Below are 144,179 nucleotides of genomic sequence, written 5' to 3'. Positions count from 1 at the left end.
AGTGTTAGGAAGTCTTGCCCAAGGACTTCTTACTGAATGTGTACTGACCCTAGCCCTGGTCTCCCATGCCAAGGCACAGCCCTTAACCAGTACACTATCCAGCCACTATTTTGTACTATGTCTTTCCTCTGCCCTTATCCACCATCTTACATTTCCCAAAGTAAATGTATGTACACGAAAATTAAGCACCTGGAAGAAAGGATATTAGAATATTCCACTACTGAATTCTAATAGTAAAATATCAATAATCTTTTCTGATATATTACTAAGGCTAAACCTAACCCTACTCTCACACAGAAGCCTCCCTCTGGTGGCACCTAATCTTACCGCACCCCCCCCCCCCCCTGATGGCGCCTAACCCTAACTCTCCTGGTGGTACCTAACCCTAACTGCTCCTGGTGGCACCTAACCTTAAACCCTCCTGGTGGCACCTAACCCTAACCCCCCAGGCAGCAGCTAATACTAATCTTCCCCCCTCCTGGTGGCACCTAGTCCTGCCCCCTCCTTCCCGGTGGTAACTTAACCGACCCCCCTCCCCACTGCAGATTTCCAGTTTGTGGCAATGGGAGTACATTACAGCATGGGGAGGCCCCCAAAGTAATAGCAGGCAGCAAGTCTTCCTGCTATGCAAATTGTGTCTTTTGCATAGCGGGCGCAATGCACGCTCTGCACCTGTATTTACTCTCATTGCCACAAATCGCAGCTATTAAAATGGGAGCCTATGGAGACGCCCTGTTTCCTGCTCCAAAGTAAAGTAGCCTGCAAAGATGTGCACTGCAAACTCCTCCGGCACAGCTCATATTCTTTCAGTTTACTTCTTGAATAACAACACCTGTACTGTGCCAGAAGGTCACATAGTTGCTACTTGCTAATAATACATTCATGTGCGTCAAATAATCCCGACTAACCAGTTGATTTCTTTGTGCTGTTTTCTGTAAATGAAGAACTTGGATGGATGGCTGGAGAAGAAGAATGAACTATACAATCTGGAAAAGGCCATGGTGCTCCACCCAACCTGGACTGCTGCCATGTTAACCCATCCCTTCCCACCTCTGCCTCTGCAGATTTGCAAGCAGAGTAGAGAACTCTCGCCTCTCCAGCTTCTTCCCCTCAGTGCCACTTACGCCTGGTTCACATTAGCGGTGAGAGAAACTGGAGCAGAACGTATACTGTACAAATGGACTGGTATGCGAACGGAACCAATGGAAACCAATGGATCCATTCACATCCATCCGCTCAACGCACTGGCGAACGGAGGGGGCTCTTCCGGGTGTCTGGAACACCCCCCCTGCACTGAGCTGTGTATTCAGACAGGGAAGCCCGCATAATATAAACAGCCTCATTCTCCCTCCCTTCTTACTTCTGGTGCCTCCCTCCAGCTAATAGAATGAGAGAGGCAGTGGAGCTTCCCTCACAAGAAGATGCAGCCTGCAGTGAGAGAATGTTGATTCTGGAGTCCTGGACTCTCCACAGCACAGAAGTGTCAGACATGATGCAATTAGAGGGCAGGCAAGCTGGTAAATATGCACAGCATGATGCAGAGCTTGCCTGGACTCAGGGTCCGTGGGTAAACATCTGTCTGGTCTCTCCCCATTGTTATAATGACTGCATGTGTGGAGAAGGTGTTAAACAAGTTGAAAAGTTTTTGACAGTCCCTAGACTCCAGGAGAGCTTCTTTCTGACTTGTGTGAGAGACTGACAGGGACAGGAGTCCGATTACAGGCAAGTAGCCTGTCTGATGTGGGACTGCAATACAGATAAGTTCTCTGCTCCATCTCAGGCTATTCTCAATTTCTCCACTCCTATCTCTGGACTAGTGCAACGCCAAAATGACAGCAATCGCTAGCAATTTGTGAGTGTGATTTTGTGAAGCGATTTTCAGAGCGATTTTTGAATGAATCGCTCAAAAACATGCTACATGCAGTATACATGCGATTCTGAAAAAGTCACAACGCTGCTGTGAGAACACTGTCATAGGGTAACATTAGCCAAGCGCTTTTCAAATCACTGTTGATTTGAAAAACGCTCAGAAGCACTCTTAGTGTGCACCAGCCTCCTTTATTCACCTTTGTTTCCCTCTTCCCCTAGAGCTGGCAGTGTCTTCTTGTGATACAGTAAAGCTAAATAAAAGTGCAATTCTGGTGAGGCACATTCCTGGATCTCCTCTTATCTCTCTGGACGCTCTTACACTGTCTCCTTCTCTAACACCAATTCCTCTCCACACCCACTGTCTGTTGGTGTACCTCAAGGCTCTGTTCTTGGGCCACTTCTTTTCTCAATCTACACCCGTGGCCTGGGACAACTAATTAACTCTTTTGGCTTCCAGTATCACCTCTATGCGGATGACACCCAAATCTATCTCTCGGCTCCTGACCTGTCCTCACTACTATCCAGAGTCCCCGACTGTCTACGTGCCGTTTCTGCATTCATGTCCTCCCGCTTCCTCAAACTCAACATGACTAAAACGGAAATTGTGATTTTTCCACCATCGCTATCTACACCCCCACCAATTGCAACCATAACGGTAGACAACACCCCAATAACCTCAACCACTAAGGCCCGCTGCTTGTGGGTTATACTTGACTCAGAGCTCTCCTTTAAACCTCACATTGCCTCATTAACCACCACCTGCTATTTCCAGCTCAAAAATATATTCCGTATCCGTCCCTTCCTCACACAAGAAGCCACCAAAATGCTTGTTCATGCCTTAATCGTCTAGCGACTTGACTACTGCAACACCCTGCTCTGTGGCCTACCAAAAAACAGACTAGCACCTCTCCAATCCCTTCTAAATTCAGCGGCCCGCCTCATTCACCTTTCCACACGCTCTTCCGATGCAGCCCCACTGTGCCGTTCTCTCCACTGGTTACCCATTACCCAGAGGATACAGTTCAAACTCCTGACTCTAACATACAAAGCCCTCCACGAGTTGTCTCCTCCATACATCTCCTCACTAATCTCAAGATATTGTCCCTCCCGCAACCTTCGCTCCTCCCAAGAAATTCTCCTGGCCTCTAAGCTGATCACCTCCTCTCATGCTCGCATCCAAGACTTTACAAGAGCATCATCCCTTATCTGGAACTCTCTTCTCTCTTTGAAGGCCATCTTCAAACGCACTCTTCAAACACACCTTTTCAGACAAGCTTATAACATTCTATAGCCCTTATTTACTTCTCTGTCACAATCTAATCAGAGACAAAGAATCACTGCCTCATCCATCCTCCACCCCCTTACCTAGTATGTGTCCCCCACAACCCATTAGATTCTAAGCCCGCAAGGGCAGGGTCATCCTCCTAATGTTTACTGTTCTTGTAACAATATTTGTGCTGCTTGGAACTCTGCTGTACATTTGTTAGTTGTATCTATGTTCCCCTTGTCGTCTTATTGTGCTTTGTAAAGCGCTGCGGAATATGTTGGCGCTATATAAATAAAAAATAATAAAATAAATAATAAATGATTTAGTATTTATATAGCGCCGCCATCTTCCGCAGATGCATATATCCCTGCATCATATGGGTATCGCTTGCGCTATGTGACGCTATGTGGCATATTCCACTGAATTGTCCAAACTAAGTCTATCTCCCGTTCCTCTCTCGGGGAGTTGTTCCAGCGCTGTACCCCGTTCAAATTTGCTGCTACCAGAAGCCCTCAGAAACACTCGTGTCCTTGAGTACTTCCAAAGATAGGCAGCTCCGTAATACGCCAGGGCACTTTTGTGCATGGGCAGTATGGAGCCACCTGTATTTGGAAGCATTCGAGGACATACAGTAAGTGCTTCTGGACCTTTCAGGAATCCCCCCCCCCCTTAAAAATTCTGCGTTTGCCCCTGCAACGGACAAAAAAACGCCGTAGGTCTTATTTTCCTGGACCATTGTGCCCAGCGGACCGGAAACAGAAAGTTATGCAGAGCAATAAAAACTAATGGAAAACAGGAGTTTATAACGCATTGGCTATAAAAACGGGCTGTTTTGACCGGTTCCAGATGGCCGGATCCTTATGGTCGGTTCCGTTTTTAAACGCTTATGTGAACCGGGCCTTAGAGACTGGTCTACATAGCTGCAGCCAGCATCTCTCATTATGTGACTCATTGGTACATGTCTCAGGGCCCATTTCCACTATCGCGAATTCGCATGCGTTTTTTGCATGCAAATTTGCATAGCAATACAAGTGAATGGGACTGTTTCCACTTGTCAGGATTCCTTTGCGTTTTTCTGTGCAGAAAAAATTTGCATGGCAGAGCCATCAGAATTCGCATACCGCATACCGCTATGCGAATCGCATACAATGTATTTAATAGGAAATTTGCATGAGGTTTGGGTATGCAAATTTTCATGCGAATTCGCATGGAACAATGGAAAAGCACACCAGCACTGCCATGGTTAAATTCGCATACATCGTCATCCATGCGAATTCGCATGAAAATTTGCATAGACCCGCAAGCGAAATTCGCATCCGCATGCAAATTTTTTCCGCGGCGATTCGCACTGCACAAGTGGAAATGCAGCCATAGAGTTTCATCTATCTATACTGACAAGACACCTAACTACCTATCCTGAAGTTGATCTGGCAATTGTCAACCTATACTGGGGGGAAGAGGGGGGGGGGATTGGGAAGGGAATCTGGCTACTTATACTGTGGGATAGTTGGCTACCAATACTGTGGGGAATATAAGTATCGGTGAGTGGCATGACCGGCTAAAACCATAAACACCAGATACTAGGGGTACTGAAGAGAAGAAGACAAAAATGCAGTGTCAGAGCCTTAAAAGTGAGATGCTTCACACGGGTGCATGCCTATTTTAACCCCTCAATGGATGGAGTCAATTGGTTAAAAAACATTTTTCCTATCTTAACATTAACATCAATTTTCTCAAAAACTACAGGGTCTTTTTGAATTTATTTTTTCCCCTTAACATACCCCTACAAATTTGGTGCTTTTAGCATGTGTAGGCAGGGCCAGATTTCTGGGAAGGCCACAAAGGTCATGGCCTAGGGCGGTAAAATTTAGCAGGGCGCAGGACTTGGAGAGATAAGAGGTCACATGTCAAAGTAAATCATTTCTGCTTTGCTCTATTCTGCCTGAATTCCAGAGATCCCTGCATCTCTCTCACCGCAGAGTGTGTGTGATGACAGTCAGCATCTGTTGTCATCTGAGGATCTTGTCCAGTATAATGAGTGGGGACATACAAGCTGCTGTGAGAAGAAAAATATATGGGCTCAAGTAGTAGAACTTTTGAGTTCAGATTAGTTTCTTTATGCACACATTCACTGCAGGAATTATTAGCTCTCCTCTCCCCCTGACTGATGTTTATTACTTGGTCAGAGCTGTTAAAGACCTGAGACCTGTTAAATTTATAATTTGTTTTTTTTTTTCTAGGGAATGACAGGAACATTTTCTGTGCTACAGTTTAACTCTTTCCTGACATGTTTTAGAAGCAGCAAAGCATTGTACTGTGTTAGCCATCAGTGAAAGCAATATGTTTTGAAACAGAATGACAACTGTATTACATTTATTTATATTTACAAAACAATGTATACATCTCCTGCTGACTGTATACAGTATATAGCTGTGTTCCCTAACATCTTGTATACAGGAACAAAGTTTGAAGATGGCTCATTAGCCAAAGGCTCACTGTTTTCTTTTGGTTAGCAAATAAATATTATCATTCTATTACAAAACTTAAAAACTTCCTGCTGACTGATTAAGATCTGTCTTAACTTGCCCTAAGTGCTAAATTGTCACTGTGTAAAGCAGGGGTGCTCAATAGGTCGATCGCGATCTACCGGTAGAACGCGACCGCCTATTTGGTAGATCGCGGCCTCTTGGCCGCGTCTTGTTAAATATAGCCGTGCGTGTTCTCTGTGTCGTGCTGCGGCTGTCAGAATCTGCTTCCGAGCGAAGCAGCGCTGATGGGAGAGGCGCGGCTAAACAGAGGCGTGGCTGGAGGGTGAGAGGAGCCAATTGAGCAGCGCTGATGGGAGAGGCGTGGCTGGAGGGGGAGAGGAGCCAATTGAGCAGCGCTGATGGGAGAGGCGTGGCTGGAGGGGAAGAGGAGCCAATTGAGCAGCGCTGATGGGAGAGGCGTGGCTGGAGGGGGAGAGGAGCCAATTGTGAGCGTCTTCTCTCCCTCCTCTGTGATGGTCAAGCGTTGTGGCCACGCCTCCCCCTTGTCCCGCGGGCTTCTACCACCGCATCCATCTTTGGAAGGACTGGACTGGAGAGCGGAGGAATTGCATTGCTGCCAAGGTGGGGAATAGAATTATGGTGCTGGTGGGTCGGGTCGGGTCGCGCTGCAGGTCGGGGCCAATTCGTTTACTGTGGGGCTGCAGGGGGAAGGGGATTTAGTTATTATTCATAGAAGCCATGCGGGGGGAGGGGAGGGAGGGCTGGGGGTGGCAGGGGGTTTAACTGAGCTTAATGTGGGCACCCCTAGTTGAGGGAAGGATTGCTGCCAAATATGCTGGGGTGGGGAGGGGGGTTAATGTCACTGTGTGGGGTACATTTGTGGGGAAATCTGCCAATGAGATTGTATTTGTGGGGAAATCTGCCAATGAGATTGCACTTGTGGGGAAATCTGCCCATGAGATTGCACTTGTGGGGAAATCTGCCAATGAGATTGCTTTTGTGGGGAAATCTGCCAATGAGATTGCCTGTGTGGGGAAATCCTCCGCCAATGAGATTGCCTGTGTGGGGAAATTCTCTGCCAATGAGATTGCCTGTGTGGGGAAATCCTCTGCCAATGAGATTGCAATTTGTGGTTGTCCCATGCTAAACTTAGCATTTATAATGTTGTTATATGACTATACAAGACTTGTATAGTAATATACCAGCATTATTAATGCTAAGCTCAGTATTTGAAATGTTGGTAGATCTCCTGGCCTCTGCGAATTTTAAAGTAGCTCGCGAGCCAAAAAAGTGTGGGCACCCCTGGTGTAAAGTATACCTGAGCTTATGCTAGGTACACACAATGCAATTCTGACAGATTTACTGTCAGATCGACTATTTCCAACATGTCCGATCTGCTATCCAATAGATTTTCTGAATGATTTTTTCATAGAAATAAACGAAAAATCGATTGAAAAATTGATCGGAAATCAGATCAGACATGTTGGAAATAATCGATCTGACAGTAAATCTGTCAGAATTGCATTGTGTGTACCTAGCATTACACTACATCTATGCCAGGGTGTATAGTTTGGGATCCTTATACTCACCTGGTCTCTGGTTTGGATGGGCTTCTCTCCTTTGCGCTGCCCTGTCACCTATTTGTGACTCTGACTGCAGATAATCTCACAGAGGATAAAGAAGCCGTGCATACTCTGTCCACTCGGGCTTCTTGTTATTACGCACTCCAGTATGCATGTGCACAGCAGCCGAGGCTGGGAGTGTTATGGGTATGCGTACTTGAGAAGTGCTGCTCATATATGAGTGTCATTTCTGAATAATGCATGCCCAGAACACAATCGGCTGCTGTGCATGCAGGCAGGAGTGCAAAATTACATGGAGTGGCCAGAGCATGCGCTACTTCTTTGTTGAATAGGGGGGGGGGAGGGGGGCAAGCAGCAAAACAGAGGGGAGCCCATTTAACCCAGTGATCACTAGTCAGAGTTGGACAGAATGGGGGGGGGGGGGGGCGGTTGGTGACAGCCGGCCTAGGGTGCTGGAAAGTACAAATCCGGCCCTGTGTATAGGGGCTTTGCTATTAAATGACAATTGTAAGGAGAGGCATATGGAGGCTGCCATATTCATTTCCTTTTAGGCTGCTTTCACAGTGAGAGCTTACAGGCGCACGTTAGAGCAGCCTGTAACGCACCCCCACCGCACAGTAATGAAAAATCAATGGGCTGTTCACAGTGCCCACGTTGCGTTACATTGTAACGCTGCACGTTTAAAGAAATTGCTGCATGCTGTACGTTATAGCGGCTTTAGCCGCGTTAGGCTGTTTGCACATGCTCAGTGATGTTTTCTGTTTTTTTCTTATTTTGAGGAGGAGAGGAGGAGGGGAGAGTCCGCTATTGTTAGCCACATGGCTAATTAATATTCACTGCACTGCCGTGTAGTGATGGGAAGTTCGGCTCGATTCATTGAATCGATTGATTGAAAAGCCGTGTAGTGATGGGAAGTTCGGCTCGATTCATTGAATCGATTCATTGAAAAGAACCGGACTTCCCATCACTAGGTTCAGTCCTGCTGCTCTGAATCAATTCTGAACAGTAGAGATAGGAAGTCCGGCTCTTTTCAATGAACTTCCCATCACTTCTGCTGTGTTTTCTTCCTGGAGCGGCTGCTGATTAGCTGGCGGGACCACGTGATATGGAGTGTTCCGATCACGTGGTCCCCGCAAGGTATGAGACAAAAATGGCGCACCAACAGCCGCACAACACGGCTCACTCTGGCGTCCACCTTCAACACCACCATGCGTTGCGTTACGGGCACGTTATGCGTCCTTAACGTCCCCTAAAATGCAACGTCTTGGTGGGAAAGAGACTTTAAACAATACCAGTTGCCTGGCTATCCTGCTATTCATCTGCCTCTATAATCCTTTTAGCCCTAGACCCTGAACAATCGAGCATGCAGCAGGTCAGGTGTTTCTGACATTATTGTCAGATATGACAAAAATATCCACATGCTTGTTTCTGGTGTTATTCAAACACTACTGCAGTCAAATAGACCAGCAAGGCTACCAGGTAACTGATATTGTTTAAAAGGAAATAAATATGGCAGCCTCCATACTATTTTCACTATAGTTGTCCTTGAACTGCTAAATTTGGCGCCATTGACTTCAATGTAATTAGCCCCCAAATCTATACTCAAATTTGCAAAAACTTAAAAGGCACATTTAAAGGGGAAACACGCGGTGATTCTACAAACAAGTTTGATAAGTGAAAATAGCCCAACTCACTGTGAGATCGAACTTTAATAATGTGCTGCTCTTTCCTATTACACACATACAGCAAACTGTGCTTACACTGCGAAAGCATTGCAAATGTGTAGGTGCTATTATAATGCCTGTTTTGCTAAACTGGTTTGCCAAAATTTTTGCAGAACCATCTGAACTTTGAAGAAAATCATGTGAGCTTGTCAGTGATGATTTTGCTCATTCTTATTAAAGAGAACCCGAGGTGGGTTGGTGAAATCATATTAGGACACAGATGCACATTCTGTATACAGTGACCAGCCTCTGTGTCCTTTCAGTGTGCCGCCAGTCTCCCTCTGGGCTCTGCTGTCCCCCATTATAAAAAACGCCAGGCTAATGACACACAGATTGTCACCAGCCTGTTATTTACCTCAGGGCTGCCACTCACCGCCGCTCCCCCGCCTCCTGTATAGCACAGCTCCCTGCCCCTGTCCCTTCCCTCCCCACCTCTGCAAGCCGATTAGAGGAAGTTTATGGAGGCGGAGAGGGAAGGGACAAAGGCGGAGAGCTGCGCTGTACAGGAGGCGGGGGAGCGGCGGCGAGTGGCAGCCCTGAGGTAAATAACAGGCTAGTGACCATCTACGTGTCGCTAGCCTGGCATTTTTTATAATGGAGGACAGCAGAGCCTGGGGGGGATTGGCGGCACACTGAAAGGACACAGAGGCTGGTCACTGTATACAGAATGTGCCTATGTGTCCTAATATGATTTCACAAACCCACCTCGGGTTCTCTTTAAGATATATTTCACTATTCTGCAAGGTACCTACTTCCATCAGCATAGCACTTCGCATGTATTTTCTAAACTGATAATCCCCTCTTTCCCTGAAAATAAGACCTACCCTGAAAATAAGCCCTAGCTGGAATTTTGAGCATGCTTGAAATATAAGCCCTACCCTGAAAATAAGCGGAAGTTAAAGAGGAGGAAGAAGCAGCAGCCAGCGGGGACAGCGGCATTTCAGTGTTGATTGGGCATCAGTCCTGTCATCCCAGCACTCAGCAAGGTTATCAGCTGTACAGGGATGACAGGGCAGGTGCCTGATCAGTACATTGCACAGGAGGAAGAGGCAGCCAGAGAGGACAAAGCAGTGCAGTGCTGATCGGACACCACTTAGTACAAAGGAAGAAGAAATGTTCTGCTGAGAGACACTTCTTGATAGAAATATAAGACATCACCTGAAAATAAGCCCTAGCACATCTTTTAGAGCAAAAATTAATATAAGACACTGTATTATTATCAGGGAAACACAGCATTTTACCAATTTATTGAACTTGTTTCTGAAGTTAAACATTTCATTTTTCAGCGCTCAGTTATTAAGAAAACCTTCTCAGGGGTTATTTATGTGTATACTGTTTGGTAAGTGTAGCCAGGGTAATTTCTGCATGAATTTTATACATTCTTCCCTATTTGGTGTGGGTTTCCACCTCCCCACTATGAATTGTTAAATATTTTCCCAACAAATTGGCCTTATCATACGTGGTTGAGATCTGTGAGTATGGGAAAGAACTTAGATTTAAAGCCCCTCTGAGGGACACTGGGTGACATAAATTGTTCTATGCACTCTGTAAAATGCTTCAGAGAGTCCTACCTAATAACGTACAAGTGTCCCTGCATACTGTGCCTGTGTCAGTGCTTTTGTGTTACTGTGCATGTCCTGCAACGACACATCGGTTGGGACAGGATGCAGGATGGGCTCCCAAAGGCTTCTGAAGACTCCCGTGGAAGGAATGGGGGTGACATCGCTGGAATGAGGGGGACTGTGAGAGGAACGGGAAGGCTCTATAGGACCCAGAACCTTCCCTCTCCATAGGTGAGTTTCGTTTTTTTAATTTTATTTCCATTTCCAATTTGCTTTAAGTAAGACACTATCCAGTCACTTTGAAATCCATCATTGTGAATATGCAGTCATATTTCAAACACCAGTGGTGCAGCAAGGATGGGCAGGAGCCTCTATTGCAGGGGTGTCCATAGAATAGATTGTGATCTACTGGTAGACTGCATAGGACTCCTGGGTAGATCACATACACACACCACATGCCTGAGTGACACATACATTGCATGCTGTATCAGAGCCGAATAAAGGCTAAATGGGGCCCAAAGCAAAGTAACTGATTTGCCCCCCCCCCCCCCCCCCCCCCCATATTAGAATAGGAAGATGCAGCTGCTGTGTGCACAGTAACATGCTGGACAAACCGGGGCAGCCGCTCTACTGGTTGCTATGGGCAACGGCCCGCTTTCCTCTGCAGGTGCACAATGCACGGAATAGCAGCGCCAACATGCAGAGGGAGAGATGAATGGCCGGGACGTTGTTACTTGGGGCACCCCTGTAAAGAGGGTGCCAGATATCACAGCAGCAGCACTTTCCCCCTGCATCTCCAACCTAGCAATAACAGAAAGCTCTGGACACCGCCAACCCAGAAGCCGCCCCCCAGACAAAATTACATAACCCCCCCCAAAAACACCACCGAACCACCAATTTCCTCCCAAACTAGACAGTCACATCCACCATGCAGCCTTCACCCCCGGGAATAGTCCTGCAGAGAAGGGCAGCCGCAGTGGGGGAAAATGACAGCACCAGATGACTCGCATTCACCTATTGCGATCCAAGCAATAGAGGTCCCGTCATCCAGAGCCCATCTGTCTCCAATAGAGTGCCGCTGCTATGTTACTACTACTATTACTACTTCCTACTTCCTGTCTGATCTGAGAATCAGGAAGTTCAGAGCAAGCGGCGGCACTGTAGAGGAGACAGATGGGTTTCAGATGATGGGACTTCTATCGCTTTTATCACGGATAGGTGAGTGGGAGTTTGTCATCTGCTGCTATCATTCCTGCCCGCTGCAGCTGTGGTTCTCTGTGGGAAGGGAGGGGGCGCGGGCAGCGGCAGAGCGCACAGTAGCAGGAGAGGGACCCAGGAGGAGAGCCCAGCTCTGAAGACAGTCAGCAGCGGGCAGTGTCCTTTGACAGGATGGCGAGGGCTGTATTATGTGCTGATGGGGCCCCTTTGACTCTGAATGGGGCCCCAAGCGACTGCTTCTGTTGCCTGGTTGGTAATCCAGCCCTGTGCTGTATCACCTAACTCTGAGAAGCTTAGTGAAATGTGGCATCTAGAGATTTTCCGAACAGTTCACCGGCGAGGAGTATTCTGTGAACATTGGCTGTTCACATTTGCGGCGAATAGCAAACATTTGGCGTGTTCAATTCGCCCCCTATACATCATCATTGAGCAAAACTTTGACCTCTTACCTTGCAGTCAGCAGACACATGACAACCAATCAGCTAGCACCCCTTCCTGGACCCCCCACCCCCCTATCAAAAAGCAGTTGCGGTGGCCATATTGGATCAATTCTCTGCTCGCTGCTGACTGTTAGTGAGAGCAGGGACAGACTTGCTGCAGATAGGTAGGGAACATGCCTGTGTTCTTATTCCTCACTTGCTGTGAAAGCACTTCAAACAGCCCTTTTGAGGGCTAGCACATCGGTCTCCCATACACACGACTGCTGTTGCCTTATTAAGTTGCAGGCACAGAACCATTCCAGTGCATTATTATTTCACTGTATTCTGATAGTACCACCATTGCATTTCTCTCTCTGTGTGACACTCCACAGCCCACTGACACCCAGAGCTGCATAATGTGATTCCTGCCCTTCAGGGATTAAAACCCGACACTGCGTCAACTCCGTACTTTTTTGGTGGAACTTTTGGCATGGATCGCCCTCTGGCATGCCACAGTCCAGGTGTTACACCCCTTGTGTCACAGACCGCAAGGCTGGTCTGCGGATGGGGTCAATCGATCAGCGTCAAAAATCCTCTCACACGGTCATTTTGTTCATCACGAAGGGTAACCCGAGTTCGCAATTTGATGAACTGACTCGCGAAGGGAGCGTTCGGATGCCAACGGATTCACCTCACACATACAATTCAAAGATCTGCCACCAAGCGAGTTACACAGCCCGCTACTGTAATTATACTAAGACTTCGAGAACGCTCTGTTAACCCTTTGCGGTATTCAGGAATCTGGGTCAGATCGGACTATCTGAGCCGGATTCACGCATACGGGTTATAAATGTATACTTCTATTAAACACAGGGTAGCGAGTTCAGGAGACTAGGTACGATTGTGTATGTTCAGCAACAGGTCGTAACCGGTAAACGATTTTTAAAACATTTAATAACAAAAATGCATTACATACACCAATTAACATATACACACAGAGCTTAAAAATAAAAAGGAATAAAATCAGAAAATTCTTACTTAGTTATAGCTGATAGTCCATTTGGAGAATGAAGAAACAGAGTCCAGTTTAAAAGTAGGCATTCATGTTAAGAGTCCTTGAACACAGCATGCGTCGGTTCTCCTTGGAACGCATGCCTGGACCTTTCCTGGTCGATGGAATTTGGAGAACTGGGCAGGTTTGGTCCCGCCCCACTTTTATAGGACCTGAGTTTTGGGGCTGTCACTACCTGGAAAGTAGGTGTGTTTAAGGCAGGGTTACCTCCTAATCAGCAGGTTGCCGCTCCCAGACTCAGAGCAAGAAATGTACCAATTATTAATAATCTGTGTGACTCCGCCCCAGATTGGCGCATGGCGCATGACTATATTCATAAGCGGCCTGCGACCCTGTATTAAACGAGGCTATACATGCCTATTCTATTGCATTCGCTCTACGCAGGCCAGATAAAGTGGTTTCTCTACTGATTCCTGATAGCCAGAAAATTGCAATTCAGGTGAATGATAGAACTGATTTCTAGGTATCAGGAAATGTCATTTTTGTCTTGCTGTGCCAAACCTATTTTGAATTATTAATACATTATAGTTCTCTTTGTTTGAGTCTATGAGCTTGGAGGGAACTTTTGTCTCAGCCAGTTTGAGCTGGCTTGGAGACATGAGCTGTGTAGCCAAATGGCTCTGCCCAGGGGGGTTGGCCACGTGTAAAATTCTTTCCTGACCTGACACAGGATGTGGGGGAGGGGCTGTTGCTCTCAGTAAGAAGTGCAAAAGATAGGTATTTGTGTTATTCTACACAGGACTGACAGTAATTGTGCAGGACCGTACGAAAATCGTTGGCGATTGCGCACGACTTTCCGTAATGTTCGCCACACCTTGAATCAACTTTTCCATCACTTTTGTGGCCAGAAACAGTCTTTGCAGGTTTCAAAATTTGCCTGCCCGTTGATGTCTATGGCAATTCGCCAGATTCGCCTGTTCGCGAACATTTGCAGCAGTTGCGAACAGAAAATTCTATGTTTGCGACATCTCTAGTGGCATCCTGAAGTGTTACTCAGCAGTGTAGAGGATTATGATGCTGTAAAGAGGCGACCCATACATTTAGAAGCATGACGTGCTACTGCTGATTACAGTTTTGCTGAACCCATCCATGAGCATGATATTGTCAGCATGATGTAGGATAACAACAGAGGCGCCAACAGGATAAAAAGGAACCGTATTTAAAAACAATAAAATAAGGGGGTAAGGGTGGACTTACCTCCCCAAATTTCAAACACAACCAATGTGATCAATATGCAAAAACATTTAATCTGTACTCCAAGATAAACAATTGCAACGCGTTTCACGGGTCTCAAGCCCGCTTCTTCAGGCAAAATACAAAAAAGGAGCAGCTCAGAAGTTGTGCCAAAATAGCGCAGCACCTCTGTGTTGTCATCATATTGGTCTAGCACTATTCTATTTGTCTTGCTGAGGAGGATGTTACAATGTGCGTGTAATGGACTAATTGAAGCTTGTGGTGATCAACTTACTGCTGGACTGCTTCTGTGCATGTGCTTTAATTGTGGCATCTGTAGTTAGAAACTACCTGGCAGACCTTCCTGACTTTTTAATTTTAAAAGTAGCTCAGAAGTCGAAAACTTGTGGACACTGTTGCAGTTAACAATGGGAAATGGCTGCTGCAACTGCCCGCCCCTGGGTGCCCACGTTTGAGGTAGCTCTTATTTTGTATATATGTGCTGCTTGTATTTATTAAATATGCCTGCATATTCACAACAAAGGATTTTAACGGAGCAGAGCCCAGCCAATGTTTGCATCCTTCTTATGCCTGTTATACACATCCAGTTTTGACTGGCGAATGATTGGGCAATTTTACCACCTCTATGTAGTATGAGAGCTTACCTACACAATCTGTTTATATGTGGAGGTGATAAAATTAACCAGTGATTGGCCAATCAAAATTGGCTATGTGTACCAGGCTTTACTCTAGCGTACGTATTAGTATGCTGCTGCCGGGCAGTTGGGCGCAGGGTGAACTGAATGACGGCACACCCTGCTGCCATTGAAATTCCTGGCAGCGTTAAATCCCATAGCTCCCAACGGTCCCTCTTTTGAAGTGACAGTCCCTCTTTGGGAACCCTGTACTACTGTCCCTCTTTCCTCCTCATTTGCCCCTCTTTTAGGACTGATGCACAGAGCTGTGTTAATATAGGTATTTTTCTACTGAAAAATGTGATAAATTGACTCTAAAGTTATTCCCATCTTTTAAAATGATATATCAAAATGATATATTTCTTATTTTTAAATATTAATATGAAGGAAAATTAACCAGGTGTGAGGATCCACGTGGCTGCCTGCGCAGGCAGGCAGCCTTTTGATCACTGTTCAGGTCTGCATTCTGCAGGTCTCTGGAAGAGAGACCTTTTGTCAGTTGTGCAGCTTGCTGCTGAGGAGTTTGCATATGTTTGTCATGCAGATTGCCTAGCCACATCCTTTGTGGGCTTGCTCTATAAAGAGCTATGTTTCCCACAGTAAGTTGCTGGTCATAAGGATTCTTCCTGTGAAACACTCTGGAGAGTGTCAGCCTTGCTTATTGTTTGAGATTGGCTTAAGAGTAATTCCTGGGACTGCACTTAGGCAGGTTTCCCTAGGGCAGTTAGGATTGTATATCTGTTTTGTTTGTCTGTTGCGATTGTCCTGTCCCTGCGGTGGTCGACAGGAAGTCATTCTGATCTTTGTTCTTGGAGTATAGCTGGAGCAGCGGTTGCCACCAGCTATCTCCTCTATCTGTCTTGCCTGGATCGCACTCGCCTAGCGCTAGTGCTGTGGATCCATCTGATCTCCATCTCTCTGTCTCCCTGGATCACACTGGCCTCTTTTCGCTAGTGCTGTGGATCCTGTCTCTCACTTGTTCCTGCTTTCGTGTGTCTCTCTTGTCCGCTATGAACGCTTGCTGGAGGCTCGGTGAGGTAACCGTTAAGCAAGCGCTCGCGTCCTCTGTTTCATGTTTGTTTGTCGGTGGTTAGTTAGGCATGCTTGTCTCTATTGTGCTTATCACGTGGAGACCGCGCAGGAACGCGTGCACTGTTGCAAATGAGTGCGGTGTTCGCGTTCAGTTAGCGTTTGTTATTTTCCTTATCTCCTCATTGTATGATTTGCTGTGCCTTTGCTACTCTAGTGCTCAGCCTTGCTGTAGCCTTGTGTCACGCCTGGCGATCGCACCTCTCGCAATCGCATTCCTACTTCATATCTGCTGTGGTGTGTGCACCGTCGCGGGTTGGCGACTAGTTTGGTGCACACACACACACAATCTGTCTCTGTGCTCACTCTCAATCACTTCTCTTGCGATTGCGTTTCTTCCCTTCGTACAATTCCTGTCTGGCGTGTGTGGTAGGGCAGAGGAGCTGTTCCTCTGCACTCCACAGCTCCACCTGCCGACAGGAATTTCCCTCTGCAGGTGCATTGCACCTTCTGCTGGGTTCCCGCAAATTACACGCTTGTGGAGGATTTCCGCAGTGTCAGCGCACGTCTTGTGCGCTGATCATGGAGAGAATTCCACAACCGTTACACCAGGATAATAAGGACCAGTGTGGTTTGAATTATAAAACATATTTTTCATATGAAATCTTTGTGGCATGTGTGACTAGGGGAGTGTTGGGGGTGTGGCTGGGGGTGTGGCATGGGTGTAACTTAATTGTCCCTCTTTCTCACCACAAAAAGTTGTGAGGTATGCAATCCCCTCAGAGTTGTAGCAACTCGGAGGGAGAAGTAATCCAGGGTCCGGTGGTCGCTGCAACACTGTATTACCCGTATACAGGCCGCGGAGTTTAGCATTGCTGCTATAGGGGTGCCCAACTCAGATGCTACACGACTGCATGCCTCCCAACTTTTTGAGATCAGAAAGAGGGACACTTAAGCTATGCCCCTGCCACACCCCTGATCACATCCCCGTCACACCCCTAGTCACAGATACCATAAAGATTTCATAAGAAAAATATGTTTTACAATTCAAACCACACTGGTCCTTTCTATCCTGGTTCATTTTCATTATAAAGTAACATTTTAAAATTAGTAATATATCAATTTAAAGGATGGGAATAAAGTTTAGAGTCAAAACACATTTTTTTAGTAGATATATATATATATTTACATAGAAAGAGGGACAAAGTCCTTAAAGAGGGACAAATGAGGAGGAAAGAGTGACAGAGGGACAGGGCTCCAAAAGAGGGACTATCCCTCCGAAAGAGGGACAGTTGGGAGCTATGCGACTGGCACACAGTGCTGAAATGACCTGCTAAGTTAGGCTGGTTTCACAGTGGGACGTTAAAGTCCCACGTTACAGCAGACAGTAACGCAGCCTAACTCACAGCACTGTAAAATCAATTGTACTGTTCACAGTGCCCACGTTGCGTTACATAGTAACGCAGCACGTTTAAACAAAGTGCTGCATGCTGTACGTCATACTGGGCTAAGCAGCGTTAGACTGCTTGCACATGCTCAGTAATGTTGGAGAAGGAGGTCTCCCCTCCTCCTCCGCGGCCAGCCACATGGCTAATTAATATTTACTGCACTGCAGAGACTCCTGGTAGGACTGTAATGTTGTCCGGATCATGAACGAATCGTTCATTTGATCCGGATCATTTTTATGATTCGAATCATCCGGATCATCACAATGAAAGATTTGGTTCACAGTGTCTGTCTGGAAGAAACAGGAACATACAGAATGTACAGTGCAGGGAAAGTCCTGTCCTGCTAGTCATTTCACCCCAGAGCCGTGCCGAGGCAGAGGCTGGAGAGGCTACAGCCTCAGGGCGATTGGCTGTCAGGGCACAGGGAGGGGTTCCTGACTTCTCCTCCCTCCCTCTCTTCGTGCCCCCTCCTGTCACTGTGCCTCCCACCACCGTTCTCCCCAACAGAGCATGGAGCGCAGTGGGAGCAGCAATGATTACAGCAGAAACCTGACTCACCTCATCCTGGATCCAAGCGAAGTCTGGTGTACGATAATTTCTGCCTGTGCGTGATTCAGCCTATACGCATAGACAAGGAGCACCGGAGCCCATCTATGTCTCATGCTCTATACTTCTTGACTCTCAGAACAGGAAGTATATAGAGGCAGAGGAGACAGACGAGCTCTGGACTTCTATTGCTGGGAAGTGAGTGAAGCTCCTGCTTTGATCCTCTCTGCACAGTCCTCCGTACTCTGCAGGGGGAAGGGGGGATGCAAGGGGGCTTGTATACTGCAGTGAATAACACTATACAAGCGATCAGAGGCAACACCAACAAGTGCTTGTGCCCAGAGCCGGGACAAGGTCTTGCAGCACCAAAGGCTGAGACACCAAAGTGCGCCCCTCCATCCCTGCCACCCCCACTGTCACACACTGATTACTATTAGACTAAGAGGGCCACAGGGCCCACAACCTCCCCAACACCTTAATATATAGTTATCTGGCTTGCAGTCACTGCTATGTATCCCTTTTTCTTATTTCTTTCTGCTTCATACACAATTAGGAGTGACAGCTGAATGAATTGTGCACCCCCTCCTGCACTGCACCCTGAGGCTGGAGCCTCTCCAGCCTATGCCTTGGCCCGGCCCTGCTTGTGCCATGCATTGAAGTGTTTACTTATGGATTGGGGTTGCACAGGGATTTCAGTGTTCTAATCATCTGCTCAGAGTTTAGCTTAGAGGGGGGGGGGAGGGGGAACTAATATATAATTCTTTCTATATTATATATAATAATTATTACTATTTCTGTACATAATGACAGATCTGCAGGTCCTGTGAGGGTCTATTGTGGGGTGCTACCTTATTCTGGGGCAGGTATGGCTATTACTGGGGGGTGCTAGCTTATTCTGGGGGCATGTGTAGCTATAACTGGGAGGGGGGTACCTTATTCTGGAGGGGGTCTATCATTTACTGGGGTGGAAGCAGAAGGTCACCTTACTCTGGAAGCACATTAAGCTTTTAATGGGGGAAGGGAGGCTATCTCATTTTGGGGGTATGTCAGGCAATTGGGAGGTGGTAGGGAGATTGCTACAATATTCTGGGGGCATATCTGGCTATTACTTAGGTGGGGGTGGAAGCACAACTGGCTTTTACTGGTGGTGTGGTGTGGGGGCTAACCTTATTGTAGGGGCACATCTGGCTATTACTGGGGGGGGGGGGGGGGGGTTTCTAGGGTTAGGGGATTCCTAACACTGTGGGCAAATGTGTTACCTGTACTGAGGTGGGAATTTATTTTTTTTTGGGGGGGGGGGGGGGCGCAACTTGGAATCTCTGCCTCTAGTACTGGAAATACATATATCCAGGCACATCGCCTCTAGTTAGGACATTAAATAAATTATTAGGGAAAGGGAGGTGCTGAAGGGGGTGTGGCTAGAAAACAGCAAAAATCTATTAACCCTTCGCACACTCACATGCAAATGTTCAAACAAATGCATTCACAGATTCACTCATCCAGGCACAACTGTTATCCCTACAGCTAAATTAAAAGCCAGGGTTTTAGTTCACAGAAGAATGCATTCTTATGCTTAGTCACCTATACTGCGCAGAAGTACCCAGGTAAACATAGGTGTCCTAACTCTGGCCCTGTAACATGCATAGTGCAGACATGCAAACACATTCATTGCATCAAACCTATCAATGGATTAGGAGCACACATCCTAACTTCCTCTCCTGGGAAAGACGGTGCATCTTACCAATCGCACAAGGGAGCTAACGTTATGTGTCCACGTGCACCATGCGCATACACCAGCATAAGCTGTGTGCATGCTGACAAATACATACAGGGGAAGGAGGGAGTGCACTGAATTGGACCCTAGCCACAGGGGTCAGTAGTAAAATGGAAATACATATATCCAGGCACATCGCCTCTAGTTAGGACATTAAATAAATTATTAGGGAAAGGGAGGTGCTGAAGGGGGTGTGGCTAGAAAACAGCAAAAATCTATTAACCCTTCGCACACTCACATGCAAATGTTCAAACAAATGCATTCACAGATTCACTCATCCAGGCACAACTGTTATCCCTACAGCTAAATTAAAAGCCAGGGTTTTAGTTCACAGAAGAATGCATTCTTATGCTTAGTCACCTATACTGCGCAGAAGTACCCAGGTAAACATAGGTGTCCTAACTCTGGCCCTGTAACATGCATAGTGCAGACATGCAAACACATTCATTGCATCAAACCTATCAATGGATTAGGAGCACACATCCTAACTTCCTCTCCTGGGAAAGACGGTGCATCTTACCAATCGCACAAGGGAGCTAACGTTATGTGTCCACGTGCACCATGCGCATACACCAGCATAAGCTGTGTGCATGCTGACAAATACATACAGGGGAAGGAGGGAGTGCACTGAATTGGACCCTAGCCACAGGGGTCAGTAGTAAAATGGAAATACATATATCCAGGCACATCGCCTCTAGTTAGGACATTAAATAAATTATTAGGGAAAGGGAGGTGCTGAAGGGGGTGTGGCTAGAAAACAGCAAAAATCTATTAACCCTTCGCACACTCACATGCAAATGTTCAAACAAATGCATTCACAGATTCACTCATCCAGGCACAACTGTTATCCCTACAGCTAAATTAAAAGCCAGGGTTTTAGTTCACAGAAGAATGCATTCTTATGCTTAGTCACCTATACTGCGCAGAAGTACCCAGGTAAACATAGGTGTCCTAACTCTGGCCCTGTAACATGCATAGTGCAGACATGCAAACACATTCATTGCATCAAACCTATCAATGGATTAGGAGCACACATCCTAACTTCCTCTCCTGGGAAAGACGGTGCATCTTACCAATCGCACAAGGGAGCTAACGTTATGTGTCCACGTGCACCATGCGCATACACCAGCATAAGCTGTGTGCATGCTGACAAATACATACAGGGGAAGGAGGGAGTGCACTGAATTGGACCCTAGCCACAGGGGTCAGTAGTAAAATGGAAATACATATATCCAGGCACATCGCCTCTAGTTAGGACATTAAATAAATTATTAGGGAAAGGGAGGTGCTGAAGGGGGTGTGGCTAGAAAACAGCAAAAATCTATTAACCCTTCGCACACTCACATGCAAATGTTCAAACAAATGCATTCACAGATTCACTCATCCAGGCACAACTGTTATCCCTACAGCTAAATTAAAAGCCAGGGTTTTAGTTCACAGAAGAATGCATTCTTATGCTTAGTCACCTATACTGCGCAGAAGTACCCAGGTAAACATAGGTGTCCTAACTCTGGCCCTGTAACATGCATAGTGCAGACATGCAAACACATTCATTGCATCAAACCTATCAATGGATTAGGAGCACACATCCTAACTTCCTCTCCTGGGAAAGACGGTGCATCTTACCAATCGCACAAGGGAGCTAACGTTATGTGTCCACGTGCACCATGCGCATACACCAGCATAAGCTGTGTGCATGCTGACAAATACATACAGGGGAAGGAGGGAGTGCACTGAATTGGACCCTAGCCACAGGGGTCAGTAGTAAAATGGAAATACATATATCCAGGCACATCGCCTCTAGTTAGGACATTAAATAAATTATTAGGGAAAGGGAGGTGCTGAAGGGGGTGTGGCTAGAAAACAGCAAAAATCTATTAACCCTTCGCACACTCACATGCAAATGTTCAAACAAATGCATTCACAGATTCACTCATCCAGGCACAACTGTTATCCCTACAGCTAAATTAAAAGCCAGGGTTTTAGTTCACAGAAGAATGCATTCTTATGCTTAGTCACCTATACTGCGCAGAGGAGCACGTGGACACATAACGTTAGCTCCCTTGTGCGATTGGTAAGATGCACCGTCTTTCCCAGGAGAGGAAGTTAGGATGTGTGCTCCTAATCCATTGATAGGTTTGATGCAATGAATGTGTTTGCATGTCTGCACTATGCATGTTACAGGGCCAGAGTTAGGACACCTATGTTTACCTGGGTACTTCTGCGCAGTATAGGTGACTAAGCATAAGAATGCATTCTTCTGTGAACTAAAACCCTGGCTTTTAATTTAGCTGTAGGGATAACAGTTGTGCCTGGATGAGTGAATCTGTGAATGCATTTGTTTGAACATTTGCATGTGAGTGTGCGAAGGGTTAATAGATTTTTGCTGTTTTCTAGCCACACCCCCTTCAGCACCTCCCTTTCCCTAATAATTTATTTAATGTCCTAACTAGAGGCGATGTGCCTGGATATATGTATTTCCATTTTACTACTGACCCCTGTGGCTAGGGTCCAATTCAGTGCACTCCCTCCTTCCCCTGTATGTATTTGTCAGCATGCACACAGCTTATGCTGGTGTATGCGCATGGTGCACGTGGACACATAACGTTAGCTCCCTTGTGCGATTGGTAAGATGCACCGTCTTTCCCAGGAGAGGAAGTTAGGATGTGTGCTCCTAATCCATTGATAGGTTTGATGCAATGAATGTGTTTGCATGTCTGCACTATGCATGTTACAGGGCCAGAGTTAGGACACCTATGTTTACCTGGGTACTTCTGCGCAGTATAGGTGACTAAGCATAAGAATGCATTCTTCTGTGAACTAAAACCCTGGCTTTTAATTTAGCTGTAGGGATAACAGTTGTGCCTGGATGAGTGAATCTGTGAATGCATTTGTTTGAACATTTGCATGTGAGTGTGCGAAGGGTTAATAGATTTTTGCTGTTTTCTAGCCACACCCCCTTCAGCACCTCCCTTTCCCTAATAATTTATTTAATGTCCTAACTAGAGGCGATGTGCCTGGATATATGTATTTCCATTTTACTACTGACCCCTGTGGCTAGGGTCCAATTCAGTGCACTCCCTCCTTCCCCTGTATGTATTTGTCAGCATGCACACAGCTTATGCTGGTGTATGCGCATGGTGCACGTGGACACATAACGTTAGCTCCCTTGTGCGATTGGTAAGATGCACCGTCTTTCCCAGGAGAGGAAGTTAGGATGTGTGCTCCTAATCCATTGATAGGTTTGATGCAATGAATGTGTTTGCATGTCTGCACTATGCATGTTACAGGGCCAGAGTTAGGACACCTATGTTTACCTGGGTACTTCTGCGCAGTATAGGTGACTAAGCATAAGAATGCATTCTTCTGTGAACTAAAACCCTGGCTTTTAATTTAGCTGTAGGGATAACAGTTGTGCCTGGATGAGTGAATCTGTGAATGCATTTGTTTGAACATTTGCATGTGAGTGTGCGAAGGGTTAATAGATTTTTGCTGTTTTCTAGCCACACCCCCTTCAGCACCTCCCTTTCCCTAATAATTTATTTAATGTCCTAACTAGAGGCGATGTGCCTGGATATATGTATTTCCATTTTACTACTGACCCCTGTGGCTAGGGTCCAATTCAGTGCACTCCCTCCTTCCCCTGTATGTATTTGTCAGCATGCACACAGCTTATGCTGGTGTATGCGCATGGTGCACGTGGACACATAACGTTAGCTCCCTTGTGCGATTGGTAAGATGCACCGTCTTTCCCAGGAGAGGAAGTTAGGATGTGTGCTCCTAATCCATTGATAGGTTTGATGCAATGAATGTGTTTGCATGTCTGCACTATGCATGTTACAGGGCCAGAGTTAGGACACCTATGTTTACCTGGGTACTTCTGCGCAGTATAGGTGACTAAGCATAAGAATGCATTCTTCTGTGAACTAAAACCCTGGCTTTTAATTTAGCTGTAGGGATAACAGTTGTGCCTGGATGAGTGAATCTGTGAATGCATTTGTTTGAACATTTGCATGTGAGTGTGCGAAGGGTTAATAGATTTTTGCTGTTTTCTAGCCACACCCCCTTCAGCACCTCCCTTTCCCTAATAATTTATTTAATGTCCTAACTAGAGGCGATGTGCCTGGATATATGTATTTCCATTTTACTACTGACCCCTGTGGCTAGGGTCCAATTCAGTGCACTCCCTCCTTCCCCTGTATGTATTTGTCAGCATGCACACAGCTTATGCTGGTGTATGCGCATGGTGCACGTGGACACATAACGTTAGCTCCCTTGTGCGATTGGTAAGATGCACCGTCTTTCCCAGGAGAGGAAGTTAGGATGTGTGCTCCTAATCCATTGATAGGTTTGATGCAATGAATGTGTTTGCATGTCTGCACTATGCATGTTACAGGGCCAGAGTTAGGACACCTATGTTTACCTGGGTACTTCTGCGCAGTATAGGTGACTAAGCATAAGAATGCATTCTTCTGTGAACTAAAACCCTGGCTTTTAATTTAGCTGTAGGGATAACAGTTGTGCCTGGATGAGTGAATCTGTGAATGCATTTGTTTGAACATTTGCATGTGAGTGTGCGAAGGGTTAATAGATTTTTGCCTCTAGTACTGGAGAACCTTGTCCTGGCCCTGTTTCACCCAGTCTGCTTCCCTAGTAAAATGATTCAAATGATTTGGTTCAAAGATCCGGATATTTCAATGATCCGATTCAAATGATCCGAATCCTTAAAAAGATCCAGACTTCCTATCACTAACCTGGAGCTGCTGCTTTGAGAGCTGCATAACGCAGCTCAATCTGACGTCCAACTTCAACACCACCATACGTTGCGTTAGGGGCACGTTATGCGACCATAACATCCCCTAAAATGCAACGTCTTGGTGTGTAAGTAGCCTTACTCTAAACTTGTAAGCATGTCTGTACTGCAAGTTCACGGAGCCAGCAGTAGAGAGGTTAATCCCCTGCAGGCTTGTAGAGTGTTTACTGGTCACAGTCTTTGCCAGTAATCCTTGCGTTACTTTCACTTTCAGTTAGCAAGGGAAATTCCAAAAAAGAAACAAAGAATGTGGTTTTCCATAAAACATAATGGAAGGAAGGGAGGTGGATCCCATATAAGTAGATCAACACTGTGAGCAAACCAAACAGAGGTCATACCTTTGTGGAAGTGTACAGTGTTTACGGTAAGTCAGCCTTGTGTACTTTATGCACATGAAACAGTTAATTGCTATTTTACACTGCCATGTAGAAATTTTGATCACCGACATTTGAGTAAGGCCGCGAGGGGGGTGCAGCAGACAGGAGAAGGGACCCTCATGATAAGGCTTGCTGAGGGTCTGAGGAACAGTAGGGATTCATGTACAGGTGAAACTTGAGAAATTAGAATATTATGGTTAAAGCATAACTCACAACTGTCCCTTTTTTGAGGAGTCCCTCTTTGGGAATCCAGTCCCTCTTTCTTCCACATTTGTCCCTCTTTCAGGACTGAGGTACAGATTTATATAAATATATATGTTTTTCTCTTGAAAAAATGTATTTTATTGACTCCGTTAAATTGATATATTTCTTATTTTCAAATGTTAATATGAAGAAAAATGAACCAGGATAGAAAGGGCCAGTGTGGTTTGAATTATAAAACAACATAATTTTCTTATGAAATCTTTATGGTATGCGTGACTGCGGTGTGTCGGGGGTGGCATGTAGCATGGACGTGGCTTAAGTGTCCGTTTCTTATCTCAAAATGTTGGGAGGTATGTAAAAGTCAATTTATTTCAGTAATTCTTAACTTAAAGGAGTCATCAGGCAAACAAAAGGGCATCCGATTGGTGCTGCTGCTCTCTAAGGCTGCTCCAGACATTACATCTCATTTCTGCTACTTTAAACCTCTTAATGGAAAGACTGGACCAAAATTTCAGTGGATTCTAATGTAGCACTTCTCCAGCAACACCTATAACCTTTCAGAACACCTGGATTACTTGGGATGGCAAAGATTTAAGCTGGATTGGATCTTCCTTGGTATCACACACGGCTGAACACTGCACACCTTCCTTGGAATTGACCTGAGACCTTAAAGACTTTCTGCCTCTTTGTGCCCGCTGTCTCCCATCCTGTGAGTAACTTTCATCGATTATCTACAGCATCTATGCTCAATAGACTATATTTTTCTACATACATTATACATTATATCTTCAAATTCCTAAACAAAGAACTGTGTTTTCAAATCCATGCTGTCCATCCATACATCTCTGTGTAAGGACAATTCAGTCTATACAGGCCCTTTGATCTCTGCAGGATACCAGCCACAGCTGAGAAAGTTCACACCTTGACTCTAAATAGGGCCTTTCTCAGCAGGAGCCCTGAGCTGTCTCTTGTCCATCCTAATGTGTAAACATCAATATTCAGCAGAGAGACTTCTAGCTGTATACCAACCAAGAAATATCTATCCAATTGACAAATCCACAATAATTCTACTGAAGTCTGTTGGAATCTTCAGAAAGACAAAGAGAGGCTCGAGAGGACGTGGGAAAAGATGTTCTTCACCGCAGAACCAAAATAACTCTGTGACAAAATCTACAGAGTACACCCAGCCAACAACCCTAATAGCTCCAGCACAATCCAGCAGAGATGACAGCCACACATCTGGAGACTGTTCTGTCCTGGAGTGATCAATCTCAGACCCTAGCCCCCAGGGTAGCCCCATCAAGGCTGTCCTCTGTAACGTCAGATCGATAAACAACAAAACCGCAATCATACATGATCTAATAGAGTCTTCTGATCTGGCCTGCCTGACTGAAACCTGGCTTTCTGAACCAGTTGGCCCCACCCTGGAGGCCGCCGTGCCAACAAACTATACCGTGATGTACTGCAACAGGAAAGAACGCAGGGGAGGAGGGGTGGCACTTTGCTTTAGATCAGCTTTGAAAATCAGACCACTTACTGTAGGTCCTACCAACTCGTTTGAATGCTTGGGGGTGCAACTTTCAGCTGAGAAAAACATTAACATATTGCTGATCTACCGCCCACCAGAAAAACACTCAGACTTCCTTAAGGAACTTGTAGACCTCCTATGCAACCTAACACTGAAACACCCCAGATGGATTGTTCTTGGAGATTTCAATACATGGGTGGATGACTCCTCTTCAAAACTTGGAATAGAGCTACCTCGTGCCTTACATGAACTGGGCTTCCTCCAATCAATCAGCTCTGCTACTCACAGGAAATGTCACACTCTGGACCTTATATTCCATACTGGGCTGTCAATAGCCAATGTGGAAATTATCCTGTTGCCTGGTCAGACCATCACACTATCCACTTCTCCCTCTCAATACCAGCTGTCAAACACCAGGTCAAGAATCAAATAAAATATCGCCGCTTAAAAGGGCTAACACCTCAACATATCCGAGATAACCTTAGCTTTGATGAATTGACTGACTCCAGCTTGGACCCTGATACTCTGGTGTTTAAATACAACAAATGTGTGTCCTCCACCTTTGAGACCATTGCTCCTCTGCGCACCAAATATCTTACTCCACACCATCATGCACAGTGGTTTGATAACGCTATAAAAGAGCTGAAAAGACAAGGCCGAAAACTTGAGAGACTGTGGCGCAAATCTCAGTCCCCAGAAGACAAACATGCCTTAATCCTCCACTTGAAGAGCTACCAAAAGGTAATCACGGGAAAAAAATCATCCTTTCTATCACAAGAGATTGCAAACGCAGTTAACAAACCAGCCCAACTGTTCCGCACAGTGGAAAAACTCTGCAACCCGGCATGTCAAAAACTAAACATCGAGTCTTCAAAGGACCTCTGTGACCAATTTGCCCATTTCTTCACAGACAAAGTCTCCGCTATAAGGTCCGCCATCCAACTTACAGCATCTGAGCCTAATATAGCGCCGAAGACCATTAGCAGAGACAATGTAACACTTGGTCAAACTTCAAAGAAATTGATGAAGAAGTCATATCAAGCATCCTCCTTCACGTCCGCCTAACTACCTGTGACCTGGATCCTGGCCCAACACAGTTCATGTTGAACTGCCCCGACCTGTTTGTACCGGTATTCCTAAAAATTGTTAACTGTTCCTTAAAATCAGGGATATTTCCTGCTTTACTGAAGGAAGCAATCATCAGGCCTCTCCTCAAAAAACCCTCCCTGGACCCAGATGCAATGACCAGCTACAGACCTGTCTCTAACCTCCCCTTTCTGGGCAAGCTAATTGAAAAAGCTGTTTACCTCCAGCTAGAAGCCAAAATCCTACAAAACAACAGTTATGACCCATTCCAGTCTGGCTTCAGAAAACACCACAGCACTGAAACTGCCCTCATCCAAATATGCAACCACCTGCTCATGGCAAGAGACAGAGGAGAGTGCTCGATCCTCATACTGCTAGACCTTTCTGCAGCCTTTGATACAGTTGACCATGACATCTTGATAAACAGGCTACAGGAATACTGCGGCATTGATGGCATAGTTCTTCAGTGGTTCCAATCCTTCTTGAGAGGCAGAACCCACAAAGTGTCTATGGGGCCCTTCCTGTCCACCCCTGTATCACTTAAGTATGGGGTGCCCCAGGGCTCAATCCTCTCTCCCCTGCTTTCCACGATTTACATGTTACCGCTGGGAAAACTAATCCAAAAACATGGCCTGACATACCACTGCTATGCAGACGACACCCAACTATATCTTTCCTTCAAGCCTGGTGTGACAGACCCAACTCTAACTATAAACGCCTGCTTACGTGAACTACAGCAATGGATGAATGACAACTGGCTGAAACTAAATGCAGACAAAACTGAAGTCCTTCTGATTGGAGGGCAGAGCATGATAACAAAACAACTTAACTTGCAGTCTTCACCACTGGGAATAGGAGGCACGGATCTGCGCAGCTCTGATCATGTGCGTAGCCTGGGAGTCCTAATTGATGGGGATTTAAACTTCAGAACTCAAATCTCTGCTGTGGTGAAATCATCCTATTTTCACCTGAAGAACATTGCAAAAATCAAGCACCTCATACCCCCAGAAGATCTGCCAACCTTAGTCCACGCCTTCATCACATCCCGACTGGACTACTGCAATGCTCTCTACACTGGCCTTCCAAAAAAGGTCTTGTACCGACTACAGCTGATACAGAATACTGCTGCCAGACTGCTAACCAACCGACCCCGTCACTGCCACATAACGCCAGTCTTGCACTCCCTTCACTGGCTACCTATAGAATGGAGGGTCCTATTCAAGATCGGCCTACTGACATTTAAATCCCTGAATAATTTAGGCCCTGGATACATGAAAGGTATGTTGCAGCTGCGTAGCAATCTCTGCATTCTCAGATCAACAGGTTCTAATAATCTAGTCATACCCAGAGTCCACTTGGAAACTTTTGGTCCCAGAGCCTTCTGTCATGCTGCCCCTACGTTTTGGAACTCCTTACCTCAACAGATCAGGACAGCTCCATCCCTGGACGTGTTTAAATCCAGACTGAAAACCCACCTGTTCAGTTTGGCATTTGCAGAAATATAACTTTTGTTGTGTGAATACTTCATCCTACTAATTACTGAATCTGAGAGAGCCTAAGCGCTTTGAGTCCTATGGGAGAAAAGCGCTATAGAAATGTTATTGTATTATTGTATTGTATTGTATCCGATTAACTTACCTAGGGCTTTCTCCAGCCCCTTGCAGCGGTCTCTCCAACGCCAACAGCTCCGTTCGCAGCCGCCGGCCCGGGGTCCCCGCACGGTGCAGAGGATGACCTCGGGGTCGTCCTCTACTGCGCCTGCATGAATCGCCACTTTCAATCAAGCCCACATTTACCTCGGCATACTGTGCAGGCGCAGTATTCTGCACCTGCGCAGTAAGCCGCGGACAATGTGGGCTTGATTGACAGTGGTGCTCGTGCAGGCGCAGTAGAGGACGCCTGGTGGACCAACGTGCAGGGACCCCGGGCCGACGGCTGCAAATGGAGCTATCGCTGTGGGACAGACAGCTGCAAGGGGCAGGAGAAAGCCCCAGGCAAGTAAATCGGTTTTTCTTTTGTTATTTTTTAATATAATTTTTATTTAAACACAAAGAAAGATCTGGTGCATCTTATAGCTTTTAATTTCCTTATGAGACACAGCATACAAAGCATAGGTTGACAAAAAACATAATTCAATATAGAACTTCAAATCGATTTTTGTGCATCATATACAGTACATCTCTATCTGGATCCATAGGGATTTCCTTTTGTTTGCCTGATGACTCCTTTAAAAGGTGAAACTAATGTATGAAATAGGAACTAGAGATGAGCCAAACAGTTCGCCGGCGAACGGTTCCAGGCGAACATCGGGTGGTTCGCCGGCGAAGGCGAACTTTCCCGGAAGTTCGATTCGCCCCATAATGCTCTATGAGGGTCAACTTTGACCCTCTGCATCACAGTCAGCAGGCGCATTGTAGCCAATCCGGCTATACTAAGCCCTGGAGCCCCACCCCCCTTATATAAGGCAGGCTCCGGCGGCCATTAGCCTCACTCGTGTGCCTGCTAGAGACAGAATAGGGACAGCTGCTGCAGACTTGTTCTCCTAGGGACAGATTAGTCAGGCTCTTGCCTTCTTAGCTTGCTTAGCTGAATCTTTTTGCTATAATAGCGCCCCAGAAAAGCTCTTTTCAGAGCTCATCCTGCTCGTGTGATCAATTTTTTTTCCTGTGTTTGAAACTGACACTTGTGTTTTTTAGACAGCATTGCTAATTCATACTGTGTGTCCCACTGCCAGCAGCAGCAGCAGCACATTCAGTGACTACCTGTGTGTGTGAGACACTTGTGTTTTTTAGACAGCATTGCTAATTCATACTGTGTGTCCCACTGCCAGCAGCAGCAGCAGCAGCACATTCAGTGACTACTACCTGTGTGTGTGAGACACTTGTGTTGCTTAGACAGCATTGCTAATTCATAATGTGTGTGTCCCACTGCCAGCAGCCCACCAGCATTCAGCAGCACATTCAGTGACACCTGTGTGTGTGACAGGGAGCTGCACATTGTACTACCTACCCAGTACTGCATTTACCTACTACTAGTACCTTTTGTGTTTAGTTAACCCACCTCATCACTGCATACACCTACGTTTGTGTTGAGTGAACCCACCTCGCTGCACATAACTACCTTTTGTGTTGAGTGAACTTGCGTCACTGCATATAACTACCTTTTAAGTTGAGTGAACTCACCTCACTGCATATCTACCTTTTCTGTAGAGTAAACTCACCTCACTGCATATAACTAAGTTTGTGTTGAGTGAACTCAGCTGACTGCATCTAACTACCTGTTGTGTTCAGTGAACTCACCTCACTGCATATATAACTACCTTTGGGTTGAGTGAACTCACCTCACTACACATAGCTACCTTTTGTGTTCAGTGAACTTACCTCACTGCATATATAACTACCTTTGGGTTGAGTGAACTCACCTCACTGCACATAGCTACCTGTTGTGTTCAGTGAACTCACCTCACTGCATATATAACTACCTTTGGGTTGAGTGAACTCACCTCACTGCATATCTACCTTTTCTGTTGAGTGAACTCACCTCACTGCATATAACTAAGTTTGTGTTGAGTGAACTCAGCTGACTGCATCTAATTACCTGTTGTGTTCAGTGAACTCACCTCACTGCATATATAACTACCTTTGGGTTGAGTGAACTCACCTCACTGCATATATAACTACCTTTGGGTTGAGTGAACTCACCTCACTGCACATAGCTACCTTTTGTGTTCAGTGAACTCACCTCACTGCATATATAACTACCTTTGGGTTGAGTGAACTCACCTCACTGCATATCTACCTTTTCTGGTGAGTGAACTCACCTCACTGCATATAACTACATTTGTGTTGAGTGAACTCAGCTGACTGCATCTAACTACCTGTTGTGTTCAGTGAACTCACCTCACTGCATATATAACTACCTTTGGGTTGAGTGAACTCACCTCACTGCACATAGCTACCTTTTGTGTTCAGTGAACTCACCTCACTGCATATATAACTACCTTTGGGTTGAGTGAACTCACCTCACTGCATATCTACCTTTTCTGTTGAGTGAACTCACCTTACTGCATATAACTACATTTGTGTTGAGTGAACTCAGCTGACTGCATCTAACTACCTGTTGTGTTCAGTGAACTCACCTCACTGCATATATAACTACCTTTGGGTTGAGTGAACTCACCTCACTGCACATAGCTACCTTTTGTGTTCAGTGAACTCACCTCACTGCATATATAACTACCTTTGGGTTGAGTGAACTCACCTCACTGCATATCTACCTTTTCTGTTGAGTGAACTCACCTCACTGCATATACCTAGCTTCCCCCCGAGATGGACAAAATGGACAAACCAGGTAGAGGAAGAGGTAGAGGAAGACCCAGAGGAAGGCCACCTGGCACTGGCAGGTCTGTGCGAGGTGGTGTTGCTGTGATTTCGTGCGGATCTGGACCAAAGTACAGTGCTCAGAAGAAGGCACGTGCCATCACTTCCCAAAATTGTGAGGACGTGCTTGGGTATTTAACGCAGAAGACCTCATCTCCCGCAGCCAGTGCTACCAGCGCTAGTACAAGCACCACATCCGCTGCATTTGACACTTCGCAGGAGTTATTTGGTGGTGGTGGTGGTGGTGGTGGGACAGTTCAGAGGGGGAGCCAGAGAGGAGTAGGAGGAGACGACTCCATGATAGAAGCAGAGGGAGCTCGTCCTCAGAAACAGCTGGGGGCAGTGTCCGGCGCCATGTATCGCCAGCTATGGCCAGCCAGCCAACATGCCCTTCAACGTCAGCTGCTGATGCCACCGTAGCGCCATCACCCCAGGGGGGCTCAGCGGTTTGGAAATGTTTTAACATGTGTGTCTCAGATCGGAGCAAAGCCATCTGTTGTCTCTGCCAGCAAAAATTGAGCCGTGGAAAGGCCAACTCTCATGTAGGGACAAGTGCCTTACGAAGGCACCTGGAGAGAAGGCACAAACAGCTATGGGAAGAACACCTGAGGAAAAGCAGCACCCCTCAAAAGACAAGCCGCCCTCTTTCTCCTCTTCCTCCTTCAGGTGCATCGTCTTCATCCACTTTCTCCCTTGAACCTTCACAGTCACCCTCCTTCACACCGCCTCTGCCCTTGAGCGGTTCCTGCTCCTCTGCCCACAGCAGTAGCCAGGTGTCCGTGAAGGAAGTCTTTGAGTGGAAGAAGCCAATTTCGGCCAGTCACCCTCTTGCCCGGCGTCTGACAGCTGGTGTGGCGGAACTATTAGCTCGCCAGCAATTACCATACAAGCTGGTGGAGTCAGAGGCTTTCCGTAAATTTGTGGCCATTGGGACACCGCAGTGGAAGATACCAGGCCGCACTTATTTTTCACGAAAGGCCATACCCAAACTGTACTGTGCAGTTCAGAGGCAAGTGGTGTCATCTATTGCGAAGAGCGTTGGGTCAAGGGTCCACCTGACCACGGATGCCTGGTCTGCCAAGCACGGGCAGGGCCGCTACATTACATACACAGCCCATTGGGTCAACCTGGTGACCGATGGCAGCAAGCAGGGAGTACGTGGCTGTTCAGCGGACCGACTTGTCACACCTCCACGGCTTGCAGGCAGGCCTCCTTCCACCTCCTCTCCTTCTCCTCCAGCTACATCCTCTTCGCTGTCAACCTCCTCCTCCTCAGCTGAGTGTCAGTTGAACTCTAGCGGTGCTGCCATCTCCTCTTCCTCTCCAGCTACACAGCCCCATCTCCCCAGAGCCTAAGCTGCATGCCAGGTACGACGGTGTCATGCAATTTTTTTTTCACTATTGAAAAAGTTTATTAAAGTTTTACAACATACATGTTATTGGCATAAACAGCTAACATGTGAACCATATTTAAATCAGGAAGCGTATAACAAAGAAAAAAGCAGATTACATGTCCTATAACAAGAGGGTAACCGGTCTCCCAGCGTCAGAGAGAGAAAGGAAGAGTTTAGAAGAGAATAGGTATTGAAGGGAAGAGAAGCAGAAAAGAGATAGTCAGGTGGGTTGTTCATGTTAAACCTGTAAAAGACGTTTATAATCTTCTGAGTATTGGAATTCAACCCATACAGACCATATGAGAAAATATTTTTCAGAGCGATCCTGAGAGAGAGGAATCAGTTCCTCCATTTTTGCCACAGAATCCATTCTCCGAATCCAGTTAGCAACTGTTGGTGGTGAATTAGACTTCCAGTGTGTCGCTATAAGTGCTCTTGCTGCATTGATCATGTGCATAACGAGCGAACCCTTATATGATTTCAATGGATCCTCGGTATCATGGAGGAGCAGAGAACTCGGGCAGAAATTCACTTTGGAGCATGAAATCTTTTCAATCCATGTGTGGAGAGCTTTCCAGTATGGAGTGATTAAAGGGCATGACCATTAGATATGGAGAAGTGAGCCTATGTCCGAGTTGCATCTCCAACAGGCTTCAGAGACAGCTGGAAATATTTTGTGTAAGACTACTGGGGTTCTGTACCAGCGAGCTATTATTTTAAAGCCTGATTCTTGTGTGTTTACATTTAATGATCCCTTATGATTGATTGTGAGGATTTTTTGCCATTGCTCCTCTTCTATGGTTATCCCCAAATCTCTCTCCCATTCTTCCTGATATTTGATTTTGTCTGGGACTGTCGTTAGAATGAGCATTTGGTATAACTGAGATACTAGATGTTTATGGGGACCACTACTCAAAATAAGGTTTTCAAAGGAGGAGAGGGGCTTATTTGCATTAAATTTATCCTTAACCGTAGAAAGGTAATGGCGAATTTGAAAGTATTGCCATCGTGTGAGTGGAGTTTCTGGGCATAATTGTGCCATATCTGTGAATGATTTTACTACCCCATGAGAAATGAAATCCACCACTCTTGGGCATCTATCTGGAATCCATTCTTTCAAAAAAGGTATATCTACGTATGGGGTAAAGGATGGGTTGTCTCTCAGGGGTGTTAGTTTGCCCGGAAAGGAGGCCAGGCCAAGATTAGGAAGCGAGCGTCGCATGGAACGTATTGTGGCCGTCATGATAGGGTTTTGCCAGGATTTTCTTTGGCTCTGAGTAGTGTCTGTCCAGCCCAGTGTGCTGGCAGCACAATTGGCTGTTTCTTGTTCAATTATCACCCATTGTTTGGGAGAGGTCACGTTTGCCCACTCAACCACCCTACATAATTGGGAGGCTAAGTGATATTTAGCCAAATCAGGGAGTCCGACTCCTCCCAAATCTTTGGGTATGGAGAGGGTAGTTCGCCTGATTCGGGGGGGTTTATGGCCCCATATGAAGCGGTTAATGTGAGTTTGACAGTTCTTCAAAAATCGTGCAGGAAGGTCTATGGGCAAACACTGACTGATGTACAAAATTCTAGGCAACAGGTTCATTTTAATCGAGGCCATTCTGCCGAACCATGTTAAGCTCTTCTGTTGTCCCCATTTCAGTAAGTCTGTCTTAAGAGTATTAACAATCTGTTCAAAGTTTGCCTTGAAAAGGTCATTTAGATTAGAAGTAATGTTTATCCCCAGATATTTTAAAGATGAGTTAGGCCAGGAAAAAGGGAAAGAAGTTTTGCAAAGTTGGATTGTCGCTTGGTCTAAGGATATGTTAAGTGCTTGAGACTTGTGGAAATTTATTTTTAGATTGGACAGGTCACCGAATTCCTCAAATTTACGCATGAGGTTGGGAATTGATGTAATGGGATCTTGCAGGTAAAAAAGCAGGTCATCTGCGAATGCCGCTACTACCTGATAGGCAGAACCTGTCCAGATTCCTCTAATATTTTTGTCTGATCGTACTGCGTTCAAGAATGGTTCCAGGGTCAAAATATATATCAAAGGGGAAAGTAGACACCCCTGCCTAGTTCCATTTGTGATTTGAAAAGGATTGGATAGCACTCCGTTGGCCTTCACCCTAGCAGAGGGATTGGTATACAAGAGACCAATCCATTGTCTCATGGAGGCCCCAAGGCCAAGATGTGACAGGGTGGCATGTATATAATCCCATGCCACCCTGTCAAATGCCTTTTTGGCATCAGTGGATAAAATGAAAGACCGAAGAGCGTGCTTTTTAGCATACGACATCACGCCTATTGTTCTCATGACATTGTCCTTAGCCTCCCTCCCAGGCACAAACCCCGTTTGGTCGATATGCACATATCGTTCTATGTGGGGGAGAAGCCGGTTTGCTATTATTTTGGCTAGTATTTTAGCATCCAAGTTTAATAGGGAGATTGGCCTATGATTGGCGCAAAATTGTGAGTCTTTTCCTGGTTTTGGAATCACCGATATATATGCTTCTAGGAACTGAGAGGATGGGACCATGCCATGAGAAATTTTATTAAAAGCCGCTATGAAGGGGGGTGCTAGCAATGAGCTGAAGGTTTTATAGTATTGGGCCGTTAGGCCATCAGGCCCGGGAGCCTTACCTGTTTTGAGGGCTTTAACTGCCATGATAAATTCGTCTGTTGTAATTGGTGCCTCCAGATCCTCTCTATCAGTTTGGGTTAGATCTAGGGGTTTGGAGTGTTCTGCAAGAAATTGTGATATTTTGCTGTTTCTCCTGTTTTGGGATTGAGGATCAGATGCCTGGGGATTCAAATTGTATAGAGAATTGTAGTATTGTTTGAACTCTTCTACAATATCTTCAGATTTGGCTACCTTTCCCTGTTGTTTGTTTATGACTGAGGCAATGTGGGAGTGGTATGATTGTTTACGTAATGCCTTTGCTAAGTATTTCCCACTTTTATTGCCCATCTCGTAAAATATGCGCTTTCCTGCCATGATCTTTCTTTTGGCCTCGGTGTTTAATAGGTTGTGTAGTTTAATTCTAGTAGAGGTTAATTCTGCTAGAGATTGTTTAGCTAAAGATTGTTTGTGCTGTTGCTCTAGCCGCAGGATAGTAGCTGACAGTGTTTTAATACCTTCCTCCCTTTCTCTTTTCAGTTTTGCTCCCCACCTTATGAAATGCCCCCTGAGTACCGGTTTATGTGCTTCCCAAACAGTCAATTTAGCAGTATCAGCTTGGTTGTTTCTAACAAAGTAATCATTGATCACTTCAGAAGTTTCAGAAATTCTTGATTTGTCAGATAAAATATGTGGATTAAGCCTCCAGCACCAAGTCTTTGTGATTTTGTCAGGCAGTTGCAAGGTTATAGAGATTGGTGCATGGTCTGAAATGGATTGGATGCCAATTGCAGAATCTATGACAGCAGACAAGTCTCTTTGGGATACTAATAGATAGTCTATCCTTGTGTATTTGTTGTGAATGGGAGAGAAATGGGTAAAATCTTTTTCTTTGGGGTGTGAAACCCGCCAGGGGTCCATAAGTGTCAGTTTTTGCAGTTGGGATTTAATAATTCTTAACGCCCTATATGATAAAGCGGAAGAACCATTGGAGCAATCTAATAATGGGTTAAGCGGCACATTGAAGTCACCTCCACATATTAATATACCTTCAGTAAAACCCGAAAGTTTTGATAAGGGGGATATGAAAAAGGAAGGCTGTGACTTATTTGGAGCGTATAGGGACGCCAAGGTAATTTTGTGTTCCCCAATTTTGCCTTTCACAAAGAGACTCCTCCCCTCCGGATCTTGATCAATTTCCTCTACTTCAAAGGGAATTTCCCTGTGTATGAAAATTGAAACGCCTTTGGTTTTAGTCGTGGCTGAGGTAGCATGGAAGGCTAAGGGAAATCTAGAGTCAAATTTTGATGGGATATGCTGTTTCCTGAGGTGAGTCTCCTGGAGAAAGGCAAACTGAGTTTTCTCTTGTCTCAGATAGTCGAATATCATAGTTCTCTTTTCTGGTGTGTTCATACCATTGACATTCAGAGACACAACCTTCCATGTTTTGGTGGAGGTGTGCGTATTCATCCTGGTGTCAATATTTGATGCACTTGACATTTCTGCACTTAATGGGGTCGTTATCAGATTGGAGCAAGGCCCCAGCAGTATATTAACCGAAAGGAGACAGGAAAGGAGGATGAATGGAGTCAAAAGAGAAGAATAGAGAGAAAAGAGAGTCTGACGCCGGTCAGACCGGTTTGAAGAGTAGTCTAGTGTAATCCTATATATGAAACCACGTGGATACGACAGGGTGGGTCGCATCCACTAACTCTGTGTGGTCAAAAAGTTCAGTGATGGATACCTCACTGAGTGGGGGTAGTAGAAGATGCACACAGAAGATGTAAGCACAAAGCTGATGTGTGTTTAAACCACTAAATTTAGAGAGGATATCCCATCCTTGTCACCACCTTCTTAGTGCATATTTCACTACCACCGTCCCAAAATAACCTTTACATTACGAGCAAATATGAGAAGACAATTAGGCACATGTAATAACGTTTCCCACCCAGAACATCACCCAACCCCCAACCGGAGGGGGAAGATATGGCCGATCTGTATCTGAGCCCCCATCTTCCCGATCCCCAACAATCACTTGGAACATTACTAGCATTCTAATTTCTTCCAGGGGTTCCCATATAGCTTTTAAAGTCATCAAGACTGGGGGCGTGGCCAAGATGGCGTGCTGAGCGGACGTCTTTCTTCTGAGCTCCGCTACCCAGCTCTCCTAATCTATAGCCATCGGCCTGCTTGCTACGCAGTAACACACCTAAACTACTCCGGAGGTATTGTAGACTCACCCCGATTCACCCTGGAGAACTGGTGGGATCCCCCCGCGACATCAGCTGAGGAAAAGGACGAGGCCTCATCAGACCGCTTATACCCCCCGGGCCCGATTCGGCCTCCAAAAACCTCCCAGCGTTACAACCCTTACGGGGAGATGGGAGGCAAAGGAAAGAAAGATAAACCGGAGAATGTCTCCCCGACTGACAACCAGCAGTCAACTACCTCTGGTTCCAGAGCTGCATCCACCAACAAGCCGGAGAACGCAGAAGATATGGCGGTAGACCACGTGGAGGCCATCTTCCCCTCACCAAGCTCGGCTGAGCTAATGGAGGCGATCAAATCTTGCCAAACGATCCTTACTACAAAGATGGACCACATAGAAGCCAAGTTTGGCCTCCTGCGTCAAGATCTAGCAGACATAAGAGACCGCACAAGGGACCTAGAACGACGCACATCGGATGCAGAGGACTCCATTAGGAGACACGATGCTGAAATGCCCAACGTCAATAAAAGAGTCTCCCAGCTTGAAGCCCGTGCAAACGACGCTGAAAATAGAAATAGGCGCAATAATCTGCGTCTGCTGGGGCTACCAGAGGGAGAGGAAACGCAAGACGTTCCAGCCTATATAGAGGACCTCCTTAAGGAGCTACTACCAGAAGCCAAGTTTTCCTCGCAGTTCGTTGTGGAGAGAGCGCATAGGATTCCAGCCAAGAAAAACCTCCCTGGGGCATACCCAAGGCCGCTAATATTCCGTATGTTAAATTACAGAGATCGTGATGAAATCCTTGCTGCAGCTCGGAAAGTGACAGATCTCAAGCTGGGAAATGCGCGCCTGATGCTGTTCCCAGATTATACGACGGAGACGCAGAAACTCAGGAAAAACTTTCAAGATGTAAAGACAAAGCTGAGGGAACGTCAGATAAAGTATGCTATGCTGTTCCCTGCAAAGTTGCGAATCCAAGACGGGGAATTCACCATCTTTTTTGAAACCCCAGCGGAGGTCACCACGTGGTTAAAGACTTTGCCTGCACTACAACCAGATAAGTAACATTATCCACTCGTTGGCTAACCTGACCCACTAATGTAGTCACCTCTGTTGTGGCAATACACGGTTATAATTGTTTCCCCCAAGCTAGGCAATACTACGCTATTTGGGAGTCTACATCTATAATGGCGCCCTTCTTATGCGCCCCCCCCCCCCATTAGCTCTGGCGGGAACACAGTACCTCTGAAGGCCCCACAGCTTACCCTGTATAACGCCGTATCCTGAACACTGACTGTTGCGCCTGAGATACATGGGGAAGAATTTTTGTTTCTCATGAACTATAACATTATAACAGCAACTTCTGAATAACTATTGCTTATGCAGACCACGTATGCTCCTTTACTGCTTTCTGTACTGTTTAGCGCCTAAAGGCAGACTAACGAACACTGAAAGGAAAGTGCTGCGTGGTATCTCTGCACTATCCGCCTACATCATTGAGAATGGGCGCCAATGTACCTTGTACACACACGGAGCCACCATAGCAGCGAACACGGAGATGACAGCCTGCGCGCTCAGCTAAGCAACCGGTTCTCTTGCTCTCCTTTATAGATCTTTGCTTTATTACGGTTAACTGTTATTCTCACTGTTTGGTTATGTGATCCCAGATGCGCAGCATTATGCGACACATGTATATGTGCATATCACTGGTCACGAGTTAGCTATGTTGAATGGTATAACTACTTGCTATCCCACTCCTACCCCCCCCCCTAACCCCCCCCCTTCCCCCCCCCCTCTTGCCCCTTGTATTTACTTAACCAGGTCAAAGCGTTTAACCATGCAATAGTTGGTCATAAACCTCGCACCCTTTGGATGGCCAAATGTACGTCAGGGGTGCCTTTTACTCTCCCCCCCCCCCTTTTTCTGTGCTTGGTATACACAGGTTACTGTGCATCGGGTTGGGGCGCTATATGTAGCGGAATGTGACTCCTACACATATGCACGCATGGAAGGGAAGCTGCTGAAAAAACAGTAATTGTAAAAGGTATTAGCACTGAAGGATAATACCCCAGCTTGAATTGTGCCTATGACGTGTAGGTGCTACATGCCTTGACTTAGATATGGTAACGCAGCTCTCCTTCCCCGGTGTGTTGTTGCATCTCGCTGAATATATGTCTCTGCCTCATTGTCAAGACCCTGCTGTGTTAAAGCCATACGCTTAGACAAGAGACCTGAATGGAGACATTTATGTATGTATATACTGTGTATATGAATTAATATTATGTGTACTGTGTACAATCTCAATGATGATCTCAACTGTCCTGTGCAGTAAAATACCAGCCTCATGCCCTGTGTGGGATGACCTGTGCACCCAATTCGTGCTAGACCGATGTCTCCCCTTACTGCAGTTTTGGAGACCCCCCCCCCCCATTCCCTGCGCTCCTGACTACATTATGCTAAGGCATCCACAAGGGACTGATATCGAGGGACCTTAATTGGGGTACGGGACTAGCTGAGCCTAAAACAGACCTTTATGGTGCAACACTATGTGCTCAAAATAACTTTCCAGCTCTATACTGAAATGCCCCCCCCCCTCGCCTATGGTACAATAGACTAAAAGTTTAAACGCTGCTTAATGCACTCTGTTATATACATGGGGTTGGTTACACACGGCTGCATAGTTGGGACCACCCATATACCTTTTCCTCCCCGGTTTTTGGTAACATTGCATACCCACCCCCTCAACTTATATGCTGTATGGTTACCTGTGCCACGGATACCAAATATTTATACCCGTTTCCGTGCGGGAGCAGCCCACTTCTGATGGACGACTGCACGGAGATCGGCCTGGTAAATACAACTATATATAATGTGTGCACAGTTGACCGCACCAGATACCAAATACTGGCATACAACTGATATATGGTATGTCTGAAACCTATACACATGACATATGTCAACACCGCACACCTTTGGTAAAGACCTCACTCCCCCCCCCCTCTCCCCTCCTACTCCTCCCTTTCCCCCCCCCCCCCCCCCACGCACCAAATATACAAGTAAGGAGCACAAGCCGTACCCCCAGAAAGACAACTGGGTGAAGTTGGGTAGCGGGCCTCTACCTTGGCCACTACCGCCCCCACCTCTTAAGAGGTTTTTCCGTTTAGGTTTAATTTGGACAGTTCCAGTCCTATTTTGGGACTGAAGGTTATCTGAAATACAGTTTAGTTAAGGGATCTTAGGCATCTGGATGTTTGTGGTTTCTCTCCAGGATGTAGGGTGGGGGTTTGTTGGGATGTACTGTTGTAAGGTAACTGTTTTATGCTATGTCTCTCTTTTCCTTTTTTTCCTCTCTGGGCCTGCCTGCCCCCTGCCTGGGCTCCCTCCCCTCCCCCCGCTCCCCTCGGATGGAAAGGTCGCGAGCAACTACCTATTCTATACTCAATTATTACTATATGCTACTTAAATGTCTGCAGTCAAACTACTATCTTGGAGTGTTAGAGGTCTAGGCTCCAAAATAAAAAGAACATTGGTTACTAACTTCCTAAAGCAACACTCACCCCATATATGCTTCCTGCAGGAAACGCATCTCACAGGAGGGAAAATTTTAGCACTTAAAAAGCCGTGGGTAGCACACGCATATCATGCCACATACTCATCCTATTCCAGAGGAGTCTCAATTCTTATTAGCAAGACCCTACCTTTCCAACTACACGAAATTAAAATAGACCCTGGGGGCAGGTATGTAATTCTAAATGCTACAATAGAACAAGAGCAATTTACACTGGTGAACGTCTACCTACCTCCTCCGGCAGATATCTCTATCCTTGACAAAATAATTACTATCACTGCACAAATGCCATCTAAAAAACTAATCCTTTGTGGGGACTTTAATCTTATTCATGATCCACTTATAGATAGACTCAAACCCTCTAGCAAGGACACGTTAATATTTAGACACTGGCTAGATGCATACAAGCTGACAGATGTTTGGAGGTGGAAACACCCTAATACTATGGCTTATTCTTGCCACTCGGCTTCCTACGGCACTCTATCGCGAATCGATTTGGCCCTTGCCTCAGATGACATGCTCTCTAGAATTAAAGCATCCTCTTTTTTGCCTAGAGGCATCTCAGACCACGCGCCTTTGGAAGTAATATTTCAGAGGAGTATGAAACAGGGAGATAAAGTATGGAGATTATCTCCTCATTGGATAGTTGACCCTACAATAGACGACATCATTAAAAGACAAATCAGACACTACTGGGAAGAAAATAAGGGATCCACTACGCCTCAATTTATATGGGACGCTAATAAGGCCGTTTTAAGAGCGCAGTATGCAGGGGCCATAAAAACCGCTAGAGATCAGGTGTATGCCTCACTGCAATGGAGGGAAAAAATTGCTACCGACTTGGAAGCAGAGTTTATTACCACTAAGACTACTACAACGTATAACAAATGGCAAACAGCATTACAAACTCTAGAACTCTATAGAATAGATACCACTAAAAAGAGTATGCTGGACCTAAGACAAAAGATATTTGAGCACGGTGACCGAGCTGGGAAAATGCTAGCCTGGCTCTCCAAGGACTTTAGGAGTATGACCATCATACCACACATATCATCTGACTCTTGTAACCATATTACTGACCCAGTAGAAATTAATAAAACTTTCTTCCAATTCTACTCTGACCTATACTCTAGCCGTCTTCAAAAACCGGTAGAGGCCTTAGACAACTATCTAGAAGCAATAGAATTACCCACACTGTCCATGGAAGACACAGAGGCACTTGAGGCTCCAATCGCCCTTGATGAGGTGATTAATGCCATAGCCAGTATGCAGACTGGCAAAACCCCAGGCCTGGACGGTTTCCCCGTAGAATATTACAAACAGTACTCCAAACTAATAGCTCCTAAACTAAAAAATACACTCCAACGCTCATTTGAAACAAACTCCCTACCACCCTCTATGACAGAAGCTCTAATAATAGTGATTCCCAAACCAGGGAAAGATCCCAGTAAATGCTCCTCATACAGGCCAATCTCCCTCCTGAACACGGACGCAAAGATACTAGCCAAAATTTTAGCCACTAGACTAAATTCTTATATTCTCAAACTGATACACCACGACCAGTCAGGCTTTATGCCTGGTAAAGGCACTGATATAAACATTCGTAGGCTGCTGACCAATATTGTCGCCTCTCACTCCAATCCGGGCCAGAGAGTAATAGCGTCACTAGACGCTGAAAAAGCTTTCGATTCAGTTGAATGGGAATATCTGTGGGCGGTACTACGTAGATTCGGGTTTGGTACTAACTTCATTAAATGGATCCAATTACTTTACGATTCCCCCAAAGCTAAAATCAAAACAGGGAACACAATTTCACAGTTTTTCTGTTTACGAAGGGGTACTAGACAGGGCTGCCCTTTGTCACCAGGTCTATTTGCACTGGCCATGGAGCCCATTGCAGCTAAAACCAGACAAAGCACCCTGGTGAGGGGACTATCGATTGGCAACCTGCATGAAAAAATATCTCTTTATGCAGATGACGTACTTCTTTACCTAAATGACCCCCATTCTTCTTTAGATGCAGCACTCCACCTGTTTGAAAAATTTGGAGATATGTCCGGCATTAAAATTAACTGGGATAAATCAATCCTGTTCCCTATAGACGCCGCACCTAACCCACCACGTAAACTAAACTCTCCGCTATCAGTAGTAAACCAATTTAAATACCTGGGAATTCAAGTAACCAGTGACCTCACCACATATCAGAACCTTAACATAGACCCGGTCATTCACCAACTTGAGTCCAGATGCGCAGTTTGGAATAAAGTCCCACTTACACTGATAGGAAGGATTAACCTCCTTAAAATGATTTTCCTACCTAAATTTACGTACCTCTTCCGCCAATGTCCTGTCTGGCTCCCTTCTGCCCTCTTCAAGAAAATTGACAAAATTATTCTAACTTTTATTTGGGCAGGAAAGCAGCCTAGAATAGCATTGGATGTACTGCAGCTCCCTAAATCTAGAGGTGGATTGGCTCTTCCACACCTCCAGAAATACTACTGGGCCTCTCTGCTTGTCACTATTAGATGGTGGTTCTCGCAAGAAGTCACAAACCCAGCGGTGAGTGCAGAGGCGGCAATATTGGGCTCCTACGAACATCTTACTAATCTACCCTATAGAGGCCCCAAAGCCAATTCCCAAACTACGCTACTGATGACAACTACATGGAAGGCTTGGAAAGTAGCTAGAACCCCCTTTATAGCTCCAGACACAATCTCTCCTTACACGCCTCTTTGGGGTAACCCCTCTCTTCAGCACTTTACTACCATTCCTGACCCCATTATATGGGCAAGATATGGTATAAAAAACATATCTCACATACAACATGAGAAATCTATCCATACCTTTAATACACTTAAGACCCAATGTGATCTTCCAAATAAATACTTATTCCGATATCTGCAACTTCACCATGCGTATAGATCACAATTTGGCTCCCAACCACCTGATCTGCAAATAGATAAGATTGAAAAACTCCTATTGACTAAAAATCTTCCAAAGACCCTTTCTGCTATCTACGCAGAATTATCAGATGCTAATAACTCTAGATTGGTAAAATGCTACCGGAAATGGAAGGCAGACATCCCCTCTCTTAGTGATAAGGAATGGGATATAATCTTAGAGGAACTCCCCTCAACAGTGATATCCGCAAGCGACCAACTTATACAAATAAAATTTCTACATAGAATATACCTTACCCCTGCACAACTACACAGGATGAACCCTACCCATTCTGATAGCTGCTGGAGATGTGTGGTACACAGAGGAGATTTTGTCCACATTTTCTGGTCGTGCCCGACAATTATCCCTTTCTGGGAAAATATACTCTCAATCATTAATGCTCTATTAGAAACAGCGATCCCTAGAGACATGGGTTTATTACTCCTGGGCAGAATAGAGGCGGTCAATATTTCAAGACATAAGCAAACGCTGCTTAAAATATTATGCTTTCAAGCAAGGAAAGAAATATTAAAGTTCTGGAAAAAAGCCTCCATTCCAACGGTTGGCACCTGGGCCAAATCAATTAACAGTGCTCTACCACTATATAGAACTACCTATCTAAATAGAAAATGTCCCAAAAAATTTAACAAAATATGGGGTATCTGGGAGGATAGGGTCTTAGATCCTACTAACGACAAATTTATCCCTATCATTGACTAAATAATTCCTGGGTGGGTTGGGGGTGGGGTGGGTGGCGGGCGGGGGATGGGCGGGCAACTTTTTCCTTCTTTCCTTTTCTTCTTTCTTCCTCTCTCACCTCTTACGGGCCAAGCATCAGTAGATGCTCCTCAATTGAGGCCCGCCTTTGACTTCTCTCTCAGTGCGAGCTGCTTCTCCCGCTCGCTGTTATTTATGCTTGTTATGCGTACCTGGGACTATATGGTCATACTTACCACGGACTGAACACCATGCTATATTATAGCCCAGCAAAATCTACTGCTATACATAATATGTTGCTGTAATTACTACTGTGGAGGAGGTATGCTTGTACTGACTATTACTCCTTTCTAAGTGTGTAAACTTTGACAAAATCAATAAAAATTACCTGTTAAAAAAAAAAAGTCATCAAGACTGATTAAAAGCACGTAAAGAACCACAACCTTCATGCATGGATTGTGTTCGTATGAGTCTCAGTTCCAAACATTGGGAGTAAGATTTTGCATTCAGCTATCATAAATATTGCTAACTTAAACCATGAAGCGGGAGGTAGTGGAAGATAACAAGGGGAGGGTAGGGGGACTTTGTAATTTCTCTCATGTTGTATATATGGCCATCGTACACTCACGATCATTCACCATCAGAGGCCTCAGAGTTGTATTCCGATGCCGTGGGGTCCCTCTGGGAATCTGGGCTCTTGTGTGGGGATCTAACGCGAGTATTTCCTGTGTCAGTCAGCTCTCGTGGGTTCTTTTCCCGGGGTCCGTTAGATTTAAAAGGTTGCCCAAAAGGTGGATCGTCCCAGTCCGGAATGTCCATTGGTGGCAAATCCAGGTCTTGGCAAAAATCCTTTACTCCTGCCGCGTCTCGTAGAAAAAACATTTTCCCTCCATGCAGTACAGAGAGTGCGAATGGAAATCGCCACCGGTAGCTGCCTTTGTTCCTTAAAGCTTGTAACAGGGGTTTTAAGGCCCTGCGTTTGGCAAGCGTAATTATAGATAGATCCTGGTATAGGTGAACTGGGTGATCATTGAATAAAATGGCATCTTGTGATCTCGCAGCACGCATGATGTCTTCTTTCAATTGGAAGGAAGCAAGGCAGCAAATTATATCAAATTATATCACGTGGTTGACTGGATTCAGCTGCTCGGGGCCTTAGTGCTCTGTGCGCCCGTACAAAGTCTATTGGAGATTCTTTAGGTTTGTGTAGGAGATTATTAAAAACTGCAGAAAGGGCCTCTGGGATCTGCTCATGAGTAACAGATTCAGGCATACCTTTTAGGCGAATATTGCATCTCCTTCCCCGATTGTCCAAATCTTCCAAGTGGCTGGCGTGGTCTAGCAGCTTTAATGCCTGTTTCTCTGACACCTGTTGGAGTTTGGAGATCTGTGTGGTCTTTTCCGCGTCCGCCTCCTCCAATGATTTCAGCCTCGTGTTAAAAGCTGCCATGTCATTACGGACCTCCGCAATTGCTGAGTGGAACGTTTCTTTTATATCTTCCGCCATGGCGCGGATGTCAGCCAGTGTTGAGGGCTTATCTGCCTGCGGAGAGGAAGCCTGGGAGCCCCGGTCTGAAGGGGAACGAGGTGGCGGAATCTCCTTCGTCGGCGCCATCTTAGGTGTCTGGGTGTTGCTGCGCAGAGCTCGGAACAGCTCCGGGACAGTCTTTCCTGTCGGCGCTTGCTGTGACTTGGGGTGCACCGGTGTATCCTGGGCTTTGCGGGCGCTTCTCATAGCCGGTATGGGACGGCGATAGGGCTTTTGTGAGCAGCTTCTGGTGGATCAGGCACGGGAGCTCTGATCTAAGCGGCCATCTTCATCGGCGTCAAGCCGTGTTATGCAATTTTAGACATGTCTTGCCTCAAAGCGGAGAGTCACACTGGAGCAGCTCTCCTGGCTGCTCTTAACAAACAGGTGGAGCAATGGCTGACCCCGCACCAGCTGGAGATCGGCAACGTGGTGTGTGACAACGGCAGAAATCTCCTTTCCGCTTTGAATTTGGGAAAGCGGACACATGTACCCTGCATGGCACATGTGCTGAATCTGGTCGTGCAAAGATTTGTCTCAAAGTACCCAGGCTTAGAGGACATCCTGAAGCAGACCAGGAAGTGGTGTGGGCATTTCAGGCGGTCTTATACGGCCATGGCACGCTTTGCGGATATTCAGCGGAAAAACAACTTGCCGGTGAGACGCTTAATATGCGATAGCCCGACTCGCTGGAATTCCACCCTGCTCATGTTCTCTCGCCTGCTAGACCAGGAGAAAGCCGTCACCCAGTACCTGTACAACTACAGTAGAAGGACACAATCTGGGAAGATGGGGATGTTGTGGCCCAACAGCTGGACACTGATGCAAAATGCATGCAGGACCATGCGGCCATTTGAGGAGGTGACCAACCTGGTGAGTCGCGCTGAAGGCACCATCAGCGACTTGATCCCCTACGCTTACTTCCTGGAGCGTGCCGTGCGTAGAGTGGTGGATGAAGCTGTGGAGGAGCGGGAACAGGAACAGCTATGGCAGGAGCAGTCATGGGACCAATTTTCAGCCGAACCACAGGTTTCCTCAACACCTGCGGCACCACAGAGGGGGGAGGAGGTGGAAGAAGAGGAGTCGTGTGGGGAAGGAGAGGAGTCAGACTCGGATGATTATGAGGAAGGTGTTTCTGTGGAGGAGGAAGAGGCGGCAGCGGCAGAAGAACAACCGCAGCAGCCGTCACAGGGGGCTTCTGCTGCTCCACGTTCCCGTGGTATTGTTCGTGGCTGGGGGGAGGAAGAGGAGTTGTGTGACATCACTGTGGAAGAGCAAGAGGAGATGGAGAGTACATCTGGATCCGACTTTGTGCAGATGGCCTCTTTCATGTTGTCCAGCCTGTTGAGGGACCCCCGTATCAAAAAACTCAAGGCGAATGACCTGTACTGGGTGGCCACGCTACTAGACCCTCGGTACAGGCACAAAGTGGCAGACCTGTTAGCAACTCAACACAAGGCGGAAAGGATGCAGCACTTGCAGAACAAGCTGTCAATGATGCTTTACAATGCATTTAAAGGTGATGTGACAGTACAACGCAATAAAGGTACCACTGGCAGTATTCCTCATCCTCCTCACCAGTCCTCGCAGGCAAGGACAGGACGCTCCAGCGATCTCAGGGTGATGTCGGACATGCGGACATTCTTTAGTCCAACGCCTCGCAGTAGCCCTTCGGGATCCACCCTCCACCAACGCCTGGACCGGCAGGTAGCCGACTACCTGGCCTTAAGTGTGGATGTACACACTGCGACTGCGAGCAGCGACGATGAACCCTTGCTCTACTGGTTGCGCATGCTTGACCTGTGGCCAGAGCTGTCCCAATTTGCCATACAACTTCTCTCTTGCCCTGCCGCAAGCGTCCTTCGTCCCTCCCACTGTCGAAGAAGTCTTTCCTCCATGGAAGGGGACCTAACACTAACTCCCACTTAACAGCTTTGCTTTTGGTGTATATGCAGAGCCTCTGTTTGGGTTCAAGGTGCGTTTGTAGTTTCTGGGGGGGCTCAGCGCATCTCTGAGCAGAGGCCATTCGGAGGCGGCCTGGTGATGCGCTGATCCCACTTTTTTGCGCAATTTTCAATTTTACTTGGTAGCGCGCCCAGGCTATGCATATGCATAGGTAGGATTTAGTTAGTGTTAGGTCCCCTTCCATGGAGGTAAGACTTCTTCGACAGTGGGAGGGACGAGTACTTAACAAGTTTCATGCAAGCTGTTACAGGAAACCAACATCCTCCAAGTGGTAGACAGGTCATGTGTATGCTCAGTGTGTATTTTATCCCATAAGTGGGGCTTGCACTCTTTTGCAGGTAGGCACTCATCTGTTTTTAAGTAGCGCTGTTCATTTCTTTGCCCAGTACTCTAATTACACTACCTGATTGATGTATACACATGCAAGATGTTTGAAAGCACGTTAGGCCTGCAATTTAGCATTCAATGTGATTTCTGCCCTTAAAACGCTGTTTTGCTTCACATCCAGATTTTTCCCTGGGACTTTTGGCGTGTATCCCACTCCGCCATGCCCCCCTCCAGGTGTTAGACCCCTTGAAACATCTTTTCCATCACTTTTGGGGCCAGCATAATTTTTTCTATTTTTCAAAGTTCGCCTCCCCATTGAAGTCTATTGCGGTTCGCGAACTTTTCCGCGAACCGAACCTTCCGCGGAAGTTCGCGAACCTAAAATCGGAGGTTTGGCCCATCACTAATAGGAACTATTTGCAGGTGTTTTGGATGAATTAGCTGATTAGAGTCTGACACAATGGGTATCATTCACAGGGCCGGGCCGAGGCAGAGGCGAGAGAGGCTCCAGCCTCAGGGCGCAGTGTAGGAGGGGGCACACAAATCACTTAGCTATCATTCCCCTATTGTGTTTGAAGCAGAGAGAAATAAGAAAAGGGAATACATGGCAGTGCCTTCAAGCCAGTAACAAGAGATTAAGGTGTTGGGGGCCCTGGGGCACCCCTTTCTCTAATAGCAATCAGTGTGTGACAACTGGGGTGGGAGCAGTGATCGAGTCCTGCGTGAATGCGGGTGGACGACGTCCACCTGCTTTTTTCAGAGGGTGGACGTTGTCCACCCTAGCTGGACACATGCTTGCCATCAGGGCCGCCCAGACGCATATCTTGCAGGGTGCCTATAGGCGCCCCTTGTCACTTCTCCCCAGGGGGTGCATCAGTGAGGAGTGAATGGAAGAGTTTGTGCAGCCAGTGGTTCTTCCCTCCCTCCCAGCCAAGTCTGTCTGCCTGCTGCGCGAGTCCCGACTGTTCACCTCTCCATACACATACTTTGTCCGGCAGGGCACAGCTAGCCATAGAGCATCAGCCAGCACAGCGCTGCTCGCTAATTGGCTGCCAGCCGGTCTTCCCCTCCTGTGATTGGCCAGTCGCAGTATGGATCGGTGCTGGTGTGACGCTGGGGCTGATGGGATGGGAGAGAGGGAGGCAGAGCAGAGTGCGCCCATACACTTGCTGTGCTGGACAGTGTGCACAGAGATGCATTTAGAGCTAAGTCTGAGACTAGAGGCAGCTCTCTACCAAGGTAAAGAGAGGTACTTTATTAGCCCAACCAGTAAACCACAGACCACTTTCCAGAACTCTGTGTGTGTGGTGTGTGTGCCCACTATGACATCAGCATCACCATCATATATATTGTTTTCTCTACTGTTTCATCTGATCTTCTTATAGAGTTAAGTCCTATGGGGGGGGGGGGGCACATTTCATGGCTTGCCATAGGTGCTGTTTTCCCTAACTACGTATCTGCGTCCCCCTCTATGAATGCCTCCCTGGCCTGGCGACTTGGATTGCAGCTGCACTTTTACGGGGTTGGGGGGAGGGGGGGTTCGGGGTTGGGGTGAGTCCACTCACCTGTTTTTCCAGGACTAGACCCCTGGGTGGGAGGGATGGAGGGGCGCACTTTGGTGTCTCAGCCTTGGGTGCTGGAGGACCTTGTCCCAACTCTGATCATTCATAAAGCATTCCCGCATGCGGTAATGCTGAAAACAGCAGACTTTCCCGAGCACTTAACAAAGTGTCCATAAAATAGCTGTTTCCGTATGAAAAGCTGACATTCCCGAGCAGTGAGATAAATCACCGCCTTGTGCAGTGAACACCTCCAGCACATGTGCAAAATGTAATAAGTGTCAATTCATAAAGATAAGAGCAGCCGGTATTGACACAAAGAAATGCCGCCTGCTTTGAAGTGGCGATAAGCCAGCGGATAACAGCTAAGTTAATGGGGGACAGATCTCCCCCAGGCAGCAGCAGTGTGAGCAGAACAAACAAGGCATCCTGGAATACCCAGGCTGGGTTTTTTACCTCTTGGGTACCTGTTTTCAAATATATTTCACTTCAGAAAGCCTGCATGTGTAAAGTTTCTTGACGTTTTTCTAAGTTGTGGCAATTACATAGATTGTTTAGAAAGACTAATAGACAGATTAAGAAAAGATTCAGGGCTGTCTGAGGCAGTAAAAAAAATGCACATCTAAAGGGATGCTGGGGCTGCCTTTTATTGTAACGCTGTCTGCACGGAGAACAGGAATGTAACAAATCAACCAGCTGTTCATTAATGTAACAACTCCGACAGCTCAGTTCGGAAAATCTCCACATCTCTACCGCAGCTGTGAAAATGTTTATGAATCAGCACACAGAAGTCTAAAATACCGAATGCGGTATTTTCCCTCCCAGATTATTTTTATCGCACTGCCTTTATGAATGATAGCCTTTGAGCCTAGAATATTGACCATCTTCACAATATTCTAATGGTCTGAGATTTTGATTTTGGGGTTCTCATAAGCTGTAAGCCATAATCATCAGAGTTATAACCAATAAAGGCTTGCAATATCTCACTTTGCATGTAATGAGTCTATTTCATATACAGCTAAGTCCCCGGTATCCGGCAACGGCAGGGATCACCTGATGCCAGATATATGTGCTTGCCGGTTGCTCGAGCAACTGTCCGAAATAGCACAAACCTCCCCCCTAAAATACTTACCACAGCTCCAGTGTCCCTCTATCTCCCCACAGGCTTCGGAGCAGCTTTCCAGCTTCCCCAGTGCACAGAAGCTGGAGTGTCAGCTGACCCGCATCAGGTCATGTGACACTCCGCTTCCGTACACAGATGCCGGAAGCCACCAGGGGCCTATGGGGAGATAGAGGGAGACTGCTAGCCATCCCTGGAGCCTCGGTAAGTAATTTACCACTTGCTAGCAACCACAAAATGCCCCCTAACAGAGGTCCTCGTTATCCCTCAGGCATGCCCGTTAGTTGAGACTTTTGGTTGCCTGAATTCCGGTACGGTACACTCCAGTACACTCCAAATGACATCAGCGTGACTGCGAGCGGCTCTCGCACAGGCGCAGTAAAAGTCGACCTGGCGGAGTTCTGCAACTGCACCGGACAAGACCCCTGGTCACCAGGTAGATGCAGAACTGCAGCGAGGGCACAGGACGGCTGCCAGGGGCTGGAGGAAGCCCCGGGTAAGTTGATTTTTTTTAAGTAGCTTGAATCTTTCCTTTAAATTGGAATGGAGTTTCCAGGTAGTATTTATGCTCCCCCTTCTTTACTTTTTTAGTTTGGTGCAGAGAAGCAGCCATTGCGAACATCAAGACTTTAGGTTCGTGAAAGTGTCTGCGGACGTCGCTAAAAATGTGCGCGTAGCGAAAGCGAACCAATGAGCACATTGACTTTAATGGCAGGGCGAAGTTCTGAAACTTTTAGGGGAAATCTGCAACCACAATCCCTTTAAAAAAGGTGTACAAAGTGTACCCAAACCCGGGCCGTGGCATGGCGGAGGGAGATCAAGGTTGAAAAGTTAAATATTTTACGCAGAAGCTATTTTTCATGTAAAAAAATAGTAGGAATTAATGACATTCTGTGGTACTGACTGGCTGCTGTGTGCTAGGTAACTTTGCTTGTCTGTCATCATGTCTCTCCAGCTGCACTGAATGTCCGATAAAGACCGAGACTCCTCCAGGCTAACTAGTTACGCGATCAATCAGCCACGCAAGCTTGCAGACACGTAAGAGATCTGTTAGGGCCTGTTTCTACTGCAGCAGAAATTGGGCCGATTCCACAGAGTTTTCCCGCTAGCAAATCGCACGGGGAAAATCTGCCATAGGGGATAATGCTGCCCCCGTACGAATTGCAGCATTTTTTTTGTGCTGGAGGCAGCTAATCCCATAGCTATGCATGGCACGGCTTCTTGGATTCATCTGCGTAGTCACAGAAAAGGACGTGCCACCACGTGTCTACAAGCCACTCGTGGCGGCTAGTGGAAACAAGCCCTAATGCCGTTAGGTGTCTGGGGCTCCACATGCACTACAGTGAACAGATGCACGTATGTGTGTACCCTTTGGAGACTGGTGCAGGTCATCCGATGAACCCTGATAGTGATAGGGATAAGGGATTGCAATTGTTTTCCTGTGTAGCTGACTGTTCCAAGGCATGCATAAGAACTGCTGGAAGTGGTCAAATTGTTATGGTATAAAAAACATTTTTAAAGGTTGCAAATAGTTTTATATTTAAATTTGTTCATAAAGTTTTCAAATGTTATTACATTTTATTAATTAAGATATTTAATTCCTATAAACATTATTATTATTTTATTTTTTAGTATTTATATAGCAGCGACATCTTCCGCAGCGCTGTAAAGAGTATATTGTCTTTGGTCCTTAAAGAGACTCTGAAGCGAGATAAATCTCGCTTCAGAGCTTATATTCAGCAGGGGCATGTGTGCCCCTGCTAAAACGCCGCTATCCTGTGGCTAAACGGGGGTCCCTTCACCCCCAAATCCCCCCTGGCAAAATGCACGACCAACTTGGTTGTGGATTTTGCTCCTCCTGGAGGCAGAGCTAACGGCCGCAGCCCTGCCTCCAGTCGCGTCTACCAGCGGCGCCTCGCCGCCTCTCCCCCGCCCCTCTCAGTGAAGGAAGACTGAGAGGGGCGGGGGAGAGGCGGAGGTACGCGTCTGATAGATGCGCGTGAGGCAGGGCTGCGGCGGTTAGCCCTGCCTCAAACAGGAAGTAATCCCCCGCTGCACGGAGGGGATTTGGGGGGTCAGGGACCCCCGTTTAGCTGCGGGATACCAGCGTTTTAGCAGGGGCACACATGCCCCTGCTATCTATGAGGTCTGAAGCGAGATTTATTCTCGCTTCAGACTCTCTTTAAAGCGGTATCAAACCCTGACATAATATTCAATACAAACATGTTTTCCTACTTTTTATATGCCATAGGGTTAGCGTATTTGCTTTTGTGCATAAGTATTATTATTCATTTAGAAATTATACATTCCTAAAGTACACTAATTTTACTCTGAGAGCTGATTTTGCATTTTATTTATAACTGCTTTATTCATCCTCTAAATTAATCAGAAAGCATCAGATAGCATTTATGCTTGTCTGACTTTGTTCAGCAGAGGCGGCAGTGTGAGAGAAGGCTTTGTTTACATTCTTGACTTGATACAATTAAACACTAGATAACATTATGTAAAGTTTTGGAAGCAGCCAGCTCTGCAGACAGGGAAGCTTTTAAAGCCTGTGTTAACCCTTTGAATGCAGTTCTAGTAAAAAAAAAAATGCTGGTTGTATAAAATATGCTGTAAATAATCTATTAGAGCACAGTAGAAATGCTGGGTTTTATTCCGCTTTAACTGTCCCTCTGAGGGGCTCACAATCTAATCCCTACCATAGTCCTATGTATATGTGTGTATCATAGTCTAGGGCCAATTTAGGGGGAAGCCAATTAACTTATCTGTATGTTTTTGGGATGCAGGAGGAAACCGGAGTACCCAGAGGAAACCCACACAGACACGGGGAGAACATACAAACTCCTTGCAGATGTTGACCTGGCTGGGATTCAAACCAGGGACCCAGTGCTGCAAGGCGAGTTTGCTAACCACTTGTTTGTACATGATCACCCTCCTGGGTAAAAATGGCGATACCCTTACCCCTTTTACAGTTACTGTAAATTCAGTGCCTAAGTGCCCCTCCTGTGAATGCAGTCATTGCTCAAACACCACTTGCTTCTGAAGGTAGCTATACATCTAGCGACTCCAGTGGAGAGGTGAGAGCACAGCTTCTGCAGTGATATACTCTGCTTTTACACACTAAGCTAGGGGGGAGCAGGAAGTGCTCCAGCACCCGAGGCTGAGACACCAAATTGCACCCCTCCATCCCTCCAACCCAGCCGTCACACGCCGATTGCTATTAGACTAAGAGGCGCCCCAGGGCCCCCAACCCCTACACACACACACACACACCTAAATCTCTAGTTATCTGGTTTGCAGTCACTGCCCTGTATCCCCTTTTTCTTATTTCTCTCTGCTTCAAACACAATAGGAGAATAATAGCTGAATGAGTTGTGTGCCCCCTCCTACACTGCGCCTTGAGGCTGGAGCCTCTCTCGCCTATGCCTCGGTCTGGTCCTGGCGCAATGAAATGTGACATGATCACACCTTGACACTTCCTGAATCAACAATCATTGTTGGATAGGTGAGAATATCCATATATCACAGGCTCTGTTACACTTGTGTTTGTCATTAATCTCATAGGCAAGTTTTGGGGGGATTACTGGTGCCCAGAATTCCCCCTCAGTCTTGGAATAGTCACAAGTTGAGACACCAAAACGTCAGCAAGCATCCTGCAGCTCACAGTACCGAGCTGCTGCCTGCAGTAATATGTGCAGCCCCATCCACTTTCTTTTCCAGTTACAGGTGACTTTGGATTTAGCAGTAGTGCGTTTGCAGAGCATGGAGAAGCTCTGAGGAACTTGACAGAGCACAGAGCCAGGTATAAGCACAGCCCTGTGCCCCTGCTGTGTGATTGTAAAGAAGGAAAATGGGACCTTGCAGATGGATTCACTTCCCCTATTATTACAGATGCTGGCTGTCCTCATTATTATCTGTATTCACTGAATATGCTGCAGAGGCCAGTGGATATAGATAACAATGCTTGTGTAACGATTGCGGAATAATCGCCGTGATCAGCGCACAAGACGTGCGCTGACACGGTGGAAATCCTCCACAAGCGTATGAAGGGGGGAACCCAGTTTTGGTGCAAGCACCAGTAGAGGGCAATTCCCACCGGCAGATGGCGCTGTGGAGTGCAGACGAGTACAACCGCTGCACGGCCACAGATGCCAGATGGGGATTGTACAGATCAAGACAATGCGAGGCTGAACAGCCCTTAAGAGAAAGAGCACAGGTACAGGACAAATGTGTGTTCACCAATCTAGTCGCGACCCTGCGACAGTGAACACACATCGGCAGAAACAAAAGTAGGAATGCGATCACGAGAAAGGCGATCGGTAGAAGTGACACAAGACAGATTAGAACAGAACACAAAAGGAGCAAAGGCACAGCAAAACAACAATGAGAATGATAAAGAAAATAACAAACGCTAACTAAACGCGAACACCGCACTCATTCGCAACAGCGAACGCGTTTACAGCGCGGGCTCCGCGTGATAAGCACAACAGAGACAAGCACGCTACCCTAACTAACCACCGACAGACAAACACGAAACAGAGAACGCGAGCGCTTGCTTAACGGTTACCTCACCGAGCCTACAGCAAGCGTTCGTATCAGACAAAACAGACAAACGGAAAACAGGAATAAGGGAGGAAGGATCCACTGCTCTTTCCGCCAGAGCGAGTGCTATCCGAGTTCAGGAACACGATTACAGATCAGAAGGATCCACTGCCGCTACCGCTAGGGGCTAGTGCGATCCAGGCAAGACAGATCAGAATGATCCACAGCACTACCGCTAGAGGCTAGTGCGATCCAGGAAAACAGAACAGAAGGATCCACAGCACTAGCGCAAGGCTAGTGCGATCCAGGCAAGACAGATCAGAAGGATCAACAGCACTACCGCTAGAGGCTAGTGCGATCCAGGAAAACAGAACAGAAGGATCCACAGCGCTAGCGAGTGCGATCCAAGCAAGACAGATCAGAAGGGGCTACCGGTAGCAACCGCTGCCCCGGTTAGCACCCAGACAAACAGAACGATTTCCTGTCGACCACCGCTGGGACAGGACAATCGCAACAGACAGACAAAACAGATATGCAATCGAACTGCACTAGGAACTGCCTAGTACAGTTCAGAGAATTACTCTAAGATAGCTTTAACAAGAAATGGCATGGCTGACACTCTAGGAGTGTTTACAACAAACCCTGAAGAAATGACCAGCAAAGGACTGTGGGTAATCTCAACCTTTATACTGCCAGCAGCTAGATGATTTGCATAACCAATGTATGCAAATCCCTCAGCAACAGAGCAGGTCTGGAACTTGCAAGACAAAGTCAGGTCTCTTATTCAGAGACCTGCATCCCTCAGACACAAGGAATGGTCAAACAGCTGTCTGCCTGTGCAGCCAGCCGAGCGGATCATCACAGCTTGCAATTAGTTCACTTCCCCTGTCTCCTTTCCCTCCATCTCTCTCCCACACTACTCTACTCTCAAAAATAAAACAGTAATATTGTCTCCTTCTAACTACTATTATGAATTTATATAACAGTAACATCTTCTGCAGCACATTACATAGTATATAGTTATGTCAATGACTGTCCTCAGAGGAGCTCAAATTCTAATCCCTACCATATTATTATATTGTGTGTATTGTGTTGAGAGAGACCTTTCAGGAATCCCCCAGGGCAGTTTTTAGGCAAAAATGCACCCAGGGCGAGGGTGTAAAAATCTCCCCCGTGGAGTCAGGTAAAGGTGCCCACAGCATAGGTTAGCAAGGTCTAGTTGCACTCAGTATAGGTAGCCAGGTATAGGTTCCCCCAGTATAGGTAGCCAGGCATAGGTGCTAAACAGGAAGTAGAATGTGTATGCTGCGCTATGCAGAGGAGGAGACCAGCAGCAAGTGATCGGTGATTGGAACGCAGGAAGGTGAGTTGCTGTATATAGCGCTTCCTGCTGCGCTCAGTCTGCAGCAGAGGGGAGGGCATGGAGGGCAGCCCAGGAGAGGAAGGAAGGGAGAGGTTGGGCCACCCTCCCCACAGCTGTGGCTCCCCCTCCATCACAGTGCCCCCCCTCCCTCAGCACTCAGGGCGGCCGCACGGGCCCCATAGTCCTAGAAACAGGCCTGTATCCCCCCCTTGAAAATCCTGGTTTTGCCCCTGAATCTGTGGGCACCAAGACGTCTGCTACCAGTGATTTATTAGACAGATACAGGTACAAGGATATGCAAAGGGAGGGGTGAGTCTAACAGCCTTTTTACGGATAACCCGCTTCTTCAGAAACCCTGTTACCATGCTCAATTCCCCTTAAGTAGACAAATCTTTAAGTCATAGTCACTCACCCACCACTGGAAAAGTTCAAACATGCCCACAGGCCTAAGATTTCTGGAAAGTGGCTACCCAATTTCATTAGTGGTTCAAACTTTCAAAAAGCTTTCAAGCAAGCCAATTGAAGATCAAGTGCACATCTGAGAAAGGGGGAAAAAGGGAGAGAAGAAACACCAAAATAAAAAAGATGAAAGCTACAGGTGTGGCTCAGATAGCAAATGTCCCATTTGTGTTTGATTTTTCTACCATGGCAAAGAATATTTGTACCTCGGTTCAAAGAAATTGGGGCGACCTGAGAGAGTCCCCTGAATTGAGACAAATATTGCAAGACAAGCCCCTGGTAACCTTCCGCAGGGCAAATACAATTGGGAGCATGCTAGTTAGAAGTGAGTTGAGGGAGAAAAAACAAAAGGATTGGCCTACTGGAGCTCGACCAGTGGGTAATCACAAGTGTGGTAACTGCAACCATTGCGCCCAATTTGTACCGGGGAAGAAGGTAACCCTGGGAGGCGAACAGCTACGCATTAGAGATTTTATCCACTGTCGATCGACTTCTGTCGTTTACGCAATCCTATGCCCCTGTAATCGCTTCTATATAGGCATGGCAACCCAACAGCTGTGTACTAGGTTTCAACAACATGTGGATTCTCTAAAAATGAAAAAAGGTGCGGGACGGTTAATAGCCCATATGAATGATGAACAGGGAGGGACATCAGGCTCTCTACGATTCTTGGGCTTAAAAAAAGTCAAGAGGAAGCAAAACGTATTTCACGCGTAAAAGCTTGTGGCAGGCTAGGTCTGAATTAGAGAAATGAGTTGTATTGCTTTTTGGAGCGTTACTGAAAAGTTACATGTAAAACGATCCAATCCCGATCTACCATATATGGGAACCTTAATAGAGACTAACTCAGTTTTTGGGTAATAACTTCATTATTTTCAACTCTATATGCTTTTTTATACTAAGATGTTCCAACTACTGGTTGATATAGACTGCTTACACTATTATTATGACAGTCATGATGAATTATTGTTTGTTTTTAATTTCCTGTTTTATGTGTGTATATTTTAATTGTCACTGACACTTTCGTATATATTCTTCTGTAGGCTCAATCCACAGAATGAGAGATGCCAAGGCAGGAATAACGGAGAACTATCCGCAGACTGTCTAAACCGCAAAGTGCCTGTATTGTAGAGGCAGCGGTAGCCAAGCAACCTTTCCTGGCGTCTCCTGTAACCATCCAAAAGACCCACCATGTGACGACCCGGTCTGCGCAATGATTGGGCGAAAGCCTAGGTAACCGATTGGCTGAACAGAGCTAGGTGATGCACCCAGAAGGGGCGTGGCTTAACAGGACGAAGCACGCGGCGAGTCCATCGGCGTGTTTGAACTTTTCCAGTGGTGGGTGAGTGACTATGACTTATAGATTTCTCTATTTAAGGGGAATTGAGCATGGTAACGGGGTTTCTGAAGAAGCGGGTTATCAGTGAAACGGCTGTTGACCCACCCCTCCCTTTGCCTAACCGTGTACCTGTATCTGTCTAATAAGTCACTGGTAGTAGATGTCTTGGTGCCCAGAGCTTTTTGAATCTACTTCTGTTTATCAAGTCTGATAAGCAGGAGCACACTACAATCCCAGGGGACAGATTGTTGGATGGTAGCCAGCACCGAGTGCCAGCCACCTCTCTGCCTCTTCTATTACAGCCCCTGAATCTGTATTGGCTGACTGCTGCCCTGCTGCTATCTATATGTGGAACTCTGCTCATATCTATTGTGATCATACCTCCCAACTGTGCCACTTTTGGAGGGACAGTCCCTCTTTGGGAGCCCTGTCCTTCTGTCCCTCTTTCTTCCTCATTTGTCCCTCTTTCAGGACTTTGTCCCTCATGATAATCATGTGACGCTTGGTGTAGTGGAGCGCACACGCAGCCCAGATTAGACGCAGGGGACAGCGTGCTTCTGAGCCGATCGCTATGCGCCGGCCAGAAGTGAAGAGAGGAAGATTTATATCCAGGTCAAGGGTCAAGCAAGTCGCCGGGACACCGGCATGAATGGTCCACGAATGGCAGCAGTCGGAGGGGAAAGGAGGAGGTCACAGTATGTACTTTTAACCCCCTACACACTGGATCTTTCTGTTTGTTCAGCTGTGGTATCCTTTAAGAGACCTAACAGAGACATTTCTAGAAGCACAATTCTGAGTGTTGAAGAAAAAGTCTGTGTGTCTTCATCAAGGCCGTAGAACAACTTATCAGCTCAAAATGTGCAGGCAATATTAAGGTAAACAATGGCCAGCATACAGTAAACAATATTTTCCTTAGAATAAGGGAACAGGTCACTGGAAAATGGGATTTTCCGGTGCATGCACAGTAAAGATTGTGTTGGTTATGACATCACAGGCTCAGGCCTGCCAATTACAGGCCTAGCATGTGATGGACAGAGGATTCCAACCCCTAAAGGCAGGGTGACCAGGCGTCCTCTTTTGCCCGGACAGGTCCGCTTTTTCTGACCTGTCCGGGGCGTCCTCGTGGGTTTTTGAAATGTCTGGGTAGGTAGTGAAGAGAGACGTTTGGGAGCCGAACACGAGACGGCTCTTTGGGAGCCAAGCGGCCGAGCCAGAAGACTCAGTCTAGTGATGGGAATTCCGGCTCTTTAAGCATCGGCTCTTCTGGCTTGGCCGCTCGCGGCTCGTGGAGCGACTCACTCACTCAGGGCACTGAGGACGGCTGATTCATTGAACGGCTCGCAATCCAGATCGCGATCCAGCTCCTGATCAGTAGCTCATGACTCAGAACCGACGGCCCACAGCATCCCCGGCACGCAGATCACGCATCAGATGTGACACAGATGACACACACAGGCAGGAGTAAAGTAAAGCAGGGCAACAAGTAACAACAAGCGGCAACAGAATGACAGGACAAGGCAGAGCACCGAGCGAGCAACAAGCGGGCAGCAAACAGAGCGTAACACCAAGGCAGAGCACCAAGCGGGCGGCACGAAGTGGGCGGCAAGCGGCAGCCGGGGCGACCTTCTGAAACGTCTCACAGGTACGGCTCAGAGCATCAGAGCGTCATACCTGCACACGCCAGCACTCCCACACTCCTGTGAACCTGCGACCTCCGTCCACCCCCTTCCTCCTCTCTTCCGATCACGGCTCGGATCAATCAGCCATCACCCCTGAGTGCCAATCTCATTGCATTTGTGGGGAAATCTTTTGCCAATCTCATTGCATTTGTGGGGAAATCTGCTGCCAATCCCATTGCATTTGTGGGGAAATCTGCTGCCAATCTCATTGCATTTGTGGGGAAATATGCTGCCAATCTGATTCCATTTGTGGGGAAATCTGCTGCCAATCTCATTGCATTTGTAGAGAAATATGCTGCCAATCTCATTGCATTTGTAGAGAAATATGCTGCCAATCTGATTCCATTTGTGGGGAAATCTGTTGCCAATCCGTTGCATTTTGTGGGGAAATCTTCTGCGAATCTGATTGCATTTTGTGGTCGGCCGGCCCTCCAGCATGTGGTCTGGAAAAAAAAAATGGCCCTCCATGCCAGCGAAGTTGGACAGCACACTGCTAAGGTCTTGTATATTTGGCCCCACCCATGACCCCGCCCACATGCTGTTGTGATCGTCCTCTTTTTTGGGAATCAAAATATGATCACCCTACCTAAAGATGGGGTCCAGGATTAACCCTTGACAGGCTGTTTATCAGGGATGACAATCTGGAGAGACTTCACTTAACCTCCTGAGCGATATGCAGTGGCGGCTCCAGGATTTATTTTTTTTGGGGGGGGAGGGGAGTGCTATGCAGGTGCTGGACCAACTTCTGGGATAGCTGATGAATGGGTGTGGCTATAACCTGCGGCACGCTAAGAGCGCAGCGGCAAAAAAAATGGACGTGGCCGTGACCAGATGAGGGCGGAGCTAACTGTAATTTAAAGAGAACCCAGGGTGAGAGTGATATGGAGGCTGCCATATTTATTTCCTTTTAAACAATACCAGTTGCCTGGCAGCCCTGCTGATCTATTTGACTGCAGTAGTGAACTGAATTACACCAGAAACAAGCATGCAGCTAATCTTGTCAGTTCTGACAATATTGTCAGAAACCCCTGACCTGCTGCATGCTTGTTCAGGGTCTATGGTTTAAAGAATTAGAGGCAGAGGGTCAGCACGGCAGCCAGGCAACTAGTTATGCTTAAAAGGAGATACATATGGCAGCCTCAATATTATTCTCACCTCGGGTTCCCTTTAAAAGTGCAAGGCAAAGACAGTGGGCCCAAGTTTTGGTGACCCTTTCCCTAGAAAATTCACATAATTGTGCAGGTTTTCTCAAGAAAATACACTTACAGCCTAAATTCACTAACCGGCGCTAAGCCGGTGAGTGATCGCTGGAACCAGGCTGGGTAATGTATAAGCGGCTGGATTGGGGGGATCAGGGGCGATTGGGGGGTGCTGGCCACCTATACTAGCTAGCCTTGTGCTAGCTAAACCTTTTGCAGCCATTACATCTAATAGATTAATCCTGGGGGACTCCTGAGGCTAGCGAAACCTCCTGGGTGGCGTAACGATCAGGAGGTTAACTTTGCACTCTACTTTCCACTACATCTCAGCTTTACTACGCTTGTATCAGTTTGTACATAGGCTGCAGTGGCGTAGCTAAGGAGCTGTGGGCCCTGATGCAAGTTTTGCAATGGGGCCCCCATGCACTCTATACATAGCAATTGATACGGTGCACCAAAACCTGCCAATGGCAACTACAGTGTCAGAGGTACAAGAGGGGGATGGGGAACAGTTTGTTAATGATTACCACTATTCAAAGTATCTATAGAAGTGATTATTATGAGTACAGGCCCCATTAGAGAGCTAATACTGCCCAGGGGCCCCGATGCGGTCGCAACCTCTGCAACCCCTATTGCTATGCCCCTGATAGGCTGCATTTGTCTTAGTGGGAGATAACAGAGACTGTTCTTAAGATGAACCTGAGCCATTTGCTAGGATTGGTGGGCAGCGGCGGCAGATACATACCTTCCGTGCACTCCAGCGTGGAAGTTTCTCCATCTAGTCTCTGACGCGACTTCCTGTTTATACACGAAGTCGCGTCAGAGACTAGAGAGAGGAGCGTCCACGCTGGAGTTCACGGAAGGTATGTATCTGCCGCTGCTGCCCGCCGCTGCTCACGGACACTTATTGAAGCTGGAGGGGAGCGCAGAGGGGAGAGCCCCGAGGTGAGGGAGGGGGGGGACCGTCCCCCCTCCCCGCCAAACTGCAGCATAGCTTTCCCCTCATGCTGCGTCCCCTCCAGCCCCCCAAAACAGCCCCGAGCGGGCCCCAGGGGGGGCCCGGGCCCCCCGCGGGGGCTGCAGGGCCTATTGTTACGCTAGTGGTTGATGGTTCAGGAGATTGTACTGTTAAAGGGCACCTTAAGATTACTTAAAGTGTAACTGTTGGGCATAAAATCAAAAATCAATTCTTTATATTTTTTCTGGTAAACTAGTAATAAGGATGCTAACCAGGCAATCCAAAAGTTAAAAATCACTCTTACTTTTCTTCTCATTCTCCAGTTTCCCTGGCTCTTATATATCTTATTTGGTACATCTGCTGCACAAAGGAAGTTGCAGAGCATGCTGCGTTTTCTTTTTTTTCTTCTTTACTTTCCCCTCAGACATAACTAATGCAGCTTGAATGGCTGAAGCCTCTTTTCCTCCTGTTTTCTTCTCCCACACCTTTATTCCTCTCAGATTGGCCAAGATTTCTCATGCTGAGACAATACACTTTCTACTGCAGATCTGGGTCGGAGTGTCCCAAGACCGGGAGGAGGGCGGGCAATGATACACAGACAAAGTAAGGGAGGAAATGATGTCAGAATTGGCTTCAAGATAGACACAGTCAAAATGGAAAATCCTAAGATTTTTTTGTTATAGAAAAATCACTAAAATCAAAATGTGGACAGTGCAATACATACTGTATGTTATGTAGTGCAAATATTTATCTTCTTATATTTGTATTTTTTTCTGAGATAGTATGACTGACAGCTCCTCATTAAAACATCTTAAATCATTATGGGTGCTTTTATACCTTTGTAAATGTACTACTTTTTTATCTGTCCACAACTGCAGAGCTATATGTCTGCTGAGTATTAACATATATATCTTTTCTTACTCAGTAATCAAAGTCCATTCACAGTTTCTTCCCAACTGACGAGGTAAATCTGAACAAAATGGGGAACAAAAACACTAAACGGTAAGATTTTCACTGTGGGCTCACTTCATTAAGACCTGTTTGGTAAAAATGTAATGTGAAATTACCTCATGCAGTAAAAACAATTCTTTTTGTTCATTATTCACTAGATTTTCACAAATATGGTAATAGTATGGTCAATTATCAAACCACTTCATGACAATTCATAAAGATTTCTACCTTATGTGGTATTTCATTCAGTATCTTAAAGAGTAACTGTCAGGCTGCAAAAGCTAATTTAAACTTATATTCTCCTGTGTTAAACAGTTTAGAAGGAAGCCAAAAAGGCAATACTGAGGTTAAAAATCTCTCTTACTTTTGATGTGTGCTGAACTGCAAGGATGTTAGACCCAAGCTCTTAAGAGGCCGAGAGGCCGCATACCATACTGCAAAGCATTCTGGGGCTGCTTGGGTCCTCCCCTCGGCTGCTAGTGACAGGCTGTTACAACAGTGTGTAACCTCACAGCACTGAAAAATCTCCAGGCAGAGTACACTGCAGGAGCCCGCTATTGTTCCTAGCCACATGGCTAATTAATATTCACTGCACAGTAGTGTTATTCATTAGGAGGTTTTCTGTGAGTGGAATCATCAGGAAGCAGGCAGGACATGACGACACATTTGGCTTCATAGGAGACAGACAAACATGGAACCTGCCATGAGCTGTCAGAAGCATCATTCTCTGCAAATACTATATAAAAATTCTGTGAAATCCAAACGTGGACAGTGAAATGCATATGTAATGTAAGTACAGCCAATATTTAGCTACTGATATATGTGTTTTTTTTCTCTGAGACCCTATACCTAACAGCTCCTCTTTAAAGAATCATGTGGTATTTATTGGAGTGTGAGGAAAATGAAAGCCAGATCTGATACAGATAGCATTCTTTATTATACTGCTAAGTGAAGAGCAAGTCCAAGCTGCATGAAATGAACATAACATTTGTATCAACTCAAAACCATTAGCATCTTATGAACCATTTTTAATTACATCAGAACAATGTTATGGATTTGTTTTTTTACAATTTGTGAAATTAGGGAAAAAAAAATCAATGGCTGGTTTACAGGGGCATCCAGTGGCGTCTTGTCTTAATGATTTTCTTTATTTTGTGGCTTTCAGCAGCTTCTGGTAGATTTTGGCGGGTGTGTCTGTTTTCAATCCCAGCGGGTGCTCATCATGGAAAAGTGCTCTTAGAAGCTGCATGTTGCTTCCAGGATCACCTGAGTGGTGGACACTGGACAGACCTTGCAAAAAATTGGGATAAAAATTGTGGCACTTGTTCAAGTGATGGTAAACAGCAGTAAACAACGGTATCAGTGCTTTCCATTAATTTGAATGGACAGCGCTATCAGAGGAACTGTAGTGAAAATAACATAAGCATAGGCGTCTGCAGAAAATGTTCCTGGTGGAGCAAAAAAGGAGTGGGGGGGGGGGGGATCATGTGGCGCACTTAATAATGGGCTTGGCCATGGACCAGGATGTGGGTGTGGTCACGGGTGGAGCCAAATTTACATGAACTTAGCAATGGTGGGACATTAGACTAGGACTATGGTAGGGATTAGATTTTGAGCACCTCTGACACAGGTGCCCCCACCCCACTCTCCACTCTTCAGATCAGCACCGCTCGTCCGCCCCCCTGCCTATCATGTAACAGGGAGCGTGCGAGCATATGATGTCACTTCCGCATATCGGTGCAATGTCCGTGAGGTGCTAGCACCTGCTTTTCAGTGGTCGTCGGCTGATCGGAGATCTGACACTGGCTGCTGGCATGCTGCCTGTTACATGATGGGCAGTGGGAACGGCCGGGTGGGGGGTGGCTGCCCCATTCAGCCCTTATGTGCAGACAGCCGGACGTCCATGAACATAAGGAATAAAACTGCTTATTTTCTTTTTACAATATTAATTAATAAATTATTTAGTCAGGGTTTACCCATTGTAAAATCTCTCTTCTCTGTGATTTGTACATTCTGACATTATTAGAGGCAGCAACATCTTTAGTTCTGCCAGTTAATCTCTGCGGAATGTTCGTTACTGAGAGTTCTATGCGCATAGAAAGATATTGCTTGCCTTGCAGTTAGAAAAAGCCATTATTTCTCACAATGCTACAAGGTTCACAGGCAGAAAACGGTGGGAGGGGTTTCACTAGAGTATCAGCCACACAGATGTCCCTATTGATCTATTTGAGAAAAGTTAAAGATTTCTCGTGTTAAAGGGGGTAGCGACTAAGGTACTTGTAAAGTTAATTGAAATAACTGCCAAGAAACACCACTGGTGTTTAGTCCAATTAAGTAGTAAATAGTGTACAATCTGGCTCTTGAATAACTACAATCTTCTCTTGTTGCAAACTTTGGATCTAACAATTGGTAAACACTACCATCACACCCCAGGCAGGTGCTCAACAGAAATCACAACAGAACACATTGTCATGAAACATTCTTTTAGTAGCCCCTATAGTCTTAAAGGATACCCGAAGTGACATGTGACATGATGAAATAGACATGTGTATGTACCATGCCTAGCACGCAAATGACTATGCTGAGTTCCTTTTTTTCTTTCTCTGTCTGAAAGAGTTAAATATCAGGTATGCAAGTGGCTGACTCAGTCCTGACTCAGACAGGAAGTGACTACAGTGTGTCCCTCACTGATAAGAAATTCCAACTATAAAACACTTTCATAGCAGAAAATGGCTTCTGAGAGCAAGAAAGAGATAAAAAGGGGAATTTCTTATCAGTGAGGGTCACACTGTAGTCACTTCCTGTCTGAGTCAGCCACTTACATACCTGATATTTAACTCTTTCGGGCAGAGAAAGAAAAAAAAAAGGAACACAGCCTAGTTATTTGTGTTCTAGGCACTGTACATACCCCCTATCACCACCTGTCACTGTTACCCATCAGATCAGACCTTAATCTGCCCCTTGTGGGCACCCAATCACCCGCCTACACGCTCAGATTGCTCTCAGACCCCCCTTATCAATTCGCCAGGGCATTATTTACATCTGTCCTTCCCTGTAATAACCCACTGATCACCTGTCAATCACCCATCAATCACCCCCTGTCACTGCCACCCATCAATCACCCTCTGTCACTGCCACCCATCAATCAGCCCCTAACCTGCCCCTTGCGGGCAATCTGATCACCCACCCACACCAATAGATCGCCCGCAGATCCGACATCAGATCACCACCCAAGCGCAGTGTTTACATCTATTCTCTCCTCTAAACACCCACTAATTACCCATCAATCACCCATCAATCACCCCCTATCACCACCTGTCACTGTTACCCATCAGATCAGACCCTAATCTGCCCCTTGCGGGCACCCAATCACCCGCCTACACGCTCAGATTGCCCTCAGACCCCCCCTTATCAATTCGCCAGGGCATTATTTACATCTGTCCTTCCCTGTAATAACCCACTGATCATCTGTCAATCACCTGTCAATCACCCATCAATCACCCCCTGTCACTGCCACCCATCAATCACCCCCTGTTACTGCCACCCATCAATCAGCCGCTAACCTGCCCCTTGCGGGCAATCTGATCACCCACCCACACCAATAGATCGCCCGCAGATCCGACATCAGATCACCACCCAAGCGCAGCGTTTACATCTATTGTCTCCTCTAAACACCCACTAATTACCCATCAATCACCCCCTATCACCACCTGTCACTGTTACCCATCAGATCAGACCCTAATCTGCCCCTTGCCGGCACCCAATCACCCGCCTACACGCTCAGATTGCCCTCAGACCCCCCCTTATCAATTCGCCAGGGCATTATTTACATCTGTCCTTCCCTGTAATAAACCACTGATCACCCATCAATCACCCCCTGTCACTGCCACCCATCACCCCCTGTCACTGCCACTCATCAATCAGCCCCTAACCTGCCCCTTGTGGGCAATCTGATCACCCACCCACACCAATAGTTCGCCCGCAGATCCGACGTCAGATCACCTCCCAAGTGCAGTGTTTATATCTGTTCTCTACCCTAAACACCCACTAATTACCCATCAATCACCCCCTGTCACTGCTACCTATCAGATTAGACCCCTATCTGCCCCTAGGGCACTCAATCACCCGCCCACACCCTCAGAATGCCCTCATGCCCCAGCCCTGATCACCTCGCCAGTGCATTGCTTGCATCTATTCCCCCCTCTAATCACACCTTGAGACACCCATCAATCACCTCCTGTCACCCCCTAGCACACCTACCCATCAGATCAGGCCCTAATTTGCCCCATGTGGGCTCCTGATCACTTGGCCAAACCCTCAGATCCCCCTCAGACCCCCTTCCGATCACCTCCCCAGTGCATTGATTGCATCTATTTTCCCCTCTAACCACCCCTTGAGACACCCATCAATCACCTCCTGTCACCCCCTAGCACTCCTATCCATCAGATCAGGCCCAATACAACCTGTCATCTAAAAGGCCACCCTGCTTATGTCCGGTTCCACAAAATTCGCCCCCTCATAGACCACCTGTCATCAAAATTTTCAGATGCTTATACCCCTGAACAGTCATTTTGAGACATTTGGTTTCCAGACTACTCACGGTTTTGGGCCCGTAAAATGCCAGGGCGGTATAGGAACCCCACAAACTGACCCCATTTCAGAAAAAAAGACACCCCAATGTATTCTGTTAGGTGTATGACGAGTTCATAGAAGATTTTATTTTTTGTCAAAAGTTAGCGGAAATTGATTTTTTTTTTTCACAAAGTGTCATTTTTCACTAACTTGTGACAAAAAATAAAATCTTCTATGAACTCGCCATACACCTAACGGAATACCTTGGGGTGTCTTCTTTCTAAAATGGGGTCACTTGTGGGGTTCCTATACTGCCCTGGCATTTTAGGGGCCCTAAACCGTGAGGAGTAGTCTAGAAAACAAATGCCTCAAAATGACCTGTGATTAGGACGTTGGGCCCCTTAGCGCACCTAGGCTGCAAAAAAGTGTCACACATGTGGTATCGCCGTACTCAGGAGAAGTAGTATAATGTGTTTTGGGGTGTATTTTTACACATACCCATGCTGGGTGGGAGAAATCTCTCTGTAAATGGACAATTGTGTGTAAAAAAATCAAACAATTGTCATTTACAGAGATATTTCTTCCACCCAGCATGGGTATGTGTAAAAATACACCCCAAAACACATTATAATACTTCTCCTGAGTACGGCGGTACCACATATGTGGCACTTTTTTGCACCCTAAGTACGCTAAGGGGCCCAAAGTCCAATGAGTACCTTTAGGATTTCACAGGTCATTTTGCGACATTGTTGGTTTCAAGACTACTCCTCACGGTTTAGGGCCCCTAAAATGCCAGGGCAGTATAGGAACCCCACAAATGACCCCATTCTAGAAAGAAGACACCCAAAGGTATTCCGTTAGGAGTATGGTGAATTCATAGAAGATTTTATTTTTTGTCACAAGTTAGCGGAAAATGACACTTTGTGAAAAAAAACAATTAAAATCAATTTCCGCTAACTTGTGACAAAAAAATAAAAACTTCTATGAACTCACCATACTCCTAACGGAATACCTTGGGGTGTCTTCTTTATAGAATGGGGTCATTTGTGGGGTTCCTATACTGCCCTGGCATTTTAGGGGCCCTAAACCGTGAGGAGTAGTCTTGAAACAAAAATGACCTGTAAAATCCTAAAGGTACTCATTGGACTTTGGGCCCCTTAGCGCAGTTAGGGTGCAAAAAAGTGCCACACATGTGGTATCGCCGTACTCGGGAGAAGTAGTATAATGTGTTTTGGGGTGTATTTTTACACATACCCATGCTGGGTGGGAGAAATACCTCTGTAAATGACAATCTTTTGATTTTTTTACACACAATTGTCCATTTACAGAGTTATTTCTCCCACCCAGCATGGGTATGTGTAAAAATACACCCCAAAACACATTGTACTACTTCTCCCGAGTACGGCGATACAACATGTGTGGCACTTTTTTGCACCCTAATTGCGCTAAGGGGCCCAAAGTCCAATGAGTACCTTTAGGATTTCACAGGTCATTTTGAGAAATTTCGTTTCAAGACTACTCCTCACGGTTTAGGGCCCCTAAAACGCCAGGACAGTATAGGAACCCCACAAATGACTCCATTTTAGAAAGAAGACACCCCAAGGTATTCTGTTAGTAGTACGGTGAGTTCATAGAAGATTTTATTTTTTGTCACAAGTTAGCGGAAATTGATTTTTATTGGTTTTTTTCACAAAGTGTCATTTTCCGCTAACTTGTGACAAAAAATAAAATCTTCTATGAACTCACCGTACTACTAACGGAATACCTTGGGGTGTCTTCTTTCCAAAATGGGGTCATTTGTGGGGTTCCTATACTGTCTTGGCATTTTAGGGGCCCTAAACCGTGAGGAGTAGTCTTGAAACGAAATTTCTCAAAATGACCTGTGAAATCCTAAAGGTACTCATTGGACTTTGGGCCCCTTAGCGCAGTTAGGGTGAAAAAAAAGTGCCACACATGTGGTATTGCCGTACTCAGGAGAAGTAGTATAATGTGTTTTGGGGTGTATTTTTACACATACCCATGCTGGGTGGGAGAAATAACTCTGTAAATGGACAATTGTGTGTAAAAAAAATCAAAAGATTGTCATTTACAGAGGTATTTCTCCCACCCAGCATGGGTATGTGTAAAAATACACCCCAAAACACAACATACTACTTCTCCTGAGTACGGCAATACCACATGTGTGGCACTTTTTTGCAGCCTAACTGCGCTAAGGGGCCCAATGTACAATGAGCACCTTTAGGCTTTACAGGGGTGCTTACAAATTAGCACCCCCCAAAATGCGAGGACAGTAAACACACCCCACAAATGACCCCATTTTGGAAAGGAGACACTTCAAGGTATTCAGAGAGGGGCATGGTGAGTCCGTGGCAGATTTCATTTTTTTTTGTCGCAAGTTAGAAGAAATGGAAACTTTTTTTTTTTTTTTTTAACAAAGTGTCATTTTCCGCTTACTTGTGACAAAAATTAATAGCTTCTATGAACTCACTATGCCTCTCAGTGAATACTTTGGGATGTCTTCTTTCCAAAATGGGGTCATTTGGGGGGTATTTATACTATCCTGGAATTCTAGCCCCTCATGAAACATGTCAGGTGGTCAGAAAAGTCATAGATGCTTGAAAATGGGAAAATTCACTTTTTGCACCATAGTTTGTAAACACTATAACTTTTACCCAAACCAATAAATATACACTGAATGGTTTTTTTTTTAATCAAAAACATGTTTGTCCACATTTTTCGCGCTGCATGTATACAGAAATTTTACTTTATTTGAAAAATGTCAGCACAGAAAGTTAAAAAAATCATTTTTTTGCCAAAATTCATGTCTTTTTTGATGAATATAATAAAAAGTAAAAATCGCAGGAGCCATCAAATAGCACCAAAAGAAAGCTTTATTAGTGACAAGAAAAGGAGCCAAAATTCATTTAGGTGGTAGGTTGCATGAGCGAGCAATAAACCGTGAAAGCTGCAGTGGTCTGAATGGAAAAAAAGTGGCCGGTCCTTAACCTCCTTGGCGGTATGAAAAATACCGCCAGGAGGGAGCGCAGCAGTTTTTTTTTTAATTTTTTTTTTTAATCATGTAGCGAGCCGAGGGCTCGCTACATGATAGCCGCTGCTGAGCGGCATCCCCCCGCCCGCTTCGATCGCCTTCGGCGATCTCCGATCAGGAAATCCCGTTCATAGAACGGGATTTCCTGGAGGGCTTCCCCCGTCGCCATGGCGACGGGGCGGGATGACGTCACAGACGTCACTGACGTCGGGACGTCATTGGGAGTCCCGGGCCACCCCTCGGCGCTGCCTGGCACTGATTGGCCAGGCAGCGCTGGGGTCTGGGGGGGGGGGCGCGCGCCGCAGCAGATAGCGGCGATCGGGCGGGGGCCGGCGGCGATCAGAGTGCTGGCGCAGCTAGCAAAGTGCTAGCTGCGTCCAGCAAAAAAAAATTATGAAAATCGGCCCAGCAGGGCCTGAGCGGCACCCTCCGGCGGCTTACCCCGTGTCCAGCACGGGGTTACCGCTAAGGAGGTTATAGGGGAACTGAAGTAAGAGGTAAACGGGGGCTGCCATATTTATTTCCTTTTAATCAATACCAGTTGCCTGGCAGCCCTGCTGGTCTATTTCTCTGCAGTAGTATCTGAGTGACACCAGAAACAAGCATGCAGCTAGTCTTGTCAGATCTGACTTTAAAGTCTGAAACACCTGATCTGCTGCATGCTTGTTCAGGGGCTATGGCTAATAGTATTAGAGGCAGAGGATCATCAGGGTTGCCAGGCAACTGGTATTGCTTAAAAGGAAATAAACATGGCAGCCTCCATATACCTCTCTCTTCAGTTGCCCTTTAAGGGGGGTAAAGCCCTAGGTCCTCAAGTGGTTAAGGTACGTACAACAGAGCATATGAGCTAATAAGGACTTGTTCAGCTCCATGTCTGTCTCTCCCCATCACCAAGTTCTGTGCATGCCAGTAGGGCAATCCCAACTGGCTTCATCCTGAACAGAAGTTATCAAGGGTTCTGATCACAGGCCCCGAGAACTCACTTCATCTTCTTAGAGTCACGTGCTCTATTTGTCTGCAAAGACAATGTCTTATTCACAAAATCCTGGACTTCCCTCTATTGCAATTCATTATCATTTCTATTACAAACATAATCTCATAACAATTATTTAATACTAGCTGGTCGCCCGGCGTTGCCCGGGTATGTAATTGGCTAGTGTAAGCTCTGCCCACTTTTTCTAATCCTAACACACAATTACTCAAGGATGACCTAGTTTGTGAGGTTTGTGGTCTTTGGCATCAATAATTGGCATTGAAATGAAATAAATCTAATTGGCTGTGGCTCCACTCCTTTGAAAATCAATAGGTGAATTTTGATTAGCTTGTGTAGGCTCCACCCACTTTTCTGAATATTAATCCCAGTCACCCAGTGACCAACTGTGCAAAGTTTAAGAACCCTGCCATTGACAGTGTAAGAAAAACAAAAGTTTGCTTTCTTAAAACAGAAAGAATTTACGATAATTCAGGTTGGAGTGAGCTTAAAATGTCGCCCAGTGCATCACTGTTGAATATATGCAAATTAACCATTGTTACCCTTAAAAGCTAAACACCTCCAGAACTGCTGGAATGCAATGATGTGTCATTTTGTTAATTTGTACAGAGCCGTAATAATCCAACATGCATACAGACTGTTTTGGATTGTTTGACCCTCATCAGTGCATGGCATGGATTAATTTGGCTCTATGCAGTAGGGCTTGTAACACCGAGAGGTACAGACTAATCAGCAAGCTCAAGACTCACCCTTTCATGCTCGCATACCCCCCTACACCAGCACCATAATATGTTCTGTTAGACACCCTCTCGCAAACACACCTATTGTCTCCACCCCCACCCTTTAGATTGTAAGCCTCTGGCAGGGCCATCTCCCTTAGTGTTTCCAGCTTGATTATGCAATCTTACTGACAATCAACCCTCTTGTGGACTAGAACAGTCTCTATTTTGACCTATGACACTGTATTATCAAATCATTTGCATGATCTTGTTTTGTTGTGAGTTTCCTGTATGTCCTACCTTGTATGTTAACCCTTTTATCTATTGTGCAGCGCTGCGTAATATGTTGGCGCTATATAAATACAATAAATAATAATAATAATAATAATGGTGACCCAGAACTCATTGGAGTGTGTAAGGGACTACAATGGTCCTAAAAAGCCCCCTTACTAAGATGTTAAGAAAAACAAAAGTTTGCTTTCTTAAAACAGAAAGAATTTGCGATAATTCAGGTTGGAGTGAGCTTGAGATGTCTCCCAGGGCATCACTGCTGAATATATGCAAATTAACCATTCTGCCCTTAAAAGCTAAACACACCTCCAGTGTAACAGTGTAAGAATGGCTGCAGTTTACATTTTCCAGTGAAATTTGTATTTGTCTCTGCCCCCTTTTTGGTTATGGGAATAAAAAGTATCCTATACTTTATTCCAGGTAATGTACTATGTGTGTGCCAAATTTCAGTTTACATTCTGGCAGTTACCTTTGTAATTTTCTCCACCCACTGATGTTCTAATGTTTCCCGGGTATGTATTTGGCTGCTGATGGCTGTGGCCACTTTTTCTAACCCTAACACACAATTGTCAATAGTCAAGGACCAAGTTTGTGAGGTTTGTGGTCTTTGGCATGAATAATTTTCATTGAAATGAAACACATCTGATTCGCTGTTTGTGGCCCCACCCCTTTTCTAAATATTTAACCCCAGTCACCCAATGATCAACTGTACCAGGTTTGAGGCTTGTGCCATTAACAGTGCAAAAATGGCAGCAATTAAATATTTGCCTTGAAAATCAATAGGTGAATTGTGATTGGTTTTTGTAGGCTCCACCCACTTTTCTGAATATTAATGCCAGTCACCCAGTGACCAACTGTGCAAAGTTTTAGAACCCTACAATTAATAGTGTAAGAATGGCTGCAGTTTACATTTTCCCAGTGAAATTTGTGTTTGTCTCCGCCCACTGAAGACTCGGCATTGCCCAGGTATGTGTTTGGCTGGTGCTGGCTCCGCCCACTTTTTCTAACCCTAACACAAAATTACTTAATGACCAAGCTTGTGAGCTTTGCGGTCTTTGGCATCAATAATTTGCATTGAAATAAAATAAATCTGATTGGCTGTGGCCCCACCCCCTTTTCTGAATTTGAACCCCAATCACCCAATGGCCAACTGTACCAGGTACAGGTGATTAACAGTGCAAGAGGCTTGTGCCACTAACAGTGCAAGAATGGCATCAATTAAATATTCCCCTTAAAGATTAATAGGTGGATTTTGATTGGCTTTTGTAGGCTCCACCCACTTTTCTGAATATTAATCTCAGTCACCCAGTGACCAACTGTGCAAAGTTTTAGAACCCTGCCATTAACAGTGTAAGAATTGCTGCAGTTTACATTTTCTCAGTGAAATTTGTATTTGTCTCCGCCTACTGATGACCCAGCATTGCCCACTTATGTATTTGGCTGGTGTTGGTTGCGCCCACTTTTCCTAACCCTAACACACAATTACTCAATGACCAAGTTTGTGAGCTTTGCGGTCTTTGGCATCAATAACCTGCATTAAAATGAAACAAATCAGATTGGCTGTTTGGGGCTCCATCCCCTTAGGGTGGCCACACACCATACAATTTTTTTTTTTTTTCGATTCGAGAATTCCGATCGTTTTTTTGGGTTGTATGAAAATTCAGATCATTTCATCCAATGTACCACACACGTATGTTCGATTTGTAGGAAATCTTGGAAAATAAGATTGGATAATTCATAAAAATTGGGTTGTTGAAGAAATCGAAGGGGGAAATGTTTCTTTCGATACGATTGTAAATGACGTGTTTATGAAATGCGCAGGTTTTTTTTATTACCTAGTCTGTGGTACAGGAAAGATGCCGAACAGAAGGACATTGCGTCGTGTGAGAATAGCTTTTGCTTTTTTTTATATTTGAAAAGCTGTGAGAAACCAAAACGGCTTTGGAGTAAGAATTGGTTACAAAACAGAGATAAATTTTCACACATGCCTTTGCTACAAGAACTTCGTAGTGAAAACTCAGCTGACTTCAAAAATTACCCCAGAATGTCAGATGAAAATTTCTTGTTCCTATTGGAAGCAGTGTCTCCTTACCTCAAAAAACAAGATACTGTAATGAGGCAAGCAATACCTGTTGAGGAAAGACTCATTGTGACACTACGTTATCTTGCAACTGGCAGGTCATACGAAGACTTAAAGAGGAACTCCAGTGAAAATAATGTAATAAAAATAGTGCTTCATTTTTACAATAATTATGTATAAATGATTTAGTCAGTGTTTGCTCATTGTAAAATCTTTCCTCTCCCCGATTTACATTCTGACATGTATTACATGGTGACATTTTTACTGTGGGCAGGTTATGTAGCTGTTTCTAGCTGTTCTGGCTTTAACAGACAGCTGTGAACAGCTATTTCCTGTCTGTGAACATTGTTACATTGTGGCAGTTTGCCCAGAGTACCGCGGTCCCAGAGCTTCTTGTGGGAGAGGTTTCATCACAAAATCAGTCATACAGCGCCCCCTGATGGTCTGTTTGTGAAATGCAATAGATTTGTCATGTAAAAGGGGGTATCAGCTACTGATTGGGATAAAGTTCAATTCTTGGTCGGAGTTTCTCTTCAAAATTTAGCAGTTGCATTTCACCACAAGCACTGGGAGTTATTGTGCCAGAAACCTGTAAAGCCATAATTGATGCTCTTAAAGGAGAATACTTGAAGGTAAGTGTTTGAATTATATGTTTGTACTTTATAAACTGAAGCATATCATGTTTCATGTGTGTGTATACTACTGAATAAAATACAAGTGTCCCTGCGTCCTGTTCGTGTGTCAGTGCTATTGCGCCACAGCGCTTGTCCTGCAGTGACACAGCCATTGGGACAGAGCACCGAATTCATAGGAGGCGGCTAGGGGGTGGGTGCGTACGCACATGTGCGTCGGTCGGGCACACGCATGGCAGTCGGACAGATGCGCGTGCATTAGTGATGGGAATTCCGGCTCTTCTCAGAGAATCGGCTCTTCTGGATCGGCTCCCATTAAAGAGCCGGCTCTTACGGCTCTGAATCTGCTCTTCATTAACTATCACTAGACACCACTCAGAATCGGAGTAAAAGCCCCGCCCCCGTCTCCATGACAACTCCAGACTGCTTCTCTGACTGGGGCAATCCCTCCTGCTACTGCTCTGCTCCGCCCCATACACTCCTACAAGCTGCAAGAGGAGGACTACATCTCCCAGCATGCCTCAGAACCCTTTATTACAGAGCAAATCAGAGCTGTGTGGGGCAGCTGAGGCATCGGCTCTTTGAAAACTGAGAACCGTCTCTTGTCGCTCGCAGCAAAGAGCCGGCTCTTAGAGCTGGCTCGTGCGCGAATGACCCATCACTAGTGTGCACGCGCACTGAATGATGGCAGGACTGAGTCCTACAGCCTATCTGTAAACGTGCTTAGGGCAACTAGTCAGATATAATAAAACTTGTGTCCCCACATCCTCTTCTGTCCCTGTGTCATGCATTCTGGTTAGTGTGTAATCAGGCACATGGCCAGATTTTGGACGACAGGAGGACCAGTGCAGGGGGGCAGGCATATTCACGTGTGGAAATGCGGACATGCGTGGGTTGGGAGTAGTGTTGGGCGAACATCTAGATGTTCGGGTTCGGGCCGAACAGGCCGAACATGGCCGCGATGTTCGGGTGTTCGACCCGAACTCCGAACATAATGGAAGTCAATGGGGACCCGAACTTTTGTGGTTTGTAAAGCCTCCTTACATGCTACATACCCCAAATTTGCAGGGTATGTGCACCTTGGGAGTGGGTACAAGAGGAAAAAAAAATTAGCAAAAAGAGCTTATAGTTTTTGAGAAAATCGATTTTAAAGTTTCAAAGGGAAAACTGTCTTTTAAATGCGGGAAATGTCTGTTTTCTTTGCACAGGTAACATGTTTTTTGTCGGCATGCAGTCATAAATGTAATACATATAAGAGGTTCCAGGAAAAGGGACCGGTAACGCTAACCCAGCAGCAGCACACGTGATGGAACAGGAGGAGGGTGGCGCAGGAGGAGAAGAAGGCCACGCTTTGTGAGACACAACAACCCCGGCCTTGCATGAGGGCAAGAAGCGTGCGGATAGCAGGCTTTGTACCGCCATGCAGTCATAAATGTAATAAAGATAAGTGGTTCAATAAACAGGGACCACGCGGCAACGCTAACCCAGCAGCAGCAGACGTGATGGAACAGGAGCAGGCGCAGGAGGAGAAGGCCACGCTTTGTGAGACACAACAACCCAGGCCTTGCATGAGGGCAAGAAGCGTGCGGATAGCAGGCTTTGTACCGCCATGCAGTCATAAATGTAATAAAGATAAGTGGTTCAATAAACAGGGACCACGCGGCAACGCTAACCCAGCAGCAGCAGACGTGATGGAACAGGAGCAGGCGCAGGAGGAGAAGGCCACGCTTTGTGAGACACAACAACCCAGGCCTTGCATGAGGGCAAGAAGCGTGCGGATAGCAGGCTTTGTACGGCCATGCAGTCATAAATGTAATAAAGATAAGTGGTTCAATAAACAGGGACCACGCGGCAACGCTAACCCAGCAGCAGCAGACGTGATGGAACAGGAGGAGGCGCAGGAGGAGAAGGCCACGCTTTGTGAGACACAACAACCCAGGCCTTGCATGAGGGCAAGAAGCGTGCGGATAGCATGCTTTGTACCGCCATGCAGTCATAAATGTAATAAAGATAAGTGGTTCAATAAACAGGGACCACGCGGCAACGCTAACCCAGCAGCAGCAGACGTGATGGAACAGGAGCAGGCGCAGGAGGAGAAGGCCACGCTTTGTGAGACACAACAACCCAGGCCTTGCATGTGGACAAAAAGCGTGCGGATATAGCAGCAATGCTTTTTGCCGCCATGCAGTCATAAATGTAATACAGATGAGAGGTTCAATAAACAGGGCCCGGAAACGCAACACCATCCCAGATGTTCATTGGTCATGTTACTTGGTTGGGGTCCTGGAGTGTTGCGTAGTCATTTCCAATCCAGGATTGATTCATTTTAATTTGAGTCAGACGGTCTGCATTGTCTGTAGAGAGGCGGATACGCCGATCTGTGACGATGCCTCCGGCAGCACTGAAACAGCGTTCCGACATAACGCTGGCTGCCGGGCAAGCCAGCACCTCTATTGCGTACATTGCCAGTTCGTGCCAGGTGTCTAGCTTCGATACCCAATAGTTGAAGGGTGCAGATGGATGGTTCGACACAGCTACGCCATCTGACATGTAGTCCTTGACCATCTTCTCCAGGCGATCGGTGTTGGAGGTGGATCTGCACGCTTGCTGTTCAGTGGGCTGCGGCTGCATGGGTGTCAGAAAATTTTCCCACTCCAAGGACACTGCCGATACCATTCCCTTTTGGGTACTAGCTGCGGCTTGCGTTGTTTGCTGCCCTCCTGGTCGTCCTGGGTTTGCGGAAGTCAGTCTGTCTGCGTACAACTGGCTAGAGGAGGGGGAGGATGTCAATCTCCTCTCTAAAGTCTCCACAAGGGCCTGCTGGTATTCTTCCATTTTGACCTGTCTGACTCTTTCTTCAAGCAGTTTTGGAACATTGTGTTTGTACCGTGGATCCAGAAGGGTATAAACCCAGTAATTGGTGTTGTCCAGAATGCGCACAATGCGTGGGTCACGTTCAATGCAGTCTAGCATGAATTGAGCCATGTGTGCCAGAGTCCTACCAGAATCCTCATCATCCTCTTGTGAGCGTTGTGATAGTTGTTGTGATGCATCATAGTCGTCACCTTCCTCCTGGTCTGCTTCTGCTGACCATTCGCGTTGAATTGTGGAAGTCCAACGTGCACCGCTCTGGCCCTCGTCAGTGGTGGCATGAAATTCCTGCTCCAACTCCAGCTGTTCCTCCTCCTCTTCTTCGTCATAGCTGCTGGGGCCAGCGTTCCCTGAGGCGGATGGCCTGATGTTGGTACCATCACGCTGATCGTTTTCTCCTTCAGATTCCCCCAGTTGCATCATGACAGCTGTTTCCTTGATTTTTAACATCGACCTCTTCAGTAAACACAGCAGTGGTATGGTAATGCTGACTGAAGAGTTGTCACTGCTCACAAGCAACGTGGATTGCTCAAAATTTTGGAGGACTTGGCAGAGGTCCAACATGTTGGCCCAATCGGATCCACAGAAGCTTGGCAGCTGGCCGGATGCGCCTCGGTACTGCGCCGTCATGTACTGGACCACTGCACTCTTCTGCTCGCAAAAGCGGGCTAGCATGTGCAGCGTAGAATTCCAGCGCGTAGGGACATCACACAGCAAGCGATGGTGGGGGAGATTGAAGCGCTCCTGCATCTTGGCGAGTGCCCCCGAAGCAGTACTGGAATTTCTACAATGTTTGGACACTCGACGCACCTTCAACAGCAGATCGGGCACGCCTGGGTATGTCCTCAGGAACCGCTGAACTACTAGGTTCATCACGTGCGCCAGGCAAGGGATGTGTGTCAGCTTAGCCAACCTTAAAGCGCGAATGAGATTACTCCCATTATCACACACAACCATGCCCGGTTTCAGGTCCAGCGGTGCCAGCCACAAATCCGTCTGTTCCTTTATTCCCCTCCAAATTTCCTCCCCTGTGTGCTGCTTATCCCCAAGGCAGATTAGCTTCAGCAACGCTTGCTGACGCATGCCAACAGCTGTGCTGCACTGCTTCCACGATCCTACTGCTGCTGGGTTAGCGTTTCCGGATGAGGTACAGCTTTGAGATGCGTTGGAGGAGAAGGAGTCAGAGAGGTAGGTGCTGCTGTTATCCAGTGGGAGGGACGGCGGTGCAGCTGTTTGTGGCGTGGGCAACACCCGTGCCGTAGCAGGTGAGGAATCGCTGCCAGGCTCCACAAGGTTCACCCAGTGCGCGGTAAGGGAGATGTATCGACCCTGGCCGAACGCACTCGTCCAGGTGTCAGTGGTGAGGTGAACCTTGCAGGCAACGGCATTCTTCAAGCTTCGGGTTATTTTGCTGACCACGTGCTCATGCAACTCAGGCACTGCAGAGCGTGCAAAGTGGTAGCGGCTGGGAACCACGTAACGTGGGATGGCCACTGACATCATGCCCTTGAAGCTGTTTGTCTCCACCAATCGATATGGCAGCATTTCGCAGGCCAGAAGCTTGGCTATGCTGGCTGTTACTGCCACGGCCCGGGGGTCATTTGCTGGCAATTTCCTCTTGCGCTCAAACATCTCCGACACAGACAACTGAACCGTAGCGCTGCACACGGAAGGGCTGTTGGTTGTTGTGTTTGATGAACACTGGGAGACCTCAAGAGCACTACTCCGGAAAGTGACAGTGTCAGCGTCGTCTGATGTTTGTGAATGTTGTGAACCACGCAATGGCTGGGCTACTGCTGCTGCTGAGGCGGGTCTGGTGAACCCAAGGGAGGCAGTGTTGTTTCTGGTACCCTGTCCTGACGCGTTTGCCCAAAGAGTGGGATGTTTGGATAGCATGTGACGGCTCATGCTGGTGGTGGAGAGGTTGTTAATATTTTTCCCCCTGCTCAGGCGGGTCTTGCACACCTTGCAAATCGCCATGGTAACATCCTCAGTGCAGTCTTCAAAGAAAGCCCAGACTTTGGAGCACCTGCCTCCTTGCTGGCGATTTCTGTTTGCTCCTCTTTTGCCTCTCACTTGAACTTCCACGCTTGTGGTGCCTGAAATTGCGCGCCGCCTACCTTGTGGCACAAGGCGAACTCGTGCAGCAGTGTGTTCTTCAACAGACTCATCTGTGCTGCTGCTACGACGGCGATGTTCTCGTTCACAAACAAAATCTGGGTCTCTGTCCACATTGTCCATACCCTCCTCTTCCATCTCCTCAAACTCGTCATATGTCATTGTGGGCCACCGCCGTGGAGTAGAGCTCCCCACAACAACCTCTGCGCAGCACACTCCAACGTCGTCTTCCAGATCTTGTCGGCCGACCTCCTGCAATTGCAACCCCTCCTGCCCAAATTGCTCTGGGATTTGGGTTTCCGAGTCCTCTTCGGACTCGCCTCGTATTTCAGTGCGCGGTACATTTCCCACAGTTAACGGTTGTGAATCCAGGCACAACATTTCTGGCTGTTCCTCCATTGACCTTTGAAAGGTGGAAGTTTGTTGGGCTGGGAATAGCTCCTGCGAATACCCCATTGTGTCCTGAGGTAATTCATCGGACTGGTTATCTGGCAGTTGTGTGCGTGGTGTCGCTGCCGGTTGTGTCAGCTTTGTGCCCACTGGCTCCTTGTAACTGGCTGAGGACTCGGACCTCGTGCGTGATGTGCTGGTGCTGCTTAACCCACTGCTGGACGCTTGAGAGGTCATCCAAGTAATTATCTGGTCCTGTTCTTTTGGATTTGTGAGGGTTGTTGTCCTGGACAACATGGGTGGTATTGAGTGGGTTTTCTTGGGTGCTCCCCTGTGGCCTGTACGTGAACCGTCAGGGGAAACACCTCTTCCCTTGCCCCTCCCTCTTTCACCGGATTTCTTCCTCATTTCACTTATCCTTACAGTACACGCTGACTGGCAGCAGTACAGTGGCAGTACAGAAATGCTATACAGTACCACTATTCCCAGCAGCGACACAGAGCACAATGCTATACAGTGACGGGTGAGCGGTGTACCACTATTCCCAGCAGACACAGAACAGTGAACAGAATGCTATATAGTGTGGCTGAGCGAGCGGTGTACCACTATTCCCAGCAGACACAGAACAGTGAACAGAATGCTATATAGTGTGGCTGAACGAGCGGTGTACTACTGTTCCCAGCAGACACAGAACAGTACACAGAATGCTATATAGTGTGGCTGAACGAGCGGTGTACTACTGTTCCCAGCAGACACAGAACAGTACACAGAATGCTATATAGTGTGGCTGAACGAGCGGTGTACTACTGTTCCCAGCAGACACAGAACAGTGAACAGAATGCTATATAGTGTGGCTGAGCGAGCGGTGTACCACTATTCCCAGCAGACACAGAACAGTGAACAGAATGCTATATAGTGTGGCTGAGCGAGCGGTGTACCACTATTCCCAGCAGACACAGAACAGTAAACAGAATGCTATATAGTGTGGCTGAGCGAGCGGTGTACCACTATTCCCAGCAGACACAGAACAGTGAACAGAATGCTATATAGTGTGGCTGAGCGAGCGGTGTACCACTATTCCCAGCAGACACAGAACAGTGAACAGAATGCTATATAGTGTGGCTGAGCGAGCGGTGTACCACTATTCCCAGCAGACACAGAACAGTGAACAGAATGCTATATAGTGTGGCTGAGCGAGCGGTGTACCACTATTCCCAGCAGACACAGAACAGTGAACAGAATGCTATATAGTGTGGCTGAGCGAGCGGTGTACTACTGTTCCCAGCAGACACAGAACAGTACACAGAATGCTATATAGTGTGGCTGAACGAGCGGTGTACTACTGTTCCCAGCAGACACAGAACAGTACACAGAATGCTATATAGTGTGGCTGAACGAGCGGTGTACCACTATTCCAAGCAGACACAGAACAGTGAACAGAATGCTATATAGTGTGGCTGAGCGAGCGGTGTACCACTATTCCCAGCAGACACAGAGTGGCAGTAAACAGAATGCTATATAGTGTGGCTGAGCGAGGTACACAGAGTGGCAGTAAACAGAATGCTATATAGTGTGGCTGTGCAAGCGGTGTACTACTATTCCCAGCAGACACAGAGTGGCAGTAAACAGAATGCTATATAGTGTGGCTGAGCGAGGTACACAGAGTGGCAGTAAACAGAATGCTGAGCGAGCGGTGTACTACTATTCCCAGCAGCGACACACAATGACTGGGGGGGACCCTGGCTAGCGTGGCTGGAGCGCGAACTACCCTGCCTGCCTACCCAAAGCTAAACCCACAGACAAATGGCGGAGATATGACGTGGTTCGGGTATTTATTTACCCGAACCACGTGACAGTTCGGCCAATCAGAGCGCGTTCGGGTCCGAACCACGTGACCCGTTCGGCCAATCACAGCGCTAGCCGAACGTTCGGGGAACGTTCGGCCATGCGCTCTTAGTTCGGCCATATGGCCGAACGGTTTGGCCGAGCACCGTCAGGTGTTCGGCCGAACTCGAACATCACCCGAACAGGGTGATGTTCTGCAGAACCCGAACAGTGGCGAACACTGTTCGCCCAACACTAGTTGGGAGTGGGGCTGTGCCTGTGCACTGGCATCATGGAGTGTGGCCGTACAGGTGGGGGGGATTAAGGTGGAAGAAGGGGTTTGAGGAATAGGGAGGCATTAGACTTTGCCTGAGTAATGTTCCCTAAAAGCATGTGCATACGTCATACTGCAGCTAGCAACGGGTCCTTCAGTCCCTCCCGCTGGGCAGGCGTTTTACCGACAGTAGGATGTGTGTACACGATGTCGGCAGACTGATCTGACAGATCCACTGAGCGGTCTTATCAGTCTGCAGACAGACTGTACACACGCACTACTGTTGGCAGAACGCCTGCCCAGCGGGAGGGTCTGACTGACCCGTTGTTAGCTGCAGTATGGCGTGTGTACACGTCTGTAGGATTTGGCAGAGTTCAAGCAAAATCAATAAGAGTGGCTGGTAATCTTTGAATGGTGACCAGGGGATAAGTAGTTTGCATGTGCAAGCTACTTATCACCCTGAGCATAATATGGTCCAGAATGTTTTGCAAAATGTGATTGACCTTTCACATTTAAACATGTATGCAGTATAGCATGCACTCAAAATGCTCATATCAAGCATAGCCTGTAAAACTTCAGTCTCTCTTTATTATGTAGTGCATTTTTATTAATGCGTTGATGGTAGTTTCAGTGGCAAAAGTTTGTGAGACAATTATTCACAATTCCTCCCTAACCCTCACATACAGAACGGATATGGCCCTTACTTGAGGTGGTGTTAGGAGTCAATAGCACATTAGCTTGCTGGACCCCAAAGGCGGACACACACACACACGATGAAAGTAAATTAAAAACAAAAAAATCTACTTACCAGGGCCTTCTCCAGCCCCTGGCAGCTGTGTTGTGCCCTCGTTGCAGCTCTGCATCCCTCCAGTGGCCCAGTGTCGCCTCCATTGTGGAATGTACTGCCCCTGCATGAGAGTTACTTGGGGTTGTGCTGACATAGTCTGGAGTGTACTGTACATGCGCCATAGTTCTGTGCCAGCGCAGTAAAGTCCAGATAACGTCACTGCGACCCTGAGTGGCTATTGTGCAGGTGCAGTAGATGTTAACCTGGCATGGTTGGTTTCTGCACCGGAGGGGACCCTGGGCCATTGTATGGATGCGGTGGTGCGACAAGGGCACAGGACGGCTGCCAGGGGCTGGAAGAAAGCTCCGGGTAAGTAGATTTTTTTTGTTTTTAAGTTACTTTCATCTTTCCTTCAAAGGTCATAATCTCTTATTCTGCTCTATTTATATTTTGAATGTTGCCACTGGGCAAAACTTAAAAAGGTCCTACCGTTGTGCTTCTCCTTTTTTCCTTTTGTAAAAAGACAACTGATTTTCCCCTTCTGTGAAGTGCTATTAAGGAGAGGTGTACGGGAGGGAAGCAGCGGTTTACACACTAGCAGCGGCTGAGAAGTGATCAAGTACTTAATTTGTTGGGAGTCAGCGACGCACGTACTATAAACTTGTTCCTGTCCTGTTTTCAAGCTCACAATAATAGTGCCCCCTAGGGGACGCTGTTACTATGAAATGGAACACAAGAACAGGAAGAAGTAAATAGATGCAGTGTGTGGATTGAAGTGAGTAATTGATGTCCCCTTAGCGGCTGCTGCTGCATGCCGCTGTATCCCCATTTCGCCTGGCTACCTATTCTGAGGCACCTATCCCTGGCTATCTATACTGAGCATAAAACACACTATGTTTAGGCCGGCAGGCCTTTTTAGAGTGTTACAGAATACAGTCAGTGCTAATAGATAAATCACATATAATCAACATAACATACCCATAAGGGGCGTGCACAAGCTTAGATAAAGAGAGGCCAAGTAACATGGATAAAAAAATTCATAGAAAACATGTTAAATTAAAAGCATGATGTAGTCCATTAGTGGCCCCGAAATGGACTAAATGAAGTTTAATTAAAAATCTTTTCTAACAATCTTATGATCCATGTTACTGTCCCTTTAAATTGGTTCTCTTTTTATAATATAAATTTATATAAAATATAATTTATAACATAATAGCACGCCACCATACATATTATTCACCCACACTATGGAAGTAAAATGGCCACTGGAACAGCATTACAGGTAATGTAAACAGTGATCACCTTATATCTATATATATAAAATCGGATGTATGTATGTATGTGTGTGTGTATATGTATGTATGTGTGTGTGTGTATGTATGTATGTATGTGCCGCGATCACGCGAGAACGGCTTGACCGATTTGAACGAAACTTGGTATACAGATCCCTTACTACCTGGGATGATATGTTCTGGGGGTCTCGCTTCCCCCCTGCACACCTGGGCGGAGCTACAAACAGCCAATCAGATTCCACCCATTCAAGTCAATGGAAAAAATGTAAAAGGCTGCCATTCTCACAGTAATCAAGCCAGAGTCCCCACACTTGGCACAGTTGGTCACTTGGTGACCGAGGTTACAAATCCAGGAAAAGTGGGAGGAGCATAACACAGCCAATCAAATTTCAGCCGTTCATTTTAAATGGAAAAATGTAAACTGCAGCCATTCTTAGACTGTTAATCGCAGGGTTCTTGAACTTGCCACAGTTGATCACTGGGTGAATGCAATTAAGATTCAATAAATTGGGTGGAGCCTACAACAGCCAATCAAAATTCACCTATTGATTTTCAGGGGAATATTAAAACTGCTGCCATTCTTACACTATTAGTGGCAGAAGCTTCAAACCTGGTACAGTTGGTCATTGGGTGACTGGGGTCAAAATTCATTAAAGGGGCAGGGCCACAAACAGCCAATCAGATTTCTTTGCTGGATAAACTGCTTCCATTCACACATTTTTGATGCCAGGAACCTGAAAGCTCACAAACTTGGTCATTGAGTGACTGTGTGTCAAGGTTACAAAAAGTGGGCGGAGCCAATAATAAAGTTCACTAGGAAAATATAAACTGCAGCCATTCTTACACTGTTTCTGGCAGGGTTCTCAAACTTTGCACAGTTGGTCACTGGGTGAATTGGATGAATATTCAAGAGAGTGGGTGGAGCCTACAACAGCCAATAAAAATTCACCTTTTGATTTTCAAAGGGAATATTTAAGCTGCTACCATTCTTATACTGTTAATAGCAAATGCCTCAAACCTGATACAGTCAGTCATTGGGTGATTAGGGTTCAGATTCAGAAAGGGAGCGGAGCCACAAACAGCCATATTTGTTTATTTTTCAATGGGAATATACAAAGTATTGATACCAAGGACCCCAAAGCTGATAAACTTGATAACTGAGTGACTTTATGTCAAGGTTAGAAAATGTGGCCGGTGCCAACAACTAAATTTTTAACATGGCAGGGTTCCCAAACTTTACACAATTAGCCACTGGGTGACTGGGATGAATATTCAGAAATGTGGGCGGAGCCTACAACAGCCAATCAAAATTGACCTATTGATTTTCAAAGGGAATGTTTACATTGCTACCATTCTTACACTGTTAATGGCAGAGGCCTCAAACCTGATACAGTCAGTCATTGGGTGACTGGGGTCCAAATTCACTAAAGGGGTGGAGCCACAAACAGCCAATCAGATTTGTTAGATTGATTTCAGCGTTCTCTTATTGGCAGGGTTCTCAAGCGTGACACAGTTGGCCACTGGGTGACTGGGACTAATATTCAGGAAAGTGGGTGGAGCCTACAGTAGCCAATCAAAATTCACCTTTTGATTTTCAAGGGAATATTTACATTGCTGCCATTCATACACTCTTAATGGTAGAGGCCTCAAATCTGGTACAGTCCGTCACTGGGAGACTGGGGTTTAAATTCTGAAGGGAGCTAGCCAAATACAGCCAATCAGATTTGTTTAATTTCAATGGTAAAATGCAACTTATTTATGCCAAGGACCCCAAAGCTCATAAACTTGTTCATTGAGTGACTGTATGTTAAGGTTAGAAATAGTGGGCGGAGCCAAAAACAACTAACCTTTTACATTGGAAAATATAAACTGCAGCTTTTCTTACACTGTTAATGGGAGGGTTCTCAAACTTCACACAGTTGGTCACTGGGTGACTGGAATTAATATTTGGAAAAGTAGGTGGAGCCTACAAGAGCCAATCAAAATTCACCTATTGATTTTTAAGGGGAATATTGAAACTGCAGCCATTCTTACACTGTTAATGGCAGAGGCCTCAAACCTGCTTCAGTCGGTCGTTAAGTGTCTGGGGTTCCAATTCAGTAAAGGGGTGGAGCCAAACACAGCCAATCCGATTTCTTTGCTGGATAAACTGCTTCCATTAGCAGAATTTTGATGCCAGGAATGCAAAAGCTCACAAACTTGATCATTGAGTGACTGTGTGTCAAGGTTACAAAAACTGGGTGGAGTCAAAATCAGATTTTTCTGGAAAATTGTAAACAGCAGCCTTTCTTCACTGTTAATGGCAGGGTTCTCAAACTTTGCACAGCTGGTTACTGGGTGACTGGGATTAATATTTAAAAAAGTGGGTGGAGCCTAAAAATGCCAATCAAAAATCACATATCGCTTTTCAAGGAGAATATTAAAATTGCTGCCATTCTTGCACTGTTAATGGCACAAGCCTCAAACCTGGGACAGTTGCTCATTGGGACACTGGGGTTCAAATTCAGAAAAGGGGACAGAGCCACAAACAGTCAATCAGATTTGTTTCATTTCATGGGAAAGTACAAATTATCGATGCCAAGGACCCCAAAGCTCACAAAATTGGTCATTGAGTGACTGTGTGTCCAGGTTACAAAAAGTGGGCGGAACCAAAACCAAATTTCACTGGGAAAATATAAACTGCAGCCATTCTTACACTGTTAATGGCAGGGTTCTCAAACTTTGCCCAGATGGTCACTGGGTGACTGAGATAAATATTCAGGGAAGTGGGTGGAGCCTATAATAGCCAATCAAAATTCACCTGTTGATTTTCAAGAGGAATATTTAAATTGCTGCCATTTTTACACTGCTAATAGCAGATGCTTCAAACCTGCTATAGTTGATCATTGGGTGACTGGGGTTCAAATGCTGGAGGGGGTGAAGCCACAAACAGCCAATCTGATTTGTTTCATTTCATGGGAATATACAAATTATTGATGCCAAGGACCCCAAAGCTCACAAACTTGGTCATTGAGTGTTTGTGCGTTAGGGTTAGAAAGTGGGCGGAGCCAACACCAGTTAAATACATACACAGGCAACGCCGGGTCATCAGTGGATGGAGACAAATACAAATTTCCCTGGGAAAATGTAAACTGCAGCCATTCTTACACTGTTAATGGCAGGGTTCTCAAACTTTGCACAGTTGGTCACTGGATGACTGAGATTAATATTCAGAAAAGTGGGCGGAGCCTACAAAAGTGAATCAAATTTCACCTATTGCTTTTCAAGGGGAATATTTAATTGCTACCATTCTTGCACTGTTAATGACACAGGCCTCAAACCTGGTACAGTTGGTCATTGGGTGACTGGGGTTCAAATTCAGAAAAGGGGGTGGAGCCACAAACAGCCAATCAGATTTTTTAATTTCAATGCAAATTATTGATACCAAAGACCGCAAAGCTCACAAACTTGGTCATTGAGTAATTGTGTGTTAGGGCTAGAAAAAATGGGCGGAGCCAACATCAGCCAAATACATACCCGGGCAACGCCGGGCAATCAGCTAGTATTACTATATAACCGACACGGGCATCGTTGCACTAGCCTGGCTGCATGTCATACAGTGCATGACCATGGCTACAAGCTTTCTATACATGCATATGATGTACTGATTATGTCACAAACATTTGCAGAGTGTACCCAGGCATGGTCGCGTGCTGTAGGCTTCATGCAACTGGGCCAGCGCAGGCACACTGATGCCTGACTCCGGTAACCCAAAAGAGGGTGCCGGAGGGTAATCATCAAATTCACATGTTGGAAATAATAGCTCTGTCAGTTAACTCTGCCAGAAAATTGTAGGCAGTGTACCTAGCGCCATATACTTCAACTGTGGTATCTTTTAAGGCATTTTGCTATTCTATTCACCACCACCAACAGGATGGTAGAATAATCATACCTCTGTATGAAATCACAAACGTCATATTTTCTGTTATGCGAGTAATCCCATCATCCTTCAGGATTACACATACAATCCTGATTTACCAAATCACCTTCATATTACTACATATAACTGACAACAATATCATATTAAAGAAATATATACATATCTTTAATCATTTTTTAAAATACAGTTGATTTACTATACAAACATTCACCTTTAATAACATAAAAAAAATGTTTGTACATCACACTCATAAAGTTATCCACAAATTGAATACTTCTGTTCGATTTTAACAGGTTGCACATAAACTTCCAATCCAACACACACCATACAATCTTTAGAAGAAATTGAAGAAAAAAATCCGGCAGTCCGGATCGATATAAATCGAAAAAAACGGGAAATCCGATCTGATTTTTCAGTCGAATGAAAAAAAAGCTTTCGATTTTTTCGGGAGATCCGATCGTTTTTATCGAATAAACGTAAAATCGGATCATATATAAATTTAAACCCCAGTCACGCAATGATCAACTGTACCAGGTTTGAGGCTTGTGCAATTAACAGTGCAAGAATGGCAGCAATGAAATATTCCCCTGAAAAATTAATAGGTAATTTTTGATTGTTTTTTGTAGGCTCCACCCACTTTTCTGAACATTAATCTCAGTCACCCAGTAACCAACTGTGCAAAGTTTGAGAACCTTACCATTAACAGTGTAAAAATGGCTGCTGTTTACATTTTCCCAGTACAATTTGTATTTGTCTCCGCCCACTTATGACCCTGCGTTGCCCGCTTATGTATTTGGCTGGTGTTGGCTGTGCCCACTTTCCTAACCCTAACACACAATTAATCAATTACTCAATGACCAAGTTTGTGAGCTTTGCTGTGTTTGGCAACAATAATTTGCATTGGAATGAAACAAATCTGATTTAGCTATTTGTGGCTCCACCCCCTTTCTGAAATTGAACCCCAGTCACCCAATGATCAACTATACCAGGTTTGAGGCTTGTGCCATTAACAGTGCAAGAATGGCAGAAATGTAAATATTCCCCTTGAAAATCATTAGGTGAATTTTGATTGGCTTTTATAGGCTCCAACCACTTTTCTGAATAATAACCCTAGTCACCCAACAACCAACTGTGCAAAGTGTGAGAACCCTGCCATTAACAGAGTAAGAAAAACAAAAGTTTGCTTTCTTAAAACAGAAAGAATTTGCGATAATTCAGGTTGGAGTGAGCTTGAGATGTCTCCCAGTGCATCACTGCTGAAAATATGCAAATTAACCATTGTTACCCTTAGAAGCTAAACACACCTCCAGTGTAACAGTGTATGGCTGCAGTTTACATTTTCCAGTGAAATTTGTATTTGTCTCTTTTTGGTTATGGGAATCAGAACTGCTGGAATGCAATGATGTGTCAGCTTGTTAAATTGTACAGAGCCATAATAATCCAACATACAGACTGTTTTGGATTGTTTGAAACTCATCAGTGCATTGCATGGATTAATTTGGCTCTATGCAGTAGGCCTTGTAACACCGAGAGGTAAAGACTAACCAGCAAGCTCATGGTGACCCAGAACTCATTGTAGTGTGTAAGGGACTACAATGGTCCTAAAAAGCCCCCTTACTAAGATGTTAAGAAAAACAAACGTTTGCTTTCTTAAAACAGAAAGAATTTGCGATAATTCAGGTTGGAGTGAGCTTGAGATGTCTCCCAGTGCATCATTGCTGAATATATGCAAATTAACCATTCTACCCTTAGAAGCTAAACGCACCTCCAGTGTAACAGTGTATGGCTGCAGTTTACATTTTCCAGTGAAATTTGTATTTGTCTCTTTTTGGTTATGGGAATAAAAAGTATCCTATACTTTATTCCAGGTAATGTACTATGTGTGTGCCAAATTTCATTCAAATCCGTTCAGCCGTTTTTGCGTGATCGAGTAACAAACATCCAAACATCCGAACTTTCCCATTTATTATACTAGCTGGTCGCCCGGCGTTGCCCGGGTATGTAATTGGCTAGTGTAAAGCCTAGTACACACTAGCAATTTTGATGGATCAATCATTGGTCAATTTTACCACCTCCATGTAGTATGAGGGCCAAACAGATTTTCAATTCTATGCAGATTATATAGGTAAATGGTCATACTACATGGAGGTGGTAAAATTGACCAATGATTGATCCATCAAAATTGCTAGTGTGTACTAGGCATTAGCTCTGCCCACTTTTTCTAATCCTAACACACAATTACTCAAGGATGACCTAGTTTGTGAGCTTTGTGGTCTTTGGCATCAATAATTGGCATTGAAATGAAATAAATCTAATTGGCTGTGGCTCCACTCCTTTGAAAATAGGTGAATTTTGATTGGCTTTTGTAGGCTCCACCCACTTTTCTGAATATTAATCCCAGTCATCCAGTGACCAACTGTGCAAAGTTTAAGAACCCTGCCATTGACAGTGTAAGAAACACAAAAGTTTGCTTTCTTAAAACAGAAAGAATTTGCGATAATTCAGGTTGGAGTGAGCTTAAAATGTCACCCAGTGCATCACTGTTGATTATATTCAAATTAACCATTGTTAACCTTAAATGCTAAACACATCTCCAGAACTGCTGGAAATCAATGCTGTGTCATCTTGTTAATTTGTACAGAGCCATAATAATCCAACATGCATACACATTGTTTTGGATTGTTTGATCTTCATCAGTAAATGGCATGGCTTAATTTGGCTCTATGCAGCAGGGCTTGTAACACCGAGAGGTACAGACTACCCAGAAAGCTCATGGTGACCCAGAACTCATTGGAGTGTGTAAGGGACTACAAAGGTCCTAAAAGCCCCCTTACTAAGATGTTAAGGAAAACTAAAGTTTGCTTTCTTAAAACAGAAAGAGTTTGCGATAATTCAGGTTGGAGTGAGCTTGAGATGTCTCCCAGTGCATCACTGCTGAATATATGCAAATTAACCATTGTGCCCTTAGAAGCTAAACACACCTCCAGCTTAAAAGTGTAAGAATGGCTGCAGTTTACATTTTCCCGTGAAATTTGTATTTGTCTCTGCCCCCTTTTTGGTTATGGGAATAAAAAGTATCCTATACTTTATTCCAGGTAATGTACTATGTGTGTGCCAAATTTCAGTTTACATTCTAGCAGTGAAATTTGTATTTTTCTCCACCCACTGATGTCCTAATGTTTCCCAGGTATGTATTTGGCTGCTGTTGGCTGTGGCGACTTTTTCTAACCCTAACACACAATTGTCAATAGTCAATGACCAAGAGATTGTGAGATTGTGAGATTTGTGGTCTTTGGCATGAATAATTTTCATTGAAATGAAACACATCTGATTCGCTGTTTGTGGCCCCACCCCTTTTCTAAATATTTAACCCCAGTCACCCAATGATCAGCTGTACCAGGTTTGAGGCTTGTGCCATTAACAGTGCAAAAATGGCAGCAATTAAATATTTGCCTTGAAAATCAATAGGTGAATTGTCATTGTTTTTTGTAGGCTCCACCCACTTTTCTGAATATTAATGCCAGTCACCCAGTGACCAACTGTGCAAAGTTTGAGAACCCTACAACCCTACAATTAATAGTGTAAGAATGGCTGCAGTTTACATTTTCCCAGTGAAATTTGTGTTTTTCTCCGCCCACTGATGACTTGGCATTGCCCAGGTATGTATTTGGCTGATGTTGGCTCCGCCCACTTTTCCTATCCCTAACACAAAATTACTTAATGACCAAGTTTGTGAGCTTTGCGGTCTTTGGCATCAATAATTTGCATTGAAATAAATAAATCTGATTGGCTGTGGCTCCACCCCTTTTCTGAATTTAAACCCCAATCACCCAATGGCCAACTGTACCAGGTACAGGTGATTAACAGTGCAAGAATGACATCAATTAAATATTCCCCTTAAAGATTAATAGGTGGATTTTGATTGGCTTTTGTAGGCTCCACCCACTTTTCTGAATATTAAACTCAGTCACCCAGTGACCAACTGTGCAAAGTTTGAGAACCCTACCATTAATAGTGTAAGAATTACTGCAGTTTACATTTTCTCAGTTAAATTTGTATTTGTCTCCGCCTACTGATGACCCGGCATAGCCTGATTATGTATTTGGCTGGTGTTGGCTGCGTCCACTTTTCCTAACCCTAACACACAATTAATCAATTACTCAATGACCAAGTTTGTGAGCTTTGCGGTCTTTGGCATCAATAACCTGCATTAAAATGAAACAAATCAGATTGGCTGTTTGGGGCTCCACCCCCTTATATAAATGTAACCCCAGTCACGCAATGATCAACTGTACCAGGTTTGAGTCTTGTGCAATTAACAGTGCAAGAATGGCAGCACTGAAATATTCCCCTGAAAAATCAATAGGTAGTTTTTGATTGTTTTTTGTAGGCTCCACCCACTTTTTTGAATAATAATCCCAGTCACCCAGTAACCAACTGTGCAAAGTTTGAGAACCCTACCATTAACAGTGTAAGAATAGCTGCTGTTTACATTTTCCCAGTAAAATTTGTATTTGTCTCCGCCCACTTATGACCCTGCGTTGCCTGCTTATGTATTTGGCTGGTGTTGGCTGTGCCCACTTTCTTAACCCTAACACACAATTAATCAATTACTCAATTACCAAGTTTGTGAGCTTTGCGGTGTTTGGCAACAATAATTTGCATTGGAATAAAACAAATCTGATTGGCTATTTGTGGCTCCACCCCCTTTCTGAAATTGAACCCCAGTCACCCAATGATCAACTATACCAGGTTTGAGGCTTGTGCCATTAACAGTGCAAGAATGGCAGAAATGTAAATATTCCCCTTGAAAATCATTAGGTGAATTTTGATTGGCTTTTATAGGCTCCAACCCACTTTTCTGAATAATAATCCTAGTCACCCAACGGCCAACTGTGCAAAGTTTGAGAACCCTACCATTAACAGTGTAAGAAAAACAAAAGTTTGCTTTCTTAAAACAGAAAGAATTTGCAATAATTCAGGTTGGAGTGAGCTTGAGATGTCTCCCAGTGCATCACTGCTGAAAATATGCAAATTAACCATTGTTACCCTTAGAAGCTAAACACACATCCAGAACTGCTGGACTGCAATGATGTGTCAGCTTGTTAAATTGTACAAAGCCGTAATAATCCAACATGCTTACAGACTGTTTTGGATTGTTTGATCCTCTTCACTGCATAGCATAGATTAATTTAACTCATCAGTGCATTGCATGGATTAATTTGGCTCTATGCAGTAGGCCTTGTAACACCGAGAGGTAAAGACTAACCAGCAAGCTCATGGTGACCCAGAACTCATTGTAGTGTGTAAGGGACTACAATGGTCCTAAAAGCCCCCTTACTAAGATGTTAAGAAAAACAAACGTTTGCTTTCTTAAAACAGAAAGAATTTGCGATAATTCAGGTTGGAGTGAGCTTGAGATGTCTCCCAGTGCATCACTGCTGAATATATGCAAATTAACCATTCTACCCTTAGAAGCTAAACACACCTCCAGTGTAACAGTGTATGGCTGCAGTTTACATTTTCCAGTGAAATTTGTATTTGTCTCTTTTTGGTTATGGGAATAAAAAGTATCCTATACTTTATTCCAGGTAATGTTCTATGTGTGTGCCAAATTTCATTCAAATCCGTTCAGCCATTTTTGCGTGATCGAGTAACAAACATCCAAACATCCAAACATCCGAACTTTCCCATTTATGATATTAGTAGGATTAGTAGGATTATTGAATACGTAAAACAATTTAAAGTTCATATTTCTTTCTTTTCATAGAATCTATGAATAAATACATAAGTATCCCCCCATTGTACACAAATCTTATTGCTCTGGCTGCTAAAAGTAACTAACAGCTACTTCACAGAGGGAAGAGGAAGTTAAATCCTACTTCTTAAAGAGTAACTGTCAGGCTGCAAAAGCTAATTTAAACCTCTATTCTCCTGTGTTAAACAGTTAAGAAGGAAGCCAAAAAGGCAATACTGAAGTTAAAAATCTCTCTTACTTTTAATGTGTGCTTATCAGCAAAGCTGTTAGACCCAAGCTCTCAAAAGGACGAAAGGCCGCATACCATACTGCAAAGCATTCTGGGGCTGCTTGGGTCCTCCCCTCGGCTGCTAGTGAGAAAGTACAGGCTCATGTTACAACAGGGTAGCAGTGAAAAATCTCCGGGCAGAGTACACTGCAGGAGTCCGCTATTGTTCCTAGCCACATGGCTAATCAATATTCACTGCACAGTAGTGTTTTCCATTACGGATCTTTTGTGTGAGTGAATCATCAGGAAGCAGGCAGGACATGACGACACATTTGGCTTCATAGGAGACAGACAAACATGGAACCTGCCATGAGCTGCCAGGAGCATCATTCTCTGCAAATACTATATAAAAATTCTGTGAAATCCAAACATGGGCAGTGAAATGCATATGTAATGTAAGTACAGCCAATCTTTAGCTACTGTGTGTTTTTTTTCTCTGAGACCCTATACCTAACAGCTCCTCTTTAATAGCGCCTTTTATCCACCACCAATGCTGTCTCTCCATATACAAATTGTGACCCACCCACTCCACCAACTCTAATCTGCTTAGTCACCTCTAGAAGCAAATTTGGACGAACCCACAGAGGGTCATGGTGGTTCAGAGGTAGGAATGCAGAATAATTCTTTACCGCAGTTTGGTGAATATACCATAAAGTCCCTTCAAGCTTCCACTTTGCAATCATCAGTTTCAACTAAACAAGAAGACTCAGTCTACCATGAAGACTTGCCATTATCCTTGCCAGTTTGTGTCTATGAGCTTTGTCTGTGTCTGTCTAAAGTCCCGGATAGATTGTGTGACTGCAACTATCTGTTTTCCCCATCAGGTCCGAAATGCCCCAGGAAGGAGCTGCTCAATTATCCAAGTTGAAAAAGGAGATTTTGTGTTCCATATGTCTTTGTGAGCTGACAGACCCCGTGACCAGCATCTGTGGCCACACCTTCTGCAGAGCATGCATCACCAAGCACTGGAGCACCACACAGTCCCTGTGGTATCGGTGCCCCGAGTGCAGGAGGATCTGCCCCAAAGACCAGCTCATATCTGTCTACATGCTCCAGAACATGGTAAAGGAGGTCCTGAGTGCTGTGAAAGAAGATAAGGCCAGACAGGTGAGCTAATAATATATTGGAGGGGGGAGAGAAAACATAAGGATCAGGCAGAGTTGCTAGGCAATAGGAAGAACCTGGGAGTCGGACCATGATAATTGAGGCGGGGGGCAGGGAAAGCACAAAAAGTAAGGAGGTGACTAACTATGAGGAGGTGATTAAACCTAAGTAAAGTGTGGTGGTGATAACATAAAATGCTTACCAATGCTAGAAGACTTTCAAATTGGATTGATGATGAATTCGAGTTGCTGGTGAGACAATGATATTGTAGGTGTAACAGAACCATGGATGAATGCTAGCCATGATTGGAAGGTAAATTTAGTTCAAATTAAAACTATCTAAAATTTTCTGGAACAAAGCCTCTGGTCCCCTTAACGAGAATCTGAAGCCAAATAAAGAATGGCCTTTTACCTTATATACATATGAGGCATGTATGCCCCTGCTAAAACGCTGCTATCCTGCGGCATAACGAGGGGTCTTTACCCCTCCAATCCCCCCTGTGCTGCCCGGGGAGCGCTTCCGTGTGAGGCAGGGCTATGAGCTGCAGCCCTGCCTCACACGTGTCTGTCAGCCGGGCATCGCCGCCTCTCCCCCGCCCCTCTCAGTCTTCCTTCGCTGAGTATATAAGGTAAAAAGCTATTTTTTATTTGGCTTTAGATTCTCTTTAAGGACTAGAGGCTTTTTATTTTTATTTTTTTCACTTACTGATTACTGTGATTGGCTCACAGTGATCAGGAGGTCAGGAGCCAATGAAAATGGCTCCTGACCAATGCATTGAACTTGACTGTCTTTAGACAGTGGAGATCTGTGCCGGTGGGGTTGCACTATTGTGTCCCAGGTTTGGGAGCTGCCAGCATTAAAACAAGGCCTCATTGGGCTTAGGAAGCCACAAGTGTGGCATAATTTTAACTATCCGTGGTCCTGAACCGGTTAAAATGACCTTCACTCTGGTTAAGATGGAAGCAGTGGCGTAGGGATCGCCATAGCAGGCATTGCGACTGTTATGGGGCCCATATAGCCACAGGGGCCCACTGGTCCTGGCTGCCTGTGTGGTATTTGTATTCCTTTTATTCATCTGGCCATGACCGCCAACACTGAAACCCGCCACACCCACTCATTGCACAGAGGCAGGCAGGTGAAAGGGGACTATGTCTTCACCTGCTGCCTGCTCATTGATATGCCTTCCTTCTGACAATGAGCTATTAGTTCCAGCCGGCTGCTGTGAATAAAGTAAAAAACGACACATAGAGATGTCCCGAACGGTTCGCTAGCGAACGGTTCCAGGCGAACTTCGGTGGTTCGCGTTCGCCTACCAAACGCGAACTTTCCCGGAAGTTCGATTCGCCCCATAATGCTCTATGGAGCAAAACTTTGACCCTCTCCATCACAGTCAGCAGACACATTATTGCCAATCAGACTGCACTCACTGGTGGAGCCCCCCCCCCCTTATACAAGACAAGGTCCTTGAGCCATTTGACTCACTCATCTGCCTATACTAATTAGTAAAGGGACAGCTGCTACGGAGCTTTTAATTAGGCTCTTGTGGGCTCCACCCTCCACCCTTCTACCTATTCCCTCCACCTATTCAGTAGGAGACCTTAGGCAAGTCTTCCTAACACTGCTATCTTGTCTAATTTTTCTCTTGAAAACTGTTGAGCACAAAATACAAGGCCATGTCTGGCTACATACCTGTAAGCAGTGGCTGCATTGTGTAATGGTTAAGGGCTCTGCCTCTGACATAGGAGACCAGAGTTCGAATCTCGTCTCTGTCTGTTCAGTAAGCCAGCACCTATTCAGTAGGAGACCTTAGGCAAGTCTTCCTAACACTGCTATCGTGTCTAATTTTTCTCTTGACAACTGTTGAACACAAAATACAAGGCTATGTCTGCCTATATATCTGTAAGCAGTGGCTGCATGGTGTAATGGTTAAGGGCTCTGCCTCTGACACTGACACAGGAGACCAGAATTCGAATCTCGTCTCTGTCTGTTCAGTAAGCCAGCACCTATTCAGTAGGAGACCTTAGGCAAGTCTTCCTAACACTGCTATCTTGTCTAATTTTTCTCTTGATAACTGTTGAACACAAAATACAAGGCCATGTTTTTTCTCTTGGATTGAGCATAAATGGTAAATGCTAGGCCAGCTTCAGTTAGTACTGTTGTGGTACAGCGGTTAAGGTACTTGCCCACCACACAGTGAGACCTGGGTTCAATTCTCAGCTATGGTATGTAAACTGGCTTTTGAAATAATATAATTCTCTGGCAGATGAGGGAATAGGTAGAAGGACAGTGGAGGGAGTCCTAAAATAGGGGTCTGTGTGAAATCTAGATGTTAGAGTAGGACATTTGATGTGTATTTCACTCAATCATGTCTGCCTCCAGGTATTAGAGCCTTTGAAACATGTTTTCTATAATTTTTCTAGGCTTTAGAATTTTTTCTATTTTACAAAGTTCGCCTCCCCATTGAAATCTATTGCGGTTCGCGACATCTCAAACGACACAGCGCTTGGCCCCACCTCCTGACTGACCTGTCTACACATTGGAGAGAGGCATCTGACTGCGATCACAGGGGATAGAAGCAGCACACTGTGGCACTACCAGGCTGAGCCACATCACTGCCTCCACAAGAATTAAATAACCAAGCTGTCACTGTCAGGGAGAGCAAAGGTAATAACGGACAGAGTTCTGTGAACAAGCTGATTGCCATCACACCCCCCTCCTTCCCCCACCCTGACAAAACTAGAGCTGGTGCAAGATAATTAGCTGACTCATGAAACTTGTTGAACATGGCAGCTATTAGATAGTAATAATGCTAGTAGCTCTGTTAGTCAGTGCATCCCCTAAACTAGGAGGACCACCAAATATTGTAAAATTCTTAACAAGTAATCATCACTATAGCAAACAATGGGCAGCGCTCACTGGCTGCAAGTAAAGTCAAAACTACAGAGATGTGCACAGCTCCCCTGGGGCTAAATACACACCTTGAATGAAAATCAAATACAAATTATGTGCTAAACACTTTTCTAAAATTTAAATGGAAACTGACGCCCATGGAGGCATTGTTAGACTAGTGGTTAGGTCTCTCCTGTGAGGGCCCGTCATCGTTGTGGGAGAGTCTATTAGGGATAATTTGTGCACAACTTATGCTGAAGCTAATACCCTCCTTTTACTGTACCTGTTTTTGAATGCAAGGTGTGTAATCTGCCCGTTATTCGAACTCTGCACACTTGTGCAGGTAGTCAATTCAAGTGCAGCGTCTGTTTGGAAGCGCTGCCTTTCCCTTCTGCTGTACACAAATATTAATCATCACTGTTTGATTATGTCACAGGTTCAAAGCAGTGTGTCTTTCCAAGGCATAGTCCCCAACCGTCCCGTTTTCGTCGGGACTGACACGATTTGGGAGGGCTCTCCCGCTATAACCTCCCAGTGTCCCGGCTGGCTGGGGGGTCAGATGCAGGGGCGGACTGCATATACTGGGGACACCTGTACACCTGGCTATACTGGGGGCACCTATACACCTGACTGCATATACTGGGGAGACCTATACACCTGGCTATACTGGGGAGACCTATACACCTGGCTACATATACTGGGGACACCTATACACCTGGCTATACTGGGGACACCTATACACCTGACTGCATATACTGGGGACACCTATACACCTGGCTATACTGGGGGCACCTATACACCTGACTGCATATACTAGGGAGACCTATACACCTGGCTATACTGGGGAGACCTATACACCTGGCTACATATACTGGGGACACCTATACACCTGGCTACATATACTGGGGACACCTACACACTTGGCTGCATATACTGGGGACACCTATACACCTGGCTACATATACTGGGGACACCTATACGCCTGGCTACACTGGGTACACATACACCTGGCTGCATATACTGGGGACACCTATACACCTGACTGCATATACTGGGGACACCTGTACACCTGGCTATACTGGGGGCACCTATACACCTGACTGCATATACTGGGGAGACCTATACACCTGGCTATACTGGGGAGACCTATACACCTGGCTACATATACTGGGGACACCTATACACCTGGCTATACTGGGGACACCTATACACCTGACTGCATATACTTGGGACACCTATACACCTGGCTATACTGGGGGCACCTATACACCTGACTGCATATACTAGGGAGACCTATACACCTGGCTATACTGGGGAGACCTATACACCTGGCTACATATACTGGGGACACCTATACACCTGGCTACATATACTGGGGACACCTACACACTTGGCTGCATATACTGGGGACACCTATACACCTGGCTACATATACTGGGGACACCTATACACCTGGCTACACTGGGGACACCTATACACCTGGCTACATATACTGGGGACACCTATACACCTGGCTACATATACTGGGGACACCTATACACCTGGCTATACTGGGGACACCTATACACCTGACTGCATATACTGGGGAGACCTATACACCTGGCTGCATATACTGGAGAGACCTATACACCTAGCTGCATATACTGGGGACACCTATACACCTGGCTACATATACTGGGGACACCTATACACCTGGCTACATATACTGGGGACACCTATACACCTGGCTGCATATACTGGGGAGACCTATACACCTGGCTGCATATACTGGGGAGACCTATACACCTAGCTACATATACTGGGGAGACCTATACGCCTAGATACATATACTGGGGAGACCTATACACCTAGCTACATATACTGGGGAGACCTATACACCTGGCTGCATATACTGGGGAGACCTATGCATCTGGCTGCATATACTGGGGGCACCTATACACCTGGCTGCATATACTGGGGGCACCTATACACCTGGCTGCATATACTGGGGGCACCTATACACCTGGCTGCATATACTGGGGGCACCTATACACCTGGCTGCATATACTGGGGAGACCTATACACCTAGCTACATATACTGGGGAGACCTATACACCTAGCTACATATACTGGGGAGACCTATACACCTGGCTGCATATACTGGGGAGACCTATACACCTGGCTACATATACTGGGGAGACCTATACACCTGGCTACATATACTGGGGACACCTATACACCTGGCTACATATACTGGGGAGATACTTTAAATTGATATATTACGAATTTTAAAATGTTAATATGAAGAAAAATGAACAAGGATAGAAAGGACCAGTGTGGTTTGAATTATAAAACCACATATTTTTCTTAAGAAATCTTTATGGTATGCGTGACTAGGGGGTGTGATGGGGGCGTGATACGGGGTGTGGCAGGGGCGTGGCTTAAGTGTCCCTCTTTCTCATCTCAAAATGTTGGGAGGTATGTTCCAAGGGACAACACCTCTTTTTGGAAAAACATCCTTCTGTCCCTCTTTCTTCCTTGATTGCCACTTTTTTTTATTTTTAACTTCCTAGTGACCACGTCACACCAGTGGGCGTGAATGTGGTGGCAGCCCCAGGACTGCCTAACGACAATTGGCATCAAGTCCTGGGGAAGGTTTTGCAGGAGATCACGCTCGCCGATGCGCGCTCATCTCCGCTTGAATGACGGAGCTCCACTCCGTCATCAGTCTCCCAGCGGCGATCGCTGCTAGGAGACTGTTAGATGGTGAAACCAACGTCTATTTACCATGTACAGCGCTGCGATCTAAGGAAGTGCTGTACTGGGGACAGCCGCGTGACACGGCTGTCCCCTCTTGAGGCACAAGAGCAATCGGCTGTCATGGTGGGGGAAGGGTAAACTAAAATAAGAAAAAAAGTAAAAATGTATTTAAAAATAAAACAAATAAATATTAATAAGAAAAAAACAAACAAATATCCCAGCAGCGATCACAGCCCACCAACAGAAAGCTCTGTTGGTGGGCAGAAACGTGGGGGATCACTTGTGTGCCGAGTTGTACGGCCCTGTAGCAAGGCCTTAAAGGTGCAGTGGCCTAAATTGTAAAAAATAGCCTAGTCACTAGGGGGGTGTAACCCTACGGTCCTCAAGCAGTTAACTAAAGAACAGAGCAAAATAACAAAATGCACCCTTTAACTTGAGCTATGTTCAGAGTGGGTGTTGCATGTAAAATCAGGAATACAACAGAATGTAAATGTGGCTCTGCTTGTTTTTTCGCAGATTGTCACATACAGTGAAGCACACATCAAATGAAAACTATGCTTTACTGTCACTGTTAATTTCCCCGTTTTTAGTTAATGCACTGCATGCAGTGTGTTGGTATGTCGCACACCGTTACACCACACTGTGCATGGTGTTATTCTATGCTACAATGGATTTGTTACATTGCACTGCAACACCTTACTGTGAGCGTGGCCTAAAATAAGTGTTTTTACTGCCCTAAGCCACTGGGACATCACAGACTCAAAAAAGTGATCGACATACAATCCTGACTCAAGAGAACAACTTTTGTTTAAAAAAAGACATCCACAGTTCCTGCTCATGTTAAAGTGTACCCAAGGTTAAAAAAAAAAAAAAAAAGCCAGATACTTGAATCCTGCAGAGGCTTCCCACTTACTCCTGGGCCCCACCTTTGCCAAGAGCGGACCTCTTTGTTATCACAACCACGCTCCCCTTCTTGCATAAGTGGAGTTATAGTGAACCAGCACAAGTATGGCTACCTGGGCATTGAGTTGGAGCCGCTCACACCAAAGCAGCTCCATGCTACTGTGTAAGCATGGCCATACTCGTGCAAGTGCAGTATATGTGGGACGTACAGGGGGACATCTATCTATTAGGTAACATTTTATGTAAGACCTTTTTATGGATTTTTAATATGTGCATTTGTATTTGTAACATCCATCCAGAGGTCATTCTGTATATGAGTGCAATGTGACTTTACCATCACATATTTACGTGTAGTGCAACCCAGGGGCGTAACTAGAAATCACTGGGCCCCCCTGTGAAAATTTGGATGGGGCCCCCCCATAGGTGCCAAGAAATCGTAATGGGGCAGCGTTTCACTATAAAACAATTGTAATGGGGCAGCGTTTCACCATAAAATAATCGTAATGCACCAGAAATGAATCCTAAAGTGGGCAGCATTTCACCATAAATGAATCGTAAAGTGGGCAGCATTTCTCCATAAAATAATCGTAATGTGGGCAGCGTTTAATCATAAAATAATCGTTAAGTAGGCAGCAGTCACCAGAAAATCGCAATGTGGGCAGCATTCACCAGAAAATCGCAATGTGGGCAGCAGTCACCAGAAAATAGCAATGTGGGCAGCGTTCAAGAGATAATCGTACAGTGGGCAGCAGAATTCAAATTTTAATGTTGGCAGCATTCACCAGAAAATAATCGTAAAGTGGACAGCAGTCACCAGAAAATAATTGTAAAGTGGGCAGCAGTCACCAGAAAATCGCAATGTGGGCAGCTGTCACCAGAAAATCCCAATGTGGGCAGCGTTCACCAGAAAATCGCAATGTGGGCAGCAGTCACCAGAAAATAGCAATGTGGGCAGCGTTCAAGAGATAATCGTACAGTGGGCAGCAGAATTCACTCACCTGGCAAAAGTCTATTCTCCCGGCCGACCTCTGGTGCGCAGCTCCCCAGACGATCCTCCTGCAGCACATCTTCCATGGTGACAGACAGAGATCAGGGCTATGGCAAGATGGCGCCCGAAGCCCTGTACTGGAGACATAAATAGTCTCCAGTGCAGGACTTCGGCTGCTATCTTCCCGTAGCCCTACTCTGCCTCCCGGGAGACTGCGGACTGCAGGGAATGAACTGGCGTCTATTAGACGCCGTGGCCAGTTCAACACCTGGCTGGGGGGTCCCAGAATCGGGCCTGCGGCAGCGCTCGCCCCCGCACATGGCTGGCGGGCCCTAGAGGGGCCCCATGCCCCCCCAGCGGTTGATGGGGTCGCATCCCCGGTAGTTACGCCGGTGGTGCAACCTTATCATCCCACACAGCTATGATAGTTTAACAGCGCAAATCGCAACTAAACCAGCAATGCTGGAACGCAAACCAGTGACGTCACCGGAAGTGACGCAGCACCTACCAGAAGTGCGATGCCAGACGCCGCTATGAGTGGTTTGAGTAACTGGATGGATAATGAGGTTAAATGGGTTTTAAACATATATATATATATATATATATATATATATATATATATATATATATATATATATATATATATATTATATATATATATACAGTGCTTAAATTAATAATACTTAATTGGAAACTTTCTGTGCCACCTTCCCTATCCAACTGGAAAAACCAGTTTCAAAAATTTGACAAAGTATGGAATAGATGGGTAAAAGCAACAGACTCCATTATCCCGAATCTTAACATCATGGCCACTGTACAGGACCTTATACAAGCTTAATTATGGTGATACTTATGCTGGAAACGCATCAAACACTGATTCTATAATCAATATACCTCTGACTTATGTAAATCTTTCCTCAGACGTATCTCTTCAATAACTATTGAATGTATCTAGATAGTTTTGTCACTGCTCTGATTGATGTCACGGTAATTATAATGCATCTAATGTAACCCAGCTGAATTACTAAACCTTCTGAAATGACATGATTTGTTACTTGTTTAAAAATTTAATAAAAATTCTCTTTTAAAAAAAAAAAATACAGTGCTTGCCCACCCGCACCTGTTTACTTCCCCTGAGGATGGCAATAGCCGAAACTAGTCGGGTCAAGAGTGGGAAGCACCTACCGAGGTCCGTTGTGAGGGGGCTTAGTACCACATTGGGTGGGAAGCGCAATACACCAAAGGGGGTCTTAAGTGGATTAGGACCCTCACAAAGTAAGTGTAGCCTCCTGTACCAGTATAAGAAGAATTAATCTGCGCTGTGCTTCACTATACAAAACATTTTACATACCAAAGGCTCACTCCAGCCACCTCCAGGCTTATCACTCCCTCTCTGTCCTCCTCCGACTCCTGAATCTTCTGTTATCGAGCCCGGAAATAGTCCTCCGGTCCAGAGTGTACTGCACATGCATGGCCCAGTCTTGCGCTTCCCCGTTGTGGTCCTGTACTCGGGAGTGTTTTGCGCCTGCACAGTACAGAGTGCTCCTGGCAACAGGACCAGGACAGGGGAGCCCGTGACTGGGCCATGCATGTACAGTACACTCTGGGCTGGAAAATCTCAGGAAGCCAGTATCGCAATCAACAGTTTTAATTTAAAGACAACCAAGGATGCATTAAGCTTGCAAACAGTGACAAGATCCACACAAGAACCAAAACTTATTGATGTCAGTCATCATTATATCCATGATCTAGTGGAGCAAAGAGTGATTGCCACTGGGTGGCAGTGTGTTCTTGCAACATAGGTCTTACTACAACTGGTGTCTGTAAAAGAAAGTTGTGAATAAAACTCATCTACATTCTTGGTGTGTAACATCCCTGAGAGCCATTGCCATGAGGCTGATTAATATCTGTTTCTCTTGCATTCTACATTGCTACACATGAAGACACTACTTTAAAATAGCATAATACTTCTGTGTTTCTCTTGTTGCTTCTGTTTGCCTACACATACCTAGAAAATTTGGTGGTTCTAACATTTTAACAATTATAGAGGCTTTGCTATTTACGTTTAAAGTCGCCCATAGAATGGGGGCATGGGCAGAACCCAATGCTGCAAGTGAAGCTTAAAGCTTTCCTCCATATCAGCTCTCCGAAATGGCACACTGTGACTATACTGCTTCCTCCATGTCAACCTTCAGGAGCATCCCTCGGGGGGACCTCCACACTACTGAGCCATGGCATGGCATCAAAAAGGAAAAACTGACTCTGCAGCTCTGCAAGATGTCATCATCAGACCTCTTAACCAAGCCCAGATGTCCCCGTATGGCACATCAGCGGTGACTTCACTCCAAGCACCCCAACTTCATAGAGCCAGGGCTAATCGAAGCAGAGGATGGTCCTGGCCTCAGATCAGGTAGGAGATGATATAACAGCACAAGATGGCAAGCCCACAAACCCACTAGCTGTATTCCCAGCTACTGAACAGACAATTTCACAAGCATTTCTCAAGGATTTCATGCTCTCCTTTCGAGAAGCACTATATATTGATTTATATGCATCTGACAAATGCTTTGAACTTTCTGCAGTGACTACTGCCAGAGTCACACACATAGAGACAAAAATATCTGATTATACAGAAGCACATTATGAGCTGGTAGATGTCCATGATGACCTCATAATTGAAGTTAAATGTCTAAAAGAGAAAATGACTGACTCAAAGGACAGAAACTGAAGTAATGACGTCAAATCTGTGGCATTCCTGAAACTGTGTCCACTGTCTTAAACTTTATGTTCTTAATGTGATAAAGGCAGTTCTCCCCATTATGCCAGCACATGAACTCATAATAGATAGAGCGTACTGCTTGCAGAAACCTGTATTTATCACTGAGAACATTCACAGAGATCATCATAAGCCTACCTTTCTTTCAAGTCAAAGAGGTTTTTATCTTGGCTACCAGAAAAGGTCAAAAACTCCCAGCACCTTATCAAGACCTCTTCCTTTTTGCAGATTTGTCCCAGGCCATCCTTCAAGTAAGACACTCAGTGTTATAAGTTAGCACAGCTATAAGAGCCAAGCAATTCTCTTATCATTGGGGATTCCCAACAAAACGAATCATTAATGCTCATGGATCCCTCTCCCTCAATAAAACCCTTAAAGAGAGTCTGGAACTGCTTAAAAACTGGAACATCACCCCACTTGAAAGAGCTCGGAAAACCTTCAGCCCTGGATGCACTCTTCCTCAACAAATTGATTGGTCTGTTGACCAAACCAAGAAGCTGATGGCAGTAAAACCTGACCCCTACAGAGCTGATTAGCTACTTAAATTTGGAACTGAATGACCCTTCATTTCCCCCTATTGAGTGGCCTTCTTTTAGGTCCCTGCTGGGCCGAATATCAAATTTTGGGTTCACAAATTTCGAATGTGAATTTCTGCAAAAAGTTGTTTCAAGGGGCCTTACACCTGGATGGGGGCATGGCGGAGGGGGATCCATGGCAAAAGTCCCACCAAAAATTATGAAATTGACACAGAGTCGTGTTTTAATCGCTAAAGGACAGAAATCACATTCCATTCATAGGTTGGTGGAATAAAGTGCTTTAACCCCTTCCTTAACGACTAACACCGATAGGCTTGGGAAGGTGGCAGCCCTAGAACCACCTAACGCTAAAAGGTGTCAAGAGCGGTGGGCGGGGATTTGCAGGGAACGCACCCGCGCATGCGTGATCGTTCCCTGCCGTGACACGGAGCTCCGTGTTCAGCCTGCTAGTCACAATCGCGGCTGACAGGCTGTGTAACAGCTGAAAACAGCCATTTTTACATGTACAGTGCTGCAATCTCTGATCTTTGATGTTCGCTACATCACTATTGAGTGACTGTGTGTGTAAGGGTTAGAAAAAGCAAAACAACCAAATGCATACCTGGGCAACGCCGGGTCATCAGCTAATAGTCAATCAAACAAACTATTGAAAGTAAAGTCGCTGATAGACTTTAATGAAATTCACAATATTGGTTTACCAAAAATTTGTGCAACAAAGTTTGAGGAAATTTCCATGAGACTGTCAGAGGCACACTTGGTCATCCCTTGGAACTATCCTACTTGAAGAAGAGCTACAAAAGATAAGATTAAGGCAGGGAACACACTAGGCAGAAACATTAGCATTGCATAAAATACAGCACTTATGTGTATAATGTTGGTCAATCTGCCGCATAAAAAAACGCTGGTTTTGTTGCATATTTTTCAAAAACGCATTAAAAAACGCACATGAGGCGCATGCGCGGCGCTGACCGTAGTGGATGTGATCCCCGGCCGCTGCGCTCCAGCCCTGCACAACCCGCCTAAATACGCAAGCAAACGGACATAAACTCGCACTAAACTTGCAGCGTGGCTTCGTGACATGCCCAAGGGGAAGAAGAGCAAAAAGAAAGGCGATTCTCCGGACTCTACAACTCCCGGCACCCCTAAAACATCCCCGATCTCCACGCGCTCATCTAAAACCAAGATGGCGGAGGCACAGCAAAGCCAGAAACAACAAGGCCCAGCCTCTCCCGAACAGCGAATCTTGCCGCAGGCCAGCAAAAAGCATAATCAAGCTGCCTCTCCAAACCAGCCAACCTCTCAAGACGAGCTGGTTGCAAATATCCAGAAAGTTTTTCGTGCGGAGCTCAAGGAGGCGGTTCGAGATTTTACGCTCCAGATACGAGAAATTGGAGGTCGGGTTGCCGATCTGGAGAAACAAACTGACTCTATCACAGTAGCCTTAGCAGAAGACAAAGAACAAATTGACACGCAAGCTACCCAGATCGACACTTTAGAATTGAAGATGGAAGACCTCGAAAACCGCAACCGCCGTGCTAACCTCAGAATCCGAGGTCTCCCAGAAACAGAGACCGACCTCCCGGCCACGGCACTTGCCCTCTTTAGAGCTCTTCTCGCCCTAGAAGATCCACAGCAATTCCGCATTATACGGATCCACAGGGCGCTGGCCAAACCGCCCAAACCTCACTTACCAAGAGATGTAGTTCTCAAACTTCACTACGAAGAAGTCAGAGATCAAATACTACAGGCCGCCAGAAACCTGACATCGCTCCCAGGAGTTCCTGACACTGTACAACTCTATGCGGACCTGGCCCCCATGACGATCCTGCGCAGACGGCTCCTTCGCCCGGTAACCACATCACTCCAGAAGGCCTCCGTTAAATACAGGTGGGGATTCCCTTTCTCCCTATCTTTCCAACATGGCGAAAAAGTCTATATATGCCGCACTCTGGAAGAGGGACGCAAACGACTCGAACTGGCAGGAATCCGAGCAGAGCCTATGGATATCGCCCATCTACCGCAACGGGCTCCGAGACCCGCGAAAGTCTGGACAACTAAGGCACCCCGCTCTCGCCCACAAACAGAAGACCACTAAGAGAGGTTCTATGATGACCTAAAAACCTCCATGATACTGGGCCTAAACCGTGAGTACTGCATTGCCCACTACTCCCATTCTCCCGGGTGAGACCCCCCCCTTTTGATAACTATTACCCCCCCAAAAAATGCTTAACTCACCGAGGCCCCTCTTTTCCCCTTTACTCTCGTGTTATATAGTTCATGTTGAACTTTGTTCCTACTTACTCCGTTATAGGATGGCGGACAGCAATCCCTCTTTTCCGAAGAGGTCTACCAAAATATAAAGTCCGTACGCATCCTAATGTTTAATATAACCACGTTGGTCATTTTGTATTAAGTTTGCACTTCAATGTTTGAAATGTACTATGATGGGTTGCTGCAGTAACTGGGTAGAACTGCTGCCTCAACTTGACAATCTGCATGACTGGTATCCTAATATCCCCAGCCATGCCTATTGCCGCTAAGAGCAAGTTTTGCTCTTCTAGAGCTGGACCGGATTACACCGGCCCAAGACCCTCTCTTATCATTATGTTGCTTTTTGCATGTTTCACGTTTTTTGTCCCAAAGGTTGACATACCCTACAACCCCTTATCCCGGGCTGCTGAAGTACAGAATCTCAAATTCCACCACCAAAAACCTCAAACATTGCACATGCTCCCATACAGAAAACCCCATGGCATCCATCAATGTCATATCGCATAATGCCAAGGGCCTAAATGCCCCCGCAAAAAGGAGAAAAGCATTTATCGATTACCAAAAATGCCACCCGAACATAATTTGTATCCAAGAGACCCACTTTTCCACAAATTCTGCTCCCAGATATTTCCACAAAAACTATCAGAGATTCTATGCTTCATCAGCTACAAAAAAACACGGAGGAGTGATCACCCTAATAGCGAACTCCCTCCCCCTAATGGTCGAAAAAACGATCTCAGATGATGAAGGAAGGTTTATCATAATCCAGGGCAAACTGCAACACACACAAATCTCAATAATAAACCTGTACGCCCCACCAGAGTCCCCAATCCCAGCCATTAAAAAAGTCCTGTCCCACCTGTCTGAAATGGGACAGACTCAGGTTATCTGGGCTGGAGATTTCAATCTGGCACCCAATCCCACCGTAGACAGATCCAAAACGACAGTCTCCCCTAGACACCACCAATTAGCGTCATCTCTGAAGGGGCTACTCACCCCGTTCCACTTGGTGGATGCATGGAGAGAATATAATCTCAATAAACGGGAATACACCTTTTATTCCCAAGCTCATCACTCATACTCTCGCATAGATGCTATTCTCATGTCATCCTCATTAATCCCTAATCTTGCCTATGCAAGGCACGCTATCACAACATGGTCTGATCATGATATAGTCTCATGTACCTCACTATGCACTCCCATAGAACGCCCCCCATGGAGACTCAACGAGTCACTCCTGACTGACTCTGAAACAGTCCTTGACATAGAGGAACATATGCAGAACTATTTCAAAGACAATGACCTAAGTCACACTAAACCAGATATACTCTGGCTCGCCCACAAACCGACAATAAGAGGCCACCTCATTAAAATAGCTAGCTACAAAAAGAAGGCCAAGACACAAAAGCAACTCCAACTAGAAAGTAAACTCGCCCGTCTCAAAATGACTCACGCTCATCATCCATCCCTTTTTACTCTAAAACAAATAGAAGACACCACCAAACAAATTAACATACTCCTCTCTAATAGGACAGAAAAAGCCATCCGCTGGACCAAATCAAAATGCTATACGCAACACAATAAACCCAACTCCTGGCTAGCAAGAAAATTACGCGACATACAAAATACTAACAAAATATTTCAAATTAAAACACAGCAAGGAACAACAACTTCTGACCCACTTAAAATCCATCACACCTTTGCTGAATATTATAAATCTCTCTACGCAGCAACCCAAGACAATAGGGCCCTCCCGGCCATAGGAGACTTCTTACGCACAGTGCGCACCCCATGCCTCAAACCAGAAAAATCGATGGCTCTAAGCCTCCCGGTTACCGAGCTTGAAGTGACCACAGCTATTAAAAAGTTAAAAAACGGTAAGTCCCCAGGCCCTGACGGCCTTACAGCTAAAAAACGGTAAGTCCCCAGGCCCTGACGGCCTTACAGCCATTTACTATAAAAAATTTAAAGGACCCCTCACGCCCTACCTACTTAGGTTTTACAACTCTATACTACAAGGTAAACCCCCAGCCCCAGAGTTCCTCCAATCAATAATTACAGTCATCCCCAAACCAAACAGAGACCACCTAGATGTACGCAACTTCAGGCCTATATCATTATTAAATTTAGATTACAAAATTTTCACCTCCATCCTGGTAGCGAGGCTTAACACAATGCTAGGTCCCCTAATCCACAAAGACCAAGTGGGCTTCATCCCCCTACGTCAAGCTCCCGACAATTTAAGGAAAGTAACAAACCTTATCCAGATAGCCAAGAGACAAAAAACACCCACAATCCTAGCCTCTCTCGATATGGAAAAAGCCTTCGATACCATCAACTGGCCTTTCATGAATGAAGCACTACAGAAGGCAGGAATCGGAGGCCCTTTCCTGCAGGCCATTAACTGCCTTTATTCCTCCCCAACCGCTACCTTAAAATTGCCCACAGACTCCCCTTCCCTAATTCCAATCAGACGCGGAACACGGCAGGGGTGCCCTCTGTCCCCGGCACTCTTCGCCCTAGTAATAGAGCCCCTAGCAGAAGCAATCCGCACCTCCCCCGATATTCAAGGAATCAAAGTAGCAGACCACGAATACAAAGCCAATCTCTTCGCTGATGATTTGTTAATTACCCTCACCTCACCGCACATATCCCTGCCAAACCTCCTCACTTTAGTTAAAACTTTTGGAAAATTGTCAGGACTCCAGCTCAACATCAATAAAACAGAGATCCATCCTATAAACCTTCAGCCTGCAGTGGCCTCATCCCTAACATCCTCCCTAGGAGTTAAACTACAGACTAAACACCTTACATACTTGGGCATCAAAATCTCAGACAACCCCTCCGAACTATACGATCTAAACATTAAACCTATGCTTACCAAACTAAAATCAGATTTACTAAAGTGGTCCTCCCCAACCATATCTTGGTCTGGACGCATCCACGCTATTCGTATGACGCTCCTCCCACGCATCTTATGCCTATTTCGCTCTCTACCCATCCCAGTCACCCAAACCTCTCTGAAAGACCTTCAAACACATATTTTTAAATTAATCTGGAATAACAAAAAAGGCAAAATATCGCGTAAAATAATGTACTGGAATAGGTCAAGAGGAGGGTTGGGAGTTCCGGACCTCTTTAGCTACTACAAAGCATCCCAGATTGCACAATTATCTCAGCTCTATTCCCTTCACAATCCACCACTGTGGACCCAGATAGAAAATAGCCTTATAGAACCATACTCCCTACAAGCACTTATGTGGGCAAATAAAAAATTACCTTCATCATACAAAACCCTATCCCCTTTTACAGCTCATTCTTTGATACTCTGGAATAAACTCAAAATTACCAAACGGTTGAAGTCAACTCTCCCACAATTAACCTCACTTTATGGAAACCCAGATTTCACCCCCGGGTTGGAACACAGAGCATTCCGTTGGTGGAAGGGCAATGGCTACTACCTGATCAAACATTTCCTGATAGACGACAAATGCCCCTCATGGACTCAATTTAAAGAGAAAACCTTATTCCCACAATCAGAATATTTCTCAGCACTTCAAATCTTCCACTACCTAAAATCACTTCCCACACCGCTACCTGGGTCTCCACCTAGGACCCCATTTGAATTATGGTGCCTAAACACGCCATTAGAGGGAGGTCTCATCTCCTACCTATATTCAATATTCTCGCAGCCACTAGAACCTGACAAATTAAACACCATGACGCAGTGGGAATCAGACCTGGGTGTTAGCCTATCGCCAAAGCAATGGTCAAAATCTTGCCTAACCCTCACTAAAGGGAGTAGCTACTACTCTCACATTGAGACCAACATGAAAATACTCCATCGTACCTACCAAACTCCTAGTAAGATTCATAACTTTGACCCATCTAGATCCAAATACTGCTTCAGAAACTGTGGACGGACGGGCTCACTGGCCCACATCTGGTGGTTCTGCCCATATGCCCGTGACTACTGGAATCAGGTATCAGCCCTTATCAACTCTGCTCTGGAAAAAGCTCAACCAACCGATCCACTCATGCTCTTACTGGGCCATAAACCAAAAGGTTGGAAATACTCTCACCATCGACTGGCCCAGCACATAGCCAAGGCTGCCAGAATTCACATTGCCAAACAATGGCTTCAACCATCCTTATCTATTCCACAAACTAGAGAAATTTTAAACAACATTTTCATCAACGAGCGTCTACTAGCAATCGTTAACGACACTACTCTATCCTTTATCAGAACCTGGCAGCCCTGGCTGTCTCTTACCGAATCACAACAATTAAGAACCACAGCGTTAACCATATAAAAACCCAATATGAGTATCCAACTTTGCACAATATTGTATTTACCTCTGCTGATTCTGTCTCAGACATCCCCTCCCCCCCGCTATGTCAACCCCACTCTACCGTTATTTTCATGTTATGTTCAACTTATCTTAACCTTAAACCATGACAATGTAACTTTGGCCCTAACAGGGCAAATGTATTGCATAACTTGTCTTGTCACAAAAATTTCAATAAAAACCTTTGAAATTAAAAAACGCACATAATGAAAGTCAATGGTGACGCAGAGGTATTACGTTTTAGTGTTTATATGCATTTTTTTAAATCAAAAAAACAAGTTTTATGATGTATTGTTGACTTCCTGTTGACTTCCTAATGATTTACATAAAACGCATTAAAAAGTATGCAAAACGCATATGCGTTTTGTAAATATGCGAACCGCAAGCGCATAAAAATGCATGCAAAACGCAAGAAAAACACATGTGCGGGGAAAAAATGCAAAACGCAGATGCACAAAAACAAACTACAAATGCACTAAAACCGCACATGATGGAAAACGCAACCTTTCAAGCACTGACTAGTGTGCACCCAACCAAAGAGGTTTATCTTTAACTTCATTCCCTTAAAGTGAACCGAGCATCATTTTTAACACCCAGGGCAGCTCTATAGCAAATTAAAAATGCATTCTAAAAATGTAGTTTATTATTTAAAAAAAACCCTTTCATTTTACCTCATCTTTTTACATTTAAGGGTAAAAATCAGGGGTCGAGTCCTGCGTGAATGCGGGTGAACGGCGTCCACCCACTTTTTCTTCAAAGTGAACGCCGTTCACCCTGGCTTGTGTGGAGGGGGGCAGAGCAGGGAATGCGAGCTATAGGGACAGCGGGGATGGGCGGACATCTCCCCCCCCATCCCTCACCTTTGTGCTGCCCTTCCTGCCTCTCTCCCCTCCAGCGTTTTTAAGTGTCGGGCCGGCGGCGAAAGTGGGCAGAGACTTCCTGCGTTCCAGTCGCATGGGACGCTCCGCTCTGTGTGCGGCTAGTCTGGTCTTCGAGCCGCACACAGAGCGGAGCGTCGCATGCGACTGGAATGAGGTAAGTTTCCGCTCACTTTCGCCGCTGGGCCGACACTTAAAAACGCCGGAGGGGAGAGGCAGGAAGGGGAGCACAAAGGTGAGGGATGGGGGGGGGAGATGTCCGCCTATCCCCGCTGTCCCTATAGCTCGCCTTCCCTGCTCTGCCCCCCTCCGGGTGGGGGGCTGGGGGCACACCTGGCTACCTGGGCACATATACACCTGCCTACATATACTGGGGACATATACACCTGCCTACATATACTGGGGACATATACACCTGCCTACATATACTGGGGACATATACACCTGCCTACATATACTGGGGACATATACACCTGTCTACATATACTGGGGACATACCCCTGCCTACATATACTGGGGACATATACATCTGCCTACATATACTGGGGACATATACACCTGCCTACATATACTGGGGACATATACCCCTGCCTACATATACTGGGCATATATACCCCTGCCTACATATACTAGGGACATATACACCTGCCTACATATACTGGGGACATATACACCTGCCTACATATACTGGGGACATATACACCTGCCTACATATACTGGGGACATATACACCTGCCTACATATACTGGGGACATATACACCTGCCTACATATACTGGGGACATACCCCTGCCTACATATACTGGGGACATATACTCCTGCCTACATATACTGGGGACATATACACCTGCCTACATATACTGGGGACATATACACCTGCCTACATATACTGGGGACATATACCCCTGCCTACATATACTGGGGACATATACACCTGCCTACATATACTCTGGACATATACACCTGCCTACATATACTGGGGACATATACACCTGCCTACATATACTGGGGACATATACCCCTGCCTACATATACTGGGGACATATACACCTGCCTACATATACTGGGGACATATACACCTGCCTACATATACTGGGGACATATACCCCTGCCTACATATACTGGGCATATATACCCCTGCCTACATATACTGGGGACATATACACCTGCCTACATATACTGGGGACATATACACCTGCCTACATATACTGGGGACATATACACCTGCCTACATATACTGGGGACATATACCCCTGGCTACCTGGGCACATATACCCCTGCCTACATATACTGGGGACATATACACCTGCCTACATATACTGGGGACATATACCCCTGCCTACATATACTGGGGACATATACCCCTGCCTACATATACTGGGGACATATACCCCTGCCTACATATACTGGGCACATATATCCCTGGCTACATATACTGGGCAACTATACCTCTGGCTACATATACTGGGGATTACTATACTCATGGCTACTTATACTGGGGACACCTATAGACCTGGCTACCTGGGGGTACCTATTTTGGGGGAACTGCTGTCAGATTATCTGCATTTTTGTGGAACCGCTGTTATGTATTTTGGGGAACAGCTGCCAGATTATGTGTATGTTAGGGGAACGGCTGCTGCCAGAGTACGTGTATTTTGGGGAACTGCTGCCAGATTGTGTATGTTTGGGGGACCACTGCTGCCAGATTATGTCTTTTGGGTGTTGCGTGTATTTTGGGTGATCCGCTGTCAGGTTTCGCGTATTTTGGGGAACTGCTTCCAAATTATGTGTATTTTGGAGGAACTTCTACCAGATTATGTGTCTTTTTGGTAAAATGCTGTCAGATTACATAAATTTTTGGGGGATACACTAGGGCAGAGCTCAAACTTCCTTGGCAGACCTTTTACATCACTGCTAAGGTCATGTATATTTGGCCCCACCCATGACCACGCCCACGGTGTGCTTGACCATGCCCATTTTTTGGCGCGCCGCGGAGGTTCTCCAGGTGAGTCCACTCACTTCTTTTCCCAGGACTAGACCCCTGGTTAAAATAGGCACTTCTTCTGTCTGAGAAAGGACTGAGGACTCTCATTAGGGCCCATTCACACACTTGATCGTTTTGCCGGCGATTTTGGCAAAAAGCTCAAACACTAGCGCTTTTCAAAGCGCTAGGGTAATAAAAGTCTATGAGCCTGTTCTCATTTGGGCGATTTGCGCTAATCGCTGCAAATCGCCCACAAATGCTAAATGCAAACACGTAGCCTGCACCATTTTCAGGCGATTTCCCGGCGATCGTATTTAGTGCTATAGAAGCGCAAAACACGATCGCGAAAAAATCCCCAGGTGTGAATGGTGATTTTTTGCCATTAATCGCTAAAGAACGCCAGAGCAAAACGCTAGCAGAATCGCTAGCGTTTTGCAATCAGCAGGTGTGAATGGGCTCTTAGACTTAATTACCCACAAATAAACCCCCATTGTACTTCAAACAGAAAACATTAGTCACACTTGAAGAATTTCACACCTAGCCTGGATAATGGCAGTGGAAAAGTAGCAGGGGGTTGAGCTTCTGAAACATGGCAGCTATTTGAAGCCAGGAGCTGCTTAGATCCCTTTAATGCTATGTGCACATGATGAGATTTTCAACATGTCCGATCTGATCTGTAATCGATTTTCCAATTGATTGTTCGTTTACTTCTATGGAAAATCAATTGGAAATCAGATCGGATATGTTGGAAGTAATTGATCTGGCAGGAACTCTGCCAGAAAATCTCATCGTGTGTACTAGGCATAACACCCGAGGATGGATGCCATCTGGGCCCGGTGCCTTATCAGTTTTGATTTATTTATGGCCTATTTCCACTAGTATACTGTGCGTTTTGCATCCAAATTTGCATATGCAAACTGATTGTGATGTGGAAAATGCATGCTTTTTTATGCAATTTTTTTGCATCAGACTATTAATCTCCATAGCAACATGACATCACTGTGACTACACAGGAAACAGGAGAAAGCATGCTAGAGGGCAGATTGCATAATGGCATAAAACAGATGGCAAAATTTGCATTGTAAATGCAAAAATTAGCATGCAGGACCATTGACTTTCATTTATCACGATTCACATGTAGGGCAGTGTGTGGTGCGGAAATCTGCAGCATGCAGTACACATTTTTTCTGCATCGCAACACATTTGGAAAAACATATTCTATGGAAACAATCCCACTGAACGGCATTGGTTTCATTGTTAATGTGAAAATTCATGTTGTGATTTTGCCATAACTCACAACTGTTTGAGATCAGAAAGAGGGACACTTATGCCACACCTCTGACTACACCCCTGACACATCCCTAGGCATGCATACTATAAAGATTTCATAAGAAAAACATGTTGTTTTATAATTCAAACCACACTGGTCCTTTCTATCCTGGTTCACTTTTCTTCATATTAACATTTGAAAATAAGTCATATATCAATTTAAAGTATTGGAAGAAAGTTTAGAGTCAATTAAACACATTTTCAGTATACAAATACATACATTAACACAGATCTGTACATCAGCCCTGAAAAGAGGGACAAATGAGGAGGAAGGAGGGACAGAGGTTTCTAAAGAGGGACTGTGTGATGCTCACACGGTTCCCGAGAAAACCGTGTGTGCGCCATTTAAGTCAAAAACAAACATTTCATTGCAACAATGACAATTTCTTAAATCGTTTTTTTTTTTTTATACTTCCTGGCTCTGCTAGCAAGCACTGGCAGTTTTACTAATTACATAGTCTCTCTCACCCAAGTGTGAAGAACGGGTCTCCTGACCACATGGGACACCCTAGAGAGTTTATGAGACCATCCATCAGAGGTTAGATGGGCAGAAGCTCATAACAAGCAATCTTCTCTAGACTGTTAAGCCCAATCTACATGATAAGATTCTATTTACGATTCAATTACGATTCTATTTACGATTCGATTAAATCCAACTTGTCCGATCCTGATTCAATTTGATTCAATTCGATTTGCCTTTGCAAAACAATAGCAAATCGGATTGAATCAAATCGAATCAGGATCGGACATGTTGTGCTTAATCGAATCGTAAATAGAATCGTAATTGAATTGTAAATAGAATCTTATCGTGTAGATGGGGCTTTAGGAACCGACCCAGCAGGTGTCCAAAATATAGCTGTCTTCTGGCCTGAGTTGAAAGAGACACAGGAGTGATCCTTATCACTCCAGCTGGGGACTCCCAAAAGTTCAACCAACCTTAAAAACTATATTTAATAATAGGCACAGTTTTGCAATATTTCTGGTGTTACAAAGATATCAGGTTCTTCGAATTCTCAGAGTGTGTTGGACTTCACGTGACACTGGTTCTGAGAGATTTTAAACTATCTGGATCTTCCAGTACCAGTGCTACAAAGGGTGAAAGTAAGAACGGTGATATGAGTCACCCAGACTCCTCATGTTTAGTATCAGAAGCCAATGCCTGCCAATACGAATCTCCAACCTGCCCCAATTTTGGGAACTCCCTGTACTGTGCCAATGCAGTGGAGGACACAGGGACAAATGGAGGACATGGGGGACATAAAGGGGCATAGAGGAGAACACAAGAAGGACCAATGCGAACACATGGGGACAGAGGAGGACACAGGGAAGCACAAGATGTTCAAGGGGGCATGAAATATAAATAGGACATAATCCACAATGCCCCTTTACCATGGATGCTCTAGGTTTAGATATTTTTCCCCTGGTTTTGTCCTCTAAACTTAGGAGTGTTTTATAGTTCGAAAAATACAGTATACTTGTAAAACTTCTGGATTCTATTTGATTTTCTGTTTTCAACGAAGTTGTGTTTTTAACATAGTCGGCAGAAGAAGAGGCACTGGCAGAGATGAAGATGGCACACAGACAACTGGAAAACTGGAAGAGTAGACTGAAGGATAGGTGCTCCGGAGAGGTGAGTTCTCCCTGCTGCAGAATCCTCTGCTGGGGACCACTGCTTGCCGCACATCTCTGGGGCCTTGGGGTGGGTCAGAAACAAACAGACCTAATGCTGCTTATGTGGGGAGTTGCGGTACACATGTCATTGGCTTCAATTCACAGAAAGAAGTTCAGTAGTAGAAAAAAGTTGGTATTTTACCGAATGCAGTATTTTTTTCATTTTTAGAGCAATTCATCATTATTTTATCAACCTCGAGGAGTGTTCGGTAGGAGGTGTAAATTGATACGGAGAGTGTTCAATAAAAGTTTGTAAAACGGTAGTTAGTTGTGCGATATTAATGAATTACATTGGGTATTTCTCCAATCTAGAAGCTGTAAAGCAGAGAATTGTGGGTAGGAGGAGGAGAGTATTTAGCAGCCCATCACCCAGTTTTAGTGCCATAGGCGGAGCAGGCAGACACATGTAGGAAAGAAGGCTTGCTATATATATATATATATATATATATATATATATATATATATATATATATATATATTCCTGAGAACTCGAGTAATATTAAAAGGGACCTTAAACAATAGATGCAATAGATAAAAATTAAATTGGTACTTACCTGTGGCTTCCTCCAGCCCACCGTAGGCTGCGAAGTCCCCCAAAGTCCTCCTAGCTCCTCTCCCGGTCTGGCTGGTGACTTCATTACCGGCGACACTCAGGCCGAGTGTCGGCCCGACACTTCCTGAACGGTGACGCCCTGAGTCATCACGCTGGCCGCTACACGACATCACGCTGGCTGGCGTGACAGTCCTGTGCATGTACGGTTTTCTAACTCTGAACCGCGCATGCACAGGACTGTCACGCTGGCTGCCATGATAACCAGAGATGTCCCGAACGGTTCGCCCGCGAACGGTTCCAGGCGAACTTTAGGTGGTTCGCGTTTGCCGGTGAAGGCGAACTTTTGCGGAAGTTCGATTCGCCCCATAATGCTCCTTTGAGCAGAACTTTGACCCTCTACATCACAGTCAGCAGGCACATTGTCACCAATCAGATTACACTCACCCTTGGAGCCTTACCCCTCCTTATAAAAGGCAAGGTTCTCCTGTCGTTTTACTCACTCGTCTGTCTACAGTAATTAGTTAAGGGACAGCTGCTGACAGACTCTGCTAGGGAGAGTTTAATTAGACTCTTGTAGGCTTGTTCCTAGCTGATTGTTATTCCTTATATTTCCCTCCTCCTAGTATTTCAAAAGCCAGCTTACATACTGTGGCTGGGAACTGAACCCAGGCTGGGCTGGGAATTGAACCCAGGTCTCAGTGTGTGGTAGGTAACTCACTTAACCACTATACCACCAACAACACTACATGCTGAAGCCAGCCTAGCATGTACCATTATGATCAATCCAAGAGAAAAATTAGCTTGCTTAAGGATTTGTAGCATGTCAAAAGCCAACTCATATTGGCTGGGAATTGAACCCAGGTCTCAGTGTGTGGTAGGTAACTCACTTAACCACTATACCATCAACAACACTACATACTGAAGCCAGCCTAGCATGTACCATTATGATCAATCCAAGAGAAACATTAGTTTGCTTAAGGATTTGTAGCATGTCAAAAGCCTACTCACATTGGCTGGGAATTGAACCCAGGTCTCAGTGTGTGGTAGGTAACTCACTTAACCACTATACTACCAACAACACTACATGCTGAAGCCAGCCTAGCATGTACCATTATGATCAATCCAAGAGAAAAAATAGCTTGCTTAAGGATTTGTAGCATGTCAAAAGCCAACTGACATTGGCTGGGAATAGAACCGCCAACAACACTACATGCCAGCCTAGCATGTCTTTTGGAGGGAGGAAGTAAGTCTGCTCCAAGAAGTTTCAGCATGCAGTGTTGGTGGTATAATGGTTAGGATAGCAGCCTACAGAGCGGTAGGCCTGGGTTCTATTCCCAGCCAATGTGAGTTGGCTTTTGACATCCTACAAATCCTTAGCAAGCTAATTTTTCACTTGGATTGATCATAATGGTACATGCTAGGGTGGCTTCAGCATGTAGTGTTGTTGATGGTATAGTGGTTAAATGAGTTACCTACCACACACTGAGACCTGGGTTCAATTCCCAGCCCAGCCTGGGTTCAATTCCCAGCCACGGAATGTAAGCTGGCTTTTGAAATACTACAATTCCCTGGAAGACGAGACCCTCCTCCCTCTGGGAGGAGGGAGAGAGGGATTCCTGATGTCATAAAGCAGTGTAGGCCTGCAATTGAACATTCAATGAAATTTCTGACCTTAAAGCACTGCTTTGTATTAAATCCAGATTTTTTTCTGGGACTTTTGATGTATATTTCACTCAACCATGTCTTCCTTCAAGTATTACACCCCTTGAAACATCTTTTCTATCATTTTTCCAGTCAGCAGAAATTTGTAAAAATGTTTAAGTTTGCCTCCCTATTGAAGTCTATTGCGGTTCGCGAAAGTTCGCGCGAACAGAACCTTCCACGAAAGTTCGCGAACAATGTTCACGAACCGAAAATCGGAGGTTCGCGACATCTCTAATGATAACACGTAGCGGCCGGCATGATGACACAGACCGTCACAGTTTAGGAAGTGTTGGGTCGACACTCGGTCCAGGTGTTGCCGGTAATGAAGTGGGACCGGGAGAGGAGCCAGGAGGACTTTGGGGTACCTCGCGGCCTACGGTGGGCTGGAGGAAGCCCCAGGTAAGTACTGATTTCATCTTTATCTGTTGCTCAGGGTCCCTTTAAGTGCAAATGCATCTTGCAGCTATGCGAGAATGAAATAATGCCAGATGCAATTAGGTCATAAATTGCTCTTAATTTCTGCATTTTTCCTCTGTGAATTGCATTTCTGTCAAAATTAACAATTCCCTACCACATTTCTACCACACATTTACCGAACATTTATCGACCATTCCTCGAATGGTCATTACTTTGTACAGTACTTTTCTGTGAATTCTGCTTTCGAATTTCCGAACTGAAATTATTACCGAATGTGCGGTAATACATTCGGTAACACTCTGCAAATTGAAGCCATTGTTGTCCAGGGCCTGTGTACTTTAATATCTCACTAATCCCGTGGTTATTATTCAGGTTCTTCATTTAGGTTATCAGGAAACCATTTCTAGTATCTCTGTCCAGGCTGTCAGACTAATCTAAACAGAACAAACTAAAGCAGGGCCGGATTTACCATAAGGCACTGTAGGCAAGTGCCTACAGGCGCCTGATGATAGAAAGGCAGCTCACTCCCCTTCCCTGAGTGCCTTTCTCCCTCCTTCCCTATGCAGAGTCCAGATGAGAGTGTAAATGAGAGGTAACTCACCTGGCTCTCAGCATTCCACTGACAAGATCTCTCTTCTGTCAGGGGTACCTCTAATACTGAGGTTCCTCTAGCTACCTAATACTTTGGGGGCACTTCTAGCTACTTAATATTGAGGGTACTCCTGGCTAGAGCTGAACTATTTTTGGTTTTAAACCAAAAATCGCGATGAGGAGCAAGACGGTCTTGAGATTGTCAAAGCCCCGGTTTTGCAGCGTTTTTTTTCTCTCCTGCTCTTCTCCCGCCTCCCGCCTTCTTCAGTAAGTTCTGATTGGCCAGCTTGTTAATTTATTCACTTCACTTCTCTCTCATTGCCGACAGCTGTTGGAGTGGCTTGATCCCGCCTCCTGCAGCAGCATGCCTGTGTCCCGAATTAGGGAGAAATCAGGATGGAGAGCGGTAGAGCAATTGCAGAGAACAGAGCAGAATACAGCCACCGCGGTACATGCTTCCAATACACAGCGATGACATCAATTACAAAGCCCCGCAGTGACTGCTCTGCTCTCATCTCTCCTTGCAATCTTCTCACCTCACTGTCTGCTTTCCCTCACTTCCATCTTTTGTGGAGATACTCCGATATCCTCTGCCTGGGCTGTCACGCTCCAACAGTCATGCCCTCTGACCTTTCCTCCCCCTCTCATCTAAACATTCCCGCACAAGAGGAGTGGATGGACATTGGACACAGAAGCGACCCGCAGAAATGCTCTCCTTGTCCCATGTGGAAGGCTCTGCAAAGTGGGTGATCTGTTCAGAGCATCCCGGCTCCTTGCAGAAAAGTTACACCAGGTGGTTGTCCTGCTGATTGCCAGCCTGAGCCTAAAAGTGTGGTGCCTTGTAAGGGGCTTTTACTTCTGACTTATAAATGCTTATGAACAACTACAGTATTTCTGACATCAAATCATAGTTATACATACTAACAGAACAAGTAGGACTCCTCCTATTGCACCAGTCTGCTAAGGTGCTTGAGAGGTTTTGTGTATAAAAAATTGTGAATCAAATCGAAATCGCAATTTCTGACAGAAATCGTGCAATTCAATCTTTTCCCAAAATCGTTCAGGCCTACTCCTGGCTACCTAATTCATGCAGGGGCACCGGTAGCTATCTATGATGGGCAAGGGAAGTGAGAGAGTAGGGATGCTCATCACGAGTAACCAAGGTGGTTACTCGTGATTCAAATTAGCTTTAATTACCGCAGCTGAGCGGCTAGATGCGGCGGGGTTAATTACCTCTAATGCCGCTCGCCCGCCCTGCGTATCAAAGGGCTTGCAAACGAAGCGACCTATTGGTCACATTGCAAGCTTCGCTATGGTGCACTTCCTCCTTCCGGCTTGAAGGAGGAAGTGCGCCATAGCGAGGTTTTCTACGCGGCCAATAGGTCGCTTGCAAGCCCTTTGAAATGCAGGGTGGGCGAGCGGCATTAGGGGTAATTAACCCCGTCGCATCTAGCCGTTTAGCTGCGGCAATTAAAGCTAATTTGAATCACGAGTAACCACCTTGGTTACTCATGATTTACTCGTGGTGAGCATCCTTATGAGAGAGAAGCACATTTGCGGTGCGGTCCACCGGGGGTTTGTAGGTGCATGGAGGGTGGAGGCTAAGGTGCCAGGACATCTGTGCCTTTAGGCTCCTGAAAGGTAAATCCGGGCCTGAACTAAAGACAGATCCAGCTAAAACAACTTTTTTTACCTCAAAAACTGGTTTGCTGATCATAAAGTCAACATCAGCTAAGGTGATGCATAGATTTCCATAGACAATTTTAATTATTTTGCATCAGCTCTGAGGGCTCGTTCCCACTGTTGCGACGCGATTTCGGCCGCATTCCGACGCTTGTAAAAACGCATGCGGATGAGTTTCCGCATGCGTTTTTACCCGCGATTTCGCATGCGATTTCGCATGGCAGGGTGCCATGCGAAATTAACCATGACGCTGCCAGGGCTAAATAAAATTGAAAAAGGTGCGAAATTGCACGCGAAATCGCGGGTAAAAACGCATGTAACAAACGCATGCGTTTTTACTATTAAATACATTAGCGGCGATTCGCACGGATTCCCGACGCAGGCGAAATCGTTGGCTCTTTTGTGCGTTTTTTTCACGCTGAAAAAAACGCACCTCAACAACGCTACAGTGGAAACAGGCCCATCCACTTGCATTACATGTGCGGATCTGCATGCGTTGGACGCATGCAGATTCGCAATAGTGGGAACGAGCCCTGAGTTTTTTGCCTCTCCCTGATCATCTCTATTCATTATATTCTAACTCACCTAATGACTAACTCAGCTAATGTAAAATTTGCACTGGGGAGTGGGGACCAATGCTCCTTAGCTACGCCAGTAAGCAGAGAAGGTTCATTTACCTGGATGTCTGCCTCTCGCCACAGCGCTCCACCCTTCTGATACTTTCTGCTCCACAGCCGGAACTTTCACAGTGAAACAACAAGTGTCAGGGAGGATGAAGTGCAGCATGGCGCACCATGGAGAGGCAGACATCCAGGTTAACCCTCTCTGCTGCGACCCTCCTTGTCAGGCACAAGTGACCCTGTTCACAGTGCTTAGTTGTGTTGTAGAATAATTCTACATGTCAACTTACTGCCCATACAATTATGTGAGCCTCCTCACCAGGGCCGGTTCTGTCATGAAGCAAGGTGAAACATTTGCATTAGGCACAGAGATTTCAGGGGCAGCATTTTTGTACTGTGTTTACCTTCCTGAGGAGGAATGGAGTGGCTGAGGATGAGCAGTTTGTTTGTCACAGGCTCACAGCCAGCCAGTATGCTGTTGTGTTGGTAATGGGTAGGATGGAGGCTTCCTTAGGTCAATACAAAATGCCTTGATTGCATAGGGAATAGAGTGTAGATTAGATTAGTGTAGAGTGTCGATTAGATTAGTGTAGAGTGTAGATATAGATTAGAGGTGCCTACACTCTATTCCCTATGCCAGGGGTGCCCATTAGGTAGATCGCGATCTACTGGTAGATCGCGAAGGCCTTCATGGTAGATCCTAACCCTACTACATTTTTCATTCTGTATATACAAGTGTGCTCCTAAAATTGTACATAGGTAGATCATTTTGACTTGCTAATTTTTTAAAGTAGCTCACAAGGCGAAAAAGTGTGAGCACCTCTGCCCTATGCTATCAAGGCATTTTTTATTGACCTGAGGAAGTGGGTCATGACCCGTGAAACGCGTTTTCAGATTGCTATTTGGATAAAAACTTTTTACCAGTTAAACTGGTGTCTATATCTTCTGGAGAGGTAAGCAATTACCTCTCTTTTTATTATACAATTTTTTTATTTGTATTTTAAAATACTAAAATAGAACACACATTGGGCACCTCCATCCTACCCACTACCAGTCAGACCTCCTTTGGAGGTAATAGCTTTGCAGTTTTTCTGGAAAGTCTATCGTACTACAGGAGAGCGACCATCCAGTATCCAGCAGGACCTTGCGTACCGAGCAGGGATGGTTCATTCCCTGCAGGCCTATACAGTGGTTGCAGGAACTGCCACCCACCTTTGTGATTATATATTTATGTAAGTTTATCCTCCCTATACCTGATGATACTGCACCACTGGGCTCCCCTTCTCTCCCTATTTCTCACCTAGGTATTCTTGGTTCTTCCGAGAATCACCAAAGAAAAAAACCTATATGCTATTGTGTTGAGCTGCAGCATGTCATGTGAGAACATTAAATGAAGCAGAGTAAATTGTCGGGTGCTGTGCGATCATTCCAAATAAGGAGGGGGGAAGGGCTCACTTGCTTGTGATTCAAATTTGTAGAAAAAGCAAAAAATGAAAGAAAAGCTGGCACTGCTGTAGTGGCTTCATTTATTATGGCAAAACGTCAATATCAAAGGGTTAAAAATTTATTTGTACAAAATTGCATGAAAAAATGATTGGCACATACCAGAGTGAGTGAGGAGGTGCTGTAGATGCCGGTGGGTGTCGGGTATAGGATGCCTGACTGCCGTTTACGCTCATACTGCACTCCTACGGAGGCTGAATTTCCAGAGCAAATGGCTTCTGGTTAAATAGCGCCAGAAAGCCGGCGTGTGACGTTACGTCACGTATTAGCGCCGCCCTAGCTTCCGCAAAACGTACGCGTACGCCATGACGTATACACGTCTGGCCGTACGCGTATATAAGTACGCCTACCTACACGAAGGTACGCATGCCACATTGGTACATGGATACAGCTTGTATTAAGCATGATGTGGCAGTAAGGCGTAAAAATGGCCACGAAGGAGGAAAAACTCCATCTGGTGGCCAAGAAGAGGCGCAGCAGATTTGTTCACTCGGGCTTCAGGGACAAGAAAAAAAATAAAAGTGGGAATAAAAGTGAGGCGGAGGAGGAGAAGTGAGAACAGTGTAGATAAAGTGTGAAATCAGGAGATTCCTGAAAGACGTGAATAAGTACAACTTAGTGTTCCATGGTGCACGAATGGATCAAATCAGGTGCACCAGGTCGCTCTTGCGACCCGCAGGGGAAGCAAAGGGGGGGGGGGGGTTGGAAGGCTCTGTGAAACTAAAAACTTCAAGCCTACTTCCTGGGCGATCTGGCCGCACAGGGGGTAAGAGAGTGGGAGATGGTGGGAAAGGGAGCAGACCCATTGGACGGTCTGATATCAGTAGATCGACATACAGTAGTATACAGCAGAGAGAGATCTATCAGAAATTACATAATATCATTGCAAGAAAAATGTAGTATCTAGTAGGACTAATCAAGGATCCAGAAAACATGAGAGATCCATGTAATCGTTAAGTCCTAATGATCCCATGGCTCCTGATTGTAGGATCAGCATGACTTCCTCTCTTTTCAGTCTCTTTTCTCTGTCCCCACCTCTTGATCCGGGGGGAACGTGTATTATCCCTGCAAAACTTAGTTTAGTGAGGTCGCCGTTATGCTTTTCCCGCATATGTTGGATGACCCATGGAGATCCCTTACCTGACTTTATGGAGCCGTAATGCTCCCTAAAACGTTCATTCAGAGACCTTGTGGTCTCCCCTACGTAAAACCTTCCGCAGGGGCACCACATCGTGTACACCACAAATCGCGTCTGGCAGGTAAAGAGCGAACGCACGAATCGCTGGAGGGGACCAATACGAAAGTTACTCCCGTTGGCCATCGACCTGTATAAAAACATCAGGCGACTGAATATTCAGCTCCACTTTGCCAAAAAGGAATCCATACGTCCACAGCCTACAAACATGGGTTGGAGCAGTACCCAGGTGGGACCGTTAGGCTTCAATCCATATGGGATAAGCAGGATCTCAAAAAATCTGGAACTCCTCTGCGAGTTGGAGGACAGCACACCTTTCGAAAATCAAGAAGCCACCGGAACCACCTTGGAACGCCCCACATTCAAACCATGTAGATCTATCGCCCCCTTTCCGGTTCAATCGGGATCAAGTCTGGATATATTCCAGAAAGTGGTGGAAAGATAACTTAAAGCAGAAAAATATGCGGCATTTTATTGATAAGACTAATAAGAATGCGGTCTGTAAAGACTTCTTATGTGATTGTCTCTGCTTCGTGTTAACCCATAACGCCCTTCTTTTTGATAAAAGATGGTATTGGCAGGTGTCTGGGACCGCGATGGGGACGGGCGGTCTCCTGCACTTATGCCAATATATTTTTGGCATGGTGGGAGGAGCTTTTTATACACTCAGCGGATAATCCATACAGGTCGAGCCTCAGGATGTGGTCCTGGTATGTGGACGACATCCTTGTGTTTTGGTCAGGGACTTGTGAAACCTTTTTTAACTTTCTGTCCCATATTAATTGCAATAATATAAATATGGCATTTACAGCCACGTTTGATTCTAGGAACATTGCTTTCTTGGACCTTGAACTTGCAATTGAGGGAAACAGATTGATTTCAAGAGGTTATCGGAAGCCAACAGCATCCAATGCTATATTACATAGAGCCAGCTTCCACCCTGTACATGTTACCCGGACCTTACCATTTGGCCAGTTCCTCAGACTTTGTCGCAACAACGCGAATGACGACGATTTTCGTCGGCAGTCTGAGGAACTGGGTACCAGACTTTTAGCTAGAGGATATGAGGAGCAAACTTCAGGAATGCAAACCAACGGAAGCGATCTGGACTCCTTGTAAGGAGAACTCCTTCAGGAAGTACTTCAATAGGTCAGCGAAGAATTCCTTTCTCATTTGGCTATACATCCATGGCAGACCAAACAAAAAAAGTGATTCTCAGGAACTGGGATATCCTACTAAGGGTATCATTCATAAAGAGGCTGTCGGTAAGGGGAATCAATGCGGAAAAACACCGCTGGCGGTGTTTTAGACTTCTGGGTGGGCATTCATAAAGAAGTATCCATGTGCGGAAGCAGTGCGGAGATTCCCCGAACTAGGCTGGCGGTAGGCAGGCGGTAGGCAGGCGGAGACACGGAAGCTGCCGAGTTGATACATTTCTCCGTGTTCCGCTCTGCTGCAGCTGCCTGGGAGGTCTGTGTGTCTCCATTCACTTGCATTGGTATCGCCACATCAGAGGGAGCGGTACTTCCCGACCTCACACCGCTTGCGGTGATCTTTATGAAAGAACATTTTGCTACATTTGTACCGATAATCACCGCACAAGGCGGTGATTTATCACTCTGCTCGGTAGTGTCATTTTTTCATGCGGAAAGAGCCTTTATGAATGCTGACTTTGCCGAGTGGTCGGTAAAGTCAGCTGTTTTTAGCATTTCCACATGCGGAAATGCTTTATGAATGATAGCCTAAGAGATCCTATACTGAAACCCCTGGTTGCAGAGGGACCCTTGTTTTCATTTAGAAGATGTACAACAATTGGTTCCTTAATTAGCAGAAGCGAATTTAAATCTCCAAGCGGAAGCGACTGGCTCCGCGAAGGTGGTCCGCGGGGAAACCATCGTTGTGGCCACTGCAAATCGTGTCAGCAGATGGCTGCCGGGAGTAACTTTCGTATTGGTCCCCTCCAGCGATTCGTGCGTTCGCTCTTTACCTGCCAGACGCGATTTGTGGTGTACACGATGTGGTGCCCCTGCGGAAGGTTTTACATAGGGGAGACCACAAGGTCTCTGAATGAACGTTTTAGGGAGCATTACGGAATCCATAAAGTCAGGTAAGGGATCTCCATGGGTCATCCAACATATGCGGGAAAAGCATAACGGCGACCCCACTAAACTAAGTTTTGCAGGCATAATACACGTTCCCCCCCGGATCAAGAGGTGGGGACAGAGAAAAGAGACTGAAAAGAGAGGAAGTCATGCTGATCCTACAATCAGGAGCCATGGGATCATTAGGACTTAACGATTACATGGATCTCTCATGTTTTCTGGATCCTTGATTAGTCCTACCAGATACTACATTTTTTTTTTGCAATGATATTATGTAATTTCTGATAGATCTCTCTCTGCTGTATACTACTGTATGTCGATCTACTGATATCAGACCGTCCAATGGGTCTGCTCCCTTTCCCACCATCTCCCACTCGCTTACCCCCTGTGCGGCCAGATCGCCCAGGAAGTAGGCTTGAAGTTTTTAGTTTCACAGAGCCTTCCCCCCCCCCCCCCCTTTGCTTCCCCTGCGGGTCGCAAGAGCGACCTGGCGCACCTGATTTGATCCATTCGTGCACCATGGAACACTTGGACTTATTCACGTCTTTCAGGAATCTCCTGATTTCACACTTTATCTACACTGTTCTCACTTCTCCTCCTCCGCCTCACTTTTATTCCCACTTTTAATTTTTTTCTTGTCCCTGAAGCCCGAGTGAACAAATCTGCTGCGCCTCTTCTTGGCCACCAGATGGAGTTTTTCCTCCATCGCGGCCATTTTTACACCTTACTGCCACATCATGCTTAATACAAGCTGTATCCATGTACCAATGTGGCATGCGTACCTTCGTGTCGGTAGGCGTACTTATATACGCGTACGGCCAGATGTGTATACGTCATGACGTACGCGTACGTTTTGCGGAAGCTAGGGCGGCGCTAATACGTGACGTGACGTCACACGCTGGCTTTCTGGTGCTATTTAACCAGAAGCCATTTGCTCTGGGAATTCAGCCTCCGTAGAAGTGCAGTTTGAGCGCGAAACGGCAGTCAGGCATCCTATACCCGACACCCACCAGCATCTACAGCACCTCCTCACTCACTCTGGTATGTGCCAATCATTTTTTACGCAATTTTGTACAAAGAACTTTTTAACCCTTTGATATTGACGTTTTGCTATAATAAATGAAGCCACAACAGCAGTGCCAGCTTTTCTTTCATTTTTTGCTTTTTCTACAAATTTGAATCATACTGCTATCTCTACTAGCTTGAGCACGCTGACACAGAGCTTACAAGAGGAGGGGCTAATCATTCCACCAGTGCACGTTCTACAGCTGAACTGTATCCACACTGCAGTGCCAACCCACCACCATATTTTGCATTTGCCGCACTTGCTTGTGAATCAAGCCCAGTACTGTTTACAGCCTCATAGAATTGTATGGGCAGTGAGCTGACATGCAGAATTATTCTACAAAGCAACTGACCACAGTAAACTAGAGGCCAGCTAATTTTTCAGACCCACACCCGACCCTCAGCCCGACTAACCGCACCCCAATAAAAATCAAAACAGGTACCCGAACCCGACCATATTTCGGGTAACCCGCGGGTACCTGACCCGATGCAGGCCTCTACTGTGAACTAGGCCTTGCTGTTAGCAATAACATATGTAACCCCTGATGTGCAAAACAAATGGCGTTCCCCCTTAGCTTAGCACATAAAATGATAAAAAATGAGGCGCATTAGCCAAGCACCTAACTATCTTAGCATAAAATAAAAGTGATATTGAATTTAATTCAATCTGCAACAACTGATTTTTTTTTTCTGGTAAATGTTGAAAAAAATGGATTTGTAGATAAGGTAAGAAATATTTAAAGATAATTTGTAAGGAAAAAAGTGCCCCTATGGGGTACTTACCTCAGGAGAGTGAAGCCTCCGGATCCTAATGCGGTTTCCCCCGTCCTCCTGTGTAGCCTCGATACAGCACTAGCTCCCTCCTGAAAATCCTCTGGATGCACGCAGGCGCAGTAGCGCCTGAAGCACACCATGCTATTTACCTTTGCAATCCAGTGCAGGCGCAGTACCATCTTCCCACTCAGGCACCAGCAGAAATATCACAGCCCGATCGGGTCCGCTCTACTGTCCAGGCGCGAGACGCCTGAGCAGTAGAGCATACCCAATCAGGCTCGGCTAATATTGCTGGAGCTTGAGGAAGGAGAATGGAAAGATGGTACTGTGCCTGTGCTGGATTGCAAAGGTAAATATTGCCATCTACTGCTGTCTGGGGGTCCCGGCGCTGGCCCCGGTGCAGTCGCATCCTCCGCATCCCCTATTGCTATGCCACTGTCTCTACCGTAATGCCCTTCTCGGATACAAGCACGTACCATTTTGCTTCTCGTAAAACTGTGCTCGCACATCCTTACCAACATTTATTAGTAGTATAATGTGTACAAGGTTTATATAAAAAAATAGTATTGTGGGAGCTGCTCTTTAAGGGTCTTTTATACGTTTCACAGGACTTTTCAAAGGTATCTGTGAAGCCTGCACTGCCAAGTGACTTTTGGACTGATCCCAAGAAGGTGAGAGAAGAAAATACTGATGATTCTGATCAAAGCTGTGATGAGCTGGAAAACATCTTGGGGGACTCCAAGCAGAGCAGAAAAAAATTCAAAGAGAAAGAAGCTGCGGCAAGCCAAAATGAACCTGATGTATTGCGAATGAATATAACTGTGCGTGTAATAACTGGTGGTGCTGATGTGGCAGATGCTGCAGTTCAAACTGGGCCAAGCTCTGAGGATGCTGCTGGGGTTGGGGCACATACTGGGGATGGTGCAGGAACTGGTGCTGGACCAGGTATTGGGCATAATGCTGGTGCTGTGGCAGGTTCTAGGGATGCTGCTGGGGCATGGAATGGGATTGATGTCTCTGGTGCTAGGGAAAGAACCGGGGATGGTGCTGTGGCAGATGGTGTGGAAAGTGCTAAGGATATAACAGGCACTAGGGCTGGCGCTGGAGCAGGTGTGGCAGAATCATTTGATGCTGAAAAACCTTTTATAAGTACTGTGAAAGATTCTGTGGAAATTGTTGGGGTTATAGCTAGGGCAATACTTGGGTCAGGTTGGGGGGGTGCTGGTAAGACAGGGACTACGGCTAGCCCTAGAGAAATTGTGGAAGCTTATTTAAAGAATTCTGGAATACAATTGGCAGACTCTGTGCGTGATGCTATAATAAGTGCTGTGGCTAGTGCAACGAATAGAGCTGTATCTGCTGGATTGAATACGATTGGGGAAAAAATTAAGGGACGTGTTTGTGCTGAAACTAGGAAAGATGATAAAGGAAGTCCTACAGAAAGTGGTGGTGGAAGTGATGCAGCAAGGGGTGGGAGAGGTGATGCAGCAGGTGGTGGTGGAAGTGATGCAGCAAGCGGTGGGAGAGGTGATGCAGCAGGTGGTGGTGGAAGTGATGCAGCAGGTGGTGGTGGAAGTGATGCAGCAGGTGGTGGGAGAGGTGCTGCAGCAGGTGGTGGGAGAGGTGCTGCAGCAGGTGGTGGAGCAGGTGCTGCAGCAGGTGGTGGGAGAGGTGCTGCAGCAGGTGGTGGGAGAGGTGCTTCAGCAGGTGGTGGTGGAGTCGATGCAGCAAGTGGTGGGAGAGGTGCTGCAGCAGGTGGTGGGGGAGGTGCTGCAGTAAGTGGTGGGAGAGGTGCTGCAGCAGGTAGTGGGGGAGGTGCTGCAGGTGGTGGGGGAGGTGCTGCAGCAAGTGGTGGGAGTGGTGCTGCAGCAGGTGGTGGGGGAGGTGATGCAGCAGGTGGTGGGGGAGGTGCTGCAGGTGGTGGGGGAGGTGCTGCAGCAAGTGGTGGGAGAGGTGCTGCAGCAGGTGGTGAGAAAGGTGCTGCAGCAGGTGGTGGGGGAGGTGCTGCAGCAGGTGGTGGGGGAGGTGCAGCAGCAGGTGGTGGGGGAGGTGCTGCAGCAGGTGCTGGGGGAGGTGCTACAGTAAGTGGTGGGAGAGGTGCTTCAGCAGGTGGGGGGAGAGGTGCTGCAGCAGGTGGTGGGGGAGGTGCTGCAGCAGGTGGTGGGGGAGGTTCTACAGCAAGTGGTGGGGGAGGTGCTGCAGCAGGTGGGGGGGGAGGTGCTGCAGCAAGTGGTGGGAGAGGTGATACAGCAGGTGGTGGGGGAGGTGCTGCAGCAGGTGGTGGGGGAGGTGCTACAGCAAGTGGGGGGAGAGGTGCTGCAGCAGATGGTGGGGGAGGTGCTGCAGCAGGTGGTGGGAGAGGTGATGCAGCGGGTGGTGGGGGAGGTGCTGCAGCGGGTGGTGGGGGAGGTGCTGCAGCAAGTGGGGGGAGAGGTGCTGCAGCAAGTGGTGGGAAAGGTGATGCAGTAAGTGGTGGTGGAGGTGATGCAGCAGGTGGTGGGGGAGGTGCTGCAGCAAGTGGTGAGAGAGGTGATGCATCAGGTGGTGGAGGAGGTGCTGCAGCAGGTGGTGGAGGAGGTGCTGCAGCAGGTGGTGGGGGAGGTGCTGCAGCAGGTGATGGGGGAGGTGCTGCAGCAAGTGGTGGAGGTGATGCAGCAAGGAGTGGGAGAGGTGCTGCAGCAGGTGGTGGGGGAGGTGCTGCAGCAAGTGGTAGGGGAGGTGCTGCAGCAAGTGGTGGGGAAGGTGATGCAGCAAGTGCTGGGAGAGGTGCTGCAGCAAGTGCTGGGGGAGGTGCAGCTAAAAGTGCTGGGGGAGGTGCTGCAGCAAGTGCTGGGAGAGGGAGAGGGGCTGCAGCAAGTACTGGGGGAGGTGCTGCAGGAGGTGCTGGGAGAGGTTCTGGATCTGGTTCTGGTTCAGGAAATGCTAGGAAAGATGCTACAGCAAATGCTGAGACAGATGGTGCAGGAAGTGCTGGGGCAGATGCTGCAGCAAGTGCTGAGGCCTATGCTGCAGGAAATACTGAGACAGGTCCTGCAGCAAATACTGGTTCAGATGGTGCAGGACGTGCTGGGGCAGATGCTGCAGGAAGTACTAGGACAGCTGCTGCAGCAAATGCTGGTTTGGATGGTGCTGTGGCAGATGCTGCACCAAGTGCTGGGACAGAGGATGAAGAAAAAGCTGGAGGGGATGGTGCAGCAAGTGGTGGGACCGGTGCTGCAGGAAATGCTGGGACAGATGCTGCAGGAAGTGCTGGGACAGATGCTGCAGGAAGTGCTTGGACAGATGCTGCAGCAGGTGATGTAGCAGGTATGGTAGTAGGTGTGGCAGGTACTGCTGCAGAAGGCTTAATAAAAATGATTTATTTTCTTTTTACAGTTGCAGTACTTGCTGGCCTTACATTTATATTAGGTGCACGGGTGGCTGGAGTAACTATGGGTGCAGCAATGGGAGTTGCAATAAAAGCTGTACAGGAAGTAGTAGTAGGAGCCGGGGCCGGGTTTAAACTTTTTACAACCAAAAGGCCCACTATCACCAGCCGCTCCCTGACTGACAGCATCTTGACCAACCTCCAACCCCGCCCTTTCCCCTCACCCTTTCCCCTGCCAGCAGCGAATCACTGATTCTACATCCTCCCCTCCATCAGTCGCTGTGCATCGCCAGGGCCGGTTTTGTATTTTTTACCGCCCAAGGCCAACCATACCATCTGTATGGTTGTTATCTCTGTGTGCCTCAATGAGAATTCTCCTTACTTTCCATCATTGGTGTCACAGACAATAGCTATTTTAGTAATATGTTTATAGATTATAAGTTATGTTTTGAAATTTTATGTTATGCTTTCCATCTCATTAATGATGGACCCATTGCGTCACCATGAGAGTTAGGCTGTATGAAGTATACCTGCAGGATAGAGCTTACAGGTCTTGCAGGGACGGCACAAGTACAGGACAGAGAGTTCAACGGTTAAAGCTGTTCTTGTAGATAGGGATGACTGCATAGAACAGCTTTCCTGCCCCTCACTGAGCCGCCCTAAACTTCTAGTGCCCTAGGCCATGGCCTATGTGGCCTTGCCAGAAATCCGGCCATGTGCATCACTCTTCTGCATGCTCTTTTATTATGTGCACTGGCTAGGATACTAGCTGCCACCACCAATCTGGCTACATGCCTGCAAAGAGTCCAGCTTTCTGCAACGCTGCGCCCCACCACACCAGGTGATCAGATCAGCCAGTAGAGCCACGGCTGACAGAGGGCATCCTCATCCTGGAGGGACCCAGCTATGGCTACCCACAGCAGTCAAGTCTGGTACAGCCAAGCTGATGATTAGCAGCAGCTCCTTCACACCAGAGGGCATCCTGCCCTCCACATGCTCTCCTCCCGAGTTCCTCACTAGCTTTACACTGCAGCCCCAAACCTCTAACCCCTGTCACACTGAACCAGGTCATCCACGTGGCTCCATTCTCCACCTCCTGCACAGCGCAGAGCAGCAGTTTACAACCATGATACACACAGAGAGCCCAACGCAGATCACACAGGATGTTGCCACTGCTGCACACCACCATAGTTGGCTTTGTAAACAAGTACAATGAGCTGGCCTACCATCACGAGGTCGATACGGTATTCCATTGGTGCAAGGAGAACAAACTGGTCCTCAACACAACCAAAATCGTTGAGATGATCCAGGGGCGCCTGACCCAACAGGCAGTACAGGCGGTCGCCTGGGGCATTGGGCATGTCAGCAGGCGCAGACGTGGCCACCTACCGCCGCTATATAAGCGGATTTTCATGCTTTTAATAACTGTATGCAGAGCACATGGTCTTGAGCTATGAGGGAGATCGCCACCACCTCCATACACTCCCACCTCCGCCCACGGCCAATAGAGGGAGAAACAGAGCTCTGCTCCATACCTTCACTTCTAAGGCCGCCCCCCGCTTCACAGCAGTAGCGACAGTGTTTACTGAGCTGCGGCCCGCCTCTAATTCCGCCCCCTTGCCAGCCAAGCCAGGAGTTAGGGCGACATGCTGCCTGACCTTTGACATGACCTGCGTCCCCCAGAGACTGGAGCTGCCAGCCACACTGCAGTGGGTGGACGGACCGGACTTGTGTGTGTGTGTGTGAGGTAGCAGGAAGCCTTCACACATGCACAGCAGCCACTGATGAGGGATATAGAGTGACACAGCTGCACGTGCCAGGACGAGGGGGAGAGATGAACCGTGACCTGTCTGCAGTCTGCCGCTATTACCAGGGAGAAAGTGCCTGAATCTGGATGTTAGGACCTCTGTGTCCTGTTACTGCTATCACTACCTGCATCCTGGACAGTAAAAACCAAGCACTAATGATTAATCATTCTGATTATTAGCGTATACATTGTCACTTACAGTACATGCTGATTAATCAGCAGAGCAGCCAGTTGTCATACTGTTCAGGCCAGGATAATGATGGGACATGCAGTGACAGAAGCAGAGACAGGGAAGCACTGTGCAGCCAGGTCCGGGCCGCCCATAAGGCGGGGTTGAGGCAGGCGGCAGAAGTTGGGGGCGGCGCCTGCCTAGTTGTGGGTGGGGGGCCGCCGATCTGGAGGGGTAGCAGCAAGGAAGGGGGAGCAGCGGGCACAGTAGTGGGGAGAGGTGTTGGACCCCCCCTCCCTCACCTGGGGCTCCACCGCCCCCTCTCCCCCTCCAGCGATTTGCTTAGAATTCAATTACCTTCAGCCAGGCAGCGGGAGTGCAATGACTCACCTTCTTCCTGGACCCTGCGCTGTGTTCCACCGCTTGCATCATGCAAGCAGGGGAACGTCACAGAGGAGCTCACAAGCTAATCCTACCATAGTCAAAGTCTAATGTCCTACCATATTAATATTATGTATTTATATAGCACTGACATCCTCTGCAGCACATTACAGAGTACATAGTCATGTCACGGACTGTCCTCAGAGGAGTTCACACTCTAATTCCTACCATAGTCATAGTCTGATGGCCTAACATATTATTATTATTATGTATTTTTATAGCACTGACAACTTTTGCAGCACTATACAGAATACATAGTCATGTCTCACCAGGGGCACTTGATGCACCAGACCGTACAGGCGGTCACCTGGAGCGCTGTGCGGGTGGCCAGGAAGGGGGGAGGAGCACAGCTACAGGAGGGGGGGCTAGACAAAATGGCTAGAGGTCGCCCTGATACTACCTCACATCTTGTCCCCCCTCCCCATTCCTGGAAATCATTATGTTTTTTAATTATCATGTTACTTTTATCACTGCCATTGCCAATTCTGCATCTTGTATTCTGTATTTTATATCGTTTTTGTATTTTGTCACCAATTATGTACTTTGTATATTGGTGTACACCATTGTCTGTATTATTATGTACCTAATGTTCATTTCTTACTTTGTACAGCGCCACAGAATATGTTGCCGCTTTATAAATCAATAATAATATCTGCTACTTTGCTGTTATTGAGTACTAGCTGGTCGCCCGGCGTTGCCCGGGTGTGTAATTGGCTAGTGTAAGCTCTGCCCACTTTTTCTAATCCTAACACACAATTACTCAAAGATGACCTAGTTTGTGAGGTTTGTGGTCTTTGGCATCAATAATTGGCATTGAAATGAAATAAATCTAATTGGCTGTGGCTCCAGTCCTTTGAAAATCAATAGGTGAATTTTGATTAGCTTTTGTAGGCTCCACCCACTTTTCTGAATATTAATCCCAGTCACCCAGTGACCAACTGTGCAAAGTTTAAGAACCCTGCCATTGACAGTGTAAGAAAAACAAAAGTTTGCTTTCTTAACCACCCTGGCGTTCTATTAAGATCGCCAGGGCAGCTGCGGGAGGGTTTTTTTTTAATAAAAAAAAAACGATTTCATGCAGCCAACTGAAAGTTGGCTGCATGAAAGCCCACTAGAGGGCGCTTCTAGCCCATATTTCTGATCGCCTCCGGCGATCCGCAGTAACAAGGAAGGCCGCAATGAGCGGCCTTCCTTGTTTCGTTTTGCTCGTCGCCATGGCGACGAGCGGAGTGACGTCATGGACGTCAGCCGACGTCCTGACGTCAGCCGCCTCCGATCCAGCCCTCAGCGCTGGCCGGAACTGTTTGTTCCGGCTGCGCAGGGCTCGGGCGGCTGGGGGGACCCTCTTTCGCCGCTGCACGCGGCGGATCGCCGCGCTGCAGCGGCGATCGGGCAGCACACGCGGCTGGCAAAGTGCCGGCTGCGTGTGCTGCTTTTTACAGCGAGCAAATCGGCCCAGCAGGGCCTGAGCGGCAGCCACCGGCGGTGATGGACGAGCTGAGCTCGTCCATACATTAAAACAGAAAGAATTTGCGATAATTCAGGTTGGAGTGAGCTTAAAATGTCACCCAGTGCATCACTGTTGAATATATGCAAATTAACCATTGTTACCCTTAGAAGCTAAACACACCTCCAGAACAACCACTGTAATGCAATGATGTATCAGTTTGTTAAATTGTACAGAGCCATAATAATCCAACACGCATACAGACTGTTTTGGATTGTTTGATCCTTATCAGTGCATGGCATAGATTAATTTAGCTCTATGCAGTAGGGCTTGTAACACCGAGAGGTACAGACTACCCAGCAAGCTCATGGTGACCCAGAACTCATTGGAGTGTGTAAGGGACTACAATTGTCCTAAAAGCCCCCTTACTAAGATGTTAAGAAAAACAAACATTTGCTTTCTTAAAACAGAAATAATTTGCGATAATTCAGGTTGGAGTGAGCTTGAGATGTCTCCCAATGCATCACTGCTGAATATATGCAAATTAACCATTCTACCCTTAAGCTATCATTCATAAAGCATTTCCGCATGCGGAAATGCGTAATACCGCTGACTTTATCGACCACCGAGCAAGTTCTGCATTCATAAAGCCTCTTTCCGCATGCGGAGCTGACATTCCCGTGCAGAGTGACAACGTACCGCCTTGTGCGGCTTTGATACGCAGTTATCCAGAAAAAGTAGCAAAAGGTTCATTCATAAACATTTCCGCATAGCGGTATGCGGAAGGGGATTACCGATCCCCTGGATGTAGCGGGAAGCTTGCGGAGTACATGTAAGTGAATGGGACGGACCTCCCACACATCAGCAGAGAGAGCACCGCATGGAGGGACTCGACCAGCTTTTCTGTTTCCGCATGCCTACCGCCCGCCTGCCGACACCATGCTCCAGAAAACCTCCGCACTGCTACCGCCCCAGGCACAAAGTTTATGAATTACCACCCAGAAGGCACAACTACCGACGGCGGTATTCTCCCGCACGGGTTCCCCTTACCGACAGCCTGTTCATGAATGATAGCCTTAGAAGCTAAACACACCTCCAGTGTAACAGTGTAAGAATGGCTGCAGTTTACATTTTCCAGTGAAATTTGTATTTGTCTCTTTTTGGTTATGGGAATAAAAAGTATCCTATACTTTATTCCAGGTAATGTACTATGTGTGTGCCAAATTTCATTCAAATCCGTTCAGCCGTTTTTGCGTGATCGAGTAACAAACATCCAAACATCCAAATATCCAAACATCCGAACTCTCCCATTTATTATATTAGTAGGATTTTCTTCCTGCTTTCTTCCTACTTTATTTCTTGTTTGCTTCCTGTATGTGCCAAAACAAATTCTGAATACGATCCTGTGATACTTGGCAAATTAAACTGATCCTGACATGCTAAAGGAAGCAGCCTCACTGCACAAATGCGCCAATTTGAAAGCACCATAGGAATATCATTGCATTGTGTTTGCATGCAATTATATTGTCCATTGCAATGCAACGTAATGGACTTAAGACCCATACATACGCTAGATCAGGGGTGCCCACACTTTTTGGACTCACGAGCTACTTTGAAAATTCCCAAGCTCGAGAGATCTACCAAGATTTAAAATAGCTTGCTATAGGTGCCCCCAATAGGAGTAACTAGGCATAGATGCCCCCATATAGATAGCTAGGCATAGATGCCCCCATATAGATAGCTAGGTATGGGTGCCCCCCATACAGATAGCTAGGCATAGGTGTCCCCCATATAGACAGCTAGGCATAGGTGTCTCACATATAGATAGCTAGGCATAGGTGCCCCCCATATAGATAGCTAGGTATGGGTGCCCCCCATATAGACAGCTAGGCATAGGTGTCTCACATATAGACAGCTAGGCATAGGTGTCTCACATATAGATAGCTAGGTATGGGTGCCCCCCATATAGACAGCTAGGCATAGGTGTCTCACATATAGATAGCTAGGTATGGGTGCCCCCCATATAGACAGCTAGGCATAGGTGTCTCACATATAGATAGCTAGGTATGGGTGCCCCCCATATAGACAGCTAGGCATAGGTGTCCCACATATAGATAGCTAGGCATAGGTGTCCCCCATATAGACAGCTAGGCATAGGTGTCTCACATATAGATAGCTAGGCATAGGTGTCTCACATATAGATAGCTAGGCATATGTCACAGTCACAGTACTACATACCTCGCTGGGCATGCAGAGTCAACGTGGTGGAGAACGTGGTGGAGGAGAGCGGCGGACGGAGAGGAAGGGAGGCGGGCCGAGGAGGAAGGAGGTGGGCTGGGAAGGAAGGGGGTGAGCAGGACACGGCTCTCGCTTGCCGCGCCTCTCCTTATTGGCTGTGTGCTGCTCTGCGTAAGGCAGCAGAGCAGCACAATTAGATGGTATGCCGGTGCTGCAAAGTTAGCGTCTGGCGTAGTATTTTAAAATGCCGACCGCGATCTACCCAGCAGTCCTTCGCAATCTACTAGTAGATCGCAATTGACAGATTGGGCAGCCCTGCGCTAGATGAATGTGGTACTACAGGTAATGGAAAGCGATGCTTTGGGCAACATCACTGGGCTGAGGCTGTATAGATGACAGGCTAATGACATGTTCTGTAGCAATACGGTGAAAACCATCTAGTAAGCAACTACATCAATTGATTTTCATGACTATTTACTGATTATAAACAAATAATTTAAGTACAATGTGCAGAAGATTCTAAACACAAGATCAAAAGGGCCCAAAACAGAACACAAAATCACAATCAATGAATTCCATGTTATCAATTCAGCAAAGAGGGGGGAAATTAAAAACAATTGAAACCACAGAACACAATTGATGGGTAAAATCATGACCGGTTGCCATAATGGCTTCAATTCGCAAAGCATTGCCGTATGTGGTAATGCAGCGTTATACTCAGCGATGCTGTCCTGGTGGGCTTCCGAGAATGTTGTCCATGTCATCCTCCTCCTGCGGCAGTGGGCGGTTGCCCTAAGGAACGTGCACTTCTACAAGACAGTTGTAGCTGCAGGGGGAGTTGGAGCTACAGCACTGGAGCTAAGGCCAGGGTATTTAAACCCCGACCACTTAGCACTCAGTGTTGTCTCATCTCCTGATAGCTGTGGTGTGTAGCCACGCCATTCGTATCAGTCAGTCCTGTCCAGTCAGTCATGTCCAGTCAGCCCTGTCTCATCTGTTCATTCACTCCTGTCTTCAGTCCGTCCTTCCCTTACCACAGGGTTCCCCCCTCCTGTTCTTCTCATCACTGGTGGGGCAGCCCTGGAGGTCTTGACCTGGTGGGCACCATTCAGCAAAGTAGTACGTCGCCCACTAGGGGTGATGGCCCATTTTCCCTTGTGGAGTGCGCTGTTGAAGACCAGTGCCCACTTAGTCTCCACGCCCAAGGGATGCCAGCACCAATCACTGGTACTGAGATCAACAGGACTTTGACATGCAGAAAACAGCTGATTTTACTGAACATTTAATGAAATGTCAATTCACTAAAGCTGTTATCGCATGCATGGTAATCTAAAATTTCAGAACAGTGAGGTAAATTACTGACTTGTGTGGTAAATACCTCAACACGTCAGTAAATGCCATTATATAAAGATTTAAACATGTGGTAAAGAGAAGAGAGATGCTTGGTATTTATTTCCAGCTGTAATCTGACAGAAACAATGCAATAGCGTTGACAGACAGCAGAAAGCAGAGAGCCAACAGGGAGAGCTTCCACCTTCTGCGTCTTTCTTTTGCATCAATTATTTTT

At 46.1% G+C, this 144,179-nt stretch overlaps 1 protein-coding gene across 1 annotated transcript; it reads left to right on the top strand.

Annotated features, from left to right (window-relative positions):
• The first annotated feature begins 24,960 nt into the window (after positions 1-24,960).
• LOC137526001 (uncharacterized) lies at positions 24,961-135,612 on the top strand. The gene is made up of 8 exons (XM_068247211.1): positions 24,961-25,045; positions 54,982-55,091; positions 59,603-59,901; positions 64,660-64,736; positions 97,345-97,627; positions 120,803-120,895; positions 133,752-134,750; positions 135,253-135,612. The coding sequence occupies exons 4-8, from the start codon at positions 64,714-64,716 to the stop codon at positions 135,610-135,612; spliced, it is 1,758 nt and encodes a 585-aa protein (XP_068103312.1). The 5' UTR covers positions 24,961-25,045; positions 54,982-55,091; positions 59,603-59,901; positions 64,660-64,713.
• Positions 135,613-144,179: the final 8,567 nt, after the last annotated feature.

This window comes from Hyperolius riggenbachi, chromosome 7, assembly GCF_040937935.1.
Source record: "Hyperolius riggenbachi isolate aHypRig1 chromosome 7, aHypRig1.pri, whole genome shotgun sequence".
NCBI classification, from domain to species: Eukaryota; Metazoa; Chordata; class Amphibia; order Anura; family Hyperoliidae; genus Hyperolius; species Hyperolius riggenbachi.
This window is presented reverse-complemented; position numbering and strand designations above follow the sequence as displayed.

Excerpts from the sequence above, each read along its gene's own strand:
- LOC137526001 (XM_068247211.1), top strand. The coding sequence starts at position 64,714 with ATGGGGAACAAAAACACTAAACG. Across the intron at positions 97,628-120,802 it reads AAGAAGATAAGGCCAGACAG|TCGGCAGAAGAAGAGGCACT; the intron begins GTGAGCTAATAA and ends TTTTTAACATAG. Across the intron at positions 134,751-135,252 it reads GTGGTGGGAGAGGTGCTGCA|GTGGGGGGAGAGGTGCTGCA; the intron begins GCAGGTGGTGGG and ends GTGCTTCAGCAG.